The 140,048-nt window shown below is 36.6% G+C and overlaps 16 protein-coding genes across 43 annotated transcripts; 2 read left to right on the plus strand and 14 right to left on the minus strand.

The window, feature by feature from the left end:
- The first annotated feature begins 7,747 nt into the window (after positions 1-7,747).
- Positions 7,748-9,080, plus strand: LOC113695473 (non-specific lipid transfer protein GPI-anchored 14). Its single transcript, XM_027214589.2, has 2 exons — positions 7,748-8,389; positions 8,545-9,080. The coding sequence occupies exons 1-2, from the start codon at positions 8,056-8,058 to the stop codon at positions 8,817-8,819; spliced, it is 609 nt and encodes a 202-aa protein (XP_027070390.1). The 5' UTR covers positions 7,748-8,055; the 3' UTR covers positions 8,820-9,080.
- A 2,044-nt stretch (positions 9,081-11,124) lies between these two features.
- On the minus strand, positions 11,125-15,557 carry LOC113697257 (uncharacterized). The gene is made up of 3 exons (XM_027216804.2): positions 14,519-15,557; positions 12,394-12,637; positions 11,125-11,801 (listed from the first exon to the last, which is right to left on the minus strand). The coding sequence occupies exons 1-3, from the start codon at positions 14,849-14,851 to the stop codon at positions 11,419-11,421; spliced, it is 960 nt and encodes a 319-aa protein (XP_027072605.1). The 5' UTR covers positions 14,852-15,557; the 3' UTR covers positions 11,125-11,418.
- A 1,104-nt stretch (positions 15,558-16,661) lies between these two features.
- Positions 16,662-19,768, minus strand: LOC113695154 (uncharacterized). The gene is made up of 4 exons (XM_027214153.2): positions 18,462-19,768; positions 18,062-18,274; positions 17,839-17,930; positions 16,662-17,508 (listed from the first exon to the last, which is right to left on the minus strand). The coding sequence occupies exons 1-4, from the start codon at positions 19,608-19,610 to the stop codon at positions 16,851-16,853; spliced, it is 2,112 nt and encodes a 703-aa protein (XP_027069954.2). The 5' UTR covers positions 19,611-19,768; the 3' UTR covers positions 16,662-16,850.
- A 1,010-nt stretch (positions 19,769-20,778) lies between these two features.
- Positions 20,779-24,343, minus strand: LOC113696172 (syntaxin-32-like). The gene is made up of 5 exons (XM_027215546.2): positions 23,724-24,343; positions 22,688-22,935; positions 22,435-22,607; positions 21,739-21,933; positions 20,779-21,346 (listed from the first exon to the last, which is right to left on the minus strand). The coding sequence occupies exons 1-5, from the start codon at positions 23,986-23,988 to the stop codon at positions 21,187-21,189; spliced, it is 1,041 nt and encodes a 346-aa protein (XP_027071347.1). The 5' UTR covers positions 23,989-24,343; the 3' UTR covers positions 20,779-21,186.
- A 1,399-nt stretch (positions 24,344-25,742) lies between these two features.
- Positions 25,743-29,775, minus strand: LOC113696173 (syntaxin-32). Its single transcript, XM_027215547.2, has 5 exons — positions 29,315-29,775; positions 28,071-28,318; positions 27,779-27,948; positions 26,906-27,109; positions 25,743-26,049 (listed from the first exon to the last, which is right to left on the minus strand). The coding sequence occupies exons 1-5, from the start codon at positions 29,577-29,579 to the stop codon at positions 25,890-25,892; spliced, it is 1,047 nt and encodes a 348-aa protein (XP_027071348.1). The 5' UTR covers positions 29,580-29,775; the 3' UTR covers positions 25,743-25,889.
- Positions 29,776-32,817: 3,042 nt separating this feature from the next.
- Positions 32,818-35,082, minus strand: LOC113695756 (glucan endo-1,3-beta-glucosidase 8-like). Its single transcript, XM_027214901.2, has 2 exons — positions 34,558-35,082; positions 32,818-34,085 (listed from the first exon to the last, which is right to left on the minus strand). The coding sequence occupies exons 1-2, from the start codon at positions 34,971-34,973 to the stop codon at positions 32,963-32,965; spliced, it is 1,539 nt and encodes a 512-aa protein (XP_027070702.1). The 5' UTR covers positions 34,974-35,082; the 3' UTR covers positions 32,818-32,962.
- A 10,986-nt stretch (positions 35,083-46,068) lies between these two features.
- LOC113695836 (uncharacterized) lies at positions 46,069-55,083 on the minus strand. 7 transcript variants are annotated; one of them, XM_027215008.2, is made up of 16 exons: positions 54,538-55,083; positions 53,867-53,944; positions 53,618-53,667; positions 53,462-53,515; positions 53,173-53,225; positions 52,778-52,850; positions 52,491-52,552; positions 51,564-51,632; positions 51,268-51,373; positions 50,097-50,167; positions 49,225-49,325; positions 48,540-48,635; positions 47,719-47,786; positions 46,772-46,899; positions 46,623-46,668; positions 46,069-46,465 (listed from the first exon to the last, which is right to left on the minus strand). In XM_027215008.2, the coding sequence occupies exons 1-16, from the start codon at positions 54,607-54,609 to the stop codon at positions 46,462-46,464; spliced, it is 1,131 nt and encodes a 376-aa protein (XP_027070809.2). In that variant the 5' UTR covers positions 54,610-55,083; the 3' UTR covers positions 46,069-46,461. The 7 variants fall into 7 exon arrangements, with proteins under 7 accessions (XP_027070809.2, XP_027070805.2, XP_071910957.1 ...); XM_027215004.2 differs by having other exon boundaries at positions 46,623-46,899; positions 54,538-54,778; positions 54,893-55,081; XM_072054856.1 differs by having other exon boundaries at positions 46,623-46,899; positions 54,538-55,081.
- Positions 55,084-55,438: 355 nt separating this feature from the next.
- On the plus strand, positions 55,439-60,006 carry LOC113695837 (nudix hydrolase 20, chloroplastic-like). Of its 3 annotated transcripts, none has more exons than XM_072054858.1 (9): positions 55,441-55,964; positions 56,113-56,177; positions 56,639-56,828; positions 56,982-57,062; positions 57,568-57,696; positions 58,228-58,307; positions 58,677-58,792; positions 58,884-59,004; positions 59,705-60,006. In XM_072054858.1, the coding sequence occupies exons 1-9, from the start codon at positions 55,632-55,634 to the stop codon at positions 59,772-59,774; spliced, it is 1,185 nt and encodes a 394-aa protein (XP_071910959.1). In that variant the 5' UTR covers positions 55,441-55,631; the 3' UTR covers positions 59,775-60,006. The 3 variants fall into 3 exon arrangements, with proteins under 3 accessions (XP_027070812.2, XP_071910959.1, XP_027070811.2); XM_027215010.2 differs by having other exon boundaries at positions 55,445-55,964; positions 57,571-57,696; XM_027215011.2 differs by lacking the exon at positions 57,568-57,696 and having other exon boundaries at positions 55,439-55,964.
- Positions 60,007-60,252: 246 nt separating this feature from the next.
- Positions 60,253-64,940, minus strand: LOC113695835 (3-hydroxyisobutyryl-CoA hydrolase-like protein 3, mitochondrial). 4 transcript variants are annotated; one of them, XM_027215003.2, is made up of 11 exons: positions 64,605-64,939; positions 64,326-64,427; positions 64,049-64,093; positions 63,768-63,820; positions 62,999-63,133; positions 62,812-62,908; positions 62,230-62,359; positions 61,666-61,844; positions 61,339-61,466; positions 61,103-61,204; positions 60,253-60,507 (listed from the first exon to the last, which is right to left on the minus strand). In XM_027215003.2, exons 1-11 carry the CDS (start codon positions 64,906-64,908, stop codon positions 60,406-60,408), a joined length of 1,377 nt encoding a protein of 458 aa, XP_027070804.1. In that variant the 5' UTR covers positions 64,909-64,939; the 3' UTR covers positions 60,253-60,405. The 4 variants fall into 4 exon arrangements, with proteins under 4 accessions (XP_027070804.1, XP_027070803.1, XP_027070802.1 ...); XM_027215002.2 differs by having other exon boundaries at positions 64,029-64,093; positions 64,605-64,829; XM_027215001.2 differs by lacking the exon at positions 64,049-64,093 and having other exon boundaries at positions 64,605-64,940.
- A 3,635-nt stretch (positions 64,941-68,575) lies between these two features.
- LOC113695299 (strigolactone esterase D14) lies at positions 68,576-71,530 on the minus strand. The gene is made up of 2 exons (XM_027214339.2): positions 71,023-71,530; positions 68,576-69,346 (listed from the first exon to the last, which is right to left on the minus strand). Exons 1-2 carry the CDS (start codon positions 71,400-71,402, stop codon positions 68,911-68,913), a joined length of 816 nt encoding a protein of 271 aa, XP_027070140.1. The 5' UTR covers positions 71,403-71,530; the 3' UTR covers positions 68,576-68,910.
- A 9,764-nt stretch (positions 71,531-81,294) lies between these two features.
- Positions 81,295-91,264, minus strand: LOC113695780 (fe-S cluster assembly factor HCF101, chloroplastic). Of its 6 annotated transcripts, none has more exons than XR_011816842.1 (17): positions 90,934-91,264; positions 90,702-90,815; positions 90,508-90,588; positions 87,279-87,421; positions 87,144-87,194; positions 86,648-86,803; positions 86,103-86,246; positions 85,884-86,026; positions 85,517-85,586; positions 85,295-85,390; positions 85,089-85,144; positions 84,807-84,860; positions 84,465-84,588; positions 83,841-83,965; positions 82,423-82,545; positions 81,913-81,981; positions 81,295-81,809 (listed from the first exon to the last, which is right to left on the minus strand). XR_011816842.1 is itself a non-coding variant. In XM_027214931.2 (17 exons), exons 1-16 carry the CDS (start codon positions 91,247-91,249, stop codon positions 81,913-81,915), a joined length of 1,899 nt encoding a protein of 632 aa, XP_027070732.1. In that variant the 5' UTR covers positions 91,250-91,264; the 3' UTR covers positions 81,295-81,809. The 6 variants fall into 6 exon arrangements, 5 of the variants coding, with proteins under 5 accessions (XP_027070732.1, XP_071910961.1, XP_071910960.1 ...); XM_027214931.2 differs by having other exon boundaries at positions 85,055-85,144; XM_072054860.1 differs by lacking the exon at positions 90,508-90,588 and having other exon boundaries at positions 85,055-85,144.
- A 1,399-nt stretch (positions 91,265-92,663) lies between these two features.
- On the minus strand, positions 92,664-102,582 carry LOC113697338 (VIN3-like protein 1). 3 transcript variants are annotated; one of them, XM_027216919.2, is made up of 5 exons: positions 102,426-102,582; positions 100,953-101,013; positions 95,404-96,043; positions 94,484-94,794; positions 92,664-94,386 (listed from the first exon to the last, which is right to left on the minus strand). In XM_027216919.2, exons 2-5 carry the CDS (start codon positions 100,981-100,983, stop codon positions 93,194-93,196), a joined length of 2,175 nt encoding a protein of 724 aa, XP_027072720.1. In that variant the 5' UTR covers positions 100,984-101,013; positions 102,426-102,582; the 3' UTR covers positions 92,664-93,193. The 3 variants fall into 3 exon arrangements, with proteins under 3 accessions (XP_027072720.1, XP_071910964.1, XP_071910965.1); XM_072054863.1 differs by having other exon boundaries at positions 92,664-94,410; XM_072054864.1 differs by lacking the exon at positions 100,953-101,013 and having other exon boundaries at positions 92,664-94,410; positions 102,426-102,575.
- Positions 102,583-108,589: 6,007 nt separating this feature from the next.
- On the minus strand, positions 108,590-111,418 carry LOC113696182 (uncharacterized). 2 transcript variants are annotated; one of them, XM_027215558.2, is made up of 2 exons: positions 110,873-111,418; positions 108,590-108,839 (listed from the first exon to the last, which is right to left on the minus strand). In XM_027215558.2, exon 1 carries the CDS (start codon positions 111,330-111,332, stop codon positions 110,877-110,879), a length of 456 nt encoding a protein of 151 aa, XP_027071359.1. In that variant the 5' UTR covers positions 111,333-111,418; the 3' UTR covers positions 108,590-108,839; positions 110,873-110,876. The 2 variants fall into 2 exon arrangements, with proteins under 2 accessions (XP_027071359.1, XP_027071358.1); XM_027215557.2 differs by having other exon boundaries at positions 108,590-108,843; positions 110,873-111,411.
- A 2,883-nt stretch (positions 111,419-114,301) lies between these two features.
- LOC113697009 (polyadenylate-binding protein 8-like) lies at positions 114,302-119,459 on the minus strand. 4 transcript variants are annotated; one of them, XM_072054865.1, is made up of 5 exons: positions 118,918-119,459; positions 117,091-117,366; positions 115,871-115,989; positions 115,393-115,737; positions 114,302-114,660 (listed from the first exon to the last, which is right to left on the minus strand). In XM_072054865.1, the coding sequence occupies exons 2-5, from the start codon at positions 117,272-117,274 to the stop codon at positions 114,496-114,498; spliced, it is 813 nt and encodes a 270-aa protein (XP_071910966.1). In that variant the 5' UTR covers positions 117,275-117,366; positions 118,918-119,459; the 3' UTR covers positions 114,302-114,495. The 4 variants fall into 4 exon arrangements, with proteins under 4 accessions (XP_071910966.1, XP_027072221.2, XP_027072223.2 ...); XM_027216422.2 differs by lacking the exon at positions 118,918-119,459 and adding an exon at positions 114,954-114,989 and having other exon boundaries at positions 114,634-114,859; positions 117,091-117,630; XM_027216420.2 differs by lacking the exon at positions 118,918-119,459 and having other exon boundaries at positions 117,091-117,590.
- LOC113697010 (uncharacterized) lies at positions 118,922-119,377 on the minus strand. Its single transcript, XM_027216424.2, has one exon. The coding sequence runs from the start codon at positions 119,375-119,377 to the stop codon at positions 118,922-118,924; it is 456 nt and encodes a 151-aa protein (XP_027072225.1).
- A 12,117-nt stretch (positions 119,460-131,576) lies between the features above and the next one.
- LOC113697008 (polyadenylate-binding protein 8-like) lies at positions 131,577-134,719 on the minus strand. 6 transcript variants are annotated; one of them, XM_072054866.1, is made up of 5 exons: positions 134,358-134,719; positions 133,137-133,255; positions 132,658-133,002; positions 132,235-132,270; positions 131,577-131,941 (listed from the first exon to the last, which is right to left on the minus strand). In XM_072054866.1, exons 1-5 carry the CDS (start codon positions 134,539-134,541, stop codon positions 131,777-131,779), a joined length of 849 nt encoding a protein of 282 aa, XP_071910967.1. In that variant the 5' UTR covers positions 134,542-134,719; the 3' UTR covers positions 131,577-131,776. The 6 variants fall into 6 exon arrangements, with proteins under 6 accessions (XP_071910967.1, XP_071910968.1, XP_027072216.1 ...); XM_072054867.1 differs by having other exon boundaries at positions 132,235-132,311; XM_027216418.2 differs by lacking the exon at positions 131,577-131,941 and adding an exon at positions 132,012-132,140.
- Between the last annotated feature and the right edge of the window lie 5,329 nt (positions 134,720-140,048).

A 140,048-nucleotide genomic window follows, 5' to 3' on the forward strand; every position in this document is an offset into this window, starting at 1 on the left:
GTGGTTACCCTTCCCTGCCCCTTATCTGAAAGCCACCTATCCTTCCATATATTAACAGTACTACCATCCCCTATGCGTTTCCTAGCCCCCCTTTCCAACACCTCCCTAGCACTAACCACACTCCTCCACATCCAGGAGTCAGAGTTTCGAGTCCTCATCGTCCATATTGACTCTCCCTTGAAATACCTTCCTCTTAGTACCTTACTTACCATCAAATTTGGGTTGGTAATCACCCTCCACAACTGTTTTGCTAACATGGCTTTGTTGAATTCTTGTAAATCCCTAAACCCCAAACCTCCCCTCCCCTCTACCTGAGTTAACTTCTGCCATCCCATCCAGTGTATTCGCTTCTCATCTTCCTTGCTCCCCCACTAGAATCTGGCCATATCCCTACTAATGTCTTTACATAGCCCAATAGGTAACCTGCAACAGTTCATAGCGTAGTTTGGCATTGCCATGGCCACTGCCTTCGACAGCACCTCTTTACCAGCTTGGCTTAGCAACTTCTCCTTCCATCCCTTGATCCTATTATTTACCTTGTCCCTTATGTAGTTGAACACCTGTACCTTAGACCTTCCAATTAAGATAGGGAGTCCCAAATATCTGCTATGCCGTACATGCTTCATTCCCCCCAACTCATGCAAGATCCCTTCAATACTACTCATCTCAGTATTCTTACTGAACAGCACAGAGGATTTCTCCATATTGATACACTGTCCAGATGCTCTACCATTTGTCTTCAACAACTGTCTCACTCTACCTGCTTCCTCTATTATTGCTCTACAAAAAATTAAAGTATCATCTGCAAACAAAAGGTGTGAGAGAGCAAGGCTAGCAGCAGCAATTTTCAATCCTGAAATCCTATGTTCCCTCATGGCTATATTAAGCAATCTAGAAAGCCCCTCAGAAACCAGCAGGAACAAAAATGGGGATAGTGGATCCCCTTGTCTAAGCCCCCTAGAAGGCCTGACAAATCCCCTCTTCTCCCCATTGATATTGAAACTATACGTCACAGATGATACACACTTTAGGACCCAGCTAATCCAGGTAGAGCAGAACCCCATTCGAGCCATGATCTTCTCAAGGAACCCCCACTCTACCCTATCATAGGCTTTGGCCATGTTTAACTTAATGGCCATAAACGCATTTGACCCACCCCTCCTATTATTCAAACAGTGAATGAATTCGTGTGCAATCATAATATTATTAGTAATATGCCTTCCTGGGACAAAAGCTGACTGATTGGCACTAACACAACAGGTCAAGAAAGGTTTCAACCTGTTAACAAGGATTTTAGATATGACTCTATAAATCACATTACACAGGCTTATAGGCCTAAATTGAGAGACTGAGGAAGGGGAGTCAGTTTTTGGAATTAGAGTAATACTTGTTTCATTTATGGCTTTGAGCAGATTACCAGAATGGAAAAAACTTGAGATAGTAGCAATTAAATCTAGTTTAACAATATTCCAAAATTTTTGAAAGAAGACTGGACTCATACCATCAGGACCCAGAGCTTTGTTTGGGTGTAAGGAGAAGACTGCATTTTTTACCTCCATTTCTGTTACTGGCCTGATCAGTTGTGAGTTCATTTGGCCAGTAACGACCTGTGGGATATTCTGAATGATTGGTGCAGATTCCTCAGGATTGGAAGAGGTAAAGAGACTGTCAAAGTATCCAGTAATTTCCCCCACCACTTCCTCCTCATTTTCACACCATTCTCCCCCTTCCTTCTGTAGTGTTGTAATGGAATTCCTCTTCCTTCTTCCTGCAACCACTGCATGAAAATAGTTGGTGTTCTTATCCCCTTCTCGCAACCAGTTCACTCTAGCCTTTTGCCCCCAGAATAACTCCTCTTTCTTATATGCCTCAGCTAACCTTCTCTTTAACTCACCTAATCTATATCTCCTGTCTTGGAAATTACTCTCTCGCAGCTCATAAATCTCTTTTTTGATCTTACCTATATCATTCCTAGCATTGTTCTTCAAGTTCCTGTTCCAACTCAACAAAGCCATCCTACACTCCTTTATTCTATTCTTTATCTGAAAAAATCTTGAACCCCTCTGCTCTTTTTCCCATGCCCTCCTAACCACCCCATTTACCTCCTGGTACTGCAGCCATCTTCTGTCAAAATAGAACCTCCTTTTCCACTTTCTTTCTTTTGGTTCAGTGTTTAGGAGGAGCATACAATGATCAGAGGCCTCATTGTGTATATGCCAGCATGTTGCTTTCTCAAACTTTCTCCTCCATGCCCTGCTACCAAGCATTCTATCCAATCTCTCCCTGATCTCTCCCTCATTGTCCCAATTGTTACTCCAAGTCCACGGCTTACCCTTATAACCAATATCTATCAGCTCATTTGTGCTAATAAAGTCTCTAAACTGTTTGAAGCTCCTCTCAGGTCTTTGTACCCCTCCCCACTTTTCACCATTGCTTACGATGTCATTCATGTCCCCAGCAAGCAACCATCTATTACCCCATAGGACTTTCCTACTCCCAATAGTTTGTCACTGTTTGCTCCCTAGTAGCGTCATCCGTACTGGCATATATGCAAACCAACCACCAGGAGATCTTCTTGCACAGGTCCTCAATGCATAGTTCTATAGTAAAGTTCGTGTATAAAACTTTTTTGACCTGAACCTCTTTCTTCCACATTACAGCCAATCCCTCAGACCTCCTTACAGGATCCACTACAAACAAGTTGTCAAACTTAAGTTTCAGCTTTAGTTTATTCATATAGTACTTCTTATTTTTAGTCTCAGATAAGAACAATATTTCTGGGAAGTGGAGTCTGTTCACCTCCTCCATTTGGGAAACTGTCAAGGGTCTTCCCGCACCTCGACAATTCCACACCAAAACCCTCATGGACACTGTGGGGCCCCATTCAGGTCGGGCTCCCCCACCTTCTCCATCTCACTCCTCTTATACTCCAATACCAATTTACTATATTTCTTGTATCCACCATTATCCTTGTCATTGCAAGCCTCCACACTTTTCCTTTTCCCATTATCCACTTCCATTTCTGTGATCCCATTGCTCTCAGTGAATGGCTTTGGTTTCCCTACCTCCTGTACCAGTCTTTTCCACGTCTTGTTCCCTTTATATTTGCCAACTGTATTTTCCTTCCCGCTACTAACCCCCGTAGTAGTCCCCTCAACCCCTGTGCTAGCCCCTTTATGTGATTCCTCCCCTTTCAGTCAGCCATCAATCCACATTATATCCTGCTCCTCACTATTATCCACCTGTGTCATTGCTATTTTAGCCTGGCCCCTACCTCCCCTATTCCTTCCTTTCTCCCCCTCCTGTTTCACATTCCCCTGTATAGTCCCAACATGATCTGGCTGCTGTTCTGAACTACCCTGAGTACCCCTATTCTGTATTATTGCTACTCTATACTGGCCTCTACCTACCTTATTCCTTCCCTTCTCCCTCTCCTGTGTCACATTCCCTTCTATATTCCGAGCACTATCTATACTGATCCCCCCTTCGTCCTTTCTTTCTATCTGTACTAACCCATTATCCCCAGATGTATCCTCTGATCCAGCCATGAAATCACCCAGCTTCTCTATCCCCCCCGACATATAGTCATCCCCCATGGACCCCCACGTCAACAAGTACTGTCCCTTTCCCCTACTCATAGATTGATCAGTCCTATCCTCCTCCCTCATTCTGGATGCCTAGTCTGCTGTCGTTTGCCTCTTATGGGGGCTCTTCGGTCCACTGGCCTTGAGCCATACTCCATACTGAGACTCCTTATGCAGGTACAAGCCTTTATCCTTACAATTCCTCTCATTATGCCCCATACGCCCACAACAGTAACAAAAGTCAGGGCACTTCTCATATTTGAAATCTATCCATCTCCCCACTCCATTCATTTTTACTGTTGTTCCCCTTAGTAAAGGCTGAGTCAAATCAATTTCTACCAGAACCTTTAGATGTTTACCTTCTCTTCCCCCCCCCACTCGGAACTATAACTTCCTTGACAGCTCCACATACCTTTCCTATTTTCTTTCCCGCTTCCTTAGATATCCAGTGCATAGGTAAATTCCAGATCTGCATCCATATCCAAGTTTTGGTAAATACTTCCTCCTTTGTTTCAACTCCTTCCCTCCATGGTACTATTATTAGAGGTTGATTATCATATACCCATGGTCTCCCCCCCAATACCTTCTCTTTGTCATGTAAAGAGTCAAATATAAACTGGAACTTATTAATTCCAATCTCCATCACCCTCAGATTTTTCGCAAAAATCCACATGTTATTAGCAAAGCTCCTAATCCCAGCTATATGAGCCACCTTGTCCCCAAACACCTTCCCAATAATACTTCTCTTACACTCTTCCGTACTCTGACTGACATCCTCACTATCTATCTGTATTCCACCCGCCTCCTTCTCAGACAGCACAAACTTCCTTAGCACCTCTTCCAAATCCTCAGCTATTTGCCCCAATCTCAGTTTCCCACAAAGTCGCTATTACCTCCTGAAACAAGCCTGCACAACAGAAATGACTAGACAGAACCAGATCTACTTGATGAGAAACAAAGCGATCAAGCAAGCCTCAGCCGAAAAAGATCAAGAGAGAAACAATGAGCTAAGACTTAATCAAAACCAAATCGAATAGAATACAACCAAGCGAAAACGCAAACTGACCAATCTAAGCAGTAAAGCAAAAACGCAAATAAACACAGAACAGAATAAGGTCGAAGAGCATCAGCTGCGCAAAAGTTCACCAAAAAAAAAAAAACACGGCAAACTACAGCACAAGGTAATGGAGCTCAACCTGCAACTACAGCAACACGGCAAACTCAGTCACAAGGTAATGAAAGACACTTACGCAGCTGGTCTAGACCAAGCTCAGATGAGTTTGAAGAGCCCTCCGAACTTAAAAAAACTCAGTCCTAATCAATCTGGAGACATTACTATTTATCGGAAAGCAAGGCCTATTTAGGTATATGATTATGATCGGCACACATTTTCACTCAAAGTTTGAATCAGTCGAGGAAGATCGCTAATGTGTAGGAGATATTAGGTTTTTTGAGGTTTGGGAAATTTTGAACTTTCACGCGGGAAGAGAGAGCTCTCAGGTTAGAGAGAGAAAGTTGCTCTCACTAAAGGAGAGACGTAACTCCTGTGATGGTGTACTGACTTGTTATTCAAAAATGTCTTTTAGAAATGGGGAATGGGTTTTTTTTTTTTTTGCCTGGGTTTTGGGGTGTTTTTGTTGTTTTAGGGGGAAGTGAGACTTAATCGAATTTGAAGAGAAATAGAGAACAAGGCCGTTGATCGCTTCCATGTATATGACCACACGCCTACCAGACTACTAGTCAAGACATTTTAGTCACTTTGACTGGATCCATTTTGGTATTTAATACGATTCCTGTTTCTCTCTTCTTCTTTTTTTTCCCTGTGGATGACAATAGATAGAGTGCGTAGCAATTTTAGATTAATTATTGGGTATTCTCTATCGATTATTTAAACTCGTCAAATCTTTAATGAAACATAGATTAAAGTCATGATTTAACAATACTATCACATACAATATTGACGAAAAAAATATGAATCCAGTCAATTTGATTCCACAATCAGCTGCTAAACAGATCAAAGTTTCCGGTGTGTAGTTAATAATAAAAACTGAGTCAAATGCAGCCCACGAAATAGGAATAGCTAGGAAATATCTAGCAATCAATTGCAAAGAAAGGTAATGAGTTTTATTAGTGTCATGTGCTATCGAACTGAAAGATTAAAACACGAGAGAATCTACATATATAAATAAATAAAAATTAACTTTTTATAATACTGATAGTATAGTAATTTTTTTACACTAATAGTTATGAATATATGTCATGTATGAATTATTTAAATTTTAAATTTGAATATATATATATTATATAGCATGATCTTACTATTCATCATCATTGAGTTTGTTTGAATTGTGAATTATTAGAGATATTTTTACTGTAACACTTTTTGTGATGTGATGTATGTAAGATAAAAAGATAATTGGGAAGATAAAAATGTGTGTTGGAAATTGTAACGATGATGTAAGCAAATATATTTTGGCAAATAAACCGCAATCCAAACAAACCCGTCGAAAGATCTTATAGATCTTAATTTGAAACATCTGTTAACAAATTTGAGGATGGGGAATGAAGATTCAAACTTGAGACTTTCCCGTAAATTTGCAAAAGATCTTATAGATCTTAATTTGAAACATCTGTTAACAAATTTTTACCTTCTTACGGCACTGGCCAAGCATTACAAATGTTTAGTTTGACCGGACTGTAATGTATTATTTATCCTCCGGTAATTACGGGATGCCTGAATAAATGCTGGAATGAGGTAAATTATGTTCTCGGGAAGTGGGAATCCTAATCACATAAAGTTCAGCAGTTGTGTCTTTTATTTTTTATTTTTTTTTTTTTGTGGGGTGTTGGAGATAAAGAGTTATGTCTTCTCTTGGAAGGCGGAATTACATTTCTCAAAGGTGGTGTAAATGCATGATGTTTCATCCATTCCTCTGTTGTGCTTTAAATGCTGCTTGTTCTCCATGAAGTTATGTGAAGTGACCGCCGCTGACGATCGTATCACGGGCAGCTCGGATCAGCACACAACTACTAGAAGAAATCATTTGCCCAATCAACTTCCCGTGAGAACAACATTTGCACCCCCAGCCACCCCCCCCCACCCCCCACAAAAAAAAAAAATATAAGTTTGAACAAGTTTTGATTTGATGAATGTAATTGAATCAATCCATTTATATCCGTCATATAATAAAGGTGTCAAAGTAGACAAGTCATAAATGAGTATGATCTTGAATAATTGTAAATTATTCAGTTATCCATTTATAATTCTATTTAAAATTTTTTCTATGTTTTTTTCTCTACACGTTTGTTTAATAAGAAATAACAAATTACAATTTATTATGTTAGAAAAAACAAAAGGCATATCAAGGTCGTAAATAAGTAATTTTATCCAAAATAAAAGAGAAAAGAAAAAAATTAATAAAAATTGCACATAACATAAAATGGTGATTACGATGAGTTACATGCAATGCCATACCATAGAAGTTGAAAATAGTTTTAGGTACTAACAAGAGAAGTTAATTAACACAACAATTGAAAAAATTTGCTTGAATTTGAAACGAGGGAAGAAGAAAGAGAAGGCAAAAAAAAAAAAATGATAGAAAAAGATAACAATAAATATGCTCGACAAACTCTAAAAACAGTTGTCTCATTGGTGAAAAATCTATATATATTTACCCAATTAAAACCCACTAATTATTGAGTTTGAATTTGAAATTATTTTTTTAAATGGGTCTTAATGAGTAATCCCAAATCTATCAACTTAAGCCCCACTAATTAAATAGATTTAATGAGTTACTCAATTAAATCCGACCAAGAGCCAAACCTAATTTCACCCGACGGAGCCGATCTCACATAGATGTGGATTTACATGATGCGCTCACTCTATGTCGTGCTTGCCTGATCCATGAGAGACCTTCTTGAGAACGTTCTAAATACAATACAGGGCTGTGGCATTCTAAACAAAACACATTATTAATTGGACCGATCGGCCAATGTCTTTTGAAAAAAGGATCGAACATTCCAAATGAACATTCTTCTGCTGCAAGTAGAAGTGTACCAAATCCTCCCTACCTTTCTTTCTCTACTTGGCAATTGCTTCTTTTTTTTTTTTTTCTCATTTGATAGGGTTTTAAACCATTAATTCCCCGAGTTTTTCAAACTATTTGTATCCAGTAGAAATCCACACAGCCAGAATACATAAATCTGTGCAAATGAACACACAGGTTCTTCAATCATTGCAGGACGACATGATAATCTTTCTTTCAAATAGGAGGCCACCCCATCCTTTTCTCAATTAAGACAGGGATGGGAAAACAATAAATACCCAACTCAACGAACTCTATATTTAGCCCGCGTGCACTAGGAATTGGTAGGATTCATCAAATCAACAACGAACAAAGTTCTCTACACTCGAGCTAGGCAGGCTCATCCTAGGTTGTAGACGGGACTAGCTAGCTATCTAGGGAGTGAAATGGAGAGGATGAAATCGAAGCTTTCCATGATTTGCATTTGCATTGCCACGTTGGCAATAGTAGCAGTGGCTACAATTCAAGAGGATGAGAAGGATTGTGCGGACCAGCTTACCAATCTTGCAGCTTGCATTCCCTATGTAAGTGGCGATGAGAAGATCCCCACTCCAGAGTGTTGTGAGGACACCAAGAAAGTCAAGAGTGCTAAACCAAAGTGTCTCTGTGTTCTCATCAAAGAGAGCACCGATCCCTCCATGGGTCTCCCCATTAACACCACTTTGGCTCTTAAAATGCCTTCTGCTTGCAAGATTGATGCAAAAGTCTCCGACTGTCCATGTAATCTCTCCATCAATTTTCATCAAAGAAAGATACACTTCACTCGTTGCTAAAAATAGCACGTTACGGACAATTCAGACTAACTTGTTTGATGCAAATCAGTATAATGTTGTTCGTTGATGTTTTTGAAACTCTTTTTTTTTTTTTTTTGGCAGCTATACTGAACTTGGCACCAGATTCACCTGATGCAAAGATTTTTGAAGCAGCGAGTAAGGATTCGAGCACGAGTTCATCAACAACAAACTCTCCTCCAGCTTCTGCTTCAACTTCTTCATCATCGTCTGGATCATCAACATCTCCATCTTCTTCAAGCTCATCATCGAGTTCAGACACCAAGCCAACCGCAAGCAGCAGCATTGCTGGAGCGAAGTTGTGCCAAAGCAGCCTTGTTATTGCGGGATCCGCAGTAATTGCGCTGTTGTTACTTTAAGTCCCTTTACCAGCCATCGAGAGAATAATACATGCAAGCAGAGACATCATCTAAGGAAATAATGGAGTCTCAAGAGTATGATAGTCGGTTAGTTTAGTTCTCCGCTTATGAATTTTAGTTTTAGGATAATAACAATAATAAAAGATAAGAGGCAGCTGTGCGACCGCAAAGTTTCCTTCAACATGTTGGAGAAGGTTCTTTAAATTTCTTCTCCCTTCTTTGTTTTCATGAACCCGATGTAATGGTAGAATTCTTGAGTGACTCTGCTTCTACTTTCTTAGTTCCTTTCATTTTTTTTTTTTAAAAAAAAAAAACTTTTTTCCACAATGATAAAGATGGAATTTTACATATTCTTTAACAGTAAACCATGTAGTAAGTACTTCAGCTTCAAATTCCCAGAAGCAAAAGCACCTGCCTTTAGTAATGCCTCAGCCTCACGAAGAATTTTTTTATTATTATTTTAAGAATTATAAGATTCCCAGCATATACTAGTCCATAACTCACATTTTATGTAGGATCTGATGCATTTTCATTTCGTTCAGATTAGGCAAAGCTAGGCCAGATGATCCTACCCAAAAAATAATTATTTTGATAATAATAAACGGTCCGTCTGACGTATGTTTTACGGGCATTCGTTAAAATGTATTTCAGGTATTAAATTTTTAAAAATATAAAATTAATTATAAAAAACATATAAATATAAGGGAATTAATTATAAAATAAATATAAAAAAATTATTATTATTAATACGTATATATATATATATATATATATAAATTGAGTAGAATATAAGTACAGTCGCCTTGTTACGAAAAGTCAATAATAAAATCTGACAATCTAACTATACATGCTGCCACATCATAGAAGTGCATTGATCTCGATGATAAGACTGGAGAGTGCGCCCAAACGAACGGGCTCCACTTCCCTTGCTTGTCGTCAGAATTTATTAGCTTCAAGTCATCGCTCATCGAGCGAGAGTGATAGTCGTACTCCGTGCAGTTTTTCCTTCAAAAAAAAAAGAAAAAAAAAACTGCATGCAGCTTTTGTTGTCTGTGCGGGATTTCGATCCGCCACATGTCCAAGAAATATCACGCCTGTCTCTAAGTGGGATTTCAAGTTTCAGCCACAAATAGGTCAAGGAAGCACTTCCAAATCTTGGATCATTTAATTTCTCTCACGCTACCCATAGAGGATGGATGGATGGATGAGCCCGAAATAGCGGCAAGCACTTGTCTTGTCGGGATATTTTATCAGTGGAAGCACAGGCTAAAGGAGGAGTGGAGCGGGCGACAACTGACAAAGCTCCGTACCAGTCTGATTATATGGCAAAAATGATTCTGGAGATACCTAATTGGATCACATAAAACGAGGTCCTAAGAAACTACTAGTAGTATACTATAAAATATAAACGGGTTCGCTACAAGAGAGTCGTTAGGACGACTCCATTTTTAAACCAAAAAAAAAGAAAAAAGCAAGTTATTTTTCTTTGTTTTGGTAGGCCATTAGCCGGCGTGAGAGTGTCGTGGGATTTTGAGGAAGAATTAGTAAGCAATGATGTCAAGAGAAGAAAACGCGGAGTTGGACCACCGACTCGAGGGATTTTGAGGAAGATTTACTAAGCATCAAGAGAAGAAAACGCGGAGTTGGACCACCGACTCTTAGTCATAGAGATTAATCTGGAGAAAATGGTACATAAACGGATTTAGAGGCTTTTACTAATTCCTTAGTCCCAACCGACTAGCGTATCAAAAAGCAAAAAAGACAAGAAACTGAGCAAGTGCAGCGATCAGTCTGCTTGTCATTGCCCGCTATTTTGTTTCCTGATTGCCCTGAAAAAAAAAAGGAAAATTGCCGTAGCAACTTCGAGCACAAGCTAATGCCGGGAGCGGAAAAAGAAAATCTAAATTTACTAAAAAATATATAGTACATAAGAGCGACGATGAAGGAAATGCCTCTTGAAAGGAGTTGGGACACTATTGATTAAAGCATGAATTTTCCAATGCGCCTATGAGCGCAATGCCTTGCCACATCCAAATTTTGACAGCATGACTGTCAAAATTAAGATACCAGATGCTGATCAACCTTTGCTGCTAACCAGGAGCATTATTACAACCTCAAAAACATATGAGAAGACGATGCCAACTTCCGGTAGGAAGCCCTTGTTACTTCGCTTACCAGTCAAGAAGCTGAATTCATCCACACACACACACACACACATCTAATTTTATAACTCCGCAAGACTCAGGTAAGCTATTTGTAGAGATCTTGTTCACTTGATGCATTAGCAGCATCCGACAGAAAAAGATGAGCAAAAGAATTCCATATATCCATCTTGAACTGATAAGATCATAAGGTTCAAAATCTGTAAATATCCATGAAACATTTACACAAAAACCTACCAGCAGGAATGTGATGTGAGGGAACAACAAGGCAGAAAATGAGAATCTAGTAAACCTAGTTTTGAGCCTAATTTTCCCCTCAAGTTAATCCAAAACTGTAAAATGTCAAGAGTCCTTTCAATGTAATCAGATTCTCATGTTTATTGTGCATTTTTCAATTGAACAAGAGAATACATGTTCAATTCAATCTCCAAAACAGTTTACCGTGGGGGCTGCTGGCTGTAGTGGCTCTTCTCTTTTTTCTTTGCTGCAGCTATCCTTGCGTTCCTTGCAGCAGCCTCACTTGCTGCAGCTCGGGCAGCAACATCCATCTCCTTGCTAGACTTTTTCTTCTTAATAGATGCCAGCTTCTTCATCTTCTCTTTCACATCTACAGATGGCCTGTCCTCTGCTTTTACAGACCCAAGGTTCTCAACAGCTCCACTTTCAACCTCATTTCCATGGGGCTGATCATGTTGTTCTTTAGTCTCCTTTGACAATTTATCCTTCTTTTTCTTCTTCTTTGCGCTTTTGCTCTCCCCTGGAGCACTGCTCTGCTTTTTATCCTCATTAAGATCGTCCACCTTCTTATCTTGTGAAATTTCTGAATGTAGGAGCACAAGTAGTTAAATATGAATCAAAACACAGAGTATTCAAAGAACAGTTGAACTAATTGAAGTCAATATACAGCAAGAATATGGAAATATTTGTATGTTTCCAACTGCAACGCCGAATGCCAATGCAAGTGCAAAAATACATATCAGATCTAAAGTGTAAAAAACTTAATACTGTATTGACAGTAATAACCATAGAATTAGCATACAAAAGATCCTCTTTAAAATGGTTATGTTAAAAATTTGTTCTGCCTCCAAACAATTCAAACTGACTCGCACAATAGCATTTGGGACTTGGGCTACCAAAATTAGTTTATTCCCTCCTCCCCTCGCCCCCCCCCCCCCCAACCCACCCTGCTTATTATGCATGCCAATGATGGAAGCAGAACTAATCACAGGTTCATAGCTAAAGAAGACAGAGGGATGTAGCAGTACATCTCATCCTTACAACTAAAATTCCATAACAATTTCAACACTTACCCACTTTTTTTACCACTTTTATCTCAAGTATCGATGTGCACAAGTAGTTTTTGCCAGAGCATTTTATAAAATGGTCAAAGAAAATGAAAATACAAAATCTACCTTGGGATGCATCTTGGTCTTTGGGCTGCTTGTATCCAAATTGGGCAAGCATTTCTTCCAGTTCAGCAAGTTCCTTTTTCTTCAATTCCTTCTTCGACAGCTGCCTTTCTGACTCCTTAGGTGCTACAATTTCAGCAGGCTTCTCAACTACTGACTCTTTCTCAGCATGTACTTCAGGTTCATGTTCATTTTCTTCATCATTGTCATCATCAACTTCATCAAGGCCTTCTTCACTTTCACTTTCCTAACACAAGTTATTGGATTTGGTCATTACAGTAGTTCAAACTACTCACAAAAGGAAAAGAAAACAAAAAGGGTTACTCTGCAATCAAGAAATTGGCTGCTTGAGAAGTAACTCAAACAATACATTTTACCCTTCCAGATTATAATAACTCAAACTCAGTACTATAAGCTTTTCATATGTGTTCAATCAATAAGACCAGGAGAGCTTCAAATTCAGGGAACTAGAAGTTTTCTTATTTCATTACACCCTGATAACTAACCCACGTTCTGAAATCTGCTGTTCAAGTTTACTTCTGCTTGGAAATGTTATAAATTATTAGGAGTGAAAAACAAATCACCTTAGAATCATTAAGAGGCAATATGAAAAGCATCTCAGAACAGAGAAAGGGCTAACAGAAAAGGAAAGAAGGGAATGACGCACAATTAGGAATGGTAGCATACTAGTATACTAAACTGAGAGCTAAAATTTTTATTTGTTTTGAAAAATCAAAATGTAATCAACGGAGATATACAAGTAGGGTAGAGATGGGGTGCGTCTAAGATAATATTGAAGGAACATAGCAAAATGATCTTGTAGCTTAAGGGAAAAGGCACTTAAGAAAGCGCAAGGGATAGCAATAGTTCATTAAAGCAGTGGACTCTACGAACGGGTGACTCTGGTCCAAGTATCAGAGGATATTAGCTTTAAATCCTATTCAATTGCCATCCCAAAATTATAGTGAGACATAATGCAAACCAGACAAGATGATGTTCTGTCATTATTACGTGTTACGAAGCAAATCAATTGAAATAATTGGTAAGAACAAGTAGCCCACAGATACGAGACAATCAGAACAATAAAAGCAACAGCCATTTGGCAACCAACAAAGTATTCCAGACAAGCATTTGATCTTAAATGAGACAATATAACGCCATGACAATTAACATGATTAACTCAATCTGCAGAACAATAGAAGTGTCGACAAAATCTTAATCACCGAGACAACAGGAACATTCAAAGGGATTTGGTAAAAATCTTTGACGTACTCTCAAGGACAAAATTATCAAGAGCACTTTAAGAAGAAGGAAGAATTTTACACTCACACGCTTGTGCATTTATTTGTATTTAGCATTTCTATTTCAGCATGCAACTGCATGGTAATGCATTGGCACTTCTATTTCAGCATGCAATTGCATGGTAATGCACCCTCATTATTGAAACACAAAAAATGGCGCCATTTCCATTTCAGCATGCAAATGCATGGCAATGCATTATTGATTGAAACACAAAAACTGGTCAGGATAAAGAAAATGTCTCAACAAAATGCAACCTACATGTCAAAACTAAATTGCAGGAACAAGAGATAGCTCAAATAAAGGTTTATACATTTCAAACTTCAAATATCCTCTAAAGCTCATACTAAATTTGACTCATAAAACATCACATAATAATGTTTCTATCAAGCAAGGTGTGAAGCACAAAATGTAAATTGATGCAAATGCAGAAGCACTTTAGCATTATGCATTGGCAATCTAGGAGTCCATCGACAGACTTAGAGGATAACTTAAAACCGGGGCTTAGAAATAAAATCCAGATCATTGATTATATCACTAGCTCTGCCTGGAACGTATCAATTTGTAGACTTGCCGTACTTTATGTCATCAACCTCTTTCCTTTTGTATTTTAAAATTTCACGTTAGGAATGCCTTGCAAATAAGCTCTTCAAAACTCCAGAACTTATAACTTACTGCTAGCAGGCAGTTCATAACATACCCAGGCACCAGTAAATAACCATTGCTCGAAACGGCCAATTATAACGGATATAAGTGAAAACAGAAAAAAAAACAAAAAGTAACAAAAAAAAAAGGATGTCGGAAAACTGTAGCAAACTTGAGATGAGACCTCAAGAGGAGTGGAGCTGTCTTTTGGAATGGGGTGAGAATCCTGCTGGGCAGTGCCCCAAACAGACTGGGGAGGGGCAGTGGTGGCATAATAATCATCGTCATCCTCATCGTCGACGTCAGCCCACGATTTGGCCGTCAATGGAGCCGGGGCCCAAAACACCTGAGACTCAGGCTGCTTCGCTTCCTGCTTCTTGGAAGAAGAAGACGAAGAAGCGGGAGTCTTCCCCCCTTTGGATTCCGACTTCTTCTTCTTCCTAAGAGTTCCCAAGGCCGCAAAAACGTTATTGTTGCTTATCACTAAATCATCCTTCCTGTTCCCACCTCCCACCATTTTTTCAAGTCACAATTTTAATCAATCCACAAAAAGAAGCCTCCTGATAAGCTAGCACTGATCAGCTCCGAGATGCTGTGATTTCCAAAGTCTCGCCCTGTTTCTTGTGGAATTAATTATGTATAATCCGTTTTATCTTTTTTCTTTTTAATGTACCTCCGCCTATGTTTATTTGTATCTGTACATATGCCTTATATCTATCTATTCACAAGCAGCAGGCAACTATATATGAACGAGCCAAATCAAGGCGATCCAGCTGAAGATCGGCGAAGATCAAAATCTGGAATTTAACAAGGCCAATTGGAACCGAGGAGGCGATGCGGGGAAACCAAAAAAAACTCAGCAGTTTTTCTCCAAAATGAATTTGATATGTTCAATTACATTTTCCCCGATTTGAGACGACAAAAGAAATGATGAATGAATCAAAGAAGGGAAACAAGACACGAAAAGGAAAAAAAAAATCAAAACGAAAAAGATGTCAAAAGATACGGAGAAATTATAGTAGAGACAAGTCGAGAGGGGGTTGAGTGATTATGATTTGATGATTGGGAGCTAGCAGTGTATTATTTGATAAGATTAGAGGGGCATTAATCGGATTGAAATGGAGGAGTGAAGAGCGAAGTTGTTGGAGAAATTGGCAAAGCGAATGGTTTTGGCAGGTGAAAAAAAAGAGAAAGAAAGAAAGAAGGGAATGCGGGTTTTGGTTGGGGAGGAAGATGGGTGGGGGCTTTTTTATAGAGGAAAGTGGTCGGTTACGTTTTAGGGTTGGAGAAAGCTGGCACTGAGGTGCAGAGTGGACAGTGTAATGAATCAAAGAGTGAGTTGGGAAGGAAGCATGAGAGAGTTTTTATATGCAGCAAATATGTCTTTTTGGTTCTTCTTCCTCTTTTGCTCTGATGGATTGTATTTTCACTATTCAGGTCGGTGTTGTGGTTCTGTGATATGCTGCCTTTCTAAATGTTTGTTGCACCAATAATAAATAACTTGGGTTTTGGTGGGTTCATTGTCTTGTTTTGGGATAAATAAACAAATGAGAAATTGGGTTGGGGATGATTGGGTTTTGGATAGATTGGATTGGCCTGGATTGAATTTTAGACATGAAAGGCAGAATACATTATTGTTGTTATTGTTGTTTGACGTGGGTATGTCAAATTGAGGGTCCATCTGCTGAAAACCTGCTTCAATATTATTGCATTATTACCGCGTTAGTGGATCATTTGGTACTTTTTCCCTTTTTTTTTTTTTTCTGTGGTCCTTTTTATTATGGATCAACTTGTAACCCTTAATCGTGTGTACGGAACTCAGCCCAGTTATCAGGACAATAAACAAGTGAACATTTACATAACAAATAAAGGAGGAACAATTGCCAGTTCGCCAATGACCCAAAACGAACAAGAAACAACAAACCGTCTTACTGGAAACTGCTTACATATTTCTGGGATTTTGAGCATTGGATGGAGAGGTCAGAAACTAGATACAGAACATGTTGCTGATGGAAGGCCCTATGATTACTGATTAGTCAAATGATCCTATTCCTATTTCTCCTGATGTAATAAGTATCTTTTAAAGTTATTTATCCAAGAAAAAAGAACACGAAAGCCAAGATAAAGCATGATTTTTTTTTGGGGGGGTAGAAAACATAATGCATTTATGTGAAACATGCTTTTTTCCGCCTATACATCAACCCTGATAAAGTTGTGCTTGCCTTTTGCGGATTATCATGGTTCTAAAGGTCTAGTACCCTATTAGGATCCGCATCAACAATTCAACATAGTAATTACAGTAGCTACATCTCTTGCACCAGAGACTGTTGAAACCATAAACCACTTGCGCCTGCTGCAGTATTCAAATTTTTACCAAATAAAGAGGAAAAGGATGAACAAATAAATTCATTTTCTTGGAATGAAAATGTTTTTTTTTTTTAAATTACAAAAAAAAAAATCCATCTCTATTTGACAGAGGAAACCTTGGAGAAAATCAAGATGAGATACCAGGGCTTTCAGTGTTCTATCGTAGTTCCCACATGCTGAATAACAAAATCATAAATCTTTTGCTTCAAGCGCTCGATTTTTTCGACTAGCAGCTCATCCCGTTTCAACACTACATGATCCAACCAGTTGTTGACTCGCTTCAGCTGTGAAAGAATTGCAGCAATAGGGCCACAGTTGTTTGCACCTCTTTCATTGCCTGCAGGAGAGCGCTTCTCAAACACCCTGAAACCTGCATCAAGGGACTCTTCAACAAACTTTACAAACCATATTTGCATCTCTGCTTGCAACTTTTTGGCAAAATCAAAAGTTGCATTCATCCCATGACCCCTTATCCATGTTCCACTAACTGATGAAGAAGCTAGCGCCTTGTTCTTCATAGAAGTAGGTGCTTGCTTCGATGAACTTTTCTCCAGTGTCTCAAAGTTTTGACTGGTCAGGAGTGAAACAACTTCAAGATCAGTCGCCAAAGCAGCTTCTACCCAAAGGGAACTCGACTTTGCATGCTCTGTTGGAACAGTTTCGAGGAATTTTTCCGTACTACGATTACTAGCAACTGATTCAGCAACTGCTGTTGCTTTCATAACATCTTCATACACTGACATGAATCGGTCGATGGTAGGTAAAGGATTCTCAGGCCTTGACAACAAACAGAGATCTGAAAACTTGCTGTGGATGACAAAGGTAAAAGATTAAGCCAAACAATTCCACACAGAAAGTAAAAGGTGAAATCCTTCATTTGTATTATATGGCTGTACAATCTATTCCAACATTCAATGTATAATGCATCATGGATAGTCATTTTATGCCAACCTCTGCAAATAACATAAATCAAGACAGGTTCATGCCTTTGCCAAGTAAGTTGTGTATCAATATCCTAAACTATTGAAATTGTGCTTGTCTAATACCTCTTGAACCATGAAAATGTGACTGAATTTACGAACAACAGCACATTAGCTAAGCTTTGGCTTGATGTTCATAGTACGGGATAAGAATTACCTCAAATTCCTCACGACAGACTCGGTGGTGATGGCCTCTTCTAAGGCTTCTGCTGCTGCTACAGAAGCGACAACTCTTCTCTGCATAGCCTCCTGTACAAAGACAATCTTGAATATCACTCTACATGATCTTGTTTGTCGTTGTTATAGCAAAGCTGTTGGATATTTATGGTTGAGGCCAACGAATAATTTATTGTACCAGCACAATAAATGATTGAGTTTACCTTGCCCAGCCTACCCAGTTCTGAGGAGACAGCATTGAGTGGGATGCTGCCATCAGTCCATTTCTTGTCATGAACCGTGATTACTGGAGCTTCACCATTTTGCTTTTCAATTGCGGAAGGACTTTCAACTGCACCAGATTTTGTTCTTTCATCATGTGACAGATCATCATGACTTAGCATGCTCACATCACTTAATCGTCTTGATATAGCAGCCTAGATAACAGCACAAATTGTGTACTACTGCATAAGAACATTATAATGTTGATTCCTAAATTACAACTGGACAATCGACACGCCCTTATTTATTAAATCTATAGTATTATCTACGTTTTACCTTGCAAGTTAATTCAATTAAGCATACAATCGGTGCTATTTTTGCTATAATGAGACGATGACTGACCTGAGTTCTCAAAATTGCTTGAAAATCAGGCTTATTCTTTGTCCCAACCTTGTCTTTAATATGCTCAGTATTAGCCCCAGCCGCAGTTGGCCCTTCGTCCCAGCTCTTTCGGCTATGTTTTGTAGTCGCCACAAGTGCTTCAGAAACTTTAGAGATCCCAGCAGCAATAGTAGCCAGCTTCTTCTTCCCAGACGATTCTACAGCTGGAGATACCTTAAGCCCACTGGACAACCGCCGACCAGGGGATAGAGACATCCGCCTCGCCACCACAGGACTGGCCTGCCGCCTCCCAGCCGTGGGCGACGGCTGCCGGTACCTCGAGGGCACGATTATCGCCGCCTCCCTTGAACTCCTCCGATTCTCCTCCTTTGCGGCTACCAGGCTCGGCACCGCACACTTTGACGGCACGGGTGACGCCGAACGCTTCGCCTTCCCTGCTGGGGATGGATCCCTCTCGGCAACCACGGTTTTTCTCCCAGCTGAAATAGACCTCTGCCTAGCCGATGCCGGCGACGAAAACCTTTGTGGGGCCTTATCAGATGATCCTTTCAACTCATTTCCGGAATCCAGCACCACGTTCACATTCACATTCTCTTTGGGAGCAGTGGAAACTTGCCTCACAGCCTTCCTCTTTTCAACATTAGCTTCAACATTCTTTTCCGTAGCATTCAATTTCGCTTCGCCCTCCCCAAAATTCCCATTTTTTGATAAGTAAGCTGCCACCGGGTGGTCGGAATCCGATGCGGGCTGGATCACAAACCCATTCTTAGACGACGAGATCCGGGCAATTAAGGGTTCAGGGGATCCGATGAAAGCATGGCGACCCGCAATCGGTCGGAGATTTACTCCCCGTGGAACCGGAGGGGATTCAAAGACGAAGCGGTCCACGTGGACAAACTGGCCAAGCTGTAGCCTATTAGCGAGAATGAGATCGGTGTCCTTTTCGGAGAGTGAAATGTAAGTGGAGTTCTGGGAATCGGAGAGCTGGACGTAGAAGCCGTGGTTGGGCCAGAGGGAATCCGAGGTGGAGAGTGCTGGAACGATGCCGATTACTTGAAGAAGCGGAGAACGGTGGTCGCCGGTGACGCGGGTGGCGGAGTTCATGGACTGGAGGAGTTTCAGGAGGATTCCTGGGGTTAGAGAAGCCATTTTTCTGCTTCTGAAAAGAAAAAAATTGCTATCCTCTATCGGAAATGTGGGTTTGGGACGTTAGTATATTTCAATTTGAAAGTTTGAAATCCCGCTGAATATTTTAAGTTTGAAATTGGGAGATGTTGGAGCCAGGTGGGGTCAGGTGCGAACAACGTGATCGTAACGGCTAGGCAGATTTTGTAGGAGTGCTGCTTCTTGCTCCTTGGCGGACTCGGGGCACGGACGGTTGCAGGTGCAACCGTCCCTGGCAAGTTTTATCATTATCAACTGCGCGTAACTTTCTTTGTACATCGTGTAATTTTTTTTTCACAGGATGTATTTTCACAACAGATAGTGGTGGGCCCCACACACAGCGCGGAAATCGAGTTACAACTTGTTATCTCAGCCGCACAATTTTTTGAGGGGGAATCTGGACCGTTAACCGTGCAGGGACCTGCCCCATTTCCCTCCTTGGCCTCCTAGTCTTTTAGTTTTAGGCCTAGCAAATTTCCATTCTCCAGTGTCTGTGAAAGTTCTACTCCATATTCTAATCAGTTTATCATTGATCAAGGGTTTAGCAGAACATCTCCTATTTCTTTGAAATATACCACCTTAATCGAGCATTGATCTTTTAGCATTTGCGCAGGGTAAATGGATATCACGTCTGATTTAAAGGTGAAAAACAAAAAAATCTCTGTGATAAACTTAATATACATAAAGTTTTTTGTGATTTCAAAACATACAACACAACATTTCATACTTTAAACTAAATTGTAAAAATCACGGAATCTGTTAAAATTAACGGGGACGAACAAAATAACAAAAATACCCTGATATAATTAAACAGAAGACAGCTTAACAAAAATACCCTGTTAAAAGTTAGGTATAAAAAATTTATTTTTAGATTCCAAGTTATTTTTGTTAATTTTAACACATTTTATCATCTTTATAATTTAGTTGAAAGCATGAGGTGTCATTTTATACATTTTAAAACTACGGAAGACTTTTCTGTATATTAAATTTACTACAAGGGGATTTTTTATTTTTTACCCTTGATTTAATAACCTTGGGCAGTTGTCTAGCTTTACATATTTTTAGAGGCTGAGAGTGACTTCAGTTATCTACGTTAGTAAGCTCCATCAAGCTAGTTGAACTTTTGGTTATAAATCGTAATTCCCCAGTGAAATTTAGGTAATAAGCAATTGAAAACATATAATTTCTGCGAGAACCAAGTACGTGAATGTTCTCTAAGCTCCAAACAGAATGACAAGCTTAAAAGAAACAGACTAAGGATGAAAATTACACTACTTCAGTTGGCACAAGCCAAGCTACACAGAAATGTAAGGCCTAGGACCTCAAATAGTTTTAGAGCCAGCATGCCTCAAAAGTTTGGATTGCAAGGAGTCGCACAGACATAACGAAATTGCTCCATACGCATAACCGTTCAATCCTTTTCCGTCTCTTTTGAATCAATATATCATCTTCTTTTGGACCTTCAAGATTAGAGAAGAGGGGAGCACATAGCTGGCTAAAGAATTGCAGTAACAGAAGTATAACAGCTTTCCTTTGAATCATATAAGATTGAGTCGTAATCTTAAGCAACAAAGAATAAGAAAATCATGAGGAAGAGAATCACTATGAAGAATATCTTGATCATCAGCCATCGGTTTGAGGAGATACTGTTGAAGTACCTCATCAATTGGCTCTGTGCACCTTCCACACTTGCAAGGGTATCTTCCATGTTTTCGTCAATTCTGCCACTCATATGAAGTATAAAATCAATAAAATGCTCAATTTTTCTCCTCCAAGAAGCATCATGAAATAAAGTCCACATGGAAATAGAATAGCAGTAATCTTGTTTCCAAGTCCGTTAAGCAGTAATTTAGGGAATTCTAAAACCCTTTCTAAGCCGATCAACGTACCACCGCTGACCATTTATTGAGATCATACTGACTCTAATTCATGAAAAGATGCAGTGGTCAAATTATTAAATCACATCAGCATAATAGTCTATGAGCTGAATCCACCAGCCTCATTCAAATAACAAATCAATTCACAGCAAAGGACACATAAAAATGCTGTGTAGCCAAAAAACATGAGCTCTTTGCTGAAAAGCATTTGTGTGAAAATACAAATGTGGACCAACCTGATTGCAAGTTCACCCTGCTGAGAAACCATTGTTGCTAATTGGGTGAAGATATTGCCCAACTCATGAATTGTTGACTCAACATTTTGAAGGGCAGTGGCTCTGCTTTGAACGAAATTGTCCTGCAATGGAGCCAACTGCTGTTGACTTTGTTGTTGTTGAAGCAATGAATGTGATTCACCTTCTGCCTGGTTCCTGGAAAATTTGGTTAAAAAAGTTCTGCAATTAATTATTCTTGCCAAGACAAACAGCTTTTATACACGTTCTTCATTATAATGTACAACATGATGCAGCTCAGAATGTCAATGAAGATATCCCAAATGGATAGTGCTAACTTTCTAGATGCTTGTATACAATAACTTAGTGGCAAAGAGGAACCTTTTGCCTCCAAGAGCGTTCCAATGCCACAATTTAAAGGGCTAAAATACTCATTACCAGCCAAGACTTCACAATGAGCATTCTTGATTGAAAGTAGATGTCAACCAGATTTAGCATATTTAGCTAACATAAATTTAATTTGCAAAAATTTCAAATAGTTGGCACTGAAAAACCTCAGAAGTGAATCAGTCAATTACCAAACAGTTGAAATTTACCAAAGTTTGAGAGGACTAGACCCAACCTCCATAAGCTCATATATTTGTTATGCAATAACATTAAGAAGCTCAAAACCAGGCTTAACAAGGTTTGACTATATACCTTGGGAATAACTGGGATGAAGTACTGGGCTCGCTGGCCCACGGAGGGGGAGATATTGCGGCACTAGCAGCTGCCCTGGTAGCTAATGGGCGTTGGCGAATGAACGGATTAGAAGACTCTTTTGAAGCAGATGAAGAAAATAACTGCCTCCGGTTTTCATGCACCTTCATATTCTACAACCAAAAAACTCAAACGCTTAGCAATGAAAAACATCTGCAGTAGTAGAGCACTTCTTCACTGACAGACAAAACACCTCGGTTCGCAAGGTAAGGACTTCTTTGAACTCCTTTGTAGTGGTCATCAAGCTATTCTTCAAGTTGTCAACAACAGTGGTTGAATGAGCAGAGCTGTCACTAGACAAATTTCCCTCATTTTGGGAGTTGGATAGGAGCTGAAGGTCTACTACAGCTGAGTTTAGTGCAGTGATGTCCTGCTTGATTACAGTAGTCAACTCTTGGATCTCCAATGTTGGATCATCAAAAACTGATGTTTTCTTTGCCACTGTGAAAACTAAAATTATGTCAAGTGCCTTGTTATTTTCCAGGTATTTCACATACATGATTAACCCAACATGTGGACTTTTGATGCAATAGATGGTGCCGTGAGAGAAAGATCACATCAGATTTCTGGTAATTGCAAAAGTATCCGACTCTAAATCATGTAGTTGCCTTCATTGCATGACATAACTATTGCATAGAACAATAAGTTAAAATCCTAACACCGCCAATGGCCAGTCATCTTCAAACTAGGGATGGATTTAACTGTATATGGACGACTCCATCTATTTTCCAGACGCACAGTACTTTATAACAAGAATAAATGGACCTAGTTTCTGATACTTGACTGGCTGCTCATCAGAATTTCTCTGTTTCTCCATCCACCTTTTTTTTTTTTTTTTGATAAGTGATTTTTCCTCCAAACAACTCCTATATTGCTTCTTAGTGCAAAACAACTTTTGTTTTTCGATTAACATATAATTCAAAAACTAAAATAACTTAGTTGGAAAAACCAAAGTTAAATATATCAACCACCTATAATAACAAAAATTCACAAAATCAAAATCAATCGTTTAAATTCTCAACATCTTGCAGTGCATAAGCATAATTGTTTTATCAATTTTTGCCATATAATTTCATAATTCTCCAATAATTTTGTATTGATCTCATGATTCAATTTCTTTACGTAAAATTAAAATTACTTAAAACACCAGATATAACTAGATAATCCAATCCGAAACTAAGTGTAATGATCACCTAATTCAGTAAATAAGCAGAGAAGCAGTTTCTAACATTTGGCAAGCTTAGATAGCTTTTGCGAGGTCTGATGGATCCCCAACGCGACTCTGGATGCCCTCTTGTTGAACTCCGACTGAATCGGAGCAGCGGATCGCGTCGTCTCCTGAGGTGCGGATGTGGGGTTGCCATCGAAGCCACCGCCCGAACTGCTACTCGGTGCAGTGGAAGCCGGTGATAATGAGGATGGCTTCTTGAGCTTCTCCACTAAACTCTCAAACTCATGCGTTCGATCTCTATACGATGTCGTTTTCACAGGCATCGTTTCTACTTTTAACAACTATCTCTACTATCTTAGAATCAACTGAGCAAGCCCCGGCATCCAAAATCCTAAATTGTGTGTATCTACATATATACAACATAAGTATCAAAAAAGATTTGTCTGTATTGTTTATATTCTTGAAATCTTGTTAGATCTGAGGAGTGAAATAAAAGAAAAGAATACGATGAAATTTCCTTTTCTATTACTGGTCAGTGGGATTATGACATGTAAATTTAGGCAAATTTAAAACCGGGGAATTTATAGGCTTGTTGTTGCAGAGCTTATTTCTTATTTCTTGTTTGTTTGTTTTTTTTTTTTTCCATTTATTTCCTATTTCACCCCCCAATCCTTTGGAATTTCCATAGAGACCGCTTCAAGGTCTTTGGAAATGGCATTTGGCAACAGAAAGTTTTTTATTTTTTAACGAATCAAAACTATCTTAATCTTTTTGGTTATTACACTTTGTTCTCCCTTTTTGAGATGCGCTAGACAAATATTTGGAAAATGAAATTAGCATTCATCAAAAAACTTCAAGCACTCCTTAAACATTATCTAATGTAAAACAGGCATTTCTTAAACTTCATCTAATGTGAAACTAAGAAAAGAGTGTCTGAGGTTTTTTAAAAAGTGTTAAATAACATTTTCCAAATATTTGAATTATACTACTTTTGTTTGTAAAATATTTGTTACTATGACACACAAATACTGATTGGGAAAATTTTTTTGTGTAAAAAGGCAAAAAATTAATAATTAGGAAGATTATGGTGTTTACTGTTTGTTCTTGGCTCACAATTTCATGCCATTGCAATTACGCAACTTACCACTTAGATTTAAAAAAAAAAATACAAGGAAAAAGTAGAACTTGAGAAGGGGAAGAGGAAGATTTGAACCAAAATTTTATTTTTTGGTGTGTTAATCTTAACCACTAAACTAATAGCTTACCATTTGGTTCATTGTAAATACTATCAATTTTTGTTTCCCAAAACATAGTAAATGGTCATATATACCACAAAAAAAAAAGGGAGAGAGAGAGACAGAGAGAGAACTTTGAAACGTGTAATTGGAATAGCACAATGACATTTAGGTCTACCACATTCGTATTTATAAAATGCATACCTCATAATGCAGTCCTTGACTGGAGATTCGAATCGTTCAAGTAATTTAAGCAGAGTTTGGCGTCTGACATGGGGGAAATGCAAATGGTTCGAAATAGGAGTAGAATCTCAAAATCGTCGGAGCTTATTCCAACTAGTGAAACAATCGTTTCCAAAATAGAAACTCCGCTGTCTAACGTAATGGAAGAGGGAGAGGATAAGAGAGAAGATAATTCTGAAGAGGATGTTTCCAGAATCCAACAAGTACAGCTGCCAAAAACTACGGCGACATTTACAAGCAACCAAAACGTACAGCCGTTCTTACAATTAGCAAGAACGTGGGACAGCATACGGAAGTAAAATTGGTATAGACGAATTAATAATCTGTTTGGATTGTGAATTATTAGAGATATTTTTACTGTTGCACTTCTTGTGATGTGATGTATGTGAGATAAAAAGGTAATTGGGAAGGTAAAAAGGTGTATTGAAAATTGGAATGATGATGTAAGCAAATAAATTTGGAAAAATAAAGCCCAATCCAAACAAACCATAAGTTAGGAACCTAATCAAGGTCCACGATTAATTTACATCCAGCTAAATTATCTCCAAATTGAATGGTTCAGAATCACATTCGAAGAGGCTAAACCGCCCACTCATGAGTACGTGAAGGTAAATTCCTTTGACTAAAAGTGAGATTATGTTCCGTATCTTGAAGCATAGACAACAGGATTGCACAACTTTCTCAAAATCGATGGAAAAAATTGACGTAACTTTATCTTTCCATAAAATACTTCTTTATTGGATATCTTAGGCAACAAAGAATAGGAAAATCATGAGGAATACAACCAAAACAAAAAATATTTTGATCATCAGCCATCTGTTCGATGATATACTGTTCAAGTACCTGACCAGCTGCCCTTGTGCCCCTTCCACATTTGCAAGGGCATCTTCCATGTTTTCGTCAATTCTGCCACTCATAAAATTATGAAGTGAGTTTGATGGCCATCCTCGAGTAAGTAGTCCAAAAAGAGAAGAATAATAAATCAGAAGTAGTAGTCTATACTATAGTCAAGTATCTAAACATGACAATGATTCATTTCCAGACAAGCTCTAAACTAGTGCATTTTCTTGTATCAAAACAGCATGTCATGATCAACGAATATTATACAACACTGGCTCTTCATAGCCAGACAGCATGCTGTAATCTATAGTCATGTTGTGATAAACAAATGTTTTTGTAATCTACATTCTTATGTTTTATGCATGCTGTGGCTCACCTATCTATAAATGGTCGATGAAACCTGTTCTACTATGCACTCAAGGACGACAGAGCAAAGAAAAGATCAAGAATCACCAATATCAATTTTTTCTCTTTTTAATGTATGATGGACCAACAAATCTTATCAAAAGCCTTCGGACTTGGAAGTAAGTCCTACTTTTGGCACATAACTCCAAAGTCCTAAAGGATTCAATATTTAAGACCTTACTGCCCCTTAACCCGTTCACATGCTGATTATTATTAGCTTTTAAGCAAAGTATTGATCACCAAATATTTTTTCCCCATCTTATGATCCAACTTTCCAGTATATTGGCAAAACAAGTCTTCTTAGTAAGTGACATGACTTCAGAGTCATCTGTGGGAGTTACAATTCACGGTCAAAAAAAACTTTGACCAGGCTTGGGAGCGCAAAACTAACCAAAATATGAATTGTTGATAAGAATAAAAATAGATGCATGCTGAACAACAAGTGAAGCCCTATAGCCAATAAAACCAGAAGTGATAATAGAAAAAAGAATTCTGGAAATAAAAGTAGCAAACCAACCTAATAGCAATTTCGCCTTGCTGAGAAACCATTGTTGCCAATTGAGTGAAAATATTGCTAAGCTCATGTATAGTTGACTCGACATTATGAAGGGCTTCAGCTCTGCTTTGCATGTAACTGTCTTGCAAGGGAACCAGCTGCTGCTGCTGCTGCTGGTTTTGCTGCTGCTGCATCAATGGTTGCGATTCGCCATCTGCTTGGTTCCTGGAAAAACAGAGAAGTTCACAATGAGGTCCAAGTTCGCAAAGCATCTAGAGCAGGAATTTACATTGGAAGGTTTTTTAGAATTTGCTTTTTCATATACAAGAATATGAACCTCCTAGTGATGCATTCAGGGTAAATTAAAATTTTCATTTATCTAGTTGGAAAAAATAATTTTACAAAAGGAAGCAAATGAATTTCAAGGCATTGCCAAATTCCTAATACATTTTCTTCTCCTGTAAACCTTTTTTTTTTTAAATATACCTCGTCACATTGTCAAAAGGATTATAAAATGTTCAGCACAGACAGAAAGAAGAGCCTTTAATTGATCATTGGCAGCCAAAAAGTTTTTGAAAGAATGTAACATGGCAACAGTTAGTAGAAAACTTCCCACCTGTTTATGTATGACAAAAAAGAACGGTGACAAAAAAAATTTCTAGCTAAACATAGAATGTCAAGATTTATCACTGGAAGATTACTTGATCTACAGGACATTACAGTTCTGAATCAGAGTTTATTAAGATATCATTATCTCCTTGCCAGACTTCAAAAGCAATGAAATCTAGAGGATATTAAAAAGTTCAGCTCCTGACTAAGGCTCCACTGGCTCATTATAATTATAATGCAAACATATTCAAGTCCAAGGCCAGATCTGTAAACTATCATATTTACCTTGGAAACAACTGAGATGAAGAAGTGGAGCCATTTGCCCATGGAGGGGGAGATATTGCAGAATTGGATGATGTTCTGCTCACCAAGGGGCGCTGGCGAACAAAAGGATTGGCAGATTCTTTTGTTGTATTTGAAAACAACTGCCTTCGGTTTTCATGAACCTTGAGGTTCTGAGGTTAAAAACAATGGTAATATATTTAAACAACTAAACCACATCAAAGAAACAGAACCAACTGTATCCCCAGATAAACGTTAATAGCTACCCCATTCCATTTAATAACAAGAAGTATACCTCTGTCCGTTTGGTTAGTACATTTTTGAACTCTTGTGTGGCACCCATCAAGTTATTCTTCAAGTTATCGACAACTGTAGTTGAATGTGCAGCGCTATCAGTTGACAAACCACTTTCACTCTGGGAGTTGCTTAGGAGCTGGAGGTCTACCACGGCAGAGTTAAGTGCTGTAATATCCTGCTTGATTACAGCTGTCAACTCTTGAATTTCCACAGTTGGATCATCAAAAACTGATGATCTCTTAGCCACTGAAATAACATAAATTGTTTCAAGACCTTTCTTTTGTTATTGAAAAGAACAAAGAAGATTCAACTTGAGAATGGTGTTCATGCAGCATAAATCTAGTTCAACCACATAAATTAGAATACAAATGCAGTCGCCCAGCAACTCTAAGAAGCAGTGACAAACTTTCCAATATGTACAGGGTTTGCATTTCAATGAGAAATAACCCCACTTCAACTTCCTCTGAAAATGGGCTATTAGCACAAGTGATCGTACAAAACATTGTTCACAAAGTCAATCAATGGAATAGTTTTGAATAAGTCAAATTAAGGTTTATTAGTTTGCTTTTTCCAAGAATACTACACCCTGTTCAAGCTCGTGGCTAGTTACAGCCATATTCCATCCACATCTTCATTCTTATATGAGATCTAAATCCAACTGCTTGAAGCTACACAAGGCTAGTTACAGCCATATTACATCCAAATCTTCAGCCTAATGGGAGATCTAAATTCTACTTCAAACAGTAACTCTATTGATTGAGACAATTAGTTTCCCTTGTTATCTTTCTTCTTAAATTTTTTTTTGAACAACAACCTTCTAAAGATGCCACATTTCAAACCAGCTAACTACTATTAGATGGCATGGGAAAAAAATGCACTTAGTAGGTCCATCCAAATATACTGTGAATACTGAACCATTGCCAAGGCAGTTGGTTATAGTTAATTACAAAATAGCCGTGTGACGTAAAACTTCAGTAATTAAATCACTTCAATTCCAGCAAAAGTGAGATTATATACATATATATAAGAGTTAAATGAGAACTCAGATCGCTCCAAATTAAAGCTCCATACCATATATTAATCAACAATCCTGACATGCAATTTCGAATTTTTCCAGTTCCTCCCAAGAAATACTTTCCATCCAATTGCCTAAATGCAAACCTAAACCTAAGGTAGAAATTTAAGGAATAATTCAGTTTAGGGAAAAAAAAGAAACGTAAAAAAGGAGGATTTAGTACCGACATTTAGCAAGCTTGGACAGTTTCTGAGAGGTGTGGTGGATCCCTAGCGCGATTCTGGAAGCTCTCCGGTTGAATTCGGATTGAATCGGGGCAGCGGATCGAGAAGGTTGAGCCGTGGATGCGAAGCCCCCGCTGCCGGCGTCGTAGGCTCCGGCTCCGCTACTGCTGGGGGCATTAGAAGCCGAGGACGATGATTTCCTGAGCCTGTCGGCGACGCTCTGAAACTCTAGCGTCCGATCTCTGAAAGAAGTGGGTTTGACAGGCATTGCTTGCTTTGGAGCAAGCGGAAATTACATAAAGAAAATTTCTCTCGTCTCTTCTCTAATTCTAAACGCGCTAAATTGCAAATGGATGTGTAAGAATAAAATTTGGAAATTAAAAAAGAGTAGATCTGGAACGGAGGTGCAGTGAAATTTGTCGAAAGAGAGTCGATAGCTAGATACGGGGTGGTGACGTACTGTGCTGCGCCGATTATTTAAAAGGGTGTCAGAGATGGGACCCCCGTTAACGAGTCTTGTTTGCGTGGAGGAGAGGAAACAGGACAGGGTGGACTTTTGATATTCTGCGAGAAGTAAAAATAAATAAATTGGATTAATTTTTAGGCTCTGTTGCCGTTCAGGAATTTTAGCTCTCATGAAGATAAATTCTTCCCTCAAAAAAAAAACTCCCATGAAGATTACAAGCACGTCTTTGCATATTAGGAAAAACTTGGAATTTTAGACAGAAACAGAAAATTCTAGTCAAGCTTATATAGCGTGACAAAATGTTTTTTTGGTTAGAGAACACATTTCTATCAAAAAATCTTTTTTTTTATGAACACATTTTCCAATCACCTTTTTATCTTATATATATATCAAATCACTATATTACATTTTCTATAAAAACTTTAGAAAATTGCAATCCAAACACAACATAAATTACACACTAAACATTGAATTGAAGTAGATTTTGACGGATTTAAAATATAATATAGAGAAAAGAAGTATCCAAGTTAAAGACTTTCAAACTGAATAAAGTTTTGGTCCAAACTAAGAGAATGAAGTAAAACTTAGAGTTTGAAGTTTAGAATAGAATAATGATTGCCAAAATAAAAGATAATTTTACATTATATGTTCATCAAATTCTGTTCAGTGAACCACTAGTAAAAGTGGTAAAATGGATATAGATCATAATTGGTATCATGAATTAAATGGTGCAATTCGTTTAAATCCATATAATAAATGGTTGTATATGGATTGAATCCAAAATATTTGGATAGTAAAATTTTTCTAAAAAAAATTTCTCTTATATCATAAATATATTTTTCAATCCATCTTTTTTATATTCCCAACCACCTTTTTATCTCACATACATCGCATCATAAAAAAGTACTATAGTAATTATCTCAAATAATTATTTGAAAAATATCCTATCCAAACAACAGCTAATTTCTTTAACTAACAACATGCAGCTTAAAATGACACTCCTAAGTTAATTAATAAGATGAGTTTTGATAACTAAGAAGAATAAAAATGGAAAAAGAAAATAAATAAAGCATGCAAAAAATTGGAATACGCTGATTGAGAAGAAACCTTTGACCGCGTGAGTTAGAAGAGCTGAATAGCATCTTGGACTGGGAATATTTACTCAGTTGCTTGTTTCACATATTGGAATCGGAAATGGAAATGAAATCATGAACTCTAGTTTTGGAATTAAATTTTTCATTCTAATATCTTAGTTTGATTCACACGCTGAAACTAGCATGTTTGGTTTGATGAGTGTTTGACCATCTTGACTGGTTGACACAATTGTAAAGCTGCAGAAATTCTCCAACTCCAACACCTCATCATTCCATTCAATGGCCTTAATATTCCCTTCCTTCAATTTTTTCACAACCTTTTCCTTGGAAAAATGTCTGCATTGTTTGGAGAATGGTAGATGAAAAGGGACCAATGCAAACTTGGGTTTGCCTTTCTATCTCATCTTGACGGCTATAACTTTTTCCTCAACGTCTCCTTGATCTAGAGCACAATCACCATGGTCAATGTCGATGTCATCATCATCCGAACATCCTAGGAGGAGGAGGAGCTTCAAGGATTTTCACCTTCACCTTGTACCTTCTGGTGGCCAGAATCAGCCACGGCGACCACTTCATCATCTTCACCACCATCCCTTCTGATTCAATTGGAATTTGATTAAACAAATCCAATACAAGCTAGTTAGTTAAAAGAAACAAAATAGGGAAGAAGAAAACTAGAAAAGAGAAAAAGGAAAGATTTTATCGTTGAGGGTTGAGGGTTGAGTTTTCTTTTTCAGTTTTTCTTGCAGATATTTCTTTTGGAGATTTTGTTGAACAAATTGTCTACTCAAGATATTTGTCCACTGTTAACCCATTTAGATTTACTTTAGATCTTTTTTTTTTTAAGAGATTTTGGATAAGAGATGAAGAATATATGGGATGATAGAAAAACTGATGAAGAAGAACAAGAGAGTGAGGGGTGTGTGATAGAAAGAGAGAGAGCAGAGGCGTTAATTATATGTGATGGGTAGATTTGTCCATAAATGTTGTGAAGGAATAATTTGAGGGTTTTGTCCAAAACCCCCCAATTTGTTCTGGAATGGAAGAAGTCCGATTTTTTAAAAATGATTCCAATAAGTTTAACCCAAGTAACAAATAAGGAAATTAGTTCATTCCGTGATTCGCAATCCTTTTAACCAAGCGGCCCCTCAGCATCATAAGAAAACAGTGGTACTACCAAAACATGTTGGGTTTGCTTGTTACCTTCTTAAATGAATTTCGGCAAATTATATTTTATCCCCCATATAATTTAGTATTTTTATACATAATCCCCTTATGATTTCAAAAATTATACATAACCCTCCTATGATTTGAATTAAAGTGTCAAAGTGACAGAAATGATCATTCATAACGGAACCTTTAAAAATATTGAAATTACCGTTATTTAAAAATTAAAATGACTAAAGTGATTAAAATATATAAACATAATATACATGACGATCTAATCCTGTATGATTTTATACTTTACCATATAACTCCCTTATGATTTAATGTTTTATCATATAACCCCTTTATGATTTTCAAAATATGCACATAACCTTCCTGAGGTTAATAACTAATTTTTAATTTTACACAGGGTATTTTTGATATTTTAGGTGACTCTATTATGGATTGCAAATTCCGTTACTTTGACACTCTAATTCAAATTATGAGAATGTTATATATAACTTTTGAAACTATATGAAAGTTATGTACAAAAACACTAAATCACCGGGGGGGGATAAAGTGTAATTTGTCCAATGGATTTAGATGGATGATCCACTTGAAACCATCAAGCCAATTGGTTTTATTTGGATGTCCATTAATGTCCATCTAAATTTTTTTAATAATCCAAAACCATTTAAGTGAGATGGATATGGATGGTTAAATGGAAATGGATGGAAATTGCCACCTCTAACCGCTAGCATATTTACAAAGAATATTGGATCAAAGGAATAAATGAGACATAATCAAAGAGATGCAGAATCCTCAATTATGATCCAACTCTACAAATAGCCACTGTTATAATCTGCACAAATATATGTCAGACTCTTGATTTTCCACTAAAAAAAAAGAAAAAAGAATACTTCTCTCCATGTCGCTGTCTAAATATTAGGAGATGAGAAGCAAAAACACAACGCATCCTTCAAGAACAGCCAGCAAAATGTTCAGCAGTGTCTTGTGCAGCAGTGCCATTGAATGACCATCTGCAATCATCACTGGGAACTGACATTCGTCATCAGAGGGATCTTCATCTGTGACAACGGCCAAGCCTGAGAAATCACAATCCCACCCATTCTGGTTTTTGAATTGATAATACATGTTAAATGCATAGGAAGCATTACCCTTGGCACTCAAATGATTGCAGGAAGAACCATACCCCAATGAAGTACAATCTGAAAGACTACATGCATAATCAATATTTTTGGGTAATTCTTCTAATTCTTTAGCACGAGGGTCCAAAATACACCACCTCCTTAGCATGTATCTTACACCTTCAACTGCAACTAGACCTTTTTCTTCCCGAGACCCTGACAAATCCAACTCATATTTTGGCTTCCCATCAAATTCAAAAAGTCCCCAGTGCCTCTCAAAGCTGCCAGGCTCAATGCTTTTGGCATTCTCGTCTATTAGGCTAAAAAGGTACACATCTATGCTGCCATTTCTAGCAGGGGTTCCAACTCCACCAGAAACATGCTGAATCAATCCCTGATTAAATCTTTTCGCATTCTGGATATTGGCATTCTTATCCCCATCCGTTGGCCACCCGACTTCTCCAATAATGATCTTCATCTCAGGGTACCCAGCTCTACTTAATGAGGAAACAAGAGTATCAAAATTTGCATCAAACACGTTGGTGTAAAGATAATCACCATCTTTTATAGGCTTGTTTGATCCATCAAAGAAAGCATAGTCCAGAGGAAAGTAAATGTTGCCATAGAGGCTGAGAAAAGGATAGATGTTAACAACAAAAGGGGCATCATTCGAATGGAGATACTGGATTATCTGGACCGTGAGGTCGCGTATTTCCGGCCTGAAATCACCAGCAGAAGGGACCGGATTTGATTCCGGCGAGTTGTAAACGTCGGCATTGAAAGGAATTGTTGCTTTCACGACTGTTCCAAGTCCAGCATGGTTGATGGCTTCTTGGATACTCTTCAGGGCCGACAGTGTGTATGGCAGGAAGGAATTATTATAGCTCTTCAAGAAGGGCTCATTGCCGACTGCAACATATCTACATTTTCATTGTTCAGGTTGTTAATTATTCAGAAACAAACTTATCATAAGAAACAAAATAATCTGTTTCATTTAGTAACCCGGATTCTGCTGGTACAAATAAAGAAACTTTACAGGTGATGGCAGAAAAGGTTGATTATCAACAGCAAGAGAATGCAATCCCACTACTGCCTCCACCATCAAAACAGTAAAAACCCAAGAAACAGCTATAAAGAGCTCTCAAATGACAAAAGTTGGCAAAAGTCTATAAAGCTCTCAAATGGCAAATTTGGCAAAAATCTATAAAGTTCCAAGAACTCACCAGAAAAGGATAAAGAGAAGAACTAAACAAAGAAAAAAGATGCTCTGTTTTTTTCCCATGCAATACCGTCGGAAGTCATATTGTTCTCTCCCAAAATCCCAAAACAAAGTCGACCAAGAAAGATGTAGACTGTAGAATCTAATTAAGGAAAATTATCATGCGAGTCAACCTGATGTTTACCCCTCCCTTGAAGCAATAAGCAGTGATGTTGGCATCAACCCAAGAAGCAGCAGCCTCGGGATCCTGACTGATCTCCCTCAACATGTTATTTGGAATTCCGAGCATCACTTCAAGATTGGTTCCAATCAAGGCTCCCAAAATTTTCTCATCCGCTTCAAACAGCTTCACTTTATCAAACCCATTATCTAACATCATCTGAACCACATTTTCAGGAGGCAGCTGGTGGGATGCCATAGTACCCCAGTTCACTCCCAAGCTTGAAACCTTTGAGACCATGACAAGCAAACATAATAATAGAACAGTTACCGCATGTTGATGATAGTTAATGAGCCCTTTTCTTGCTGGTCTCATTTTTGTGAATATTTTCTTGAAATCTCTGCTTTCGTGAATCAAGAAAGTCGGCATCTTTGATTAACAGTGATTGCGTAGTTGAGGAATGAAATGGGAAGGAAAGGGGGATTCGTTCTTGTTTAGTTTGATGAGGGGTGAAAGCATTCACACTCTAGTCTAGTCACTCTGCTTTCTGTTATAATAATGATTTTGTAGGATTGGTGATTGGATATTGGTAAAAACTTCATGAAATCTACGCACCAAAAAAGTTTGGCCAGAAACGTCGAAGGAAGAAAATGGACGGAAGATTCCTTTCTTAATTCAGTTATTAAATTGTGAAATGAGACCCAGCCATTTAGGGCCTCTAAGACCTGTCAGAGTCGGTAACTGATCATAACGGAATTCCAACTGGAAAGGAATAAAACTTTGAAGTATGTAAAAATTTTATTTCATAGGACGGAATGCAATTTGCATCAGGATCCTTCGTTAATTGGAGAATTTCTAGAGAAGCTTTCAATTATGGGATGCAAAGGAAAATATGCATGAATGGTACTGTCATTTTTTCACAATCAGACATTGGAATTTGGAAGGAAAATGTATAATGTTTTGCATTATGTTGGTTTTGATGCACGGATATAGTAGTGTATCATGCATGTTCATTACCAAAAAAAAAAAAAAGAGTGTGTATCATGCAACGCATCAAAGAGTTGAAAAACGAGATGTTACATTCCGAACTTCGAATGAGGATTCACAGATGCGGTATTTTGGTAGGCATGTTGCCTGTAAGGAGCGTATATTGCTCTGGTCTTTCTCCCTTGCTAATCTTCCCGGCTACGCCCCAGTCAACTTCTTCTTTTACCAAACACAGTGGCGGAGCCAGAATTTTTTTCTTTGGAAGGTCAAAATTTTTTCTAACAAAATTATCTTGATATGTTATGTTCAAAATAATTTTCATCTATTTATATATATGAAAGTGTAAAAATATCAAATATTAACTTTAATGATAAAGGTACGTAAAAAATAAATAACTTTTTTTGAAGAAAAAATTTATTCAATGTTGGCTAATTCATATATATATATATATATATATATTCTCATAATATAAACTAAAATTTTAAAAATTAGGGAATGTCAACTTTGTTTTAGGCACATATTTACACATTATAGATTAAAAATTTTCAAAACTTGGGGGAGGGGGCCATGCCCCCATGAGCCCCCTTGGTTCCATCATTGACCAAACATAATCACCCTCGTTTATTTTTGCTTTATTGAGGATTTGTAAACTTGAAGGTCTTCTATTTTAGTTAACCAACTCGTTAAGGTCATGACAAAAGTATTTTAGTTAACCAACTCGCAACCTTTTTTTCTTTAACTATTTCCAGTTAGCAGAAAAATAAATTTTATTTTTTTTTCTTTTTCTGGTTAGCAACTTGAAGGTCATGACAAAAGTATGGACCCCCAGAAAATTTGTAGACCATAGTGGATGATTTAGTTAGTACTTAGCAGAGGCCATTGACTCCTTTAACAGAAAGATACCATCGCGAATCCCTCAACTTTCCAACGAAAATCTACGTGTTTCGATCGCATGCAAACTTCCTTTCTTATTTTATTTTGATCTTTTCTTATCAAAGTTTCAGCTTTATACCACCTTTTCATCGTCAGCTAAAAGCGGGGTGCAATCCAAACAAGAGGATAGGCATCATGTTGAAAGATATGATTTCTTTAGCGGCCATACCCAGTTTTCTTTTTGTCTTTCTTTTTCCTATGGGGTTCCCTTTTTCCAACGTGGGTGTCACAGAAGAGTAAAAAAAAAAAAAAAAAAAGGGATTATAAGCAAATAAAAATCTGTCCACGATGAATTATTACACAGAATAACCAAATTAAGCTAAGCCGAAGAGTCAGGTAATACTGTGTTCCTTGTTTGGACCTTGCATGCAGCAGCCTTGACTGACACTGACCTCGTGTACTGGCATTGGATGCATGGGACGAATTTATAAAAAGAACAAGCATCTGCAGTATGAAGTATCCCTTGGTACTTGTAGTAGATTGCAAAAAAAATAGATCCTAGGGTTCGTGCAGGCCAAATTGGGAAATGTATTCTAGAAAACAATTCATGCTCCAACACAAACTGCGCGCCCCCCTGGACATCCAAGCAGAAGTATTTACCTCGGTGAAAAACAAGGTTACCAGTCGAAGCCTGAAACTCAACGTACGAGTGGTAACTTCAAAAGGGTGGCTGCTTCACAAGGAAAAATTCCAAAAACTGACGAATTCGAAAGGGAGGGTGGAGAGGAGATGGTAATTGCAGCGATGTGATCATCTATAGTGTCTCTCTCTCGTTGGTTATTCTTGGACATGCACTAGCAACCAACCATCCTTGGAACAATGGAGGGTTAAAGTGGGAGTACCACTAATGGATTTCCGTGATGGACAAACTGCATGGAAAGCCCGCCGTCTCCCAGCTACAAGGTGCAATAATATCATCGTTAAAATATCGTCTGGGAGTAAAGCCCAGCGGCTTTTCCGGCTCATCTTCATCTCCACAAGGAGATGGCATTACAGTTGTTTGTTCCGTATTCCTACTCACACTTTCATGGATGGGTAAAAGACTTCTTTTTCTCTCCATTGACGAGGGACTGAAAGCAAACAGGAAAACGAAATTAGTTATATGCTTAAAAATGAAGACAAAAGGGATGAGGAACTATATAGTTGCCACATCAACAGATATAATAAGTGAAACTATATAGTTTCACGTTGGACAGGAAATTAGACACAAAAAATTGGACAGAGGATCTGCTCTCGGGCAAGCGGGGAATCATTTCCCCACATCATTTAATAAATTACATAGAAATTTTACATATCCATATAAATTAGTATTAGTTAACGCTTAATTAGCTATTTGTAACTGGAATTAATTAGTTTTGTTTAGCATTTTTTTAGCATGTTGGGCTAGAATATTACTAACAGTAACAGAATTTTATTTATAGTTGTTCTTTTTTCCTCTTTTTTTTTTTTTAAAGTTTGATGATTATAAGAAGAAAGAACTCAATTCGAAACTATTCTGACAAACCCTTATAAGAGCAAAGAGGAATAGCTACAATCGGTCAAGTAGACTGGAGAAAATAAAACGAGGGAACAAGAATCAAGACTGAAGTCCTCCTGTCATGTTACTTTATTCGCTACAAACAAGATGTTCATCAGCTTGCTTTAAGGAAATCTAACAAGACAACTAGTAGAACTATTTCAAGAGTTCTTGCGGAATTTCCAGTTATCTAAATTTATCTAGACCTATCATGCATATGCTCCTTGAATTGTTGCCTCAACATGCCAACAAGAAGTTCGGTCACTAGTACAAGGGAGAGGCAGGGGCGGGGGCGGGGGGAGTTACTTGTAGACGGGTGGCCCTGCCCCAAAATCGCCCTGTTGCCATCCATTACTCTATATTCAAGTCATTGTAACTGTACTAAGCATAAGCATGGTCAGGAGTAGTGATAAGGCAAAATATTAGTGGAGTTTGGATTCATCGATGTACAATCCCAAGTCCTTATAAATGTACTAATTGCATAAGCATCGTCAGAGGTTACTGTAATTGCAAGGCAAAATATGAATGGAGTTTGGATTCGTCCATGTACAATATTAAGGCATAAGCATAGTCAGTGCAATAAGAATAGTTTGGAGTAGTAGTAAGAATATTAGCAGAGTTTGGAGTAAAAGAGGGAAGGGGCAGGCAGTAGAATGGTAGAAGTGGAACTAGAGTGAGTGGTTGTTGGGGAGGCAGGCAGCAGACTTGGTTTTGCATCTCCCCTTCCCTGCAAAAGAAAAGTTATATAGGTAATAAATCATCGCCATTCATTACTCCACAATGGGAAGAAAAAATCCAGAAAACCTCTATATGTGTTAACTGTGCTCCAAAATTTACTTGTTTTGTCTCACTTCTGGGGTGGAGGTGCCCATGAACTCAGTGGCATTTCCTACAAAAATTTTCAGGTTAATCCAAGTAACTTCATTAATCTTTTCTTTTTCAGTTCTTAGTTAAAAAATATATATTCCAAGTAAGTTCCGCAATCTTTTCTGTTAAGAATTCCTTAATTTCTGATCCAAGTAAGTTTAGTAATATTTTCTATTAAGAATTCCTTAATTTCTGGAAATTATAAGAAGTATGGTACATTTCATATACCTCAAGGTTATCAACATCATCCGCAGCAGTATCATTAAGGTTCATATCCTGCTATAATCTATTTGTTAATTCACACACTCCAAATGACGTTGATTCACGATTCATGATTTTTTTTAAAAAAATCATGAATCGTGAATCAACGTCATTTGGAGTGTGTGAATTAACAAATAAATTATAGCAGGATATGATTTGAACACGTAACATATACGTAAAATATGATGGTAGAATTAAGTAAAATCTCACCTCTTTTTATCCACCAAATCAAGTAAGCGGCCATTTGATGTCGCAACCTAAATTTGCGAGTCGAATCGAGTCGAGTCAAATTTTAGTTTAATCAAAATGAGTCTCGACTTAATTTTATCAGATTCGCGTTCTAAATGTAAAACTCGAGTTCGAATTCAACCTTAAATTTGATTCGAGTCAAATCAAGTCAAATTCAAACTCGAGTTTATAAAATAAAAAATAATTATTTTATTTTTTAAAAATGAATAAAATAGTTAAATAATATATATGAAATCAAATCGGCACGTAAGTTAACAAGTTGAGTATTTTTGACCTCTAATTCAATCTCGAATCAGAGTTTTGACTCAAGCAACTTGTGAATTAGTTTAGTGTACCATTGGAATGTACATTGCTGTGAAGGCGTTTTCATGTTTGATCAATGGGAAGTTAAAGTTTGTCCCCCAATAAAAATAAAAATAAAACTTTTACTATATATTGTGATACGACTTTTCCCTCTTGTGAAATGAAAGTCGTGAATGCGGTTACACAGGAGCATGGTGACGCAGCGCCTGAGGATGTAGATTCTTGTTTTCTGCTGCTTCATCACCATCAAACACCGCTTCCTGAACCCATTTCTCAGGCGACTTTTGCGTCGAGAATCAGACGGTGGTGGGATTAAGTAAGAAATGCTCACGGTGGTGGAGAATGGAGACTCCTCAAATTTTGGATATCAGCCATGGGATTGAATTAAGGTAGAAGAAGATGGACTGAGTTGAGACTTGGGACTTGGGACTTGGGGGCAGGGCATAGGAAAACCCGTCATATATAGAGAGACCAATGACAGAGAGAGGCGCTAGCGACAGGTGTCAGCTACGGCGGTCCCTTTGTTTAAGTTAGAGGTCAAATCATGATAATGGAAACTACTACCTGAAAAAATGCATGCTCACAAATTCTCTTTTTTTAAAAAAAAAAAATTTTAAAATAAAATGTTACTTTTTCCTTGCAATTTCTTGCCTTCCAATCATACTTGAGAATAATCTTTATCGTCTTTTGTCTCGTAAAACTCTCAAATAACGTTTTAATGTTTACAAATTTGTCTTTTCTCTTGGTTTTCTTTTCCTTAATGTAATTTTCTGTTTATATTCTTTTTTTTGGTTTTCCCTTGCTCTTAAACTCACACGCTGGACTTAGCATCCTATCCTTGGCAATTAGTTTGCATCTCATTCTTCGAAATCTTCTGCTATGAACCAGAGGTGCACAGATGCACCCTCTTCATCGAGCCTATATCAGCAGGAAAAAAAAAAAACAAAAACTATTCTGATCGAGCCTATTTTAGCGTACTCAAGTAAATGACCGTCATGTCGATCTGCAAAAGTCCTTATTTTCATTGCCAAGAGTAGTATAAGCATGTAATCAAAACTCACAGAACTTCCATAACCCCCCCCCCCCCCCCCCCCCCCCAAAAACAACAAAAAATGTATTTGAAGAAGCTTTATAAGGAGATTTCATGGCGCATCATGAGTAAGTGACCGTCATGCTTCAACCTTCATCTCACCTATGAAAGTTTGTTTCGTGAAAATATAAACCTAACAAACGGTCCCGGACAGTTAAAGAGGGACCAAGCCCTTCTTGGTCCTCATCCAATTGTAGGGTAGTAATCCACCACCCCATCTACTCTTTGACAGGGCTACAAATTGAGGTGGTAGTAAAGGATGACCTCGTCCTCCCGCTAGACTCATTTAAGGCACAACACAAGTAGTGAGGCAGCCTCTAAAGGTTACCCCGCTATGCAAACCAAATCTCTGACCACGAAGTTGATGCGACAGAGAAATTTGCTTCTCCGATCACCTACATGTGGGGCAATTGATTAAGAAGCCCCCCCCATAACCAACCAACCAAATCCCAATTGCTCCTCAAGTATACATGTCAGTGGAAAGATATGGTGAAATCATGCATAGTGGAAGGAATCAAGATCATTTGATGATCCATCATGTTATTGGGTGGACTATAGACTCTAACTTCGCATATAATCCTTGTTTAATTAGTTCAATTCATTTGGTTGTTCATCTGATGTTATTCATCATCAAGAGTTGTACTATCTGGTGAAAAAAAAAATTGCTTGCAAAAGCACCGGAAGTCAGTGACAAATTATCAATACACTAATATTAACACTACTGTTTACGCGTTCCTCAAAAAGAAATCATCAAGGCGTAAGACCTAGATTCGATGACAAATTCATCCATACAAGATCAATTTTTCAAGTAGATTCATCATCCACGGGCTACAACTACAAGAGGAGAAATAGCTCTCCAGTTCTGAACAGAGAGTTTTGCCCCTTTACCTCTCCAACTCCTGTACAGCTATCAATACAAATGGGATGAGTCCATTGACCTTAAGCAAAAACATCTCTTGACCAAAGACTTCAGCCCATTTTTGGACTGCAGCACCTACCCTTGATCTCTAATGACCTTTAATTGCTGAACCCTTCCGTTTCGGCCAAGATCAAGATTTGCCGGATCATATCATCAAAAAGAGTCACATGGGTTCTCCGTCTCGCTTCCGGGAGCGTCCCCTGAATTGCTGTCGGACAAGATACTCAATTTATTGAGCTACTAATCTGATAAGGAGTGATCGTGCCAACACAAAAGCATGGTGACGCAGCGCCTGAGGATGTAGATTCTTGTTTTCTGCTGCTTCATCACCATCAAACACCGCTTCCTGAACCCATTTCTCCGGCCGCTTTTGCCTCGAGAGCCAGACGACGGTGGGATTAAGTAAGAAATACTCATGGTGGTGGAGACTGGAGACTGGAGACTGTCTACCTGGAACTTCGGAAATTAGCTTTGAGATAGAATTAAGGGAGAAGAAGATTGATTGAGCTGGGAGCAGAGTATAGGAAAGCCCGTCATATATAGAGAGGCCAGAGAGAGAGGCTAGTGCTAGATATCGTGGTCCCGTTGTTTAAGTTTGCGGTCATATCATAATAATGGGTAGTAAAACCTAAAAACATGTATCCTTACACATTTTTTTTTATTTTAAATAAAAAATATTATTTTATCCATGCAATTTCTTGCCTTCCAACCGAACTAAGAATAATCTTAATCGTGTTTTGTCTCATAAAACTCTCAAATAACCTAAAAGAATATTTACAAATTTGTCTTTTCTCTTCATTTTTTTACCCCTTAATGTAATTTTCCGTTTATATATATATATATATATTGCTTTCACATGCTCTAAAACTCACAAACTAAGGATCCTACTATTCAAAACTAGTTTGCATCCTATTCTTTAACATTTTCGACTATAAACTAAAGCCTGTTTGAATTGTATTTTTTAAAGAAAAATTGTTGCGTTTTTTTAAACACATTTTCAATCACCTTTTTATCTCACATATATTAAATTGTTACAATACTTTTTTTACAAAAAGTCCAGAAAAATGCGATCCAAACAAAACATAAGTGCATGGATGCGCCATCCCTAAAAAATGTGAGCTCCACCCACATATTTACGTGGAGTGGTCTATAGTTAAAAAATATATATGTATTCCTTTTTCTTAAGTAGTACCACATTCGAGTGGCTTATTTCATTTAAATAATTGACACATGAATGTGCCAAAATACGTTTTACGACTACAAGTAAACAGATAGTCTATACACTATACATCTCTTCCCCCCCCGCTACAACTAACTAAAAGTAGGCTGAAACTTTTTTGGGAATTAAAAAAGAAGCTTAATTATTGGCATACCTTTGAGCTCAACATTTAATGATTTAAAGCTTCAAAAATTGTGGACTTTATGCAACTGCGCATTAATTTCGGTGGTGGGCATGGACAAGAGTCCATTGTTCTAGGTGATCATACGTGTAACATGGTAGTAGTACTAGTAGCAGCACAAAATTTTGACCGAAAATTTTGCAGGTTTCTGGCGGGTGGGGGCAGAGCTTGACCGGCACAGGCCTCCTCTCTCGAAGGCAATGTAATGGATAAGACTGAGCAAAAGAAAGAGCCGTGTGGAAGAGAACCAGAAACCTGAACAAATTCACTTTTGATGCTTTTATTTTATGCATGGATTGGATACAGAGAAAGAGACAGAAGCAGAAATGGGGCTGAAACTGGATACTACAAGTTGTAGCAGTTGCTCCGACTGCTCTACGTGTTCAATTCAAACACGTTTTTCTTTTTTTCGAAGTTTCGGAAGGCGCAGAACTTTTTCAATTTCCACTGCTGTTACCATTAGCACACCAATAAAGAGTTTGTTAGTATATATTTTCGCCTACCATTCCAAAATTCCATTCCTTACAACTGCAAGCCGCCATAGAACTTAGCCTAACGAACAACAACTTCTTTTTTTTTTTTTTCCACTTTCAAAAAATTTATAATTAAATTTTTGATAGCCATTAGGGAGGGGCTTAAGTCCCTCTTTGGGGTTGTAGGTGAGGGTTCAAGCCTCACCTGTAGCGAAAAAAATCTAAGGATTGTGCCATAGCATTCCCTTGGTTTAGTTGAGTCTGTATACTCACTAGCCCACTATCACAGCCTCCTTAGGCTCCTCTTCTCCCCTATATTAGGATAGAGTAGGTTATACAAATATATCGTTGCTGACAAAAAAAAAAGAAAAGAGATTTGTTGCCCTTTTGTGTCAGCGTGTCATTCGACCATTTGTGACAAAAGAACATTTTGCACGCAGCTTGCATAGCTACTGCTCTGTTCATATATTAATTAGGTTTGTTTGGATAGAGTATTATTTGGAATAATTACTGTAGCACTTTTTGTGATGTGATGTATGTGAGATAAAAAGATAATTGAGAATATAAAAAGGTGAATTGAAAAATGTGTTTATGATCCGAGTGAAATATTATTTGAGATATTTGTGCTATCCAAACACGTTATTGTTCCTCCGGACAAAAATCGAACGCATATCACATCATGTGGGACCAGTCTTATCTCCTATGACATGGCTGAGGTTCCACTGTCCAGGCGTATATTCTCCTTGGTAATTTGGCATCATTTGATGAAAGAATTGCTCCTTAATTCTGAATATTGGTTCAATTATTGGAATTTCTTAAATTAGTTGAGGGTTTCCCTCAAAGTGTAAATATGCTGTCCCCGTTTATAAAAAATAAAAATTAAAAAAAAGGTGAGAAAGAAATGCTGTCCCAGTCGGATTCGAGATCAATACAGGAATAGTTGAAAAGATTTTGTTAACTAATACGGATTAAGGTGTCATAATCTTGAGGTATATTTTAAAGGTTTACGGTCTCTCTCTACTCCCAAGTGGACAATTTTTGTCAAATTGCTGACTAATGTTGTTTGGCTGTTCTTGCAAATTCATTGGATCATATCAAATTTTACAAGATCGAGTAAGAAATTAGTTTTGGCAGCTTTGATAATTATAAAGGTGGGCGGTAAACACCCACTGGCTGCTTCTAGATTGCGACGCCAGGAAGAAATATATATATATAGTTCATGTGTTTGGTTAAAAATCAGGTATTGAGATACATAAAATATTTATATATTATGTGATGTGAAATGACATTATTATTATTATTATTATTTCTGAGTTCACCAAATCATCCAACTAAAATCTGTAAATGACGTGTTAAATACATGTAATCTTTCAGAATGGACAACTTCAAAAGCAATTTTGTGCAATGATTCACACCAAATATTAGGTACATTTAAACTAATATTGCTGAGCGGCTTTCGTTAATCTCTCATTATGGTCATATCCTTTGATCCTTAATAATTAAAGAAAATTGAATGTACATTTTACGACCAAGCATTTTTCCAGTATTTGAGCTTAATGCACGTGAGTTTCAGCACCCCCCCCCCCCCCCCAAAAAAAAAAAAAAAGAACCAGTATGGTGTCATGCAACATGATCCCGAGTCAGGAGGACGGGCAATTCAAACGTGCGATTTTGTTTTATCTCATTGGCTGCAACCTAATATTGCTTGCATCCAACAACCTCGTCCGGCACATCACTATCAATTTTTTTTTGTCAATCATAGACATCTAATACTACTCATCTAATAGTACTCCTAAACTAAACTAGCATATGGTCCTATACTAAGGGAAAATCAAACTATTCCTATTACTAAAATTTAGAGACATGCGAGCTATTGGTGCGGGAGTGGTTGTTCAAAACGATCAAAAGAAGTGAAGGGGCAGCGTGCAAGTATGATCCCGTTTTACCTCATTGATTAAATTCAACAATCCCGTTGGCATTTTAGGATGAAATATTTATATTGGTGCTCAAGGCACAAATCATTTTTTGTACAACTAATAGAAAAAATATTATTAAAGTTTTTGCAATATTTTGTTGAAATAATTTTTGGGAGAATTGGTTTTATGTTTTTGACAATATAGATGGCAGAAAATTCGCCAAAAAAAATTGTATAAATAGATAGATAGTCATTTGATGCTAATCAGTAGCCATAATTGATAGTAGTTGTTAACAAAAATTAGGACGTACTAAATAAGTTGAAAAATAGAATAATATGAAATACATGTTATTTGGTAAGAAAGAGATATTGATCGTGTCGTAATAAGTAATTATCAAGAACAATTTAAGTATAACATAAGATAATATGAAATTTATTTAAACAAAAAATTTTCTCCCCTCTATATATATAGAGTGTAGATGAATTGATCGCTAAGCCATCGAAATAACTTTATTGAATCAAATCACTTGTACTCTTTTGTCAAATCTAGATGATGGAATACTACTATGACAAAACTTTCGAGTCAACATAAGCAACGTCAGCAATATCACTAGGAGCTAAACCCTACTGAAAGAATTACTATTAATCTCGTAGCTTTTTCAGTTTTACAAAATCGAAAGAATCATTCCAAAATCAAATCCCTATGATTACCAAGATATCTCTTTTGATTAGGATCTATCTTTTTACCCGTTCAAGATATCTTTTTGCTTTGCGAGCTTCAACAAGCTTGGCACGCCTGTTGACTTTTCGGTGGAGGTATACGAATAACAGATTAGGGAACCATTTATACAATGCACAGATTAATTTACACACAGTTTGGGACACTTTATAGGGATCATACACACCATAAAAAGTAAAATATCGTATCTACATCTTCAGGTGGTAATACTTGTCGAGCAGCTTCTCCGTATACTCGCCAAAAGTAAGAGATCCACGAGATGGAATTAACTGGATATTACGTATTAGGCACACAGAAAAACTGAATAAATTTAACGTACCGACATCCAGATACCAATGCACCAGAAGATGGCTAAATATGGACGCTTTAAACGGATCGCAATTCACATGTCATACTCTTTCAAATGATTGGGATTCAAAAAGGTACCTCTTGATGAATATGCACCACCTCCGGAAACTTGAGCTTTTCGTCCCTAACAATGACAGGTACAGTAGAAGCATTAGAAAAAGCTGTAAACAGATTGAACACAGAAAAGGAGACGTAAAAGTGGCGAAACAAATTACTCAGAACATTACCAAATCCCGCCAACAAAAGGAATAGGTAGGCGCAGGGGCGAAATTGACTGTTAATACGCAACCGCCTTAAGTTCCCGCAGAAGGCAGTCCTACATGATGACTTAACGTATTCCCGCTTTGTTGTGTCACTTCATAAATCATCTACAGTTTAGCAGTTTATACCTCTAGACTGTTGAAGCTAAGAAACCTATAATGTACAAATTATTTTCTGAGGACTTTTGTTGGACAATCACCTAAAAAGATGCACCGCTAGATTCCACATTACCGTTCTACGTTCTCTCACTTTCCTGCAGCCACTTGATCTTATGAATAACTAATTAAACCTATCAAAGGCCAAAAAAATTCCCAACTATGTTTTCACGTGAACAACAAGCGCTGTTCCTGTAATCTATAGGCTAACAAGACAATTGAACCCCTCAAACTGTAACGGCTAAAAGAACTGAAGTTCTACTAGTGTAAGTTTACTCAACCAACGTCTGATAATTCCCCTTTATGAAATAAGAGTAATTACTCTTATGCAACCATGTTATGCTCCAACAAAAATAAAAATAAAAAAAAGAAAAGAAATAAGAGTAGTTACTCATATTTTGCAAGTAATTCTGAAACCAAATTAATCCAACAAGGTGCTTACTGTGTGGGGAATGAAAGTGCTACATAACTTGCTTACTAATAATTATCTGAAGGTGAGAGCACAATCAATTAGAGATTCTATGGCTGGTTAACAAAGCAACAACTGAGTGTGCAAGCCAACCACCCAAGTCAACCCTACAGTCACCTGATGACATGTGTCTGTCACTCACTGACAACCCAGCTTCAACAGCCAAGATTCTTAATGTAAAGCAAGTTTTATGAGAAAAAACAAACTCAGTATGAGCACAATCAGCCTACATAGACTAGTAATCTACGACACTTAAACAAAAGCAAACAGGACAGTAACACACACATACCAGTCAGGCTGCATGAATAATGCAAATGTCGAACGATCAACGCCAAATGCTGCTTCCCCCAAGGGTGCCTAATTTCAATGCATTATAGGTTTAGGAAGTGAAGGAACAGAGAAATTAAAGGATGTTACAGGTTGAGAAACAAACAAGTAACATGTCCTAGGTCTTTCAAGAAAAAGTGGACATCTCTGGTTGCAAGAATCTGTCTTTTATCCATCATCATTTTTTAAAAAATGTATAATAAAAGAACGTAACACAACCATTGTCATTTTTTTACAGTAATTACTCATGTTAAGTGATTCACTACGACAAGAACTTTGGAGATTTCTCATATACATGCTAGTGGATAGTTTCTTTATATGGAAAGTCTCCAAATCTTCAGCACCTTCCAAGTATAGGGCAGTCAAACCTCTTTAGTGGATGGATATTAAAACTCTTGCAGTATGAATCTTAAAAGTTGTTAATTCAAGCTTATTAACAAATATGCTCTTCATTAAGGAGTAAACTTTTGGTATACTTCACATGAAACAAATAAAGAGAACAAATTATCTCGAGGAGTGCCACTAGATACTTGGAGAATGAGAGCTATATCGAATTAAAATCAAACTCTGGAGGAGTAAAAAGAATTGAAATGTTAAAATATTACAAGCAGATATCAATATAATAGGACAGCAGACACAACAAATTTCAGACTCGATTTTATGAATTGCAAAATGTTAAAGCCACTCTCGCTCCCTAAAACTTAGAGAGAGAGAGAGAGAGAGAGAGATGCCCATGCCATCTCTCCAAGAATCTTGAAAGCGCATAAAGAGAGAAGGAGATACCCGAACACAATGTGGTGTTGCACAGAGCCGACCTCTGGACAATATCTCAGTTGTCTCACCTATTTGATATGCAATTTCATCTTCACCATACACCACCTAACTCAATAATCATCATTTGCCTGGATTAGAAATTACTACCCATTTTGCGGGGAAACAATATATGAGTATCTAAGATGGAAATTCTAAAGACCAATTTTATAGTAAACACACTATTTCAAAGCACGCACAGACATGGCATATCAACATTTCCCACTACAACTACCCAACTTTCTGCATTTTGGAAAACCATCTTAAGGAGTTATTTCAAATGCATCTTCATTAACCTTGTTGATATCAGAAAACTGAGAGAAAAAGAGTAGGGAAGAAACTCTCTTCTCTTCTTTGAAATGAGGAAAGGATTGCTGATGGAAAATATTCAAACATGAGCTTAACTTGCAATGGTACAAGGATTCTGTTTTAGGATTGGCCCCCATTGTAACTAAATTATATCATATCATATCTCCAGTACAATCATAAATATGTCTGAAATAAGTTGGTATCTTGAGAAAGAAACCTAAAATCAGCAATTGTGAAACATATACATAACACAGATAAGCACATATAGATATATCTATGCATGCATGCAGGTATAATGTGATTTTCCAAACACAATTTTCTTTTGATTTTGAAGCATAAAGAAATATACTTTGACTAATTGGCCACTACGTGATTTTACATAAAGCCCAGCAGCATTATCAGGGCAAGATATTTCTACAGCATCCTTCTTAAACATGGCACGCGTGAGACCTACATGTTCAATTCAAGCAACAATTAGACAGAAACAAGAAAGCATGAAGGTGCAGACTTAAACTTCAAAAATATAAGTCAAATACTCAAAACTTGAGTAGTCGGATGGATGAAAGGAATGTTGTACTTCTTTCAGGAAAAGTCGACCAGGTATCTAACATCCAAGGAGGGAAAAGGCAATTTAAATTTTTGCAAGGTTTAAAAGAAGGGATTTGGGCTACATGGTTTGACTTGACTTTATGTTTCAGAGTTTGCATACAAAGCACATATAAGTTGAACTGTAACTAAACTTTATTTTACTCGTCTGTGAATGGATACTTTAAAAGTCCTAGTGTAGGTTGGAAAGTAATTAAACAGATGCATATCAATAGCATGAGTTCTGCCTTCCTGTTCCTTGAATTAAGCAAGGATGATAATTTTTCCACTTTTTCATTTCATTTGACAATGGTAATCTATATGTTTTAGGCACCATGGATGCATTGAATAAGAAACTGTTGATGGTAAAAGAGGTGGAACTTATAGAACAGAAGATTGCAATTCACTAAGACACCACACAAGAGATGTCTCTAATTAACAGCTCTTTTGCTAGGAGAATAGACTAACATTTGGCATATTCAGGAAATGTCCCAGCACATTTATGTGCTTGTGGTCCAGGTGACCACAATTTTATAATCGTCCCTAGGGTAGGGCCTAATTTCATTTTATGACTGTTCCAGTACTTAGCCCCTTATAGTTATTTGACCCAGGTACCAGTTTTCAGACATGACTTACCCGTCAGAGAACCATGATCAGTGTGCCATCCACACCAAGATGACATCGACTCACCATCCTGACTGCAACTACTGCAGCACAAGTCATATAATTCTGGTAAAAGATATTCATTGAGATCTTAACCAAGAATTTTCCATCTTGAGATACAGGATAATGAAGATCAACATTTTTCTTCAGTAAGGATTGTATAGATGTTTAAACTAAGAAAAGAACCTCAAGTAGATTTAGTAAAAGATGCAAAAAGTAACTGGCCAAAAAGAAAATAATCTCATGCAAATACAAGAAACAATAATCTTAGTGATGCATCCATAAGCTGATGGAGATATTGAACCACCCCCTTACCCACCCTCCCCCCCAACAACAAAAAAAAAATCCACCCCCAACCCTAAAGGGAAAAGAAGAAAAGGAAAACAAAGATCCCAAGCGAAAGAAAATCAAAGCATAAAATGACCAGTCCCACCATCAGCTATGGACACGGTTATAATTAAGAATATTTATCTATTAGAAATTGGAGAATGAGAAGCACATTCACTATCAAACGGTCAGTCTAACTAGTAGGAAAGTCCTTGAAGAAGAAAATCACTGGTAGGAAGAATGAAGCAGTATGCCAGTATCGCAAAGATGGCCATCAGATGATTACAGAACATCAAATTTTCTTTTAACTTTTCGCAACAAATGGAAAAGAATTTATTACAAAGACTAAGCACTAGTACTGTCCAAATATATTGAACAGAGAAGGGTGAGAGACAGAAGACTCTGTTCAGAGTAGAACTTGTATTCCATTGATATTTCATCATTATTGTTCTGGTATATTTATCATTTATGAACATTGTTAGGCCTGTGCTTCATTGACTAAGCATCCATATTTTCAATAAAAAAGATAGCTTAAGTGCCAAAAATTTCAATATTTTTGCAGTCATCATCTCATAATCAATTAATAAGCAGTTTAAACATTTAAGTTGCTTACAAGTAACCTATGTCTCATTCTACTTACGCAATTATTTATTCAACTGATTCAAACAAAACAGAATTATCTTTTCCCTTTTTTCTGCATTAACAAAATTCAATGTGCAATATAACCTTATGAGAGATAGAACTTATATATTGGTAATACATATAACATGGACTAAACTTCACAGGGTAATAATAGACAAGTAATGAGGAAACTAACCTGTGTTTCGCAGGAAAATAGTACAACAGACGACCTTTATGACATCTTGAGCGACGAAGTATCTGTTCAAGGCCATCATCCTCAAGCATTTTCATCCCTTGAAATGCTGCAGATATCCATATGGAATTCACTAAATACACAATACCAATAATTCTCAAGTAAAACTACAACAAGTACAAGCAGAAAGGTCCTCATACATGTTAGAAAAGAGGTCAGGAATTAGGAAACCAAAAAAAAAAAAACCAGGAGGCAAGTAGATAAGTGAAAAGAAAAGAAAGCATTTAAGATCAACTTACCATAGAGGTCACAGTGATATGCCAACAACATCCCAACTTCCAGAATCAGCTTCCCGAGAGGTTTAAAAGCTACACATTGAGGATAGATGCTAAGTAGCTATAACAAGATGAACTAACCTTCAAAGAACATAAAGATGCAATTAAGTTGTATATTCATGAATATCATTTTGCACCAAAATGAATCAATATATAATTTATGCCTATTCCATCACATATCAAATGAAGAAGGAGAGAACCAACCCCTCCCCCCCCCCCCCCCCCCCCAAAAAAAAAAGGTGCAGGTAAAGGCAGTAAACGTAAATGAAATTCCAGATGAATTTTACAGCTATTCCATCCCTAAGGTGTTGAATCGCTCATTCCATGAAGACTAATTTAACTCCAATGATGTAGATAAACTAACATAAACTAATGCAAACACTGAGAAGTACATTAATGAGTTGGATACAATAAATCTAGACATCATGATGAAATCAGAAATGAGAAACACATTGTAAGAGTGATATTTCAAGGATTGAATTTGACAATTAAGCCGCCACGACTTAGTTTAAAAAATTATGCAGTAGGCATTATAAAATCCAGCTCGCACATTTGAATTGATAGTTCTTCTTAATCTTACAAGTTTCAATCAATGATCTGGATACATACTAATTATCAAAGGCAGTTGATTCCCCACACCTAAACTTTTACCCATATTAACTGTAGTTCATGCCGCTCCAGATTTTTGAAACTTGTAAGACAAGTTTGACGTCCATAAGAAAGTAATAAGTGTTAGATTAGATAGGCTGAGCATCTAGATGAGCATATACTAAGTGTCAGGACCAAATGTCAAGAACAACCTGATTGACAATTCAAGCTGAAAAGCCAGTGTATCTATCTGTAACTTCCAAAGAGCAAGAAGAAAAACTATTTCAGAAATACATTACATACCTGGTTCGAGTTCTGGGAGAGCACTACGAGGCCAAATATTTGCTCCACAGTATGAAGGGTACCTATTAGAAATGGCACAGCAGAAGTTTAGCAAGACCTACAAGCATGGGTACTCTTCACAAAATTGAAATTTGTACAAGAAAATTCTGATGAACTTTCTAGCAAAATATTTCCTTTAACTCATTTGACAGAAATCACAAGAGATATCGAATGAGTCTGATATATTTGCACATGAAAGTAGCCAGTCATAATATTTCTAAATGAAGGATAACACTAGCCACATGTACCGTTGAATAAGGGCTGGGTCACTGGTAGGTTTATCTAGTACTGGATTTGCGTAAAATGACCCTTTCAGTGTATCTGCATTCAAAGACAACCACAACAGAAGAGAAGATGTTATCAAGGTGATTGTAGACTGAAAAAAATATGCAACTCAAACACAGTATTGGTCACGAAAGTTGCAGCTTTTTACAAGAGGAATACCCTGATGGTTAAGATGAATGTAAATCCATGACATTGTGGTGTTAAAGATGAAAAGATCAAACCTACACAGACCAATTACAAATCTCACTGCCATAGAAGCTTTGAACTTCACATTGTCCACCCACACACATTAATATGGTTCAAATGACCAAATCAAAAGATACCAGTTGAGTCAATGTACCAATTGCACAAGCTTTACCTGGCTTTCCGGATTCAAGCTTCTCTTTTCCATGACTCCATCCGAAGTTGTATCTGCATAATTTCAACAAAATTTTTGACACATTTGAGTCTGTATACAGCAGGTGGGACAAAAATTATGTTTACAAAATTTTCAAGCTTAATAAGCTAATGAACCAAATTGCAAGAGATGATGGTGACCAAGTTTATACTAACACCAATGAAGTACATGGAAGCAACCTATTTTAATTCCACTATCCAATAGTTGAAAAAAGGTTATTTCAGAATTATTGACAGTGTGCTTATATTACCTACTATCAGGGTCTTCGAGGTCCCTCTTCTGATCATCTGAAAGGCCTGCTAATCTGATACAAAGAAACAAACTTAGAAATCCTGAACATCTCCTTTGTGTAAGTAATCTTTGCGCGTTCAACTAACGTGTAAACATTTCATGCAGCATCTCATACCGAGGTGAAAGATGGAGAAGGTTTTGACGCAATGATGAATACCCAGGAACCTATAACAAAATCAGTTAGACTGAAAAATAGGCAAGAACAACTACTAGACTTAAATTGATACAAAAAAAAAAGCAAGACGCAATAACTACACAATTCAGCAAACAAATGCAAGAACTTTCATGCATAAAAACCATAAGAAGCACAATCTATATCCAATAAGTAAAAAAGAGGTGGTTTGCAACAAAGTATATTATGTACATCTGCTATAGAAAGAATTCCCAAACCATTTGGCCCAAAGCCTTCCTCAATCTTTGCGGACAAATCAGCACCTTTATCCTAGTTCATAAATACACCAGAAAACAAATTTCAGTACGCAGACATGCACATGTCTAAATGTATAAAAATTCATGCATGTGAGCAAAGTCTCTTTTTTTTTTTTCTTTCTTTCTTTCTTTTAAGTACTTGGACGCGTAAATTTAGAGACCAGTTTTTAGAGTTTCCATCATACTTCAAAATTAACGCGACGTTCACTGTAAATGAACACTGCGAACCTCAAGTAAATTCCATTCTATTGACTCCTAAAAACAGAATATGGCAATTAGCTCTCTGATCATGAACTACTGACAACGAATGAAAACTAGTAGTAGTTATTAGCTACTTGATCTGCTAATGCATTTCCCAGATTTGCAATCATATTACAGAGAAACTTTGTATACATATTCTCGCACCTATGCTAACACCTAAGCACATGTCAAACAACATGCATGCATACACAGACGAGAAAATTCCAATGGCAATGGCAACTCTAATGCCAGAGTTTGTAAATTAGCCCATGAGTTTCCAACAGGGACAAGTAAGACGTGGATATACCTAACTATATAACTATATATGGAGAAGTTAGTGGCGATTGGCGAAAGAAACATGGATACCTTGAGTTGCGTGTATGAAATAGAAACTGTTTGAACAACGTGAGTCTGAGGTTGAGAAGAGCAGGACGACATTATTGGAAATGGATGAGTAAGACGACTGGCGGCGGAAGGCTGCGGAGGTGAAGGCAATCGCAGGGGACCGTATTGAAAGAGCGATTGAGAGAGAGACTTCAGAGAGTAATGGTGGTGGTGGTGCTTTGAAGATTTAAAGGTGGAGCCGGCTGCATACGTAGGGGGAATTCTGGAGAATTAGAGAGGCATAGCAGTATAAGTAAGCTGAAATTGTGGGTTTTAAGCAAGGGACGGAGTCGGGAGGAATCCGAGCCGGAATAAGTTTAAAATATGGAATACAGGCCTCCTCTGTTGCGTATGCACCACGGCGAGAGCGGCGTCTGATTCTCAACTTCGACTTCCCCATCTTGTCCTGACGTGACCTGGGCCATGTCCGTTTTGAACCCAGTATGCACTGGTCATCATTGGTTGAGTTGTTCTAATGTTGCACGGACCTTCAAAGAGCAATTCCCACGTTTCTTATGGATTTCAAAATCATTCTGCGGGGAGGGCGTAAATTTCAAATTTAATGAATTTATATCTTGACGTGTAACGCGTCTAATAATTAAAAATAAAATATTTGAATTAATTAATTACTTAGATGATATTAAATTTTTTAAATAAAATTAAATCTAAAATATAAGTGATGAATTCTAGAATATATCAAATTTAGTATTTAATAGTTTAATAATTAAAGTGATTCAAACATTTTTATACCTGAATTTTATCAAACGCACAACCTAAAATGACTCACAATGATTCAAACATTTTCATTTAACTGAAAATGAAGGTTATGGCCAATTGGTTGGTATCTTTCTGAATGCCAAAACTTCTAGTCTAAACGCCCCAATGATTTTGAAATCCATAACAAACTTGGATGGGAATTGCTCGTACAAACCACAAGGCACTCGTGGCAGTTGGAAAAGATTATGCGCACTTGACACGCGCGTGCTATTTTTATGTCGTTGAATTTCCTCGCTTGTATGTATACTGTATAGCTCTCTCTCTCTCTCTCTCGTCAATGCTGTTCAACGAACTGGAAAATGGGAATCAGTAGTGGTATCACGACCATCTGCTGCTGCAGCGGCACTAGTATAAGCAAGCTCCACTTCCACCACCATCTTCCTCGCGCATCTATTCCCTCCATTTCTCCGTCTCCATCTCCAGCTCTCCAGGGTAGGATCAAATTTTCATCATTTTCTTCGCGGTCTGTTGCAGCAGCACGACATCGTTTGGGTTCCGCCACCGCGTCATCTGTTGGCAGCAGCTGCTTCACATGGGATGATGTATTTCGAGCCGGTGAATCAAATGAAACTGACTCTGCGTCTGACCTCGGAGGCTTCTTTGACAGAGTCATACTCTGCAACCGCAATTTGGTAATACTGCTAAAAACTAGCACCTCAACACCCCCCCCCCCAACACCCCCACCAATTGAACAATATGCTAAGCTATAAGATACCCTTTCACATATCTGTACTTTTATAGTATTTATTTTTCTGATTTAATTGGAAACCAATTTTGCAGGAGAAGCTAAATGAGTTTATGCCATTCGTCATTGCAAATCAAATAGTTGGCTATGTACATTTTGGGTAAGCCCATTGTAGTACATCTTATAATTCTCTAAAGTTAATCATTTATTGTATATCAGTATTATTGTCTTTTATATTGATTATGATTTTTTTAATGAATGCTTAATATTATTTTGGAGGTTGTAGAATTGAACAAAAAAGTGGCAGCTTTCAAGGATGTCCCAACTGTGTTGTTATTTCTGTAACGTTATGTAATTGGAAAAATTAGCACGAGGAAGTGGAACTTTATGTGTAGAGAAAGTGAAATTAATCAAATTGATATTAATCAGCAGATCAATTAAACCTTACCCCCTTACCAGTGAATGTACTTGTTCCACTGACCTGATTCATGAATCTAGTTACAAATGAGAATGCTTCTACAGATGTTATCGCTTCAGCTCGTTTGAATTTCATAGGGTTCTTTCCTTCTTTATTCCTTCTTCTTGTTATTTTTCCAACACGGTGTTTTCCATGTAATGTAGGTTTGCAGATCATCTGAGGAAGTTCAGGGATGTGTTTGTCTTCCAAAAAGATACCAAGGCTTTCAGCAGCAATTTCGGGTGCCATGTCACTCTGCATTCATCTCTGACGACTGCTGAGGATCGGACAAGAGCTGTTGGAGATGTTGTCAAGTGTTTGGGGGAGGAACTGATTCCAGGTATACGAAATGAGGTACTTAAATCACTGGATGCTCCCTTTTCATCTAATTTCCTTAATGTGGTTATAGTGGCTGTTTTGCTTCTATGATTCTGATTTTTTGAGTTTAATCACCATTCCATAGGCACTTCTTCTTGGGTTAACTCTTAATTCTTTTGATTTGTGCAGCTATTCCCTGTCGTATCTTCTTTTGGTTCGCCTATATTTTTTTCGGTTGAACGAGCAGCAGCACCATACTTTGGGACAAAGGTATAAAAGAGTCTGTTCCCTCATAATTCTATGGCTTCTGAACATTTTGATGCCATACAGTTCAAATTTTTATTCTGAAATAAAGATATATTGCCAATGTAGTTATGGGTGCAGCTTACGTAATGGTTAGTGATAAATGCTTGTTCTTATTACATCTTGGCCTCCTAATTTTATACTGACCATTGCCATTGCCAAGCACCCAAGAACAGTTTCAGTAATAAGGTTGTTTCTAGTATCCTACTACCATTTGTGCAGGATGGCTAGCTTGAACATATATTGGGTGCTACTCTTTTGGTTACTACTAGTTGTTTCTATAATTTTTGGATACCTTCCAATAATTACTTAATTGGTAGCTAAGTTTGAAAATAAACCTTGTGAGAATTGTGGCATTTTAAGATGAAAAGGAGGATTGGATTAGGATTCATGGCTGCAATTTTTGCCTATAAAACTTATTGATCCTCCTCCTCCTCCTCCTCCCTCTGTCTTGTGTCATGTTATGTTAAAGCAGGCTTATGGGGTACACATGAATGGCTATGTTGAAAAGGATGGGCAGAAGTATCTTTGGGTAGGGAAGAGAAGTGAAGTGAAACCCACCTATCCAGGGATGCTTGATCATCTAGTGGCCGGTGGACTGGTAAATACTGACTTTTATTTTGTGCTAGGTAGTTACCACTCATGCATTACATATGAACCTGAACATGGAAAGTATTTTGTCTGCTGGGGGCATCTTTATGCCGAACTTCCCATTGTATTTTAGTAACTCTTGTCCCACACTCAAAGTTTCTCTGCCTACAGGGGCTGTATACCTCTAGATAACAGTTTCTGCATTGTAAGTAGAAAAGTATACAGACGAGCCTAGAGAATATTCTTCTGTCCACTGTACTAATGTGATATTTGACATGGCAGATACATGCTAGGTACTTTCATTCACTGGGCCTCCAAATCAGTTTGTGCACTTTGTATTTGATGAATTTGCCTACCTGTTTGACTAACCAGAATTACCATACCTTAAAAGATATCCCTGTGTATTTGTTTAACCAGAATAATAAAACTTGAAAAGATTAAGAATGCTGTTAGTGCGTTTGTTGTTGCTTTTTCAGCTCCCAGAATAAGCTGGAAAAGTTTTAGTCCAATATGATTTAACCGTACACCATTCTAATTACAGCCACATGGTATTTCCTGTGAAAAGAACCTTGTGAAGGAATGTGAAGAGGAAGCAGGCATACCAAGTTCTATTTCCGGCAGGTAAGTTTTTGACTTTCTGTTGAACTAGGCTAGACTATCCAACTATGAGGACAACCATATGCTTGAAGTGAAACTTATATAGCAAAAATTTTCCATACACTTGAAGTGAACCTTAAATAACAAAAAACTTGTTTTCGCCAGGCATCATGTATGTCCTATCTCTAGGTTTCTTTTCTTTTCTTTTTTTTTCTTGTGTTTCTGTAATTTTTTTCTCTCACTTTTATGTCATGTTGGCATGATTAGGGTTCTAGATAATGTGCCCTATTCCCTCCCCCTCCCCCCCCCTCTCCCCAAAAAAAACAATAAAAGATGATGTACAATAAACTTAATAGATTAGTTCATTACTGGAAGGTGTTTGTTCTAATGCAGAGCTGTCCCAGTGGGAGCTATATCCTATATGGACATTGACGGACATAGATTCAAGAGAGATGTTATGTTTTGTTATGATTTAAAGCTTCCAGAAGGTTTTATTCCCAGGAATGAGGGTAGCGTGCTCAAATACCTCAACTTTAATTAACCAACATATAATTATTATTACATAATTTGCATGGCTGTAAATTATTTATAATGAAACAGATGGAGAGGTGGAAAGCTTCAAGTTGGTTCCAGTAACACATGTTGCTAACATCATTAGAAGCACAGAGTTCTACAAAGCGAATTGCAACCTGGTCATCATTGATTTCCTTTTCCGACATGGGTATGAAAATCCATATTTTCTATAAGTTGCATTTTTTTTTGGTGGGTTGGGGGGGGGGGGGGGGGGGGGGGGGGCGGGGGAGGGCGGTTTACATAAGTAGTATTTAGCTGTATGTTCTGCAGTTTCATGCCATATTAGGGTAGAAGTTTTAAGTTGAATGCCACTTAAAAGCTCTTGAAAGTTGTGCTGCAAATGGAGCTCTGTTTAACGATGCAAAATAATAAAAAATGAGGTGCCTATTCTCACCAGGAACTCCCTTGCGTGCCATCAATTGGCGCATAGGATTTTTGCATCCTTTAACAGCAGAAAGCTTCCAATGCTAAATAAGGTAGCCTGTGTTTAAACTGCTGCCATTTCTCCCGCTGCCCAACAGCTGTAGTGAGTAAAGGAGCAAAATAAATAAACATGAAGATGTGTTATAAACTAGCAAGATGCACCTTACTTCAGACATTCTATCAGTTGGCATTTCTCTTCCTCAAAGCAGTTAGCATTTCTCTTCCTCAAAGTGAATGATAACTTGATTCTGTTAAATCTCGAGGTTATAGTTCATTTTAACTGGTAACTGGACTCTGGCAAATTAACCATCTCAAAGCACAGGGCACCAGGAATTGAAATCAAAGCAACTGAACCTGATTGCTTTTCTGATGTGCTGGGATCTTGTTCATGTCATTTTAAAACTTCTTATCTAAATATCTTGCAGGTACATTACACCAGAAAATATTGGATATTTGAAGCTACTGCAGAGTTTGAGAAGTGGGGACTGCTCTTGAATGCAATGAATTGTTATTTTTGGGTTTTTTCTTCAGGACTTGTTCATTCAATTTTCCCACATTCGGTGGCAAGTCAGGATAGAGCGACCAAGCGTTGCAAGGAGGTGCCTATTCTTACCAGGCTCTTTCTTAGAAATTTCTTGTGACCTAACCGAAATGAAACAAGAGATGAGGATGTTGTTACCAGTAATCACTATCTAAGCATCAGCGTGAAACACCAGCAATTTGGCAAGCGCAGTCAAAAATTTGCACGTAGTGCCAAAGGACCTCTATCCTTAGCCTCTCTCTGCAAATGAAAATATCAGAAAGTATTGCATATTCTGCAACAAAAATGGTGTCGGATAGTCAAGTAAACACGAGGAATTTGAAAACCATCGTGCCCCCTATCTTCCTAGTTTGGAACTTTGGAAATTAAGGAATCTTGTTATTACACCATGATGCGTACTAATAATCCTGGTGATAACAGAAAGCATCGGAATGAAGATACTAATAGATTTCATGTCATTAAACCAACCATGAAAAGACGCGCATATTTTCCGTTCTGCTCACTGGTAGAGTCACGGATTATGATAAATCACATGGAAGATATCAACTAGTGCAATTTTTGTTCTCTATAAATTCTAGTGACATCTCAGACGCTCAACTCTCCAATCTCCTGGCTTAGGGGTTCAAAAAGCGCTTCCACCTCGGTAGTGTTGACTTCCTGCAAACTTGAAGGATTCCACCTCGGATTCTGCCAAAGAAGAACATGGGTAAATAAGCAAGCAATAGCATTCGATCCACACAATAAAAATTAGTCACTCCAAAGTGTCGACACCTATGTGATCATCATAAAGATTTACGTGCAAACAACATAGATTTCTTTTTGTTTGTTCATCCAGAAATTAAGCAACTTGTAGCAAGAAAACAAGTGCAGAATTCAGAAATAGTCTAGCAATCAAAAAAAAGCATCATGCACTAAATTATGCTGGGACCAGGAAAAGCATAATGTCCAGAAATCAATTAGGATACAAGCAGACCATGAATTGTTCAACAATTCTTCCCCAGCAATTCAATCAGTGAAACATGTAGAATAATAATTTTGATAAGAATATGCAAGATACATCTGCTTGACACTTTACCAGCACTCATAGAGAATAAACTATATCTACAAACCCTCCTCCCCCCCCAAAAAAAAAAAAAAAAAAAAAAAAACCCCACTCCGAAGTCCAAATTACTGTATTTGGGACCATGCCTTTGTTGAGTTACAAACTACAACCTTTATTAAGTTAATTCCATGTTATAACACCTATTTACCAAGAGAAGTGCTTGAGTTCCGAGGGGCAAACCTGATCCTTATCCACTAAGACTGCACGAACACCTTCAGCAAAATCATTTCGAAGAGAGGACCTTACAGCAATCCTATACTCGGTTTTCATTACACTGGGCAGCTAGAAAAAAGAAAAAATAGGATCAAATTCACGAGATGTCAATAGAGATAACTGAGAACAACAAAATAATCTCCCGAAGAGACAAAAGATTGAGGCAAGTAGAAAAAAAAGCATAAGACAAACACAAATCATACCGTGGATAAATCATTCTCATTCTTTTGACGAGCAGTTGCAACTCTAGAGAAATATTTCTGCGTTAGACAAAGAGAAAAGGGGGCACCCTTCCTGAGTCCTTGCAGAGCATCCTTGGCCCATTCAGCCACTGGCAACGAAATACAAGATGAGAACCAAGGATTAAAAAAAAAAAAAAAAAAAAAAAAGAGTTAACTATTGCACAATTTGGTGAACATATTTTTTTAATCTTTCTGATAAGTGAACCTCAAAGTCAGCAAAAATTTCAATTATAATTGATTCATATTTCACATTCTTGAGTAAACAATCTGTATCATGTATATCTTTACCTAAAGTATCAGCACTCTCTTGATGCTTCTCCAGCTCTCCCATAATCTCCTGAACAGAATTGCTACCACTGAAAGTTGATATTATTCGTGGTAAAAGCAACTTTAGATGGGGTTCTGATTCAGGATTGCTGCTGTATTTTGCCAATAATACTCTGATATCTTCATGTGGATCCTCAGAGCTGTATCAAACCAAAAACTTTCAGGTTCAATAAATGGAGCTCAGAGCAATCTATTTGTAAGCACTCATACCCTAAAATATTACAGCATAATATGTCATTCCAAGAAGTGAATAAATCCGTATGTGTCCACTTCTTGGAGACTGATATAAAGAAATTTAACATGCACATACAATGAAAAAGAGAAAGATTTGGACAGTGGTTCTAACTGCCTCATGAAACATTAGTTACTTGAACCTACTTGCCCACAGCAATTACAGAATAAAGACCTCTGAATGAACAATTGGACCACGCATCTAGTTCATCCACACACAATGAAATGAACACAAATCATAGAAGAAAAGAATAAGTTTTGAACACAAAAGAACAAAGTGCTGCTGATACATACAAGGAGGTTTCCAATAAAGCCTCTCTCAGGGAACCCAACTTTCCAGAGTGCACATAGTGGGTCCCAAGGCCCACATAAAGGGCATCAGCAGGAGTTGATATCCTACTCCCTGTCAGCCCAAGATAAGCACCTGCAACAAATTTATTCAAATGAAAAGAGCAGGATATGATATTAATATTTTGAAATCGATACATGCAGCAGTGCTCTGAAAGATAAAGCTGATGAATAACCATATTCTTGTGTAGCATGGGTATAAACTTCGCTTCATTATAAATATCTTAAACAGGAGAATCATAAAAAAAAGCTGCAATGTATCAGCTATTTAACTGCATGTATTTCCAAATTTTATTAGTCAACCATGGCAAAGACTCTAAAGAGGGATTCAGCTGGGCTTCAAAAATAAATTATATTGTATGCAAAAGACAGGTTGTAAGCCCTGTTTAAGTAAAAAAGCTGGGAGAGAATTTGAAAAGCATGCTCTTTGCACTAACCATCTTCTTTCTTCTCCAATGTGTCTTAAGTCACTCACAGATCAAAAGCATAGGAACAAAAACAAGTTTCAAAAATAGTAGTAAGTCATACCAACAGCTCCTTCTCCAGGACTTTGTGCAGCTATGTAAGAAAAGCCAACATCTGGAAACAACCCAATTCCATTTTCTGGCATAGAAAGAACAGTCCTCTGCAACAATAATTGGAACAGAATGTAAATATCACAGTAGCACCAAAACTAACTTGTAAAACGAAACTCTCTACCAAAGGGAAGACAAACCTCAGTGATGAGCCTATATCGACCATGACCAGATAGGCCTATGCCAAACCCCATTGTTATCCCATCCATGAAGCACATGTAAGGCTTTTTGTAGGCAAAGATTTTGCAAATTAGAGAATATTCAGCAGTGAATACCTGTTGAGGGGTCCAGCAGAATAGCGACTATAAGTTTATGAATAACCAGGCAATTATAAGAAACAATTTCGAACAACCATATGTAAACATAGGCACTTTAGTTTCCTTCACTTAAAAGCCATGATTCATAGAGCATCAGGTGTATATCACCAGACAGAGAGGTATTTATGAATTTTACTAAATTGATATTCTTGATGCAAACATAGGCAATTAAGAGAAACAATTTCTAACAACCATATGTAAACATAGGCACGTTAGTTTCCTTCACTTAAAAGCCATGATTCATAGAGCATCAGGTGTATATCACCAGACAGAGAGGTATTTATGAATTTTATTAAATTGATATTCTTGATGCAAAATAGACAAACGATTTGAAATACTTGAGCCTAAACCTTTGTCATCAATGTGTATGATAAGTTTCAGAAAAATGTTGATGATTTATGACTACAACTTAGACTGCAATTTATTTATTTATTTTTTTTAAAAGATTCCTCTTACTATATCTCCACGCCTATGACCTTTGATCTATTTTTTTGTGGAATATTTCCACATAGCAAATAAAATGACAACTTAATTTGACTAAGCAAATGTTGAGCTGAATAGGCTTGTATATGGTTGGAGGACACTACAAAACCTCAATCATATCTGACAGTTGGTTTTTGGTTGAAATCTGCTTGACATCACCACCTGCAGGTAAAATGATTCACTAAGAGATATTGCAACTGAATTGCTTCCGAAAGAGCAATACTATAAACCATATGGCCGTGAAAGACGCAAAGAACAATGAGCATCAAAAGTGGTAAATCTCTCTAATGCTGATCTAACCAGTTGGAAGCACACAGAAAAACACATGAAACAGGAAGCCCAAATTTCATAATTTCTTAGTAAGGAAAACCTTTTGCACAGGAGGTGTGGTTTTGTCCTTTCGGATTTCTGCAACAACCCCTTTAATATCCATTCCTGCATTGGCAACGAGTAGTTACCGTCCAAATCTCACACGGCACCCCAAAGAATAAAACAGAATACGAGCCCATACATAAAAATTTATACATAAAGTTGAGTGAGAGTGCAAAATATATCGAGGTTCCATTCACAGCTCTCATTCTTAAAGTCATGTAAATAAACAAAGTAATTGCCATGAAACTGCTAAGGTGTGGATACAGATTTATAGTTCGATTGATTGGATTATTACCTGCTGAAAAAGCACGAGGAGAGCTGCTCTCCACCAATACACATTTAACCTTTGGGTCGTCTTCCCATTCATCCAAATAGCTTTTATACTTGATATCCATATCTGCATCATTTACATCATTCATTCAATCTCAAAACATCATAAATGACTCAATTTTTGTTGTTTAGATTATCTGCACAGAACAGGAAAAAAGGGAAAAGAATACTGCTAATAAATATACACTCAAAGTAGCAGTAGTACTAGTTAATAGTAGCAGCAGCTTTCAAGTAGAGAAATGACCTAGGTTCATGGCGTTGAGGGCTTTAGAACGATCGAGAGTGATGACGGCGACGCCGTTTGGATGGATAGTGCCTTTAACAAAGTTGTCGCTGCCGGAAGCCATGACTGATAATGTGCGAAACGGGGTCGTTCGATTGGAGGAAGTTGTACAGAAAATTAAATTGCAGAGACTAATATTAGTATTGGCAGTACAATTTCCGGGGGAGTGGGAGCCGCGACAGGTGAAGAGTGTGGGGGATAGGAAAATTGAGGAGGATCGGTTTAGCTTCAGCAGCTGAGAAGCGTTTAGCAGCAGACTTCGCATGACTTTCCTTTTTTTTTTTTTTTTTGGTTTATAAGAAAATTGCCTGGACTCCTCGAACTGTACTCAATTTTGCTTCCCCACCCACCTCGTGAATTGTGATGGGCGACAATTTGGTGTACATTTACCTATCTGCCCTTCATTTTTTTTTTTTTGACTTTTGTGGATTTTGGATGTGCGGGCTTGGGCCCAAGTGCGGATTCAATTCGAGTAGCCTGGGTAGGGAGTGTAAGACTTGATGACGAAAACAAGGGCTTTAATTAGTAAAGCCCCAAGGGCCTTTCGTAACTGAGTAGTATTTCTCCTTGTCTCTGGAACCCATGGGTAACTGGATAACCTCAAAGAACCAAATGGTCATAGAGGGGCTCCATTATCATTGCATCAGCTTGGATTGGACCATGCTGCGTTAACACATTTACGGTTGGCAGCCCGATTTTGTAGGTGTACGGAAGAAAGTGTATATGAAGTTTAAACTGTGAAAATAACAAAGATATATTTTTTTTCAAGACTAGTTCATGCATTAGCTAGATGATGGTAAAGTTTCTAGTTCAATTCTCAAATGCTTCTCTCTCTCTCTCTCTCTGACCAATGAGGGAAAAAAATGTGTCTTTGATTAGCCAATGGTGAAGTTTGTGACAACCATGAAACTTCTAATTCGATTATCAACTTCTTTTCATTCTCTCTCGCACCAATAAAAGATACAGTAGATCGCTCGACTCACGACTGTAGTAGGACTATTCTAGACTCTAATCGTACCCTTGCCAACAGCCTATATCTTTGATTAACCCTCCATATCCAACTACTCTCAGATTCCCACTCGCAGCTCCATCTACATTCAGTTTGAACCAGCTCTCAAGTGGTTTATGTCAACTTACTAGATTTTTTTCTTTGACAATCATGAAACTTCTAATTCGATTTTCAATTCCTTTTTATTCTCTCTCGAACCAATAAAACATATAGTAGATCGCTTAACTCACCATTGTAGTAGGATTACTCTAGACCCTAATAGTACAAAATTGTAACGAGTAATCAAGATCATCTGACAAGTTAAAAAAACGCACTTTAATTCGGGCGGAGGATTTCAAAGTAGCAACCATAATACCCTAGTCACAAGCAAAGCTATCAGCAGACGCCAATATCTAATTTTGTCCTAAGGTACAGCGCATGATCCACCAGCTACCAGAATGGTGATATTACTGCAACCACAAGTCCACAACCACAAAATATTTTTTTTCAAAGAAAAAAACAGGGAAAATCTGCGGTACAGTAAAAGGATTACAGACTTGAGATGATGTCTTTATTGACCGGATTCCCATTTTCGTTTTTGAACAGATTGTGGACAAAGTTTTCCACCATCACTTGAGACGTGTTTAAAATTCTTGGGAAGATAAGATCGCGTAAGATTTAGGAAAAAGAATCGATAGGACTTTGCAGGAGACATGGCTGAATAATCACGCATTGCCTTTTGGCTTGTAGCTTCCCTTTGCTCTCTTTTTTTTTTTTTTTTTTTTAATAATAATTATTATAAATAGTACGTACCTACCACTACCAGTAAAGAAGCACCAGCGCGGCATGAGAGATGTAATTTTTTTAGGAATTGGGACCACCAGGCTTTTAGTTAAAAATATATTGACTATAAGCACCAAAACAGTAGCGAAAAGTAGTGTTTCCAGCTTATCTTAATCATGCAATTATCCATCCAAATGAACAATCAAATACACAAAGCAAATTTTTGAAGGATATCAAATGCTATGCTATATACACTATGTTCTGTTAATGTATTGATCAACGGTCGCCATGACTCCGACGAGGAGAGGAAAAAAAAATGGAGTGAGCTACGTACTTTTAATTGTGAGGGTTAGAACAAGCATGGTAATGTTCATGTGGTTGGGAACTTGAAGTCGCCGTCATTTAAAACTTTCATCCTTAGAAAACTGAGGTTGTTAAAATACAGAAACAATTGGATAATTCATCGGAAGTAAGAAAATAATACTACATATATTGAGTTGGCCAAGTGAGGAGTTCTTGACCATCAACACATGCTAAACTAATTAAGAGAAGCTGACCATAATTATGTCCTTAGCTATCACATTTTCGGAAGCTTGGGGGACACTTGTGCAAAGAAAATCACTTAATTTTATAGCAACTCACAAGTAACAACGGAGCTATTGGGTAAATACCCAATATTGTCTCAACAATTGGAGCATTCTTGGCACGGTGGTTCATTCTCTTTTTTCGAATGTGCTTAGCAGCAAAGTCGCAGAAGAGTCGATCAATAACCGTAATTGGAATCTTAGCTAGTTATTTTCTGATGAAAAGAAAAATATATATATAAGGAAATGCTACGACTAGTGAGAAGTAGTTGTTATGTTAATCCAAAGTCAACACATGCTGCTTAATCATTTCTCCTCCTGTTAATTTAAATTAGACACGACTTTAGAATAGAAACTGGAGTCTCCTCCCCCCCCAAACAAAAAAACACCATTTTTTGGCATAAGTGACGGGTTTTGGATTCAAAATCTCTTACTTATAATACTTTTATCTTACCACCTAATCTAAGCCTCTCCTTTGTTCCCATTATTTTGCAAGAATTTCAGCGCCTTTAAGCCAATGGGATGAAAATTAATCATGCTCTAACAAACACACAGGAGAGCTTGTTGGGCTTTTTCTAAAGCTCTCGGTAGGTAAACTGAGGCGCGACAGCAAATAATTCTAATTCTATATAAGCAAAACTGAGAGTAACGAATAGGGGAGTGGGCCAATTTTCCTCCAATTTATTGGACACCGATTCTCTAACGAGACTTGAAAAGGATGAGCTTGAAGTCATGCCAAAACCCAATTTGGAATTTTTGTACAAGAAAACTCTCACACACGCTTTGCAAGAAAAAAATAGAGAAGAAAAGAACAGACAAATTCTTCTTGTAAATTATGCTCCTAGTACTGTAATGAAAAGTCTTTATTAGAGTCGTTATTTGGATTTTGAAACATCTGGATGGACCGTGTATAGTCTAAGTTCACCTACTCCTGATGAAATGATTTGCCCTTTAGCATGACTTAATTAGTAGATTATGATCTCAAAATGACCCCACATATTAGTTGTATGCACATGACTCCATGTAATGTTAATTAGAAACAAAAGAAAAGAAAGTTTAAAAAAAAAAAAAGAAGAAGAAGATTTTGCCTTTTTGAAGCATATAGAAGAGAAAAGTGCTCGCAGCATTATTGTTTCATTAGTTGATTCCCAATTAATGAAATTTGGAATGTGTAGAAAAAGGACAAATTTCAACTTTTGTTTCCTGACATGTTATCCATCTGAGTGACGACGACGAGAAATAAGTGGGCTAATACGTAGAAGTATCTTGACAATAATATCACCATGATTTGGAGTGCAGATGTGTCTGGATAAGAATTATTTGTCAAAAATTTATTTGTTTGAATCACCATAAACATATGTTTTAACACACTGTTTTATCTAATCAATTATTTTTTTATCTCACACACAGTACATCGCATACATCATCATATATTATTTTATATTAGTTTATAATAATTAAGATTTACCCATTCTAAAGAAATTATTGTAAAGCGAAAGATAACGAAAATTTTGACTTTTAGGATCGAAATCAACGACCATGGCCACAAACAAAGAACAGCTTTTCAGCTGTAGGCATCCATCGATAACGTAGTATAATTTTCATAACGCCATTTAAAATATCGAGCAATAATTTACAACACCAAGTAACGAGAAGCGTCAAATCCACAGTTTTTGAACACTCGACAAACCCACTCAAGCTACAGTAACCACGCGTGCAAACTGGTAAATCGGTGCAGACTTCCTAGTACAGGAGGGATCCCATGTAAACAACCCCCAAGTACAATGTCACATGTCGAAGAAAGCATTTATTATCCTAGCAATTTTCTATCTCTATCCACCCCAACCGAAAAAAAAGGTACACAAAGACCAGATTAAAAAAAGTTCATGAAGTATTATGTATGACGGACGGCTTAGTGACCGATCAAGACCTTATCAAGAACATCAAGGAAGAGCTTATGTGCAGTGAGCTGAGGAACATGGCCGTCGGTGGTAGCGATAATCTCGATGGTTGATGGTCCTTTGATTTTGTTCTGCATGAAGATTGGGACAGAATCTGGGACGGCGAGATCCCTTGCCGTGTGAATAATGGTACATGGGGCCGTAACCTTTTCAAGAATGGCCCTGTGGTCACTGAGGAAAACAGTTTTGGCCAAGGGAAGTGCGGTTTTATATCCCATTCGTTTCAAGGTTCCTGCGAATTTTTCGACCGAGGGAGGATCGTTGTTGTCTACCACAACTGATGCGAAGCTGGTTGCCCACTGGTCGTAGTTGGACTCGATGCTAGCAAAGATCTGTTCAACGTGGGAGATCTCGAATCCTCCTTCGTAGTCTTCTGAGTTTATGAACCTTAAACGGAAGGGGGGAAAAAAACAAGGTAGAGTGTCATACGTACGTGAAAGAATTTTGTGTACAAATAAATATTATAGAATTTGTGTAGGTGATACAAGTGGCTAGACCTTATCCTTATTATGCTTCATTGATTGAGGAAGAGGGTAAGGAGGATATGGTGAGGACAAAATTCTAAAAATAAAGTGAAGTAAAGTATGCATGATTCCAGGATCCGACATGATTTGTGATGCTATTTCGGTAATAGGTGCTCGCTATAGTACAAAAAGAGGTGTATGTCCCTTCACATGCTTACCCCTATTATGAGCTTCAGTTTTTTTCTGTTTTAAATAAAACAAAAAATAAAAAAAAAAAACAAAGGCGACAACAAATGGGATACAAAATTTAATAAGGTATATACACGAGAAAAGCGGAAAAAGCAAAAAGCAAAAGGGAATGATAATTTGAAGGTGACTGAATCAGACGGATAAATTATGCATTCATTGGTGGTGCTGCCCAATAAACCTTAATGCATGCATTGGTGGTAGCTACACCCCAAAGCTGGTGATTGCAAAAGGGAACGGAGGGAGAATTTTCAAGGTTCACTGACACGGTGTCAACTCAAGCGGATGTTTAATCCAGATACATCCATGACATCACAATCTACGATTTTAGTCTACGGAGAGGAAATTATATAGCTAATTCGTCAGCAGGAAATTCATCACAATCTATAGTAATCCTGTTTGGATTACAAATTCATCAACAGAAAAATACGGTCCAAACCCTGTTTGGATTTTGTATTTTTTAGGGGAAAAAATTTTCACATGTGTTTTGTGAATATTTTTTTAATATATTTTTCAATTATATTTTTACCTATATACATCACATCATAAAAATGTTACAGTAATCTTTTTTTAAAAAAAATTCTTTAGAAAGTGCAATCCAAACAAAATCCTAAAAGTTTTTGCAATCAATTTGTTGATCTCCTTTGAAAAAAAAGGGGAAAAAAACTTTTTCCTTTGTCAAAAAATCTTATAAAAACCAGCTTTTTTTTTTTTTAGCCACCATAAAAAAAATTTTCTAAAAAGGCCGAAAGTTGTCCTGTTTTGCAGCTTTCCAAGTGCCTGATCACAATCTCAAATTGTGACCACTGACGCCCCCTCTACAACCGGCCAATCTCTTCCATAGCAAAGACAAAAAAGAAGTACAGGACGCACGCACAACCACATCAAAGTTTATGGGAAGCACCCGAATATTCAGGAAACTAGATTAAAATTCTGCAGGAAGGGGGCAGATCAATAAAAGCATATGGAGAATAAGTACCAGCGCAAAAATAAATAAATAAATAAATAGAAAAAGCTTCCTCGTGCACTAGATTTTATGAAATTTGTGACTATATTATCAGACTTTTGAAAAGGTTCAACTTCAACTGATCGAACATGATCCATTTATGATTGAAATAAAAGCTACTTTTTAACCCAAAAAAAAATTTCTAGCAGGGGGACTGGGGATGCATCGGAAGAGGAGACTACGACGCAGAAGTAGGAAATGGAAAGAGAAAAGAAACGATAAAAAAAACTTCAACTATTCTTGAAAAGACAATAAACAAAACCCTCAAGTTCAACCACTGTCTTGCTATCCCTGTAATATCTATGTAATAACAGTAGTAGTTTGTATTTACTGAAACTTGGAAGTACCTTGGAGAAGATGCAACAAGTACCAGCCTGCTGAATAAGTCGGGCCTCTTGACTGAAGCAATGCATCCAATCATGCCAGACATGGAGTGTCCAACAAAGACTGAAGATTTTAAGTTCATTTCTTCCACGAGAGCTATTATATCATCGGCAAAAGCATCATATGAAGAATACTTAACTGCGTCAAAGAGGTTTAGATCTTTGACGGCACCTGAGAAACTCCAGTCAAAAACCAAAACTTGGTGAAACTGAGCCAGCGAGGGCACCACTTTGTCCCAGACCGAATGGTCTCCCCCGTAGCCATGCGCAAGAATTATGGTTTCTTTTCCAGAACCAATTAGTCTTGCGTTCATGGCTGTGGACATAGATTTTGGCGTGACCATGCTGCCTTTTCTGAGCTTTTTGCAGGAGGAAAGGTAGTAGAATTGGTTGGGCAAGAAGGAGAGAAGCTGATGGAACGGTGTCTTGAATGCTTTTTTTTTTTACTAATGTTAATGTATATGTTTTTCTAGTCCTTTGTCTGTCTTATATAGGCAACAGGAGGAGTCTTGGACAAATAAATCAAAAGCATTTAGCCCTAATAATTTAAAAAAAGTTCCGTAAATTAACATTGTTGGGGTAATTGATGATTTTGTACTTATCCTTAACTATTCTGGAGGAAGACAAACAATACTTTTTGAGAAGGTGATAAAATAACATATTATCGCAAGCCTAACATCATCATTGCTCATGCTTAAATGTCGGGTGCAGGGCTATGAGTTCCCCAATTTGCTAAAATTAGAGAGCCAAGTCCGTTTCACTCTAGAAGGTTTTTTTTTTTTTTTTTAAATATAAGTAAGACAGTTCAAACTCAAAATCTTTCACTTACGTTCTCTCTTTCGGACCATCCAAATCATCCCTCCCCCTTCACTCCAAAAGGTTTGCGAAATTACTAAACTACAATATTTTTAGGATAGTTATTGGGCACTCTTCAAGTATTGGATTTTTTTAAAGGTAACATTAATTAGAGAAAATATCTAAATGCATGAAAATATAATAATTACTGGTATGTATATATACAAGATATGTTTGATAGGCTAGATAGAGTTTAAATGGGTTAACGAGGGCCTTTGTTAGAAAAATCATATTTTATAAAGTCACATCACCTTCTTTTTTTTCCCCTTTTCTTAAGAATAAATTCACATAAGATTCTAAGAATCTTAATGCTGTATCACTGGATATATAATGGTCTAGTTAGCATTAATTGATTGACGTTTTTTGTTAAGCACTTTGTGAAGAAACAGGCCATACAAGATCAACTATTAGTGTGACATCTGCATTATATTAATATTGTTGTTCATTGCTTATCTTTCTTGAGTTAAACTAACAATTTTTTTTTTTACTTGGGTGTAGGTCAAGTAATCAAATCATTTGACTTGTATTCAAAAATCCAAATTTTTTTGAAAATTTTGCCAGCAAGTGCGGCACTCTTTTGAGTTGGTGGTGGTTCAATCTCCTCCCAGTCCCTTTGGTCTCTTTAGATCCCCCTCCCTCTAGTGTAAAGTAGGAGTAAATGTAGAATATATTTTATTATATCCAGAAAAAAAAAAAGAAGGAAAAGTTCTAGGACAGTTATTGTATAATGGGTCATTGACCCTCCTTAGAGTAAAAAAGAAAACGGAAAAGAAACCTTCCACAAAACTGATACGATACGTTCCTAATGAAATTTCGTCAAGAATCAACCACAATAATATAAATTGAGACTAAAAAAAAAAAAGTTTAATGGTCGGGCAACAAATCAATAAATTTGTTGAATTTAAAAAAAAATGTTTTTCTCATAATTGTGTCAAACTCATGATTGTAAATCAAGCGAACGATTTCACTTTATCTGGTTTTGGCTCATGTAGATGCGAAGGAGACAATTGCGCCACAATGCCCGCGTTGGATAAATTGGGTTTGACTGATTAATACTTGAAAATTGTAGGAACATGGGATTTTTGGGCGGTTGGGATCATTAAATGTTTTTGGCCCCTCGGATATATAGTTGAAATTTTTTTTTTTTTTGGAGGGTGATATATAGTTGAAACTTGAAAACCTTCCGAAAGAAAGTAATGGCATGCTAAGGAGAACCGCGTCCTTCATAAGGCTGTCCCTATCCTAACCCCCCAAAAATTTTGAGATTCATCTTCTTTTCCCCAAAGGTTTTCCGGACTTTCATATAAACCAGGTCTCTGGTTTTATGGCTACCGAATACCAATCTGCAATGTTTTGACCAAAAAAAAAAAAAAAAAAACCAATCTGCAATGATTAAAGTGGATCAGACCAAGATCGGCGCTTAGATCTTAAGGTTCTGTTTGATAATCTAATTCAACATTTAAATTTAATAAATTCAGATCTTAATATATTCAAATTATTTGATAATAAAAAATTGAACATATGAATTAATTAAGTGGTATTGAATTTTTTAGGCAAAACTTGCGCTCAAAATTAAGTGATAAGCTATTCACTTATCATTGAATGTTATATGCACTCAAATGTATTAAATTTAATAATTGACAATTTAATAAGTTAATTGATTCATACTTTATATATTAGATTTCAGATTTCAATTTTATCAAATGCACCCTAAGTCTTTTATTCCTGAATGCAATCCACTTCTCTGATCCAATTTTTGTTCGCGTCAGTTCTGCCACAGATCCACTTGTACATTTAGTACAAGTTTATTCTTTGTACAATTGTACCCCAAAGCCTTAGGTCTTACTTCATCAAATAATCTCATTTCATTTAACAAACTATTCCAATAATAATATTTTCGCCCAACCAATATTTCACTATAACAATACTATTAGTTTGTCCCAACATCAACATCTAAAAACACTAAAAGTATGCGAAATTGGCAATGATACGGAGAGAGGATACAGTGTTTTATGAATAATAAAAAAAAATTATCCAAGCAAACCCGCTCATTTCGCGCATTGTTTAAAACTAATTAAGTTGCAATATCAGATAATAGCTTCTCCTGAATTAGAGATTTGGTATAATTCACTTTAAAATTCCTTAATATTGAAAAGGGTATCTTTTAGCATTTTCGAGTAGCACATCCAAAAGTGTAAAATCAGCACTATATATTCTCTAGCGGTGAATAATTATTGATTTTTAATACTGCCAAGTTCAATACTCTTGTAGGCCTCAATAAGAAGGTAAAAAGAATATGCCGTGTCCAAATATGATTTGAATTGGACAACTTTGATTGTGGTCCATAAGAATGGGATACTCATAAAGATGATCGAAGATGAGAAACTGAAAAAGGACGTAGTAGTAAATATAAGAGGCGGGAATTGGTCAAGGATGGATTTAGCTAATTGGGAAGAAGGCCAAAACCCAACAGAAGAAAGGACAGCCACCACCACATGCTATATTTTTTTTTTCAACAGAAGAAAGGACAGCCACCACCACATGCTATATTTTTTTTTTCGAAAAAAAAGGCCTCTCTCTCAGCAGTCAGCAATCAGCATGGTGAGGTGTCTACAGCGCTACTGTCCCTGTTGTTCCATCATCCGATGACTTTATCGCATATAGTAATTGTAAATTTTTTAAGTAAAACTGCAAAAGGTACTTTTTGTCGTCTTCTGCTTGACTGTGTGTACTGTGTGTCTGCGGGTCTGCCAAGTCGTTGATAATTCCAACGCCCAACTTTTTTCATTTACTATTCCTGCACCGCTGCCCCCACCCCTCGGTCCCACCATGTTGTCATTGCTTCATCAGAGATAAGTCGCTTTCAACGGAGAGAGATAGAAGCTACCCAGTATGATTAACACCCCACCAACTAATTACTATTATTATTTTAATCGAAATAAAAAAATAATTAAAAAATATATTGATAATATAAATAAATAAAATTGTGCAAATAATAACTCATTATACAAACAAACTCAACTAGTAGTTAATAAGTCTGGATGGAGTATTATCTGAAATATTATTTGGAATAATTATTGTAGCACTTTTTGTGATTTGATGTATGTGAGATAAAAAGTAGTTGAGAATATATAAAAGTGGATTGAAAAATATATTTATGATGCAAGCGAAATATTATTTGAGATAAATTTGCAATCCAAACACACTCAGTATTTTTCTTAACTCCCCTCCCCCCAACCATTTTTCTTTTCGGCGCGTGCGATGTTACTAGAAATAGTATGATACTAAAAAGGATATTTTTCTTTGGTACCTTGTATCATAATTAAAAATTCGAGATAACCTTGCAATTGCCCTTCAGAAAATAAAGAAAGAAAATGTACACCCTTTCCTTTTAGAAAATCAACTATCAGCCTACCTAAGTTTATATACGGGGAAGAAAAAAAAACTAACTAATTTTAACATAATAACTAAATACATGTAAAACAAACAAAAGCAACAATACGAATTGCCTTGCATAATTGTATAGATACACACTTTGCAGAAGGACACAGCGTTTAGATGCATTCCTAAAGACAGACAGACAAATATATAGTCCTCATGCTTTGAGAAATCTAGTAGATGCAGATCTTTAAAGGAATTTGCTTCCCTCATTTTGTACTTATAACTTAAGTTTGTTCAATATAAAGTCCCTTTTATTACAAAAAAAAAAAAAGATGAACAGACAAATAAGAACACACCGCATAACGCATATAGTAACAAAGAGATCCATATCGCCATATGGTTCTTTTTTTTTTTTTTTTAATATCGATATCGCCATATGGTTCTTTAAAAAAAAAAAAAAAAAAAAAAGAACCAAGTATATGATCTAGTGTATGCTTTTACACATATGATCATATGACTTCACTGTAGCCGGCAAGCTTAATTCTTTACGCCCACACCTAGGCTATGTCCAAAGTTCCGTGCAAGCCAATTCAGCAATTCTCACTCCATTTGTTTCGAAAAAGCAAAAAGCTATTTATATGATACAAATAAGGGATAATTTCATAAACCTCCCCTGAGGTTTTATGAAATATCACCTAGCTCCCTTGAAATTTTCAAAATCTCACTTAGCACCCCTTGAATTGACATTTTGGTAACATTGGAAGTCCTTCTAACCAAAAGTAATATTAAAAAATTCATGTTTGAGGAGAGAGATTATTTTAGTGCCTTTAATACCCTTAAGCTATAAAAAAATGAACATTTTACTAACTAAGAAAAAAAAAGTACTAAATTGGAACCATCTTAAAAGTGAGGAGATGAAAATTGGTAAGGTTTTATATTACAACCAGTAGTCACTTCTACAGTAGGAAGATATTGTAAAAGTAAATGCTATTTTTTAAACCATTTCTACAAATAGAACCCTTCACAGCGTTGAAGGTAATTAGCATGTAAAATCATACATTTGAGCAAAAAAAACTTAGTAATAGATGAAATTCAACTTCAATATTATATAAAAAATTTACTCAAAATATACAGACTTTTTTTATGGGTGTGAAATATGAAATTTTATTATAGAAAAAGTCAGAATTTGAAAAACTGTCAGAGTTTCAATTACTTTATTTCTCTTGCGCTATGCATGAATAGAAATAAATAAATAAATAAATAAAGTTGTGAAACACCAAAAAAGGAAAAAAAATAAAAAGAACCTGCAGCTATTCTTCTCCAAATGCATTGAATATTTCATTAATTAAATCCTATATCTCATTGGCATTTGCAATTCAATTATACATATATATATGTATGTATGTATGTATGTTTGTATAGACATTGTTAAAGAAAAGTAGAAAATTTAGAGAAAGAAAAACAAGTTTAGAAAATTTAAATATGAGGGTATTATTGATAATTCATTACCTTTGATATTAGTATATGGTCCTACTATCACTTCAAGGGTGCTAAGTGAGATTTTAAAATGTTTAGGGGAGCTAGGTGATATTTCATGAAACCTCAAGGGAGGTTTCTGAAATCATCCCTACAAATAAAGTATTCGTATAAACACGCCGTTGCCTGCCCAATAGCTCCTGATCGTGGTCCAGTGCTGGATGAGAAGGATATGCAATAAATTGAAGTTGGAACTTTTTGATTTCAATAACCTTGTGCTGAAAAGAATAGCATATATTGGTGATCCATGGTCAAGTGGTGCAACTCCAAAGTTTAATTAATAAGATAAGTTTGTCAGAAAAGCTGACGAATTAATTGTTTATATCCAATAAGGATGAAGAAAAGTCGCTTAAAACAGATTCGTCCCAGGCTCAAAGACATCTCAGAAGGAGGACAAGAATGAAAAGTTCACTTCACAACATAATAATACTCTTGCTGCTTGTGAATTACACGTGTAACAAGAATCTCATACTCATTCATGGAGCCGAAAGGTTTCTTTAGGGGGTGTCCGGATCAATTCTTACGGGGCCCGACTAAACCTCCTGCGCTCTGGGAGAGGAGGCCCCACTCCACATCGAAGACATAAGCCACGGAACTCGAACCCTGATTGCCAAGTAAGTGGCTATACCCTAAAGAAGGGGAGCGCACCGTCCGAGCTACCCCGTGGGGGCTGAGTCGAAAGGTTTTCAAGAAGAAGGTTTTTATTGTTTTTATCTTCGATCTTCAAAAACAAAAGGGTCGGAAATTTCCAAATGGCCAAGTCACATGTATCAGGTTCAATTTACAAAGAATTTCCAGGTTAAATTTGTTGAAGAAAAAGCTAGACAAATCCAAAAAGATAAAAAGGACCAAGAAAGAGTTGTCAAGCTAATCCATCATATGTGGCTTTTTTCGTGAGGAGACTGAGAGGGTCACGATCTGCAGAGACTCTAACCGTGATGATAAAGAAATGCAATTAATTGGAAAAACCATTTTTCTTATTGTGTAAATCGAATAGTGAAGTGGGAAAATGATACTCTAACAAACCCTTATAGGCTACCGAATTTTCATGGCTAATTACATACTTTTACCGCGAGGTGCTATTAACCAACCATCATGAGCAAATTAGAGAACGAAAGCAAAAGGTTGAAGGCCTAGCAAATTATCTTAACTTATTTGTTCCCTCAAAAAAAAAAATCTTATTTATCCATCTGGTTGGTGGTCATGATGCCCGTGCTTGAAGGCCTAGCACGATTGGACCCGATGTCCAGTCATCAATGACTGATGAATGAAACTTTTGTCGACAGATCAGCAACCCACGACCGAGTTGATTCGTCGTGATTTTGCGGCTCGATATGTTACTGTCTATGGTCTTTAATTTGACTGTAACTCTTTGCCAGTCAAAACCAAGAACATTAACACACTGTAGACAGTAATATCACTTCTACCTATACCTGCTCTATGAAATAGGAGCAGCAAATAATTGATGAAACAGATAAATTACGCAAGTTATAGTCATATAAGTTATAATGACGTGTAGTGTCATTATAAAAGAAAAAAGAAAAAAGTGACGATGAGTAATGTACAATGGTATAAGAAAATCTATATAATTATTTGGATTCACATATAGCAAAGCTCTACAAATAAACCCATAAACGAAGTCTACACAAATATTTGCCTTCACCCGGCAATAAAGGCTGCTTTAGCCTTTAAAGCTATATGACTTCAAATGCATTGCATATTTCCTTAATGCATTTCCCCTGCTGATCGAGGCAGACAAATTAAGAGCATTAATAATAGGTAAAGATCTTGTTGGTAGAAAGGCCACCCTTCGCCGGGGCCGCAAAAGGATTCTTCACAATTTCAAAGATGAAACACTGATTGTCCATAACCACAGATTTAAAATGTCAAAAAGGTTGGAAATCATTGTCCATGAATTGTACAATACAGCGTCTCTATCTGCTACATATACGCCCCACACAACTTTAGAGCATGCACGGCCATTGCCGGCTCTTGTGTGATCCATATCATTTTATTTAGTATGTTAGATTTTCTGAAATAGCTTAGCATTAATGGTTGGTTATAACTCGTTCCAGGTGTTATGAGAACGTGAAAATGAATACTATCAACAACTCTGCAAGACAACCACCTTGAAAATTGCAAATCATAATTAGTTTCTAATTTCAAGTAAAGGGAAGATAATGGTTCGCTTTCATTCGTGTCATTTCATCTACTCCCTCCGTCCCACTTTGATAGTCCTGATTTTTTTTTCACACAGTTTAAGAAAAAATAGTTAATTTTGTTGGAACAATCAATTGAGGTAGCTATTTTCCTAAAATACCCTCACATTAATTAGAGTACAACTTTATGGGAACTTGAATTGATAGTAAAAAAAGAATCAACTCTCATTAAATGGGGTAGGTTTATAGTAACAACAACTTACATTGAATAAGGGTATTTTAGGAAAATTAAAATACAATTACATTCTTCAATTGGAAAGTGGACTATAATTTGGGACAGACAAAAAAGGAAAACATGACTATCAAAGTGGGACGGATGGAGTAGTAGTTGCATTGCATAAATTCTTGGTAATGATGAGATACTCTTAAGCATCTAGATTTTGCACGTTACTACTACTACTATCTTGGTACAAATTAACTATGAAGATTTAAGACTCGCCTCGGTCTTTTGCCATTTTAAGAAGCTGAACCCTAAACTTTCTGTAAAATTTGGCAACGTCCGAGTAAAGAGCCACCTCTGTTTAGGCTTTCTTCACCGGGAAAAAAAGCAGTACTACTACAGAGTATAGACCCAATGCATGCAAGGATGACTTTCTTGTTTAGTGAACAACTCGACGTAGAGAGTGCCATCTACCTAAATAAATCATGCAAAAAAAATAAGAATCTTGGTTTCCTATCTTTTGCCAATAGAAAAATGAAAAAAGAAAGGATGGAGACAAAAATTGACCCCATGAAAGCTCATAATTCTCATCTTCCCACTAGTTGGGAAAAATCGAGTCGAAACGAGATCTTGTTTCATCCAATTTGCACGCGTTAACCACGTAATGTGTGAAGTTACTCCTGTACAAAAAAAAAAAAAAAGCATAATGTGTGAATGTCTGGTTTCTGTTCTCTTATTCCTAGAAAATTATCCTTTATTACATTCTTTATTTTTAGTTACTTTGTAGTTACTAAACAAAAGGGAAAATCACATTTCTTAAATTAGGATTTTTGTTTCCCACAATACCACCTGTTTTAAAGATTGCAGAGACTTAACATTTTTGGTAACTGTAATTACGACTTAACATTTTATAAACAAATGCCCACGAATTTTATAAAGATTGCTGCCACCATCCTTCCTTGGAAAAGCCGAAAAGGCACAATTACTACTACTATTAAACATTTTGACCCAAAAAAAAAAAAAAAAACTACTACTATTAAACACGAGATTTTTCTAATGGCTTTAATATTTGTAGTTGAGAATTTTGGTCCCAACGAAAATATTTAAGGCTCATTATTGCCGTTTTGTCAACAGTTGTAGGTATAGGGTGGTGATGATCACAGTCACACACACCATTCTCTTTTTTCTTTCTTGATTTTGGGTCAAAACGCACGTGAGAGACACAAGGAGTCGTCAAGATTTATCTTTCTTTGGTGGCTTTCGTGGGTTTTTTTTTTTAAAAAAAAATAAATAAATATATGGGTTCCAAAAAAAAATCTAGGGAAAAAAAAAGGCCAACCGTGTTTGATAGGATTGGGGTGGATGGTCCAAGTCATTACTCTGATATAGCTCAACGTGGAGGGGGAAAAGATAAGAGTAAACGTACATATAAAATGATGGAAATAACACATATTGTCGTTCAATTGTATGCAGATAATGTGCACAAATGTATTGATCGGATCTTGTTTGATATCATCCATCAGCTTATCCTTCACAAACAGAGATATTTTCGTGGAAAGCTCTCTTGAGCTCTGTATCTCCTTTTATTTTCTCCTTTATTTTCTCTGTCATTTCTTCCATTTCCTTTAACTTGAGTCCAAAAATTGGATATACAGTAATTCTCCTATTATGAATATAACCGAAAGAAATTTAAAAGCATAGGGTGAATGACAAGGATCTCTATCTCTGAACATTGCATGGAGTTGCCACAACCCAAATTCTTGTGCGAAGAAACCCCAAAAAAAAAAAAAAAAGGGTTATCAGCCAGAGAGATTAGCCCTACACTCGAACTGAAGTTTGCTTTAATTATTTTTTGTTTTCTGGTTATTCATTTCAACATTTGGTTAAGGATAATTAATATGCAGACAAATAGATAATAATACTACGGGGGCTTTGTTCCTGCAGCCCGAGACTCTCGTACATCCATTTACTGATCCCTAAAAGGTGAACGGATTTGTTTTGGGTCCTCGGAATTAAATAGGATCGATCCTCAAAATCCTAAATATGCTACTGCTGATAACCTTTTTGATGAGACGACAGAAGATATGTGGCCACTTCGAATTCCCCGAAGGCAGAGAATACCAATAATTTAAGAACGTTAACAGCTGGATAGCGGACACGGCAACACTCGACAGGTTGAAGATACAGACATTTTTGGTGGAAATTTAAAGGATAGTAGCGATGCTATATTATTATTTGCATCACCAAACAGGCGTGTTCAATAAATTTGCGTGGGGCTTTTGTCACGTATGAGCAAACATTAGCCATATATCCATCTTTTGCCATATATCTATCTTTTGCTATGGCCCTTCCTCTGCAGCTAAACTTGTACAATGCCGGATTTGACCAAACATGGTACTGTATTAACTGCTGATGTTGGAATATCACCAACCCTCCAACTCCGAATCAAATGCTAAAAGGGCAAAAGCATTTGATAACTTGTAGTACTAAGCTTAGTAGCTTGCAACTTCGCCTTTCATGGTGTTTCTTATCTATCCGCTGTAGGTTGTACCAGAGAGTCTTTATCTGAAGAAGTAACCCTCTTGTTTACCTACTTATACCTGCTCAGGGAATATATATATACCAACAAAAAGGGATAAGACGCAAGTTGCAGAAAATTATTAATGAATGCTCGTATAACATGAGAGAGATTTTTCTACTTACCTATGCAGGGGTAAGTTGTGGAACATCCACCAAACGCTCCATCTCTTGCAGCTGGTCATAGGGAGCTATCTGCACAGCATAAACAAAAGTAACTCAAACTCAAGTCGGGAGCACCAGCATCACAAACGGGCACTGCAATAGTACATAGAAGTATAAACCTGCATTAACCTACTCCTAACCAAAGCTTGTGTTGTCAAATTCACTAGGATGTTAGACATCAATAATATTAAGGTATCCAATTTTCCCACCATAAATATATGAATCATACTTTGCTATTGCAACTCTGACATGCAGCATCATTCAACTCTGCCTGATTTTAGCATCATTCAAAATTCGGGCCACGGTCTTCTGATTTGCAAAATGTGTGGAAACTACACGTCCTTGAACCAAAACAACTTAAATTTTCTCTATTATCATCATTTTGCCGGGAAGATAGAATTAACGGGATAGGGTCTCCTTAGAATGTTATTTCAAATATATTGATGTAGTTAAATCAGATAGTCCAAACACCTGGCTAAATCCATCAGGCCAAGTTATCGAAACAGCATAATTTCCCATAGGCCGAATTTCTTCAGGTTCAATGTCTTCTGGAATATCAGTATACTGTAGTTTCTGCTCTCCAGTCCATTCATCCTGTGGCCATCAATGGCAAACGAAACACTAGTTAAAATTTCAGTAATGGAGGAGACTGACAAATAGAAAATTGTTGTGGGAGATGAATTATTGATTATAAAAACAAACGATGAGCGTGTCAAGCTCTCTCTCTCTCACTTTCTGATAAAGTTGCTTTTTGTTTGCATCATCAGGACTAAAATACTGTGACATTCCTTTCCTTCTCGCTGTCCAAAAAGAAACTCTGTGTTTGCTTTCATCAGAGCATCACCAGAATTAAAATATCACCACAGTTCCTTTCGGCTAGGTTTCAAAAAATTAACCAACTTGTTCACATAGTATCATTAGGATCTAAAATGCTAAGAAAGTTGCTTTCAGCTTCACTAGCCAAAAAGTAGTTTTTGGTTTGCTTTCTAACAGAATAAATAAAATACTATTCAAGTCCCTTTCGCCTTCTCTGTCCGGAAAGTAACACTTTGTTTCCTTTGTATTATCAGTACCTAAAATAATGGAATAAGGATATAGGATTCCTTGTGTATATCCATCTTCCCTATCTCCTGGCTAAGCTGGCCATTACCCATCAAAAAATATCAAAGAAGTTACTTTCTACACCTTATTATACACCTGTCCTAAATCAGAAATCTTCTTTCCGTTTGACTTTTTAAGACTTGTGAGAACTTGAATACACAATTCCTACTCTTGTTTTACAGAAACAGATTAATAGTGAAAATTTTTTGTTGGATGAACTAAGCATCAGGTAGCAGAATTATACTACAAAACAAAAACAGAATTGCAGGGTTACAGCCAACAAAGATATGCATTTAACAAGAGGACAGCTGCTATAAGACAAGCTATTGGTGATAATAGGAGGACATGCAAAATCTTCATGGAGATCACAGAAATCCTGAGTTCTAAATTTAATAATGCTGGAATAGACTGTTACTGTAGCTTTTTCCATCAACATAAACTTCTTGGTGGTGACAAGGCACTTAGTTTAAGAGCATAAACTAATCTTGTCTATGCCTCAAGCCATTTTAACAAGACTTTTACACTGATCTAAATTTTCTCAACACCTTCACTCACCGTCATTAAAAAGGGGTCATCACCAAGTGTAGTTGTGTGAATTGGGAATCGTGTAAGATGGATAGGCAAAAGGTATCTCATCTATGGACGTGATTCTAGACAGAAGCTGACTCTGAAACTCAATTCTATTACCCCATGGAATCTTATACGACCATTAGCCTCTCATGATTGCTCATATATCTTTCAGAAGGGGAAAAAAAATAAAACTTGTAGAACAAGATTTCACTACATACCACACTTTGAGCTGACTGATCATTTCGTCTTACAGTTGCAGGATGCAAATAGAATTCTTCATCAGAAGCAGGAACTTTGACCTTGATTACCTTGATAGTTCTGTCATAAGTTACAGCTGTTGACACTGGAAAAAAAAAAAAGAAAAAAAAGGGTAATCTGATTGTCAAATGACATAATTCACAGTCAATGTCAAGTTAGTTGGTAGAGTAGCAATCCTGCCCGAATGGTGGTTTGATTTCATAGAAAATGATAAATAAGGTCAAACAAATTTGACTACAAAACTCATTGTCATGCTAAGAAGATTCATGTTACTTAAAATTTTCACTCATCCCCACCATAATTGTCTGAAGGAATTTAAGAAATATGATCTTGAAAAAGGTTTTCTCTTTGTAGAGATTCCAGAAAACTCAAGTCGAGGCCTAACAACTTGCTAGCATTTTCTTAGGCTAGAGGACTTACTATATTTTCACACTTTTTCACAAGAAGCTACTTCTTCAATAGACTCCAAAAGCATTTTCTTAGGGAAGAGGACTCAGTACATTTTCATGCTTTTTTACAACAAGCTACTTCTTCAATTAACTTCAAATTCTTAAAAATAGAAAAAAGATAAAAGATAAAAGTACCTTGTTGACGGATCTTGGCACACTGTTGGACAACGCAGACCCCTAAGTCTTGAAATGTGCTGGCAATTTCCCCTTGAGGGTCAGCCACCACTTCTGGCACTCCACTATCTCCAGAAGCAGATAGCTGTCACATTGTTTCCTTTCTTATTAAGAGAAAAATTCTAGCCATTGGTTCTCATGTTCTATCAAAATTTTTTAAGTTTCCATATAGAAAAAGTAGTCATGGATTGAGAACTAAACAGACTTATATGAAGTCGAGGATATTTCACAAATATAAACTTCTTAAAACAGACCAGCTACAAAATGGTGCTTTCTAGCCAGAATTGCAAGAATGGCTCTTACACTTGGTCTAATAGGAAGATCAAACAAATGGGGGATTCCAAATTGCTGAACAACCTGAACAGATGGGGATAAATAATTTAAGAATTCATGTCTCCAAATTATATTTGACTTATCATGCTAGCCATCATTTTTGCAAATATTTTGTCATGACACAGTTGCGATGCCACTGTTCATCCTGGTATATAAGTTATCACTTAATGTGTCATAGAAGGAGCAGATAAATATCAGATTTTGGAATATGTATAAACCTGAGAACCCGAACCTCTACCAAAAGGGTAATACCGTTTTCCATCAGCATCAAAGTGGCACATATTTTCAACTACAGCAATACAAGGCACCTGCTAACACAAAAACACTCAATAACAGAAGGTAACTGAGCAACCAGCATACAGTGATGGGAAAGTTTCAGTAGATAATATGTGGAAGGTTAAGATCACCGCATTTGCTTCAAAATACAATAATAGCACACATAAGTAACGGAACCATACTTTAAGCTTTGAGAACATCCGAACTCCCTTGGCCACGTCTATAAAAGCAAGCTTCTGAGGTGTAGTAACGATAACAGCAGCAGTCAAAGGAACAACCTGGTAGTTGAATTGAACTATAAGATCTAATGGATTTTAAAAATTACGGTGACAATGTACAGAATTATCAATTAATATTTTACAGAAAAGATCCAATAAATGAGTACCGGGGCATTAAAACATCACCTGGCATAAGGTAAGTTGAATATCACCAGTTCCAGGAGGCATGTCAACCACAAGATAGTCTAGTTCCCCCCTGCATAAAAGTGAGAATTAGAGCATAATATCAAACCAAAGCACATAAGCATATCTTAAACAGATCTGAACATTAACATAAAACTTCCAATTAGCTCTTACTATATTACTTTTCCTAGTTTAAGCAAACAAATTTTTGCCATGTGATAAGCTGGATTCAAATCAAAGAGGTGCCAATTGGAATGAACAATATCTACATTATGTGATTGACCTTTCCTCCTAAAAGTTTAAAACATAACATGCAATAGCAAAACTTCCAAATTTAAGAGATCTAATCTAAATATTATGCAAGGCATACCATTCTGTAGTAGTCAGCAGTTGGTTGATAACTCCAGAAACCATTGGACCTCGCATTATTGCACGCCCTTGACCAGCAAATCCAAAAGATACTAACTTGACACCCAAGTAGTCAGTTGGAATGATGGTGTTCTTCTCTGGGTTCTGTTAGATGTCTTTCGCTGGTTATAAAATGACCAAAAAGTATCACACAGTTTCTCCCAAATAACTGGAGAATTACCATTTCTAGCAGCCGATTTTCAGGGGAGACCATCGTTGGCAAGCTGGGACCATAAACATCTGCATCAAAGAGACCGACTCTAGCACCCATGCCAGCCAACGTAAAAGCAAGGTTGACGGCAACAGTTGACTTTCCTACCCCTCCCTGCAGTAAATGCAAAGCTATTGTAAGTGCTAAAGACAATGTCACAGTAAAGCTACTAAAAGGACTCAAGACAATAATAAGCATGATAGCAGTTGAAGATAATAATCGGTTAAACACCCAAGTCAGATGTTCAAATCAACTTCTTCAAGTTATCTCAACATTAAGAGTCCAAGTTTCACATATTCAGATACTAGCACAGAAGTCCTATATTGCTTTAATCCGAAAAAAACAAGTACACAGGCAAAGTCCCATCACTAAAATTTCTACTTTGAACAAAATAAAGGAACTCATACAAAATGTGTACCCATGCAGATATGTGTACTCATACAAAATAAAGTAATGTAACAAACAAATCAGGTTCATAGAATAGCTAACCAACAGAGAGATTGCACATGCTTTACCTTGCAACTCGAAACAGCTATTATGTTTGATATTGTTTGCAGACCCATTGGAAGTGCCCCAGCAAACATAGGTTTAGCTGGTTGTGCTGACATTGTAACATTTACTTTTCTCACCCAGGGGAGTGCTGCAACTACCTCATTAGCCTTCTGTTCAAACTGTGGAAAATGGATTTTTACTGTGTGTCTATGATATATTCAAGTCTAATTAAGAAAAGAGTCACTCTCACGGAGCTCTTTGAAGGGTGGGAGGAGGGGGTGCGGGGGAGAATGCAACAAGTTGTCTAAATATATCATTTCAATAAAAAGTTGATCAAAGAATGTAATTAACGGAAGAAGCAGAGAAAAAGAGAGCTTTGGTTAAAGTGAAAATCTTTTCACCAAAGAATCCTGCTGCAATGGACTTAAGCAAGAACAGAAAGTAATAAATTAAATAGTATGTACCACAGGATACACACATCAATTCTTGATCAAACAATGGTGGTTGTGTTTCATTTACCATGTCCTTGATTGGACATGCTGGTGTTGTGAGCTCTAAGCGAAATGAAACCTGAGATTGAGTTGAAATGTTGGGTAAGGACATTAAACACTAGCTACCGGCTAATAAAGTGATTAGATTCATCTTTCAAAAGACCTCTCCCACAGCCTCATTGACTAGAAGATCTTTAACAAAGCCACATGAGACGATGTCTGTTCCAAAGTCTGGATCAATTATCTGGGATAAGGCTTTCAATACATCAGACTCTGCTGTATGGAGTGATACTGTGGAGGCATTAGCTGCAATATTCCAAATAATTGTAATTATTGTAAAATGTAACACAGACAAACTTCAAATATATTAGTATGTGAAGAAACACTAACTCAAAGAAATGGACTTTAAAAGTAGTTGGTAAATTGTACCAAAGGACAAGAAAATAAAGGCTCAACATGTTGGAATTATCCCTTCACCGGTGCAGCATTGCCAATCCACTACACATTAGAAGTTTGTAAGGTTGATATGCAATGCAGGACAAGGAGTAGGGGAAGTGAGCTTTAGAGGTCGAGAGAGGGTGAGAAGAAACTAAGTCGAGAACTAGAATAAAGGAACTATATATGTACTTCAAGACTCTTAACATTCCTACAACTTTAATTTCTTTTATTTTTGGGTTAATTACATTTACCTCCCCTGAGGTTTAACCAAATTACCATTTACTCCCTGAAATTTAGACAAACTACAAAAGGTCCCTCAAATTGAAAGATGTATAACAGATACACCCCTCCCGTTAGTCTGTTGCTGTTGACTGTTAAGATTATAATGATGCCATCATACAAATTTAATGAAATGCCTAGATTGCCCCTAAATCCATAACCTTCCCCTTCCCTTCGTTGCTTTTCTTCAAAACCTAACCTACTCCATTTACCACCGTTGACATAACTATGGCAGCAAAATCATCGAGATATATTATCGATACCCACTTTCATGATCATTTTCTTGGTGAGCACGTTTTCACTGTCAAAATCATAATAAATTTATAGAAATTTAATTGACTTCATCTCTATTATTCCCATAACAACCATCCTTTTAACTCCGTTATAAGCAGAGAAAACATCCATTTGATAATATCAAACCCAATGACCAACTACAGATATAACCCAGAGTTGAAAAAATGATTATTTGGAACTCTAAATACCCGCATGAATCAAGTCAGATCCTGGCTGATAACCGTTAATTCCTCACTGCCAATTTGAGTGAGTTTGAGATTTTACTCGTCTCTGGATTGGTCGATATGATTGTGGTAGTTGCAGAGAAGGGAAATACAACAAACAAGATTATTGGCCGACAAAGGGTTACAGACTTGTAGAGACTCTTTTGTGGTGGATTGAGTGAACCTTTACATTGCTTCTATAAATTTTCTTTCATCGCTCAATTGTCGGTTTCCTTTTTTCACTCTACTTTTTTTTCCATTCCTTTCTTTGCTTTCACATTTTAATTTCTTTTTTGTTTTCTAGGCTTTCCTTCTTTCTTCATTTTCTTTCTTTTGTTCCTTTATGCACATATTTTATCAAATTTGATTATTACATGCTTGGTTTTATTTTTTTCTTTTATACTGGTTAAAAACTGTTTTATTTAAGTAGCAAACTCTTAGTTTAATTTGTTATTATTGAAACCACCTTCGATTTTTTAACGATAAGTTTTCTCTAACTACAAGTTTTTACAGAGAGGGTAAATATGACATTTTACTACTTCTATTTAAGTGTCTTTGACGGGGTTACTTAAAAAGGAGGTACTTGTAATATTACCACACCACAGGCATTTAATGGTAGTTTGGTCAAACCACAAAGGAGGTAGATGTAATAAACCCTTAAAAATTTGATGGAAATCAATAAGGGTTATTCAGACTTTTGGCTATTTCCGTTACTTATAAGTGACAGAATGATAGCAGCTCGAGTAGGGGCCAACCAATGTCAAGTAAAGAGATAGTGGTTCCGCGAGGTCCAATTACAAGGAGTCGGGCTAAGCAACTTCAAGAGGCTATACAAGCCCTAGTTCGTCAAGTTCAAGTGCAAGCGGGAGGGTCAAGTGAAGCTCAAGGGCTCATAGTTGACGATCTTAAACTTTGTACACTTGTTCAAGTGATTGAAGCCGAAAATGAAGAAGCTTAGTTCCTATTTAAGGTTGTTAACTTGGCCAATCAATGGTTCCACTAAGGCCGAATGGTTTTTGCCATGTTTCCTAGTTTATTTAAGTTAGTTTTGTTAGTTTAATTGCTGGTTTACATAAAGGGAACCAATTCGGGCAGCTTGAGTCCTCAAGTGGGCCGAAGTGTTTTCCAAATAATTTTAGGGTTTCTTTTGTAAAGGCTATAAATAGCCTCCCTTCCTGTTATCAGGGGGACAATCAGAATTTTACTCTCCCTTTTCCACTTGTGTGATAACAACTCTCTTTCTAAGAGATTCTTCTTTGAATACTTGAGAATTTACTTGAGTGTTCATTGGACTTATAAATCAAGAAACACACTTGATTGTGGCATCTTCTACCTTGTTCCTAGGTTTACTTATTCAAACTCTTGTGGGTTGCGATTAAATTCAAGGTTCGCGAGTTGTTCGTCTAGTGGAGTCAAGGAATTCCGCCCTTAACTTGATTTTAGCGTCTAGATCCGTGACTAATGGGATACGAGTTCAGGCCTTCTAGGTGGGTTCGTATCACAGAAGTTAGTGTGGGAGAGGAATCTATTATTTGGTTAAATCTCAGGGATCAATTCGTTATTTGGTCAAACCTCAAGGGAGGTAAATGTAATTAACCCTTTATTTTTAGGATCATAAATCTCACCTAACAAAACCATGAAAGTTGATAAACTCCTAATTAATCGAATCCTTAGCAGTTAGGAAATGGAAAGCATAAAAAAAATCATATTTAAAAATATGCCTCACTTTCAATGAGATCCCATAAACCTAATTTCCTGTTTCGTGAGTCTTTCATCGCCGATACTAAATACACATGAGACTTCAGGACATTCTTTTCCACAAAATTAAAGGAACCTTGAGAACCCAAGATTATCACGTACTAGAATAATATCATTTCCACAAAATTAACGGAACCTTAAGAAACCAGAATTATCCTGTAGTAGAAATGACTGTTGGCTATAGTTGTCAGTGATCATAGAGCATAGTGATCACAAAATTCGGCATGCCCCTGAAGCCTAAAGTCGTGTCCATCATGAATAGAACGATATAAACTTTAATTATTCGTTTAGTATTTTGGACTTCAAATTGGATTTCGTAAAAGGAAAAAAAGGAAAGGCTGAAATCAAATGTGAACAAGAACAATGGTTTCAACCACTCAATGCCAAGAAAGAATTTAAAGCAAACCAACATCAAACAACCTTTGATTGAACCATTTCTCTTCCTTTTTCCCCAAAAGAAAAGTGAATGATAACCAGTAATGAAGTTGTTGTCGGGCAGAGCTACCAAAAGAGAAGAATATGATACTTCTACGAACTCTTATAATTCAGGAAATGTACCGAAAAAAAAGTGTTTGCAATTGCGGGCTTTCTTAGGAGAAGATGGAAGAACTTACCTTCAACAGAGGCAGCTTTAGCAGTGACGGAACTGAAACTTGAGTGGCCAAACGATGCCCACAAGCTCTTTACATTTCTATGAGATAGAAAGGAGCTAGAAACTGCATGTACACCTACAAAAGCACAAGGTACAACTGCATCTTAGTAGTCTAGTAACAAGTAGTGATAGTTCTCATGCAGGCATTGAACGTTAAAACTGAGTGGGATCATAATGTGGAAGGAAACTTTTACATGCTTTCGGTTGAAAAGTAGAGTGATGAAATGGGAGTGTAGGAGAAGATGAAGTGTGAAGAGATAGCATCTCTTTCGAATGCTTCTCTCTCCTCCTCTGTGTGTGCTTGTGTTGTCTGTAATAATATACAATCAAACTTCTTCTTTTTTGCCCTTTTGGCGTGAGCAATTCCGATTGGGATAGAGGAAGAAGACTGGAGAATGGAGGAGATGGCTGAGCAGACTGCAGAGTGATGAGGTTGAAGGTAAAGACTAAAGAGCAAAGAGATGATGGCCTAAAAGAAGGGGGGAAAATATGAACCTCATGTTTATCCATGCCACGTCATCTTTGTAATGGGCTCATCGCTTTGCAGCAGCCACAGAATCCATAGACAGGGGACCCGCTGGATTTACTTTTCAATTGGCTTCATTTCAGCAGAAACCCTTTCTCATGTTTTGCTTTCGATGGGTTCATTTATTCACGCATCGAGTAAAATAAAAGACTAAAAAAGAAAAGTCGATCGAGCTGATGATAATTGCAATTTTGAGTTGTTAATACGGTACCAATGGGGTAAAATGGTTCAGCTTGTCAAAGGTTTAGAGGGATCGAATTTAGATTTTTCAAATTTATACTATATGCATATATATATATATAAAAGACCATGATGACATTCATGATTTTTCATACCATGTACAAATTCTATCAAATAGCATTCAAAATTTGCATTGTGATACGTTTATTTCAACAAATTCATACCCAAAACTTCTTTCCTCTTCCGTAATACTTTTAGTTGCGATTGAAGTGCCTTCCTCGCTCATTTTGTCTTGGCCAGACTGGTCACTGGTCATATTATTATCCTCTCTTGCCACGTTTAGAAAAACACATGACGCGGTCTCTCATCTGCAGTCAGGGTAAGGCTTTGGGAAGGCAAGACTCGTGATTTGATGGAATTCCTCTACGGACACCATAAACTTTGCGTGGCTTCAACTAAATCATATTGAAACAAGAGTTACGACACGTCGTGGAGGTTTTATTTACTATTTAGTTTAGTGATTATCAACTCCGAAGAGCCCTTAATCTAAGGGTCAAAACTTGATATCCTAACATTTATAAATCTTGAGTTTAAATCCTCTTTTCTTCTCTCCTACTAAAAAAGATTAAAGAAAAACAAGAGTTACCTCTCAAACACAAATTGCAATAATAGAAGAATAAAGTTTCTTTTCACTTAGATTTTGATACCCCAATCTTTACAAATATGTTTGGCTTCTTGGACAACAGAGTCGTTTTAAGTGGTTGATTTTGATCAAGTTTAATTTACCACATCTTTTGCTATCCTATCACCACATCAATGCAGAGAAATATGGACCAATATTTGATAGTGATTTGATTATTTTTATATCTACATTTTTGGTTTAGTTATTAAGAGCACATTGGTAATCTTGTTAATTTATGACCATTAATAGGGACATTCAATGTTATCAATCTAATAGGGGTAAGTTAAATTTTAAAATTTCCAAGAGAGCTAAATGATATAATGAAATATATCAAGGAAGGTTTCCGAAATTATTCCCAAAGTTCAAGTGCCAGGTCAGGACTTGCAGAGCATAACTACACGTAAGACCATTTTCAGGCACTTCACCCTTCAAATTGTTTATGTTGCGCAACGATATCCACCATAGTGTATTTGCACATGAAAAAGCTCCCTGGCCTCGCAGTTCAATCAGGAAAATTTCCTGAAGAAACAGATAAATGCAACAAAATTGGATAATAACTTCAATCAGATCTAATGCAGTTTACAGGCGTTTAACTGCTGCCTAACTCATACGTTCCTGCTAAAACTGCAGGAGCCATGAAATCCTTGTATTATCCAAAACAAAGATATAAGCTAAAATAGGTGAAGATGTCTAATAGCACATGAGATCTTCCACCCTTCTACACTAGAATGCACTGAAATTAATGGCATAAAATGGAACTTTGATAATTAGTTCAACTTCTCCAAAATGTGATTATGGTTCAGAAAATGCCTAGTGTTCCTACAATCTGATATCCTCCCAAGGATTAAGGCCTCTTCCTGTGGAGAAATAAGGATTTGTTACCATACGGCAACCTGAAATCTTTTACCAGATCACCTTGTCCGCAAAATAAATGAATCACTTCACCTGTGACTAGGAAAAAATGCATGTACAATGAACGGTCAAGATGATCAGCAATAATTTATCAGAGGGATGATAAATGGTAAGTTAAACTGCTGATTATTACTTCCTCAACGCCCCCGTTAACCTAATGCCAAAGCCTGCTGCAGAAGCCATTTCGAGGCCTCTTGCTTGATATTATATCACTAAACGAGTCAACCAATTGTCCAGCCAAGCTACTTGGATCATCAAGTAGAGTTTGAATAAAAGTGTTTACCACCCTGCGTTCTTGGTCGGTTGATCTCAAGCTGAACCACGTAAGCAATTTCAATCTAAACTCCTTTTCTATGTAGCCTTCACACTCCAGCCAGCGTATGATCTTGACACAGTACTCAAAATTCTCATCCAGGCAACCCGGTCCATTCCGCACTCGAAATGGTGATCCATTTATAAGAGTGCTATCAGAATCATGTGTCTCTCCATTGCTAGCTGCTCTCTTTCGGCTTGCTTCCACCTTAGAGTCGACAGCAGGCACCTCTCCATTCTGCCCATGGTTCCAGTTTTGGGAGTCACCACTACCATGCGACCTTGCTACACCATTTTTCTCAATGTCATGAGAAACTGCATCATCATCTGCCTCAACAGTCCGTGCTAAAGTGCAACCATTATCTTCATCTCTTGATGACTCAATTAGAGGAGCTGCCTCTTCATTTAGATCGGGAACTGAAGCAACATTTAAATCAAGTTCACGTGAAACAGATGGGACGTCTTCTTGTATGCTTTCTGGTTTAATAACTTTACTAACACTACTACATCTAACAATATCTGCCCCACAGAATCTCTCAAAACAGCCTTGTTCTTGAGCCCAAGCCAGTCTCAAGATCTTTCCAAGGTCCCTGACTTTAAAACCGGAGTCAGATTCAATGGCAGTAGGAGTTCTGTGCTCCATCTCAGCACTTGAGCTGCCTCCAGAATCTGGATTCTCCTTCCTATGGCTATGATTTTCTGCAACTGAATTGGAATTCTTGTGAATTATCTCTCTGCTCTTGGTGAAGCACTTGGCCTCAGAGTGCCCCAAGTCACCTCCCTCCATATAAGAAACTATGCGGAAGGAGTATTCGGTGCAGGGCTGCAAATTGGATATCAAAATCCTCCTTTGAGCTCTTGGAAATACACAAACAGGCTCCTTGGTGTAATTTTCTTCCCTACTCTTACAATACCAAAGCTTGTAGCCCTTGACATCATTGGAGGATACACTAGAAAGCTCTATCAATACAATTACAACTGAAGTAGATGTTACTTCCTCAAACAAGAATCTGCAAGCAGCAGGCAGTGAACCCTCTGCCAAAATTGGAAACCAAGCGCCTTTTATCATATATGACATGCAATGTTTTCTCCACTTAAGAAACAGTAAATACGCAAAGACAGCTAGTAGTACCTCTGTAATCTGCGGTGGCACTGGACTTTGAGGTCAGCCATTCATCAGCTTTCTCAATGGCAAGGGAGCAGAGCGTCTGGACATTGCCTGCAACAGAAAGTCTGCTGACAATTCCCCTGGCCATCTTGGCAGAAACTCCATTAACTGGGCCGACCTCTGTTTCTAACTTGGCCTTGGCTTCTTTAATAATTTCATGGAGTTCTTTAAATCTGGAAGTCCCATCCAGGAGCCTATAACTCAGAAATATCCGATAGCACAGGACGTCCACTCGACGAGCATCCTTCGCTATATTTAGCTGTTTCTTCCAGTATCTGTAAAATCAAAACCACAGGAAAAAAAGTGCTATTACCAAACCAAAACAGCTTCTAGTTGATCTCGAACTTTATTCATTCTATTCTTTTTTAAACTTGATTTCTGTCATTATTTGCAAGTCACAGCAGAAAATAGTAGGTAAAGTTATCTTTCATTAAACAGGAACAACCCAATATGAAGAATAATGTTTGTACCATCTTGTCTTTCCACTTAACAGGATAAGCAAAAATTTGAATGCAAATTCAAAGGAAAAATAGAATGTCAAAGCAAAAACAAAGCCATAAAAAATTGCAGTTAAGAAATGACATCTAGTAGACAGAAGTTTGTTGGTTTGCTCAAATATTTAGGTATCACTGCACATTTTTCTGTTTGATTGTGTTTGATGTATATTGATCAGAGAGCTTGATCCTATTTCAGATCTCTGAGCCTGTCAATGTTTATGCTTTGCATTTCATCGTATTCCTTTCAAGTTTCAACTTGATTACACAATGCTTGGGGTGAAACAGGACGGGTTGGTTTTGTCAACAACAGCTCTGAAACTCGTAGATCACGAAATTATTTTTGTTATTGAAATATCCATAAGATGATTATCAAAAGAGGCAACTTACCCAAGTATCCCTGAAACTTTACCACAAGCAGCACAACAATAGCTTCCATCTAGCTGCATCAGTTGTCCAAGATCGACCACCCCCACCTTCCCACGTTGGAGAGCACATTCAATGTGGCAAGATAGGCCACAGTAGTCCCCCTGGCCAGATTCAGATGCACATTCTAACCAAAGACTTGGATCCTTGTTGTCATCAAATAAGTGACAAATGCAGCAAGAGCACCGCTTACAGAATGTGTCTTCTATGGAAAGAGTTGCTCGACATGCAGAATTTTTGCATATCCATGAATTCGAACATTTAAAATCAGCACATTGTTCTGTTATGGGGGGAATGCGGACAGGGTTTTCAGCTTTTCTATTTTGTTTTTTCAAAGGTTGATCTTTGGGACTTGAAGCTGTTTTCTTTTGATCCAGGTTTTTAATTGGTTTTTTGCTAATTTTTGTAGCTGGTTCAGACATTTTGCACTTTGATGAAGCTGATTGTTTCTTTTCCTTTTCCAAGCAAGTATGCAACAGATCCTTCCTTGCACCAGATTTTAGAAATTCTTGGAGTACCTTGGGGCTTCTAGAAGCATCATCTGAGTGTCCATTCTTCTCCGGAGTGCTGTGCACACTGGAAGATAGACTTTGAATGCCAGAAACTGTACATGAAAGATAACTCAGTCAGGATCCAGCAATCAATACTACAATTAGCCAAAAGCTTCTTTTGTTCAGGTAATCTGGCAAAACTTAATCTTATGTCCCACATTGGGTAGTTAGTAAGGGTAGTTTAGGAAAAACATAAAGTGACAAAAATTTGTGCACACCAAAAGTTCCCTCTCCCTTTATATATATTATAGATGTCCCACATTTTCTGCTTGTTTGCATAACAGAAGGTAATTTTATCCTCTCCACAATGAATTTTCAATTAAGAAAGAAAACAAGTAAACAATCATCTTTAACAATCTTACCATAATTTACTCAGAAATCCAGTAAATGCAGCCAAAAGACTGATAAGAAAGCTATTACTTTTATCAACTATTACAAAATAATAATAAATTAATTATACTCCTCCATAGTTTGTCAAAAAAAATTTTAAAAAAAATCTCCTTTACAATGCAAAATATGATTAAAGAACAATAAGTTAATTTCCATGCCAGTCTTCTTTGTTCTCCAAGCTTTGTGGAGCAAATATCAGTGGAAAAGTATTACAAAACCATAAACAGAAATTAAAAGGCCTTCCCTCCATGTGTAGACATGCTTTAGCCAGCAGTGAAATCAAATGTAATGGATCAAAGAAGCATGTGCACGCGACATACTCTAGTGCAGAATTCTTATTCTAAAGGCTTCTTAACCTTTTCTTTTTTCCTAATAAACAAGGATATTAACAACAAACAATAAGAGGAAAAACATGGATCATTGTGCTACCACAATAGAACCAACTACTGAAGATGATATGAGCCGTTTGCTGTTTGACCCAAACCTATATTATGTGATCAAAACTAAACAGACCCAGAAAAAAGAAAAAATACTAACTGTTTCTCTACTAGTAACCCAGAAAAGAGCAAAAATACTAACTGTGTTTCTGCTAGTAATAGTAGACTTGTTTAGGAGAGCAAACCGCAATTACTGGAGCATCAGAAGATGTTGCACTCGAACAATAAGCAACATAGCCTACAGTATCCAATAAATCACTACTTTTGCTATGTAAGATAAATGGGATCCAATAATTCAAAAAGTTGACCTTATTCAAAAGATATAACAAAATGCCCCAGGATCAACGTAGGAAAGGAAAAGAAAGAGCTCTTTTACCAGCAGAGAAGAAAGAAGAATCAACATGTATATTGGGATTGGTTATTCTTACAACCAGCAGAGGAAGAGGCACAACTACATGTAGCATCTGCAACAGGCCATGAGCAATTGCTAGAACTGTTCCAAAATTTTGAAACAGTAGTTGAAAGTGGAGGGGTTAGGATAAAGGGGAGAGTCAAAGCCAAAAGAGTAAGAATGATGCAAGTGCGGTAAAGGGATTCTAAGCAGCACCCACCAATGCCATGAGCGATGTTTGGCTTTTAAAAAAGAGTCCTTTAGAACCCGATTTAACCATCTTATAAGGATTCTCAACCCATAGCTACTACAAGTGAACTACTGGAGCGTGACTTAAGAAACCAAAAAAAATTTAAAAAAAAATTGAAACATATCAGCTAGCATGAAAAGTTAGTTATCAATTGCAGGCCGAAATGAAATAATCAAACCAAATTGATCCTAAGAAAAAATTCTACATTTTGGATCATCTACTAGCTCAAATAGAATACTCCAACAACCACCAGTTAATGACACAAATATAAGCCACCTGTTCTGATGATTCAATCATAAGCACGTGTCACCAAGCATACAAAGAAAAGTAAAAGATATTTTATATTCTCATAAAATTCATACCAAACAATCATTTTTTTACTTAAACAATGAGGTAATTAAGAAATATATCATGTCCTATAATTCATACTGAAATTTTGCATTAAACAAACATTATGACAAGGGAAAACTAATTACGCTAAGTGACCAAATCAAGGCATTAATGAGATCAAGCTGCACATTAGCCAGCATTTTTCTCTTTATCAGCAAAGTTAATTGTAAAAAGAGTCTGACTGATCAACTTTGTCAGCAAGATTCCATCACGAAGTTAACTTTCCTATTTCTAATTCATGTAAAGGGTATATGAAATTTTTCTTAACTCGGCCAAATCATTGATCATACAGTATTTTCTTCTGCTAGAAGATTACATGTCATGAATGTTAAGATAAACTTGAAGCCATCCAAATCTTGTAATTAATTACTTTACCATAAAGTATCATCAATAACTGTAGCATTTACTAATTGCTTTCCTTTTGATCCAGGAAAGGCAAGAATTTATTACTACGACTATCCAACTATGCATCCACAAACATGTAGCATGTTGAAAACATGCTTTGATCTTTTGGAGATACTATAGTGCTCTTCTTTTAATTCATCAAATTTATTTGCAATTGATTTTCCTTGTTCCTTCACTCCTTTTACCCCACCTTATTTTCTTCTTCACTACAGTGGTTGGGGTCTTGCGCATTGCGCTTGACATGCTCAGGAAATCAAGCATACTCTACATAGACAAACCCAAAATCCCTAGTGTATAATCACTCAGTATGGGAGAAAAGAAAATAAAATTACTTGACCAGACTAAGATCACGTTGGCTTGTTTCTTAAAGCCAAATTCATCTTCCCTTCAGACCAATTCCCAAAGTAAGTCCTTTGAAACAGACTACAGCGACAATCCTCAAGTTCTTAGATGAGCATCAAAATGAACTTTACAACATTCACCATGCCACATATCAAGGATGCAAAACCAAGCGTCAGAGAAAGAATACAAAATCACTAACTTGTATGTTGGGCAAGTATATATAAATTAATAAATCTTAACAAACGTGGATAATGCAACTGACTTCTATCCTCCATTCGACTTAGATATGGAAGCTTTAAGGTCTAAAACCATTAGCACGTGCCTCATAGTGTCAAAGAAAGTAAGAAAAGACTGGTAAGATGATCTCAAGACCAGTATCCTATTTGTGATTGATAGTATTCGAGTTAGCGTTGGTGCATTAAAAGATTGCATAATTTATGGTCTTTAATATTTCTTAGCAAGACCTTTTACAGGTTTTAATACAAAATTCTACTCCAATTTCTTATCATAATGTTTTACACTCCATAAACAGGTAAAGCATTATGATTAATAGGTAGTTCATCTCAAGGAAAACATATCAGATTTCTTTGTCCTTGCAGCATGTCTGCTCCTCTATCCATATTTAATATTTTAAGCTTATGGGGAGAACAGATCATAGTTACAATTTTACCAGCGTAAGAGTAACAGTCAACATGAATCAGAGTGACAGTCAATTAACTAGGCAAAGATAATGTCTAAATATCTGACTATGAAGGTTACCCAGATGTTACCAATTAACACAAGTTTTCAATCTCCAAAGTAAAGGTTCTTAAAATTACATATAAAAATTAAAAAGAACACTTGATGATTGATCTTCTCTTACAAGCTATCAAACATACACAAATCACACAAAGATCAAACAGCAATATGGTCATACAATCAATACTGTTGACCTTCTTAGCTGCAAAACAAAAAGGTTATAGATTTACTAAAGAACAAAATCAGACCTATGTTCTAGCTTTGATCTCAAGCAGAACATAAAAATGATAGTACCCGACGCAATACACTCTTTAATTTATGATCTTAAACAATCATGATCAACATCAATGACAATGCTTGATCTTCACACAATTAACAATATAAAAATAACACCCTGACCTTGCATTTCTTTGAGTATACTGATATATGTTCTTGGTGTCAACCCCTTATTACATGAGCATTGCGTTTTGAGCAATTTAGAAAATGCTAAGAATCAATGGACAAAATTGAATCCATAAGTCCACCAATAAAACGGAATTCCTGAAGAAGCTATAAATTACAGCATAGTATCCTTGCCAATTAGGGTTGTTTTACTTTCAAAACATTTGACCTCCCCAGTTAGAAAGACGCAACCACAATGCTTGAACTTTATACCTAGCATGTAATTAAGAATTTACTTCTTCCGGTTATGTTAGGCCCAAGAACTATATGCTCCATCTCAAAGTTTACATTCAGAATTGACTATTTAGGTCACACTGTTGAGTTCCAATGAACATAATGCTTAACTATTCAACTTGGCAAAGTTTCATATTGAAGTTTGACAATATACAACTATCTTCTTCACAGAACATATACACCACAGCAAACATCATTTGACTGTCATTATTAATATGGCATTCAACTTGCAATGAGCAGCATATTAAACTTCAGAAGCAATTTGACATTACAAAATATTAAATGTGCAGAATGTTAGATTATCCCAGTCTAAAACTGCAGAGAAACATGACCACAAAATGCTTTAGTAACTCAAACAGCCAGAAAACGGAGGGAGGAAAGAAACTTTTTGTTTTTAGTTTGATTTTGAGGAAATGAAAGCGTATTCTTCGGATAATAGTTGGAACAATAGACAAACATAGCACAAGTGTATTTGCCAAGGCAATAACTCAGGAGCTAAAGGCTTGCACCTTTGCCAAGCTACCGATAGTTATAAAACATTTACTACTGTTCTAAAGAAGAATACAAGGACGATATCAAAATCCTGCACCAAGATTTCCAACCGAAGTCAGATCAAAAAGAAACCTGACAAGCAAATAAAAAGAAAAGAGTGGAATAAACTGGAAACAAACTATAAAATTTGAATCCTTTGTTGAGAAGAAACGGACAAATTGATGGCGCCTTTGGAAATAAGGATACTTAAATAACTACAGAGGTGTTTAAACAATTAGAAACAGGAAAGAATGGTAAGTACACATGTATCTAGGATAATGGTTAATATCCAGGAAAATGACAAGCTTTCTCTTCAAATTTTGTTGATTTCTACAAGCAAGTGATTGATACAAAAGCAAATTGTAGCCAGGTGGCAACTTCCTCATATACGAAGTCACACACAACTGTCTCACCTTTAGCAAGAAATTTATCTTCCAAATCCATGCTATGACAAGGACCTGGATGCAATCCTCCCTGAAACATTAAGTAATTTGATGAAATTTCCGCATTTTCATGTGCAGACCAAACTGGCTAGCTTTCAAACAGAGAAAGAATAAAAATGAAGTTTCCAATACAAGAAATTAATTCACACTCTGGCTCAAAAACAGGTTGAAATACACAAATGTCTTAATAGGCAAAAAAAAAAGGCTAGTTATAAGAAAATTGAAAAAAGTTGGACAGGGAAAATTTCAATTATTAGGTCTTGCAGAAGAGCCAAAAAATGCAGCCAAAAGCAGCAAGAGCAGATCAAGATTCATATGTTGATTATACACAAAGGAGTTAAACATCTAGTACTTCAACCACAAACATAATAGCAATTGTCACAGGCACAAAAACAAGAAAGCAGGAAAGAAACAAGCACAGATGCAATTTATAATCAATTGCACTTGAATAATTTACTGCAAGTAAATCACACATGGAAAGAAAACCATTTCATGATAACAAATGTAGACCACCCAATATAGAGAACGAGAGAACATTTAGGTGTTCAATGAACTGCATGACAACATAAGTAACAAAGTTAAATATACACATCTCCAGGCTTTTCGTGTTTCAATGAAGCGCTATTGTAGAATTGGGCTTTTCACTAGACACAATGCTGCAGAACCTTTTGGTCATAAACAAAAACTGGAACCATTAAAATTGTCATGTAGGCACAAAGAACTAACCATAAACAAAGACTGTGAATCAGAACCTGTAGGCCTCTGAATTAAGGGGTTTTGTAGTTTCCCATTAGAATGTAATCTTTGAATAGGTCAGCTAACAAGCTCACCTGGCACTGATTGGGTCGGAGACTCAGACCTACTCCCAACGATATGTCCAATTAAAACATGCTTTCCATCTCCAATAAATGCATATATCTATCTTTTCATGTGATATTATCTACATGCACGGATCATAAAAGAAGAAAAATTCATTTCTTTCCAATTTTAAAACTACTTGGTAACAAACCCATCCAAAAACCAATAAACAACCAACAAAATACAAACACATTTCGCATATTTCACAATTTTCCAGATTCTAAAGTCCACACATTGTCTAAATTCAACACAAAATCCCGTCAAAGCAACTTGTCAAACTCAGCTTTGACCTCCTAGTACTGAAACCAGCTCCAGCACACTATTCATCCACAAATCTCAATAAACAATAAAATAAGCACAACAATACAATAAACACTGCCGGAAATTCCATAAAACGACTCAAAATCACATAATTCACACAATCACACGAGTATCCCAAACGAAGCACAAATTTAACGCGCACCATGGAACAATTATCACAGATCTGACAACAAAACCATTTAGCAACACAATTTACTCATACTAAAACGTGTAAATACGCATCCCTCAACGCAAAGAAAAGCAATGGAATATCAAAGACTTTACCCGGCGGAGAATTATTAGGGTTTTTGGTGAAAAACGGAGGGAGGGAGGCTTCAGGGGAGGTGAAAAATGAATGAATTTTGTTTGGGAAGCCTCTCTGGCTTTGTTATGTTAGTTGGAGCAGGGTACGAAAAATAAAACTATATTTTAACACAATTTTATATTTCGCTTCGATTTGTTCACTTCTTCACGCACGCTAATTGGAGATGTGAGCTAGGAGGGAAGTCACGCGCGGTGGTAGGAGCGTGGGCAAGAATGATTCAGTTGAAAAGTGAAGCAGTTGCTGTTAAAGTACCAAGAGCACCTGGCAATGTTGTGACTTGCCCGTGAGTGGCACGTACCTATTTGGCACGTGAAGATAAGGTAATACATTTAGCTGAATTCATCGTATGCACTTTTACGTTTTTTTTTTAATTAATTCTTGGGCTTGTTTAGTAACTCAGCTTGATGCTGAAAATTATTCAGCAGAACATTTTTGAATCTTCAGAATTTTAAGTAAATATATATTTATTCAATAGAACATTTTGAACCTTCTGAATTTTAAATAAATACGTGAATCTGTTAAATTGAGTATACATACTATACCTCTTTTATGCACGTAACACACTACTGATATTATACTGTTAAGCACGTTTATTTTCTTTATGTTCGACGCACATGAGCACGCATGCCTACACGCTCTCTTACACACAAATACACAACTTAAACACCACCTCTAAATTATTTAATTCTCTTGTCTCTCTCACACACACATTTTTCTATTTATCCAAATACATAATTAATGACATTTTTTAAAAATATATATATACACACAATATTTTGTGTTATATTTCAATTTAGTATTATCATTCAGTTGATTATCACACAAATATAATTTAAACAATTCAATAAATTAATAATTCAGCACTTAATTTTTAGAATTTAAGATTCGGACTTGAGTTTTATCAAACAGATTCTGATTTATTTATATTTATTATTGATGTCACACGGAGTCTAAACTTTTCATTCAACCAGAAAGTCGGGGGACGATAATGAACATAAATTAGTAGTGGTTTGAAACATGTGTTTTGTTTTTGGCGTAAATTCCCGCTGTCTAGTAATTTTGAGCCTTGACTATTCCGGAATCGAGCGTGGTCACTCTCCTTAAGTTCTTCGTGCGCCGTACGTGTTCAATAGCTGTTCAAATTTCCCAATAATTAGTTGCCCCCACTCATCCGTTCATGACAGTTCTACAGAGAGGACCAGGGCTGCATGTAATTTTAGAATCATGGTCCCTTCCAACTCCAAACCAATGGAACTTTTAGCGATAGCTATAAAAAAATGGTTCTTTCTTTTCTTATTATTTCTCTGTTTTATTGAGGGTGGGGGCCTGCCGGAAGAGAAGGCAGGATTGGCTGAGAATTACAATAGTGCCAGCTGGCAGAAGAGACGCAGTGGCAGGCAGCCTATGAACCTTTGGCAAGTTTCTCAAAGGCCGTTTTAGTGAGGACATGAGAACTGTTGCGGTCCACAGTAGGAGTCATCAGTCATCGAATCACATTTTATCTTTTAAGGTAGCCAGCATTCTTAAATGCGTTTTCTTGATTTTGTTTGGATTGAAATGATTTCAGAAAAAATAATTTTTTTTATAAATTTTAATAATTTTTTTATTTTTTTAATTATTTTTTTATTTCACATACATCACATCACAAAAAGTATTACAGTAATTATTTCAAATAAATCATCCAAATAAACTTCTCTCCGTATTTCCAATCACCTTTAGATGGACTGGACTCCGAGGTCTCAGCTGACATGCAGCAGGTGCATTGGGGATTTGAAGCTTTCTACAATTTGCAATGGGTATCAAAACAGAAGTAGACATTGTCTGACAATGAGTGTAAACATTTTATTAAGTCGGCAGTATTTGGTCCATGAATTCTAATCGAGCCTATCTAGTCCATGAATTACTACCTAGCAGTGCAATTCATCTGCCAATTGCAAGAAACCTCAATCCTTGGGGAGTGAGCGTGTACTGCGAACGCCTTCCTTTTGTCTCATTTTTGGTTGGATTCCAGTTTTAATATCGTAACCGATAAAACATGCACAACACGCGACCCAGTGCATGTTTTTCCGTTTCACATTTTTCGCGCAGTGGTGTACGAGGGGGGAAAAAAAAAGGAGAGAGAGAGAAAGAGTTTATAATGCGCTGGTGATTGGGACGGTTTGGCGTCGATGTAACACAAATTTTCACATTATATATAAGTATTGCGGACAATTTACTGCTCAAATGGTGGCTAAGAAAAAAAGGGAGGAAAGAAAAGACGCCGACTTGGCGTGGAACTCGTCTTCCTTGCATGTTCAAACATCCACGCGTCTGCGCAATTTCTCAATCTTGTGATAAGTATCTTTGAACGAAGTTGCCATGTGTTAAAATGAAGTCGGGAGTTGGAAACGATCATGGCACACTTTTCGTGTACTTTCTTTTTTGGAGAGCCAAATGGTGGGGAAGATTAATCCCACCCAATTGGCCAACTGTTTTTTGGCATATTTTAGTATATCACTTAAAGTTGAGATGTTGCGGGCTGATTGGCTGTCATTAATTTCCGTGAATATTAAGTACTTCCATTGCTTTTCTGGTACAGTTTCTGCTAATCATCATATTTGGACAATTTTACTTGAAGAATGAGTTAGCGAACCACATGACATGAATGAGTTCAATTTTTGGGGGGGGGGGGGGGGGGGGGGGGGGGGGGGAAGAAAGGGTACTTCCATTTACTATTTTCTTTTCTGCTTTCGTAGAAACAAACAAGCACGCAAGCACGTTGACATGCTCGAGACAACCATGTACCGTGCATCCTCCCCATTTAAGTTTTAGCCTTCAAAAAAATTTTGAAGATAAGTAACTAAACTGATTCATCCCAACAAGTAACTCATTGATCTCATTGATAGTAGAATTTGTTTGTTCTAATTTGCTACTTAGCTTTCAATTTTGAGATAACGTGTTGGCAAACCATTAGCGACGCGTTTGGATAGACATTATTTACATAAAAAAATTATTTACTTGCATTACAAATATATTTTTAACGCTCCATTTTTTTTTATTTCGTATGCTCCATTGCATCACAAAAGGTGATAAACAAAACACCCATCCAAACAAACCAGCAAGCAAAGCAAATTTCAATGCCGAAATTCATGTGGGCCTGTTTGGAACCTGAGTTTTTTGGGAGTTTATCTAAAACTTTACTGTAGTGCACTCTAGAAGTTTTTGAAAAAATTTTGTAGAAGTTTTTGTAAGGTGAAAATTTTTTTTGTAGAAGTTTTTGTAAAGTGAAAAAACTTTTTTTCCTTTCCTTTTTTTTTCTTTCTTTTTCTTTTTCTCTTTCTTTTTTCTTTGTCTTTCTTTACTTTTTCTTTTCTTTCTCTCTTCTTCTTCTTCTACGCAGCACCAACGCAACGCAGCAGCTTGCTCCACCCCCTACTCCGCCACCGGCCCCACCTCCAAACCTCCGCCAAGGCCTTCTCCAGCCTCTCCTTCCACGCCTCCACCTCCGACACCACCGCCAATGCCTCCACCAGTCATTCCTCCTACTTTCCCGCCTGCTCCACCACCAGCCCCACCTCCTGCACTACCACCTTTTCTTCCACCAGCACCTCCTCCAATGCCACCTCTCGCCACCCCTCTCCTCTCTTTCCCCTTCTCCTCCCCTTTGCCCTTTCTCTTCTCTCTTCCCTCGCCCGGCAGTCAAGGCACACCTCCTCCACGAGCCAGTCAAATTTTTTTTTTTTTTGCAATTTTCAGCCTTCCCCTCTCCTCCCCTTCCCCACAATCTGGTGCGTGGAAAAATCCCCCTCTCCGGTGCTATCTAGCCTCGCTACCAGATCGCCCAGAGGGGAAGGGGAAGGGTGATGGGGGAGGAGTGGGGGACGGGAATTTTTTTTTTAAAAAAAAGGGTCATACAAACTGGGTAAAGGGAGAGGATGGTAGGGGAAGATGTCGGGGAAAGGGAGAAAGGCCAAAAAAAAAAAAAGGGAAACGTCACCGGCGCCGGACGTGATGGTCGGCGATGGAGATGGTGATGGGTTGGGATGGGGGAGGAAAAAGGAAAAAAAAAAAAGGAAGGGAATTTTTTTTTTGTGTTTTGGATATTTTGAAGTGTGTAGGTAAAAAATTTTGAGAAGTTTTTTGGGATCCTGTAGCAAAAGTTGTTAAAAAATTAATAGGTAAAAAACTTGCTTAAAAACCTGGCTTCCAAACTGGCCCTGTATCTTGAAATGGAATTGGACCTACTGAAAGCTGCCGAATCGGCCATCCCATCATTTGGTACTACTCCCCCCCAATAGACATAAACTGATAAACATCATTCATTGTTTTGTCAGCATGGATAAGCACACTCAATGGGAGTTGTTTCACACACTTGCCAGGCCAGCCCTGAGTCCCACTTTGCTCCGGCCCCCCCCCCCCTCCCCCAACGGTCCTCCACGTCCTAGTCGAACTGATGCGTGCAAGGACAAGCAAGTCTGTTTCCACTCCCGAACAAAGAAGTGGTACTCCAGTGCAGCGTGAGAATTATTTTTAACATTTCTTCCCGGTACAGAAACTGAAGGAAAAAATGTCGAATCCCGCCCATATTTTCCATCCATTGGTGCAATCTATATATTGGCACTTCGCAGCAGTGAGAGAAGGGCTTCAACTTTTAGCTTCGCTTGGAAGGAGATATTAATTTGGGCAAAGATTTGCATAGATTCGCTCCACCGGCAACAAAGTGGCCACGTCGCTCACTTTCTAATTTTGCGGCCAAAAAACCTAACGAGTTCTAAATTTTTCTGGCTGCTTCGTTTTTTAGAGAGAGAAGGCCAAGGACTTTGAGGGATTTGGGGCAGGACGGTCATCAGGCAAATCGTTCCTGTGCAGTTCACGGTCAAAATTTGGTCAAAAAAATTGCACAATCCAAATCTTCTACAGTTCAGATCTCATCTTATACTTCATTTTTAATAATATGTGTAAAATTCATAAAAATTTTGTTCTAAAATTACACGTTATTGAAAGTAAGTTACACAATGTATAAACATAATTATTCTGTGTGCAAATTGCACATAACCTTCAAGAACGGTTGGAGGTTGCACCTGCAACCGTTCCTGCCCTGGTTCGACTTTGAGAAACAACAAAGCTACAAAAAGGAGATACACTCGAGGACGACCAGTTGGATTGAAGCCAAAATAACTCCTCCGCCACCACCAAGTCTAGATTTAATGTCCCTCACTTTTTAGTTTTTATCTCTTTTTCTTTCACGGCGTCTTTCACATTCGACACCAATTTCATCATTGGCTCTGCACATTAATTGGCAAAGAATAGTAGAAATTCGACTGGAAAAAGTTATCAGCAGGCTTTGAAGAAACACGATGACTTTTGCGCTTCCAATGCAAAAGTTCTTCTTCTTCTTCTTCTTCTTATGCGCTTCCAACGCAAGTCCTTGCCAGTACAAGAAACCCGTGTTACCACATTACTACTCTCGAACGCACATGGCTACAAAGGACTGGACGGGGATGTTGCTGTTGGGTACCGTCGGTAGGTGCCACCAGGAAGCAATTGGGATCAAGCAGCATTTGTTGCTCAAGTTTCTTAATTAAACTGCATATCTCCAGAGATCTAAACTCCATTTTGTCGTCCCAGATTTCAATTTTGGATGTTAGGGATTCACCACCAAACCACTGTTTCTGCTTTCCCCTTCAATTATGGTCAGAAGAAGTGGTGGTGATAAAGTGGGGAGGAGGAGGAATTAAGGGAAGGGTAGCGGAAGTGGGAGTGACAAGGAAGATGGCATCAAGTCAAAGAGCAAATATCTAGGTTGCGTATGGATTGCAATTTTTTGAAATTTTTATAAAAAATGTACTGATTTAATATATATGAAATAAAAAAATGATTGAGAAATGTTCTTAGAGATTTTTTTGGTAGGAAATCCCTTTCCTTCTGAATGCTATACCCAAATTTCACTATTATAGTTAGACTAAACACTTGCGTGCTCAAGCATGCCATACCCAAATTTCACGCCAGACTAGGAGATAGAAATTCTGCAACAGAGCAGAGCCCTTTTACGTGGGGGCGTCTACCCAACATTTTATCATTTTAAGCACAGCGAGTAATTCAAAGGCATATTATCATATAGAACGGTAAAAACACTCCAATAAACTAGACAACAAACGACATGAAATAGCTGCTTAGGCAAAAGATGGGCAGGGAGAGGTAGGCAGCGTATAAGTGAATTAAATCACATACATATACATCACTAACAGAGAAAATAGCTTATCCTGGCATCTCAATACAGTTTTTGGGCTAGTATGACCAGTTATTTAATTAAATTTGTCCACTACATCATGCCTCATCTCTGAAGACGTTATTTCCTTCAGTACCAGGAAGCAGCTGACAGAAAGGCCAACATACTAACTGCATTATAAAATCAGGGTTAACATTACATGAACAGAAATAAACACAAGGATATACATTAGGAGTTCAACAGAAGAATAATATGATTAAGCAGCAAATGAATGTTTCATTATAACCTTCAGCCTGGGTGAGGTACTTTGCCTGCTGATAGGGTCAAAAAATTTAAGCTCTCATATCTAAATGAAACTGATATGTCAAAACCCAACCCTGATCAGTCTTGCTCAATGCTCCATTTCAAGTACAAAGTCTGAACTTGAAATCACAACATATTCCAGAAGAGAGTTGAAAATTATTGCATTTAAGCTGAGTCTGACTATAATATGTGGGCCACAAGTTACTGTTATGAGTTGTGGCATTTAGGGGGGGGGGGGGGGAAGCACAGGAGCCAAATAAAATTTTACATAACCACTCTACAAAGAAAGGTATAACATTTAGTGAAAATGGAAATTACTTTGAAATGGAACAGAGAGGAATGCAAATCACTTAGCTGGAGGGAGTAATATGTTAAAAACAACTTGAAATAAAAATACAAAATGATGTATCAAATGCAAAAAGATTACCCCAACATTAATTTCAAGAAGAATGGGAAGAAATGAAGAAATACAACAACAAAATCGACTTTTGTTCTTAACAAATCACTAAAGAGACAAACAACTAGTGATCAAGAATAAAGAACACAAATAGCTTAAAAATGAACGCCTCCAAGCATCAGCACTTAAACATGAAACTCAGTATGCTTTAAAGAATTGATTGGAACCAAAACATTAAATACACAACAAAATATAGTATCAAAAATCTTTTTGGGCCTACAGTGGAAATGCTTCTCTTCTCATATACTTTTTCTAATCTTGGGACAAAGGGGGCAACTTTGCACCTAATCCCCAAAAAAAAAATTACTAATAATAATAAAATGAGGATAAATCTCAATCAAAACATTTTACATCAAGCTCACATTCTCATAATCATCTTATTCATAGTTAATAGTGAATTATACAACATAACAGATTTAACAAGGAAATAAGTTGAAAAGGCAAAAATAATACCTTATGCAACCCATCAACGAAGATATTAGCTCCTTTTCCGTACAAGCATATACATTGGAAGGTAGGAACCAAGGACAAATCACATCACAAACCACACTAAACTTTTCAGCTCAACATAGATGAAAGCTAATACTTTATATTAATACCCAAAAAATTAAAAGAGAGAGCACACAGTTTCATGTCTTTTTTGACATCTAATAGCGTTATACCCACCAACTCCAGCTACCATAAGGTTATTCATAACCTTTGTACGTGGCAAAGAAAAAAATTCAAATAGCAAAAAACCTAAGCAATAAATAAGTCTAGGTAAGTGAATAGTTGAAACCAGTAGAGCCCTTGCCATCAACAGTGGAATCAGGGGAACTGAGTGCTGCAAGCAAATTGAGACCTGAACAAAACCTTAAAGACGTAAATTCTTAAGTCTTAAACTGAGTTGGATGAAGAAACGCATGAATCCCCTTTCCCCCTTCAATCTTATAATCTGATGCTCTTAAGGCATCTTATAGCCACAATTTGTTTTGACTTGAACCTTCAGAGCCAACTCTAACCTTCTGTAAATTCATTAGCGTAAACCTTCAGCAAGAAGATACGGGTTCGTACCTAAAATCAGATTTTAACTTGAGGCACTGCATGGTTTCTTCAACTAGAATTAAAATTGTATTCTAAAGGAAACCAATCCAATGCTACAGCATTCACGAATATAGTCAAACCTTAACTTCTTCCTGTCGATGGCTTGCTAGTTGCTACTCTAAAAACAGCAGTGCAACCTATACTTTCCAACCTTAGACATGCTTACAGAAAATCTTTTCCGTAAATAAGCACATAGTATTATACAAATAAAGTAGCTGATCACAGACTAAAGAAACTAAAATCAAACCAGAATCAATTATTCAAGCAGACATGAATTCTTGCAAGCCAGAATGTACACATATGAGTACAATCAAGACACTAAATTTTCAAAATCGATGCATTTTTCTTTTCAATACCTTGTTAAGAAGAAGAACGCTTGCCTTCACATTCAGGACTTTCATCGAAATTCTTAGATGGAAAACTTTTGGTGATGTAGCCAACCTCGAAGGTCAAATCCTGACCGTTGGATCTGATTCCACTAATCCCCCACCACCTAAAAAAAGCCCTAACACCAATTCCATCAAGCCCAGCAATACGATTCTCTACAATTTTACCAGTGACTTTTTTAGAGTAGGTAGCCAAGTAGTTGTCCGGAGGCAGCGTGATGCGACACGTGTCGTCTAGCTTCAGCACGAAGTCTCCCGAAGTACGGTTGAGATCGTAAGTTTGGAGGTTGGCAGGGAGTAAGCCTACGGGGAAGCCATACTCGAGTAGCTCCGCGTGTGCTGCGGTTAAAGTGGGGTTTGGAGAGGAAACGGCGACGTTGCGGAGGATGCAGGCGGTAATGGTGAAGATCAAGAGAGGTTTCGCGGCCATGGCTATGGGTGGTGTGTGCCAATTCTCACTCCTGTAAAAAGTTGTTTGCTACCTCTGGCCTGTCAACAGGATGATGAGGAATTAATGAATGAATATTCTAGCCTGGCGGTTAGGTTCTGTTTGGTTTGGGTTAGGAAGAAAAACGATTTTTTTCTTTCTTTTACCAGGGAAGAAAAAAAAGGTCAAATTTGCTATTACCAATCTTTAAAATTGAAAATTGGTCGGGATCAATAGCTAAGAACTGAAACTTGTGAGTATGAAAATCAATTAAAAATCCCTGATTTGATCCGTGCAAATATAGAACTTTTATTTTTCTTTTCCTTTATCTAACGGTCATTGATATATTATTCAATAGTATTTAGCAATTAGAATAAGATACAAAACCCGAGTAAAAAAAAAGTGGATATGATTACAATTCACTGATTATGTGCATATTAATATGTAATATCAATGTGCATCTACATAAATTATAATCCTAGTTATATATAACATGTGTTCAACAAGGAGAAACGTTTGATCGCACTCATATGTTAATTTGATTCAGCAATTAGTCACCGAATAAAAAGCCTATGAAGACCCAAATGTCCATAGTTAGTATTTGGCAATAAATGGGAAAATCTGATGGATGTTAAAGGGTAACAATTAATATCAAATAAAAATCCAATATTGTAGAAATATGTATGAAATCTGATGGTTAATTCAATAAGGTTAGATTGAGATATCTATAATTCATTTGGGATGACAAGCTAAGTTTATTACTCCATATGTTCTCAAACAGCAACCGATCTTCACCTATAAGATGCTATAGGCATATTATTTTGCATGCAATGTTTTTCTTTATCTATTACTCATCTCGTTGCCCACTTCTTTTTGGTCAATTTATAAAAAATTTAAAAAAAAATAAAAAGAAATGATAATTATTATTTAGACATAAATATATGTGTTTGCAAATTCTATATTAATGCCATATTAAGTATTGCACTAAGTTTTTTTTTATTTTTCGATGGGCTTATTTGTTTTTTTATAGGTGAGTTTATTTGTCATAAAAAGCGTAATGTTCTTACGAAATTATCAAAGCCAGATATAGGCGAGGAGATATAGTCCATTTTCATTTTTCAAGCCATCTCATAATGTAAAAATTAATGTGTAAAAATAAGTTCATGGGATCAAAAGAAGTCCCTTTATAGAAGTAACAAAGCACTAACAATCATTTGCCAACGTAGTTGATCTAAAGGGCCTTTTTTTCATATCTTTCTACTCAAACAAACGCTGCCTTAGAGAACTCGTCGGTAATTTTGGATGCTGTGCTGCCTCAAGAAGTGCGTCGGCCATGCATTTTTTTCCTGTGATTACGATGTCGTCTAAGGCATATGTGGGCATGGAGTTGTACTGACATGAAAGTGATGGATTTGACTGCAACGTGGTCGTGCTGAAATATCTACAACCCTTACGAATATATATGAAAGGTGGAGTAACGTACAGCGAGACTTCATGATTTACTTACAGCGAGTGATGAACGGTCGAGATAGCTTGACATACAGTGACTAGAAAACGACGGCTCTATTTGAATTGGCCTTTTTTTTAAATAAAATTTTTAAATATAATATTATAATAATATACAATAACACAAAAAACATCTTAATTATATAATATATCAAAATTTTTAAAAATTTTTTTATATACATTGCTACAATAAATTTTTTCCAAAAATATATCAAAAAATAGTTAATCCAAACAAAGTATTTAAGCGAAAAATTTTGAAGGCGCGCTATTACACGCAAAAGACGTCCGCACCTTTTTGAACATTAATTTGATGATAACGGTTCTGCATAATTACGCCTATATAAGGAATACTGGAACAGAGGACTGTGGGAAGGCGGATTGAGAGCTTAATTAATATGGCCCAATATAAAGTCTCGGCCAAGGTTGAAGATGTTTATTTTTTATGACAACTACTCTTCCAAGGCCATATCAGGGCTTCAAACCTCTGTTTTTAAATTTGGATCGGACCGGCCGGTCTAACTGGTCGAACCGAAAATTAGCCAACTATCTGGTCCAAGTTAACCTTAAAAATCGGAAAAATAAGAATTCGATCAAATCAAGTCAAAAATCGGATTTGACCGGATTGGAAACCGAAAAAAATGAAGAGCTGGGTCTCTTTTTTTGAAAGGTCAAAATATTTTTAATATTATGTTTGGGTAAAAAACAAAAAAACCCCCTGTGGTAAATCTAATACACAGAAAAGCCTCCTATGGTTTCAAAATATACAACACGATACCTCATGCTTTGAACTAAATTGTAAAGGTGACGGAATCCGTTAAACTTAACGGAAATGACTTATTGGAACCTTAAAAAAAAATTTATACCTAATTTTTATGAAATATACCTATTCTACCCCTTAACCCTCAATTTTCTCTATTTAGAAAATAAAACAAATGATTTTTTGAGCTGTCTTTTGCTTAATTATATCAGGACATTTTGGTCATTTTGTCCATTTCCGTTATAAAACCCCATTTATGAATCGACTATCGGATTGAACGCATAATTATGTGGTATTTCGTAAAAGGGTTTCGGTATAAAGAATTGGAATAAACCTCATAATCATTGTTTAAATTACTACTATTGGAATTAAAATTTTGGAGTTATATCTAAAAATGCAATGGCATTTCCCAATTCCCTAGTAACTTGGAAGGTTTGGATAAAAGCTAAGCTTGATTCCCTTTTAGAAACGAGCCCGTCTCGCTACTCGTTAAAAAAATTAATATATAATAAATATAAATGTAATTATATTTATAATTATTAAATACACATATAATATATTTAAAATTGTCCCAAAATCATCCACCCAAGTTCAAATTAACCCCCATCATTGTGTGCACCGGCACCATACAGCCAAACCTGCAACTCTACGAGCCCCCAATCCATGGGAACACAGTTCCACTGCTTTGTGCCAGAAAATGCGGCTTAGCTTCACTAAAAGTTATAAAGTACTTATATATTATTTTAAATAGCATCTAATATAACAGGATCCATCCATAAAACCAATATTAAAATCCTAGAACATGACAGAACAATGCACGTCCTACTATAAACAACTGAGAAAGCTCCAATTACAGTGTTTCTTAGTGCAATAATCCACACCATTCCCTCACTCAGGAAGCCATTAGGAAAACATGCTATCAGTCAAGGGTAATGATGCCAACCGATCAGCAACATGGCTTGAAAGCTCTTCAATCAAAACATTCCCCATGGGCGGCAATGCATCTGTCCCACAATCAGTAAACGCACCAGCAGCATCCACTTTCGCAATCTGCTGCAGCAATTTTCCCTGCACCATATGAATTTGATTCCCTTGCTCAAACACAAGATTTTGAATGTTTTTAAAAAATTATCTATAATTTTGCCCACTAATTCCTGCTTCACCCTCCTTGTCATTCTCAAGCTAGAGGAACACACAGAACTTATTTTGAACCCTCCAACTCAACTCTTCTTCTAATTTCTTTAAAGTGGTTTCTTCCATGTTCCATCTAATGACCAAGAATATGCAGAAGATGCTATTCAACATTTTGGCAAGAATTGAGTAAAAGGACATGCATGTATCTTGTCATACAAAAGCTCTACCTTTTTCACCTTTTCTCTCTTACTACATGAGGCTGCCTGATGATGAAAGGGTGGTTCAGTAACAGCAACAACTTCGACTTTTACAGACCAAGAAATAATTAGCAAAATTCACTGTCAACGGAGTATTCTCCTCCATTCTTTTAGACTTTTCCGTTAGTGTGATTCTATCCGATGATTTTGCATTGCAATGAATTGCAAAAAAAGAAATCATTGGCTCGACAAAGTATATGTTGAACCTTTAACTTCTACAAGAATATTTCCAAGAGAAATTTGGATTTGTGTTCCAAACAATTTAAGGTAAAAAAAGAAATTAGAATAAAGAGAGACATTCACCAGACTTTCAGAATACAGCACTTACTATTGCAAGGAAAAGAAAAGGAATCCATACACGATCACATAGATGCGTGATTTTCAGTCAACAAAGAGACAGGATACAGACCTTGCTTGCACCCGTGTTTATCTGTTGAGCAAGCACATTCCGAACAGCACAAACCACGTCAGCTGCATCTTGTGAATAACCATCACAGGGTTTTGCACTGTCCAGCCCAAAAATTTTCTTCTCAGGGTCTAGATAATAAGGGTCCACACGCAGGCTCACTCCAAGCGCTTCATAGCCATTCATCTCCTCAATAGCTGCTCGACAAGGTTCATCACTGTCAAATTGAACAAAGCCATAGTCGGCTGATTGACCATCAGGACGTCTTGGGATATTGATATACCAAATCTTTCCGTATTTGAAAAATAGGAATTCCAAAAGTTCAATGTCAGCCGTGTCTGGCAAGTTCTGCAAAAAGGTGAGGATTAAGAAAAAAAAAAAAAAAGAAGGGCAAAGCAATTCCAAGAAATAGTTAGAAAAACTCACAAAGGCTACAAAGTTTTGAAAAAGTAAAAGAAATAAAAAAAGGAAAGTACAGTACCCTCACAAACAACGTGTCAGGAACCAGCCCAGTCATTTTAGTACATGGATGACAATCCATCATTTGGATAGGCCTTCCGTGGAGGGTAGCAGAGGCCAGCTTGTTCATTGCCAAATCAGCTGTCATCATTATGGTAAAACAGTAGGGAAAAAATAATTACACATAGCACTTTGAAGGATTGGAATAAAACTAAATACTATGACAAAAACATGCTTTGCTATTGCAAGCAATCTCTTATGCTTTTGAAGAGAATTGCAAAATGAAACATAATATAAAAGCAAAGCACGGATCTGAACTGCAAATAGGAAAACAATATTCAAGCAAAAAAGCCATGGTCGATAAGCTGCATATGGAATAAATATCTTTTTAGAGCCGTTCTTTCATACCTTAAATCAATCCTTATGTTAAAATGGAAGAAAACAAGGAAAGTGGGAATGCACAAGCTCCGAAGGGGATTAAGAAGGCGAGGATTGAACTCTCGTTCCAATGGACCAGGCGATATTCAATAAAACAGAAGCCACATTGAACCCACCCCGCACACAATAATTGGTTCCCACACGTCAAAATAATGTTGTAACAGTTATCATAGATGATATATTTTGGTTAAATGAAAAATGCTCCTTATACGTTAACCATTGATCACCTTGATCAAGGATCTCTCTGACAAGGGGAAAAAAAACTTCAATTGCCATGTGATCCCATTCTAAGGAGGCACCACTGAAAGAAGAAACTTAAATATTTCATCACTCTTAGATACTGAGTCAAAAGACAGACACTTGCATGACAACAAATTCCTGGCACGTACTAAATCAAGGAAGATCCCAACTACAGCTCGCCTATATGCAAGAATAATCGGGAATCTTTTCCAATTTCTGACTTCAAAAAGAGAAACAGGTATTCGCTCTTCAACAAAAGTCCTAGTACGATAATCCATTCCTCAAAAATCATAATCTATTTCCACAAACGACAGACATGGTTCAACAGTTGGCAATCACTCGTTCATGACACAATTGGTCTGCTTTAAAAACGCCAAAAAAAGGGGGGAAAGGGTTAAACAGAAGTTTATCTAAATAGATTTGCAACAAGAGACATGAACAATTAGAAATTCCTCAATGGCCAACCTTATAATGAATTTTGCAACTACAGATATGAATCACACGAAGCAGCTATAAAGCAAAGGAAAACAATTTCATCAACAGCTGGATGTCAACAAAACTGACCATGTTCTTTCTTCGCAAAGGAAACCAGGGCATAGCGGCCAATTATGGAGTCACAGAGAATCTCAGTCCTAATCGCGACACACACGCGGAAGAGGCGATGAACATCCGCTCCCGTCACGGTATCGGCCAAAGTCCAAACATAAAGCATCGGCAGCCCAGAACCAGCCGATCGAAGACTACTCATCTTCTGCTGCACTCGATCTCCTCCCCGATATCTACTCGGTTGGTTTGTGTACTCGTTTTGAACCAATTCCTAATTCTCTCGCTTCTATTCTTCTACAGGATTCCTTTTCTATGTTAGTACGCTGTTTTGGGGTTCGACTTGAGTTATAGGAAAAACGGGAATTGAGCTTCAAAATCATATAAAATGTTCAGCGAATGTTAAAGTCTCATGGCATACGGCCTTTTAATCTTCCACCTACAGTGGCTAAGAGTTAACAAGGGTCCCCCCAGGCCCAAAAAAATGGCCTTTTAATCTTGTACCAGCAGTTGCTGAGCATTAAGAAGGGTCCCCGAGGCCCGTAAAATCAATCCCAGTGATGCATAAAGTACAATCTTAATTGTTTTGATGATCCGTAGGGACCTTCACGCATGCAGGACACGAGCCTCTCGGGTTTCCAACAATAATTAAACAAACAAATCTTCCAATATATAAAGGGGTTAGTCAAGACTTAAGAAATTGGGGGTCTTTTTCCTACCAGAAAAAAATTTAAGAATTGGAACCACGTTATCTCATACAGTAAAAATGAATGTTAAAAAAAATTCATGTGATCAAAAGAAGTCTCTTTCGAAGAAAAGCACTAATATTTGTCACATTAAAGAGAGCACTAATATTTGTCAAAAGTAGTTGATCTAAAGCATTTTTCACATTTTTATACTCCAACAAACGCAGCTTAAGAGAACTTGTCAGTAACTTGGATGTTCTCTTAACTCTCGAGAAGTGCGTCGTCAGCCATGCATTTTTTTCCCTTGACTACGATGAGAGTGTTTGGATAGAAAATTATTTAAAATATTATTTAAAATTATAATTATAGTATATTTTGTGATGTGATATACATAAATAAAAAAATAATTAAAAAAAATATGTTAAATATTGTACTTGTGATATAAGCAAATAATTTTTCCATGTGAGAGCTAAGAGAAGGAAAAAAAATGGAGTGATGTGTGTGCAGTGGAAGTGGCGTGAGTGAGCCAAGAGGCATGCTGGAAGTTTTTTTTATTTTTTTTGGGAAAGAGGAGGGTCGAGAGAGGGAATTGAGAGGGGAAAATTGGAGTCTTGTTTTTTTTGTGTGGCTTGAGAGAAAAAGAAGAAGACCAGAGAGAGCCTCGAGTGGTTTTCTTTTTGTTGCGTCTGTCCTCTCTAAAAGAAGAAGCCAGGCCGAGAGATGGTTGGGAGTGAAGAGTGCTTTTTTTTTTCTCTGTCTTTGTGCCTTGGTCCTCTTGGACAATAAGAGACCGTGAGATTGTCCAAAAGAGTCAGTGGAATTTGGTTGCCAAAAAATGATTATCTTCACCAAATGACAAGAAGGATCCATGAGATAATATGATGGATTTTTTACCGGAATGAGAAGAAAGATCAATGAGGATGGAGTGTAAAAATGGGTTAATAGTAGTTTTGGTGAAACAAAAATGATTACAGAAAATTTTTTCCGTAAATAAGCACATAGTATTAAACAAATAAAGTAGCTGATCACAGACTAAAGAAACTAAAACCAAACCAGAATCAATTATTCAAGCAGACATGAATTCTTGCAAGCCAGAATGCACACATATCAGTACAATCAAGACACTAAATTTTCAAAATCGATGCATTTTTCTTTTCAATACCTTGTTAAGAAGAAGAACGCTTGCCTTCACATTCAAGACTTTCATCGAAATCCTTAGATGGAAAACTTTTGGTGATGTAGCCAACCTCAAAGGTCAAATCCTGACCGTTGGATCTGATTCCACTAATCCGCCACCACCTAAAAAAAGCCCTAACACCAATTCCATCAAGCCCAGCAATACGATTCTCTACAATTTTACCAGTGACTTTTTTGGAGTAGGTAGCCAAGTAGTTGTCCGGAGGCAGCGTTATGCGACACGTGTCGTCTAGCTTCAGCACGAAGTCTCCCGAAGTACGGTTGAGATCGTAGGCTTGGAGGTTGGCAGGGAGTAAGCCTACGGGGAAGCCATACTCGAGTAGCTCCGCGTGTGCAGCGGTTAAAGTGGAGTTTGGCGAGGAAACGGCGACGTTGCGGAGGATGCAGGCGGTAATGGTGAAGATCAAGAGAGGTTTCGCGGCCATGGCTATGGGTGGTGGCGGTGCGTGCCAATTCTCACTCCTGTAAAAAGTTGTTTGCTACCTCTTGACTGTCAACAGGATGAGGAATTAATGAATGAATATTCTAGCCTGACAGTTAGGTTCTGTTTGGTTTTGGTTAGGGAGAAAAACGATTTTTTTTCTTTCTTTTACCCGGGAAGAAAAAATTGTCAAATTTGCTATTACCAATCTTTAAAATTGGTAGGGATCAATAGCTAAGAACTGAAACTTGTGAGTATGAAAATCGATTAAAAACCCTGACTTGATCCGTGCAAAAATAGAACTTTTATTTTTCTTTTCCTTTTTTTAAAGGTCATTGATATATTATTCAATAGTATTTAGAAATTAGAATAAGATACAAAATCCGAGTAAAAAAAAAGTAGATTATGATTACAATTCACTATTTAAGTGCATATTAATATGTAATATCTATGTGCATATACATAAATTATAATACTTGTTATATAGAACATGTATTCAACGAGGAGAAATGTATGATAACACTAATATATTAATTTGATTTATCAATTAGTGACTGAGTACAAAGTCTGTGAAGACCTAGGACTCCATAGTTAGTATTTGGCAATAGATAGGAAAATCTGATGGATGTTAATGGGTACCAGTCCATATCAAATAAAAATCCAATATTGTAGAAATATGTATGAAATCTGATGGTTAATTCAATAAGGTTTGATTGAAATAACTATAATTCATTTGGGATCACAAGCTAAGTTTATTAACATGTTCTCAAACTGCTAATGATCTTCCACACGCTCTTCAACACGCTTTTTTGCTATAAATTTAGTACTCAAGTGTTCAGCTTAAGCATCCGGGAAAATGGTCCCATAACTATCGTTACGGCAAACAAAACAGTTTTAGACATGGTAAAAATTTTAGCGACCATTTGATTACCCGTTAGACCTATCCACTTAAATAGAATTATGGGTAAAAATAAGGAAGTAAATTTCTCATCTAAAATAGTAAATTAACGTAATAAATTAATAACTTTTGCAGTCCAAAAGGTAAATTGTAAGTAATATGAAACATACTTTTTAAAGAGATAAATTACAATAGTATATCCCAAATATACTTTTGAAGGAGTAAGTTTATTTGAAATAAAAGTATGTTTTTATACATAAATAGTGATTTTTACTTATAACATAGTAAATTTGATTAATGACAAAAACATGCTAATTTATAGCCAAAATATTGTATAATGCTTAAAAAACTTATACGAATCTCATATTTTAGTGTTATTTGAAATAACACTAAAATGTATTGTTAATGATTAAAACTGAGTACGTTACTTAGTAAGTACTGTTAATATACTTGTATACATACTTGATCGTGTGTGAATAAACAAGTATTTTTTAAATTTATAGGAAAATTAATTTTTTCTTTTGCAGTTTAAAAGAAAAAGTAAGCGAAAATCTTTTTTCTCGGGGCACAAAAATCCACAAGTCAAAGTAGTTGGTCTAAAAGGGAAAGAAACATTCTGAATATCATTGTTTACAGTACTAAGTAAACTAGAAGTAAAATGCTCGTTAAAAACAGGTGCGTTGACATATAATAAATGAAAACCATAAAGAGCAAGCCATTTACGGGAAAAGTTATCATTCATAAAAAAAGCAACGCTTCACGGTTTTCTTATCAGTCTTGCAACGTATGAGCAAAGTGGCAATAATTAAAATAGTATTTTTTTCGATTTATACATATTTCATTAATTTTTTTTGCATTTTAAAAAAATGAATGAAAATATTTTATGAGAAAGCACATAAGTCAAAAGGAATGGTCTAAAAGGGAAAAGAATAGCAGATACGTATAGTACTTGTAGTTCATGTTCGAAGGACTATAGGGCTGTTTTTGAAAAATATCCCAAAAAATGTGTAATTCAAATGGAACCGATTCTTCACTATTTAAAATTTCAAATATGTGATTGTGTTTTAATTGTTATCCATTGGTATTCTAAAGTATTATTTTTCCATCAAATGCCACCTCTTTAAAGATGTTTTCCCATAAACAAATTTATTTAGCGGATAAAATACGTAAAAATTCGTTTTTCAATAAAACACTAGTTCTTTATGACTTTCTTCCATTATAAGAACAGAGTACCCATTTTTTCATAAACAAATTTATTTATCGGCTAAAATAAAAATAAATTCATTTTTCAATAAAACACTAACTCTTTATGACCTTCCTCTATTATAAAAACAGAGTACCCATTTTACTCCCTCTAGAAAAATTTTAGCCCCAGTGTAGAAAAAAAATCTTGGTTTTGTCACTAACTGAAATGTTTGTAACTGATATTTATGCGTGGTGAATGTATGATACATAATTTTTTCACTGTATTCAATTTATATGATGACAAATTAAATGGGTCAATTGGATTAGCGAGCATCAGTTTTGTGAATGATTATGAGAGTAAACTATATTATGACAATAAAATACGTTGAATTGTGAAAATTATAATTTAAACATACTCATAAATTTTGGATATGTGACTTTCGTAGTTGCGAATTTCTTAAATTAACAGTTAGTTATTACTATGAGTACTGTGGTAAGTGTGAGATGTGAATATCAGTAATAACTGTTATTTATTACTATCAGTAAAGTCAGTAGTAAATGTGAGACATTAATTGGAATTTGCAGATATCATTTTACATTGGTGATTATTATCTGTTAGTTAAAATTTAAGAGTTTTAATTTTATCAGTTAGTGGGGAAAACGTGAGGAAAATGTGGGAAAAACATGAGCATGAGTATAGGATTTGTATGAGCTGTTATAGGATTAGTTGTGACATAAACATTTCTTAATTTTAGAAATGTAAAATTGTAATAAAATAGTATTTAGACTTTTGACAATTTGAAAAGCTCCTTATCCAAAATTTCCTCTGCAATACATATAGATAGATATAGATGTCTTTTTTTTAGTGGTTCAATCTCATATTCGTGAACTATCTACACAAAAAAATTAAATTCTAGACTATACTAATTTTGTTATACCAACTCTATTATTCTTATTATTGTATTAATTGTTATGTTATTTCTCTCATTTTGTTAGGTCTACATTAATACAAGTTTAATTCTTATTATGTCTCGTGTCCCAGAAAATATAAATTATTCTATTTAGGTGGATACGTCCAACAAATAATCAAATTGATGCTAAAAATTTAGAATGAATAAGTTGCTTTTGTATAACGGTTGTAAAGGTTTCTTGAGACTTTATAAATTAGGTGTCTTGCGTTTACAAAAAGAATTTCTAGCATATTTTTGTAATGGAAATGGACTTAAAACTTGCTATAGATTATTTTCCTGTATTTCAATTTTATCGTAAAGGGTAATTTGCTGTTCAACCTAATTTTATTCTGATTTTATCCAACTAATAAATTAACTTATGAAAATAGATAATTTATAGAGTAAAGCCATAAGTAGCTGGTGCTTTATTGAAAAATGGATTTATTTTTATTTTATCCAATAAATAAATTTGTTTATGAAAAATGGGTACTCTGTTCTTATAACGGAGAAAAGTCATAAAGAGTTAGTGTTTTATTGAAAAACGGGTTTATTTTATTTTGTCCGACAAATAAATTTTTTAATGGAAAAATGGGTATTCTGTTGTTATAATGGAGAAAAGTCATAAAGAGTTAATGTTTCATTGAAAAATGGGTTTATTTTTATTTTATCTGATAAATAAATTCTTTTATGAAAAAATGGGTATTCTGTTCTTATAATGAAGGAAAGTCATAAAGAATTAGTGTTTTATGAGAAAATGAATTTATTTTTATTTTATCCGATATATAAATTAGTTTATGGAAATACGGGTACTGTATTCTTATAATGGAGGAAAGTCATAAAGAACTAGTGTTTTATTGAAAAACGGATTTATTTTTATTTTATTCGATAAATAAATCCTTTTATAAAAAAATGGGTACTCTGTTATTATAATGGATGAAAGTCGTAAAGAATTAGTGTTTTATTCAAAATGGATTTATTTTTATTTTATCCGATAAATAAATTATTTTATGAAAATATGGGTACTCTGTTCTTATAATGCAGGAAAGCCATAAAGATGTAGTGTTTTATTGAAAAAAAGATTTATTTTTATTTTATCCGATAAATATATTTTTCTATGCAAAAATGGGTACTCTGTCTTATAATGCAGGAAAGTCATAAAGAGCTAGTATTTTATTAGAAAATGGGTTTATTTTTATTTTGTCCGATAAATAAAATTTTTAATGGAAAAATGGGTACTCTGTTCTTATAATGGATGGAAGCTATAAAGAGCTAGTATTTTATTGCAAAACCGGTTTATTTTTATTTTATACAATAAATAAAATTTTTACGGGAAAATGGGTGTTAAAAAGATGGTATTTGATGGAAACATGATACTTTAGAATACCAATGGATAATAGGTAAAATACAATCACATATTTGGTATTTTAAATAATAAAGAATCGGTTCCACTTGGATTACATATTTTTCGGGGTATTTTTCAAAAACAACACTGTAGTACATATCTGCTGTTCCTTTCCCTTTTAGACCAATTCTTTTGACTTATGTGCTTTCTGATAAAAAATTTTCATTGTTTTTTTTAAAATGCAAGAAACAATTTAATTCTGTATAAATTGAAAAATTTACTATTTCAACTATTGCCACTTTGCTCATTCTTTGGAGGTCTGGTAAGAAAGCTGTGAAGAGCTGGTATTTTTATTAATGAGAACTTTTTCCATAAGTGGCATACTTTTTATGACTTTCCTTTATTATATGTCAAAGTACCAGTTTTTAACCAATATTTTACATCTATTTGTTTAGTACTTTAAACAATGATATTCAACTGTATGTTTTCCTTTCAGACCAACTTTTTGACTTGTGGATTTTTGTGCTCTGCGCAAAAAAAATTTCGATTATTTTTTTTTTAAACTGTAACACAAAAAATTTAATTATGTATAAATTTTAAAAATATTAATTTATTCACATATGATCAAGTATTTATACAAGTATATAAACAGTACTTACCAAGTAAGGTACTCAGTTTTACTCATTAATAAAACATTTTAGTGTTATTTCAAATAAGAATAAAATATGGGCTTGGCATAAGTTTTTTAAGCATAATAGAATATTTTTACCACAAATTAGCATGTTTTTGTCATTAATCAAATTTACTATGTTATAAGTAAAAATGATTATTTATGTATAAAAACATACTATTATTTCGAATAAACTTACTCCCTTAAAACTATATTCAGGATAAAAATTATAATTTATCTCTTTAAAAAGTATGTTTTATAATACTTTCAATTCATCTTTTGGGTTGCAAAAGTTACTAGTTTATTACGTTAACTTTCTATTTTAGATGACAAACTTACTTCATTATTTTTACGCATAATCCTATTCAAGTGGATAAGTCCAACAGGTAATCAAATGGTTGCTAAAATTATTACAACCTATTATATCATGTCTAAAACTGTTTTTTTACCATAACGATAGTGACTACTCCATTTTCCCACATGCTTAAGCTCAACACTTGGTACTAAATTTATATATGTATATAAATTTAATGAAGGCTTGAATCCTTTCGTTTACCTGCACTTTTCCTTCTTCCAAATTATTATTCCCCACGCGTGTGCAATAATCATTTATTATTTCTTAAAATTTCAGTACCTTATTTACGCATATTTTTTGTCCAAGCCATTTGCAGCATTTTTCCATTGGTAATGGGTACATTTGCAAATACATAAATGACTCTGGTTTTAACCTGCAATAACACTTTCTGGCCCAATTTGTACGGAAGTCAGTGTGTTTTTGTTGTATTCGCAGACAATTCTATCTAATTTCCTCTCCAAGCGCTATGCAATAATTTAACGTCTTCGTTTGGACTGTATGCACCCCAACACGTGTCGCTCTCTGCTAGCCTTCCTATCATAGGTAAGTTCCTACCATAAAAGTATCCATCTGCGGCATGGAGTTGTACTGACATGAAAGTGATGGATTTGACTGCAACGTGATAACGTGCTGAAATATATACAACTAAGAATGGCAATAGGGCAGGGTGGGGCGGGGGAGGGGCAATGAGGCGGGGGGGAGGGGTCTATTAATTCCCTCGCCTCGTTCCCGGCTTCCCCTGCCCCGCCCTACTTCTTTGTGGGGTTAAAAAAAATTATATTATATAATTTCATTATAATTAAATTTGAGCAAATAATCAAATAATAAAATATCAATATATCGTCAAATTATTATTCATTATAATTTTATAATTGAAAATCATAAAAATAATTAAACAAAATTTATTTGAATACAATCTAATATGATAAAAATAAATATAATTAAAATAATCAAGTTTTCACTTTGAATTTTGATACAAATACAATCTCTAAATTATTATTATATTTATTTAGAAAAAAATATTATTGTATTAAGTGTAATTAGGAATTTAATATAAATGTATTAATAAATTTAGTATAAATAATTAATAACTTTTATTAATAGACAGGTACAATTAGTAGTATAATTGATAATATCATTATATATATAACTATGTACACACACACACACATATATATATCTTTTTTTTTCAAACAAGTGGCATACTCCCCACGCCTCCCGCCCCGTTTCTAAATGGGGGGGAAAAATTCCCCCCGCCCCAATGGCCCCCCACAGGACGGGTGCCTATTGGTGCCTACCTGCATTGCCATCCTTATCTACAACACTTTCGAACACATATGAAAGGTGGAGTAATGTATAGTGAGACTTCATGATTTACTTACAATGAGTGATGAATGGTCGAGATAGCTTGATATACACTGATTAGAAAACGACGGCTCTATTTGAATTGGCAATTTTTTTAAAAATAAATTTGTTAAATACAGTGTTATAATAATATACAATAATTCCAAAAATATTTCATCCATACAATATATCAAAATTTTCATAAAATTTTTATAGTAAAAATTTTTCATATGCATTATTACAGTAAATATTTTCAAAAAATACACGAAAAAATTAGCTAATACAAACAAAATATTTAAGCGAAAAATTTTGAAAGCGTGCTATTACACGCAAAAAACGTCCGCACCTTTTTTAACATTAATTTGATGATAACGATTCTGCTTAATTACGCCTATATAAGGAATACCGGAACATAGGAATGTGGGAAGGCGGAATACTGGTCCGACCGGTCGAACCAGAAATCAGCCAACTATCCGGTCCGAGTTAACCTAAAAATCAGAAAAAAAAAAACTCGGTTAAATTAGGTCAAAAATCGGATTTGATCGAAAAAAATGAAGAACCGGGTCTCTTTTTTTTGAAAGGTCAAAATATTTTTAATGTTATATTTTGACCCCTAAGTTGTTAAAAATTATTAATATATCTCAAATATTTCATACTTTATAAAAGTTGTCTTAAAGTTTGGTATTTTTTTTCAATTAAGTCCATAATTTTAATTCTAAACTTGTTAATGCTCATTAAATAATATAAATTGCTATTTGATTGTTCTAATTTCTTTGTATTTTCTTATTAAATATATTTAAAATATCAAATATATATGAATATACCTTTATTAATATTAACATGTTCTTAGATATTTTACATATAATAATTTAATTTTTAAATAATTTTTATTTATGACGTCATTCGGTTCAATCCCGATCAAATCCGGTCAAACCCATTGACCCCTGATCCCTGAGTTCGATCAAGTCGATACCCGGTCCAAATCTAAAAACATAGTTTCAAACCGAGCAAATAGATAGGAGAACAGGGAAACCAAGAGAAAAGTAACAAATCCTGATGGTTAAACAAATTTCCGAGTTCAATCTTGTAGAAAGGCATGAAGAATTGGGTCAAACTATCAATAAATAGGGGTGTGCAAATTCGAAAAATTTCGATTTACCGACCGATTTTGAATTGAATTTCGAATTCGGAATTTTGATAATTTGGAATGGAATTCGGTAATTCCGATTTCGAATTGGTTGAAATCGGGTCGAATTCGAAAATATAATTTTTGAAATTGAAATTACTGATTTCGAATTGGGGAATTCGAAATAGGAATTCGAAATCGGAACTGTTCTTTCGATTTCGAATAATAATATATATAATATAGTATTTTTTAACAATACATATATAATATATATTATATAGCATAATAAGTTAATAACAATAATATTGATGCATCTAACAATTGAAATTGCAAAAACCTAATATGTTAACTCTTGTTACTCTTCCGCTGCCTCTTCCTCATCGTCTCTCAAGACTGTCTCTCATCTTCCTTCCTCTGCCTCTACTGCCTAACTCATTGTCTCACCTTCCTTCCTTCGCCTTTGACTTACTGTAATTTCCTACTTCCTTAGCTTACTATCTCTCACTCTCTGTTTCACCTCCATCTTCACGCCACATCCATGCTCCTGCCAGAGAACCTCTATTGTCGGCGGAAGATTCCGAGGATGGCCTTGACTTTAAAGAGTCGGGACTGGTTTTGGGCGACGAAGCTGACGGTGTCCCTGGCGATGAACAAAGGACGTTTGTAACCATCGGCAGCGGCAAGCATTGCAGCATAGAGAGCTCCAATGCCAGTGCCGACGATAAGATCGAAGAAATCTGCAATGCGAGATTGGGAATCAGCGGATTTGGCACGGATTTGGTCTTTGAGAAGGATCAAGGAATGAGCGGCGAAGATGGCGGAGGGGGAGCCGACTCCGCCGCCGTCGATACTGAGAATGCAAGTCTTCTTGGGAGATTGGCAGTGATGCAACCACTGTTGCTCGAGCTTGGAGAAGATTTCCAGCGTCACTTTACTCAGCTCCAACCCTCCTTCCATTGGTTGTTTTGCTTTGCAGTTTGTACTACTTACTAAATCACAAGTAGCGTAGAGAAAGTTGGAGAAAACGGAGAAGACTTAGACTGGCAGGAGTTTGGGGTGGTGGGTGGGAGTGAAGTAGAATAACAGTAGACTAAGAGTGGAGTAGGGTTAGATATTTGAGTGAGGAGTCATGCGGAAGAGGAGGAAGTGCAGTAGACTAAGAGTAGAGTAGGTTTGAATTCAGTGAATTCGACGTCGAATTCGAAATCGAAATTGGCCATTTCGAAATTGAATTCGATCGGAAAAATTCATATCAAAATTTCAAAAAATTTCGATTTCAAACTTTTGATTTATCGATTTCGATTTTGATGCACCGATTTCGATTTTGATGCACAGTCCTATCAATAAAGCATGCCTCCACCTCTTATCCTGGAGTCTAGGAAGAAGACTGGTGTTTCATGAATTTGCACCTGTAGTTGTTGACTTGACAAACCTTGGAGGAAGAAAAATACGGTCATACTTAAGCAGTTGGAAAAGTCTCTCATTATATTTATAGCTGCTCATGGAAGTAGCTTGGTGCATCAATCAATTTCCCGGATACCCAGATTGTAATATCGTACATGGAGAAACTCTATTGATTAATTTATGTCATGATGTCTCATGGATGTCTATTGGATATAATTAAGCATACAATATTTATAGATATAAACGTATATTTATTCATTTCAATGTTACATGGCACGGGGTCTATGTAGTTGTCTTCTTTGCCTGTTCTCCATGGCTTATAGCACTTAGTCTTTGGGAGGAATGACAGGTTTCCTTGCATTTGGCTAGCAGGCGGGAGTGGTCCATAACTCGGCGGTTTTCACTTTATATACAGTCTCTAACACTTGGACAGGAGCAACGTATCCAATCACCACCATCATCTTGGTTTTCAGGTCTACTTCGTAAGATGTGACTCCTGTTCCAACCAAAAAAAGTAAGAAAGAGCATAATCATGTCTTGAAAAACAATCTACTCCTTGTTTATTCCCCATTTGTAAGACTAAAGAAGTGTTATTACTTGATCGATTTTATTTAAAATGTTGTGAATCTTTTATCTCGAGGTGGCTGTACTCTCTGAGAGATTGCCAAGGATCTATATCAATTTGCAGTTCCTGTGCCGTCGATAACCTGTAACAGATGGCTCAAATCAAACTGCAAGATTATGCATAGTAAGGTTTTAACTTCTTACATTGCTCTTTCAAATTGAGGTATCAATGTAATCTCAAAATTTTGTTTCATTTTAGAATGAATTACTCTTTTATACACTGAAATTTATATATATGCTATAACCATTATATGTATAAGAACTAACTAACTCAAAGACCAGACGCTACAAACTTATCTATCAAAGTCTGAACTTATTCATCGTTCCAATCATCCATACCAACATTTTTCAGCTAAACCAAAAGCAACCCTTTTTGTTCCATTATGTCTCTTTCTTCCCTTATGTTTTAAGAGTCAACATCTGTCTAAACATAGTGGAAAAAATTCATTTTGTGAAAAACAAAAAAATCCGATCTTATCTCTAAACTTTGGCTCTGCCCTGCACAATCATGAAAATATTTTGCTGACCAACTTAGAAAATGTTTCTAGGCCGCCATCCAAGAGAGCTCTTTGATTATGTTGCAGGAATTAATTTTACTTGCAAAAGTCCAAGACTGGGTTTTCTTTTAGAGGGAATGGCCGAAATAATCACTCAACTATTTAAAATGGCACCCTTTGATTATCAAACTTTTTTTTATGGCCAAAAAAGTCACTAAACTCGCATAAGTGAGTCAGCGGAGTCATTTTACCGATTTTTACCGGTGAATTATCCGGTTACAAGGCTATATAGAGTGGAGGAATATTTGTGAAGGGGTAAAAATGTCCTAAAAAAATGGCAAACCTGTTTCTTCCTTCCTCGCAAGTTGTACCAAAAAAAAAATTCTGATATCTCCCTGGCTAGTTTCTCCGCCATTCTTGCATCAGAGATCCGCTTCGCCATCACTTTCTCGCGCTCTAGGGCTTCCTCCTCGCTTCTCAGCAACAGGGCTTTCAATTCCTCATCCTCTAGCACAAAACAAACCCTCAACCTGGGCTTCCTTCGACACCTCCGAGTTGTGCTGAATCGCTGGGCTAAAGGGGAAAACGTCAGACTATCTGCGACTAGGGAGGTAGGTTTTCGGGTTAGAAATGAGTTGACCCGGAAACAATCGTCTGGGACTGGGAGCCGGCTGCGACGGCAATTCCGGCAGCCATTGATGGTGATTGTACTTGTATTCAGTGTTGGTGAGAATTAATATACACATTGGAGGAGCCCGTTGCAAGGCTCAGATCTAAAATATCCGATGTTGTTCAAGTTATAATTATATGAACAAAAATAGAAAAAAAAAGGCTTAGATCTATCAAAAAATCAGGCAAAGAGGGAGGAGCCCGTTGTAAATAATGCCATCAAGAGCTAAGTTACAAACCCATAAGCTCCATACCTAAATGACAAGTCAAAGAGGAAAACCAGAATCATCACAGTTTGACATCATACTAGAAGATAAAGAAGATAATGATGATGGTAATAATCTTGATGCACGGAAAGAGTAAAATAATAAGTGGAAGGCAATCTTGCACTTTATAGACCGTGATCTGCTTTACTCTTTCTCACACTAGAAGACAATTTCTCCATACCAACACGGCTTGCGAGAAAGGAAGAAACAGGTTTGCATTTTTTTGGACATTTTTATCCCTTCACAAATATTCCCTCACTCTACGTATCCTTGTAACCGAATGATTCACCTGTAAAATCGATAAAATGACTCCACTGGTACGTTTATATGAATTTAGTGATCTTTTTAGCCACAAAAAATATTTGATGACCAAAAAGTGCCATTTTGAATAGTTTAATGATCATCTCAGCCATTCACTCTTTCTTTTACAGATGTAGGATATTCTGTTTGATGTTCGAAACTTGGGCTTGTCTTTTGGCTGCAATGACCAAGAGAGCGTCACTTTCAAGATTGCACTCGCAAAACATGCATTTCAACATATCAAGCCCGAGAAACTTTTTCATATGCCACAAATAGAAAATGTCAAAAAGTTTTCTGAAACGGCAAGGATTCTAGATCTTCTACAAGCACCGGCCAGTTGTATGGTGAGTAAAGACATCAACAAAATAGATGTAGATACAAAGATAATAACTTGCAAAAACACAAACAAATTTTGTCACACATTGAAAATTGTCCCAAAATCATCCACCCAAGTTCAAATTAAACCCCCATCATTGTGTGCACCGGCACCATACAGCCAAACCTGCAAATCTACGAGCCCCCAATCCATGGGAACACAGTTCCACTGCTTTGTGCCAGAAAATGCGGCTTAGCTTCACTAAAAGTTATAAAGTACTTATATATTATTTTAAATAGCATCTAATATAACAGGATCCATCCATAAAATCAACAGGCGATATTAAAATCCTAGAACATAACAGAACAATGCATGTCCTACTATAAACAACCGAGAAAGCTCCAATTACAGTGTTTCTTAGTGCAATAATCCACACCATTCGTCGCTCAGGAAGCCATTAGGAAAACATGCTATCAGTCAAGGGTAATGATGCCAACCGATCAGCAACATGGCTTGAAAGCTCTTCAATCAAAACATTCCCCATGGGCGGCAATGCATCTGTCCCACAATCAGTAAACGCACCAGCAGCATCCACTTTCGCAATCTGCGGCAGCAATTTTCCCTGCACAATATCAATTTGATACCCTCGCTCAAACACAAGATTTTGAATGTTTTTAAAAAATTATCTATAATTTTGCCCACTAATTCCTGCTTCACCCTCCTTGTCATTCTCAAGCTAGAGGAACACACAGCACTTATTTTGAACCCTCCAACTCAACTCTTCTTCTAATTTCTTTAAAGTGGTTTCTTCCATGTTCCATCTAATGACCAAGAATATGCAGAAGATGCTATTCAACATTTTGGCAAGAATTGAGTAAAAGGACATGCATATATCTTGTCATACAGAAGCTCTACCTTTTTCACCTTTTCTCTCTTACTACATGAGGCTGCCTGATGATGAAAGGGTGGTTCAGTAACAGCAACAGCTTCGACTTTTACAGACCAAGAAATAATTAGCAAAATTCACTGTCAACGGAGTATTCTCCTCCATTCTTTTAGACTTTTCTGTTAGTGTGATTCTATCCGATGACTTTGCATTGCAATGAATTGCAAAAAAAGAAATCATTGACTCAACAAAGCATATGTTGAACCTTTAACTTCTACAAGAATATTTCCAAGAGAAATTTGGATTTGTGTTCCAAACAATTTAAGGTAACAAAAGAAATTAGAATAAAGAGAGACATTCACCAGACTTTCAGAATACAGCACTCACAAAGAAATCCATACACGATCACATAGATGCGTGATTTTCAGTCAACAAAGAGACAGGATACAGACCTTGCTTGCACCCGTGTTTATCTGTTGAGCAAGCACATTCCGAACAGCACAAACCACGTCAGCTGCATCTTGTGAATAACCATCACAGGGTTTTGCACTGTCCAGCTCAAAAATTTTCTTCTCAGGGTCTAGATAATAAGGGTCCACACGCAGCCTCAGTCCAAGCACTTCATAGCCATTCATCTCCTCAATAGCTGCTCGACAAGGTTCATCACTGTCAAATTGAACAAAGCCATAGTCGGCTGATTGACCATCAGGACGTCTTGGGATATTGATATACCAAATCTTTCCGTATTTGAAAAATAGGTATTCCAAAAGTTCAATGTCAGCCCTGTCTGGCAAGTTCTGCAAAAAGGTGAGGATTAAGAAAAGAAAAAAAAGAAGAAGGGCAAAGCAATTCCAAGAAATAGTTAGAAAAACTCACAAAGGCTACAAAGTTTTGAAAAAGTAAAAGAAATAAAAAAAGGAAAGTACAGTACCCTCACAAACAACGTGTCAGGAACCAGCCCAGACATTTTAGTACATGGATGACAATCCATCATTTGGATAGGCCTTCCGTGGAGGGTAGCAGAGGCCAGCTTGTTCATTGCCAAATCAGCTGTCATCATTATGGTAAAACAGTAGGGAAAAAATAATTACACATAGCACTTTGAAGGATTGGAATAAAACTAAATACTATGACAAAAACATGCTTTGCTATTGCAAGCAATCTCTTATGCTTTTGAAGAGAATTGCAAAATGAAACATAATATAAAAGCAAAGCACGGATCTGAACTGCAATTAGGAAAACAATATTCAAGGAAAAAAGCCATGGTCGATAAGCTGCATATGGAATAAATATCTTTTTAGAGCCGTTCTTTCATACCTTAAATCAATCCTTACGTTAAAATGGAAGAAAACAAGGAAAGTGGGAATGCACAAGCTCCGAAAGGGGATTAAGAAGGCGAGGATTGAACTCTCGTTCCAATGGACCAGGCGATATTCAATAAAACAGAAGCCACATTGAACCCACCCCCCGCACACAATAATTGGTTCCCACACATCAAAATAATGTTGTAACAGTTATCATAGATGATATATTTTGGTTAAATGAAAAATGCTCCTTGTACGTTAACCATTGATCACCTTGATCAAGGATCTCTCTGACAAGGGAAAAAAAACTTAAATTGCCATGTGATCCCATTCTAAGGAGGCACCACTGAAAGAAGAGACTTAAATATTTCATCACTCTTAGATACTGAGACAAAAGACAGACACTTGCATGACAATAAATTCCTGGCACGTACTAAATCAAGGAAGGTCCCAACTACAGCTCGCCTATATGCAAGAATAATCGGGACTCATTTCCAATTTCTGACTTCAAAAAGAGAAACAGGTATTCGCTCTTCAACAAAAGTCCTAGTACGATAATTCATTCCTCAAAAATCCTAATCTATTTCCACAAACGACAGACATGGATCAACAGTTGGCAATCACTCGTTCATGACACAATTGGTCTGCTTTAAAAACGCCAAAGATGGGGGAAAAGGGTTAAGCAGAAGTTTATCTAAATAGATTTGCAACAAGAGACATGAACAATCAGTAATTCCTCAAAGGCCAACCTTATAATGAATTTTGCAACTACAGATATGAATCACACGAAGCAGCTATAAAGCAAAGGAAAAAAATTTCATCAACAGCAGGATGTCAACAAAACTGACCATGTTCTTTCTTCGCAAAGGAAACCAGGGCATAGCGGCCAATTATGGAGTCACAGAAAATCTCAGTCCTAATCGCGACACACACGAGGAAGAGGCGATGAACATCCGGTACCGTCACGGTATCGGCCAAAGTCCAAACATAAAGCGCCGGCAGCCCTGAACCAGACGATCGAAGACCAGTCATCTTCCGCTGCACTCGATCTCCTCCCCGATGTCTACTCGGTTGGTTTGTGTACTCGTTTTGATTCTTTTGAACCAATCCCTAATTCTCTCGTTTCTATTCTTCTACAGGATTCCTATTCTATGTTAGTACGCTGTTTTGGGGTTCGACTTATAGAGTCATAGGAAAATCGCATACCGACGGAGAGGGACGGGAATTGGGCTTCATAAATAGTAATTCTTACTAACATGGTAAATTTGATTAAGGATCAAAATTTACTATTTTTTGGAATACATGTACAATTTTACATTAAAATCTTATCTTAAATTAGTATTAGAAAGTTTATTTGAAATAATGATAAGATATTTTATTAATGATTCAAACTTAGTACTTTAGTTAGTAAGTACTCATAAGTCATAACATACCTATATAATAAATGATTATAGGTATAATTTAAAATTTTTTTGTATTTATATATTTTAAAATACTATGAAAAGTAGTTTCACTTTTCAGATAACCTTGTAAAATATGTAATAAAATTTTGTCTTATTATAAGTTTTTAATCATTTTCAATTTTTGAAAAGTTTGAAAATTTGGATAACAATAACAACAAATCTTCCTAGTTACATGTAAAATATCATTTGTTTCTATATCACAATTTTTATAATTTAACACCTATGAATATAATAAGATAATAAAGTTTTAATAAATTTACATCTGGGATATAAGAATTAATAAGAGTTAAAACCCAAACAAAATGAGAAATAGTATAACAATGAAAATGACAAAATTGGTATAACGGTTAATATAAGAAAATCAGTATGATTTGGACTTTTTGCCTTGAGAGATTGTTCATAAAAATGAGATCCAACAATTAAATGAAAATCACTTGCACATATAATCTATTGTATAATTTAAATTAAATTTAGTTCACGTATAAAATGGTCCTAAAATAATTAGCGCACTGTGATGCAATGTTAATTTAATAACAAATTTTTTTTTATTGAAAGTCTCAAATATCCATGCCATACATATGCGGGATATCTTACCATATTTGTGTCCAATTGTAAGCACAAATTTCGTTGCCGAATATTAAAGACATGAAAACTTGCACAAATGTCAAATTTATTAAATCAAATAATAAGAGAGTTACAATCTCTAAAAATTCTTTTTTCTTTTGATAATTACAAGAGCTAAAAATTCTTGAATCAAAGAAATTAATCCCCTAATTCTTCTCTTCAAAAGCACTCCTAATTAAAGCATAATAAAATCAAGTTTTTTTAACCTTTTAATGTAGTAGTTATGTTTACTAAAAAAATTAGTAAATCATTCCTACAATGCATTGCTTCTCCTAAAAGTACTTATATTTTGTAAATAAATTGAAATAATTTTGCAAAAGATTTTATGCATTTTCACTAATATGATCAAGAGAATTTTGCACCTTTAAAATATAAATAAAAAGAAAGGAAAATGGTAGGAGTATAAAGGTGACCAAATGTAAGATATATATCACATTATGTGTTTAGATATGATTTGTTAAGTAATCAATAATTTAGTCCTAGTCAATATATGATGCATATTGATTTCTTATAAATAAAAATATAATTTAGCAATTATGTATTAACAGAATTCGTATTTTGAATGCAATCAATTGAGCACCTATTTCCTTTTTTTAAGTAGCTATTATTTATTTTATTACTTAGGTTATGTATTTACATTTAAAATAACAACAATAGCTTGTCAATCCTCGACCAATAGAACGTCAATCATTGTTAACTAAACTAATTTTACATTGATAAATACATCTTGATAGCCGTCCTATATTTAGTGCTATACATTGAGGCTGCAGATGATGCCAGCTCCACCGGGAGTAGCTGAACCCCATACGGTAGAAGAAGCGGACCGAACCCCCTGATCCGGTGAAACCCCTTCCGTTGGATGATGAAGTGGGACCCGCACGCACAGGGACATACGTATAACGGAACGTAGAATACTGGAAAGCATATGCGTATGCGTACGTATGTAATACGTAGGGATTCAATGCAGCAGTGACACGTGTAATAGATGCGCAGGAAGGAAATAAAATGCTTTAATTCATTTCATCCTTAAACAATATGCGTACAAATTCGAAATCTGCTTCAGTGCAGTTGATCCAGACACGTGGCAGGGACCTACACGCTAATTCTAGATTAATGGGACTAATCATGCCCAAATTAGATAACTGGCTCGTTACGAGAGCCTTGACCCTATTATTAATCCTGATGGGATCCACTGCCTTCAAGGACCAGGGAGTCCTGATGAGGAGACGTGCCCATATCTTGTCGATACGCAGCCTCTTGCGGAGGTTGTAATTTGCCCGAATTGACACCGACCAAGTGGTCGGACTTGCCTGGAACGTGGTGAAGTGAAGGGGATCCTTCTGGAACTCCCAGGAGTAACTTCCGTGCCGCATCAAGGCTGAGAACATGGTGTCCCTGGTCGCATCCATTGCTGTACAGGATGCAGCAGCCACACGCGAACTTAACTCTAGTTGTTCGCCTCTTCTTTCTCTTGGACAGGTGGTGCCTGATCTTGATATCAGGGGGCGACTAGGTGCTATTCGACGAAGGAGAATGCCGCATTCTACTAAATGGGGCTGAATCATCAGGATGAGACGGTGTGCATTTAAATAGCAATTGAGACGAGAATTGCTGAATACGCTTGTGAGACTTATATATTTTCTTTATTGATGATCACTATGGTTGGGCCTAGTGTTGTTATTTATTGGGTCTGGTGCGAGGCCCAATGCCATTTTAAACGGCCCACTGGATCAAGAAATTGAGAGCAATTGATCCATATATTTGGATATAATTTGTTGGGCCTGGGGAGAGGCCCACTCGAAATAAAACGGCCCAATGGATCGAAGAGCCGTTGGATTCAACAGCTCAGTTAGACCGCAATTGGGCCATTATTCATTGGGCCTGATGGGAGGCCCAATTACATCTTAAACGACCCATCTGATCAAGAAATGTTGGGCCACTTACACGGACGGCCCACGTTGCGATAACCCTAAGTCTATTCATTTATCTTCCTCGGCAAGCGCAGCGGCACACAGACAGCTTGACTTGTCATATTAGAACCTTTTCGAACATCAAGGTTCGAATGATCTAGAAGTGATAGAATTGCCTGACATACACACAATCACTCGATTCTAATAGATGCCCCATGACAGAGGGAATGAAGAAGGTGAACTACCTTCGAAGTACAATTCTTGCATCACATGCACAAATTAAGTTGGAATCTGGAAGATCTTGGTATTCCCATTGAATATTGCCCTTAAATCTCGATTTTGACCAAGATGATATGTTTGGGAGGTAATGGATTTTGTGTTTTCTGGTGAGAAACAGTGCATTAGTCGAAGGGAAGACGATGGTAAACAGTCCCCAGCTCTACACAGATGACGTCACCTAACCCAATATATCCAATATATATTGGATATATTAACTCTCCACAAGGGGTTTTTTTATTTTTTATCCAATATATAATGATTTTGGGAACTAATACCAAATGTCAAGTTTGCTCTACAAAGATATGATCAAGGTTCTAGAAGTGGGTAACTGGGAATGATCCTTTAAGATGAACTCATTTTGCATTCTTTGGTGGTGATCTCCATCTTCTTTGTGTCTAGTACTGCCAGAGACATTTTCTTCCGCCATTGATGTAGTTCTTCCAATATCTTTTGGAGAGTTAATATCATGTGTGCATGGATGGCGAGATGGATGGCGGCCTTGACTTAAGACTTTCATAGAGACATTGAAGGCTTGAAGTTGTCTACACTTTGATTCAAGTCAATAAAGTTTAATGGAGTTGGCCGAATCGTTAGTCCTTTAGTCGTTTGTTATTAGTTGTTTGTTAGTTGGGCTTACCAAGTTATTAGTTGAATTTCTAGCTTAATTAGTAATTTCATTTGGTTGTGCAAATTCGGCCCACTCTTGCCAAATTGTGGCCCGAATTTCCTTTTCTAGATTAAGTAGATGGGCCGCCAATCCTTGACCAAGATGGATTAGGTCCCTAGGTTTTTAGCCTATAAAAAGGCACATTGTGTATAAACAAAGGGCAGCCGTTTTATGATAATAAACATTGTTTATTTCTCTTATATTTAAGAGTACAATTCCATTACTTGCAATAGCAAGAGTTCTTGAGTAATCTCGTGATCGTCCTTAATTGTTCATCCAACCTAGCCTTTTGAGTATTCACCTCGATTGGAGTCGTCGTTCTATCACCTTCAATCAAATCGTGTCGTCCGTGTTGGTTTTAGGTTCCGCAATCCAAGTATTGGACAATCTCGCTAAATCCTTGGGCAAGCGTGCTATGTGTCTAGAAACGTGTTGATCGAGAAGCGTATCAAAATATGATCGATTTGGATTTCTGACCCATCAGCCTTGCCAGCATCAGCCGGTCTTCTGAAAACTCCATGTGGGACTTGAACTACCGGGAAAACCTTTCGATCCTTGTGAAATCTGGTGTTAGAAAAATGGCAATGGCAATGATCTATGCTTGTATCACCAACCTCCTCCATTTTTCTCTTGTTCTTCTGCCGTCTTCCTAGTGATAAGGGCTCCATGGTAGAAGTCTTGGCCAATAAAATGAGAAATCCTAGTGATATGAACTTTTGCAGTTCAATTTAAATTGTCAAGAAAAAGCAGCAGCAGGCATGGAAAGGGAGAGAGGAAAGGGAGAAAAAGAATGAGGGTTGGGAATACGGGACAAATTCAGATGGGAATCGGATAGGAGTGACAATGCTTAACCACTGCATGCACAGCCACACTACTAATAGTAGTGCCTGAGGATGCATGTAACTAACTGTTGACACGGATCAATTCCGGAAGATTCTTTCTAACGACCTCACAACACGACAAATTACGAAGAAAACGACACGGCCGGTACTACTAATTCCTGCTACAATTACTCACACTATTATTTGAGTACATATATATATATATATATATATATATATATATATATATATATATATATATATATATATATATATATATATATAATCATATTCTCTTGCTATCAATTTGCTCTTTTTTGGATAGGCAAATTGATACCCAGAACTTTGTTTTTACGTCCCAATTCAGTACCAATATAGATTTATGTATCGAATTGCCAAATTCTCGAAGCATGACCATTTTCATAAATTAGCAGCTAATTATATATGGCCCCCTATTTTCATTTTCCAAATCTGACACTTCATTTGGATTAACTGTTTTTGGAGGTGTTTTGAAAAATTTTACTATAGTAGAGTTTTTATAGTATATTTTGGGATATTTAAAAGTAGTAGAGTTTTTAGAATATATTTTGAAATATTTTTAAAACATTAAAAAAATTAGACTACTTTTTAGAGTACCTTTTAAAATTTTTTTATAATATTTGAACTATAGTATTTATATCTCTCACGTATGTCTTTGTGAGAGATATACGTGTATTATTCATCAAACTCTCTAATTTAAAAAGGTTCTCGTCTTGTGCAAGATCTTGGCTCTACT

This window comes from Coffea arabica, chromosome 6e (genome assembly GCF_036785885.1).
Source record: "Coffea arabica cultivar ET-39 chromosome 6e, Coffea Arabica ET-39 HiFi, whole genome shotgun sequence".
Taxonomy (NCBI): Eukaryota; Viridiplantae; Streptophyta; class Magnoliopsida; order Gentianales; family Rubiaceae; genus Coffea; species Coffea arabica.

Coding starts and splice junctions, on each gene's coding strand:
- LOC113695473 (XM_027214589.2), top strand. CDS start 8,056: ATGGAGAGGATGAAATCGAAGCTTTCCATGATTTGCATTTGCATTGCC. Junction 8,390..8,544: donor AAAAGTCTCCGACTGTCCAT/GTAATCTCTCCA, acceptor TTTTTTTGGCAG/CTATACTGAACTTGGCACCA.
- LOC113697257 (XM_027216804.2), bottom strand. CDS start 14,851: ATGGTGGGAGGTGGGAACAGGAAGGATGATTTAGTGATAAGCAACAAT. Junction 12,638..14,518: donor ACAGCTCCACTCCTCTTGAG/GTCTCATCTCAA, acceptor AACTTGTGTTAG/GAAAGTGAAAGTGAAGAAGG. Junction 11,802..12,393: donor AGACCAAGATGCATCCCAAG/GTAGATTTTGTA, acceptor TCCTACATTCAG/AAATTTCACAAGATAAGAAG.
- LOC113695154 (XM_027214153.2), bottom strand. CDS start 19,610: ATGGCTTCTCTAACCCCAGGAATCCTCCTGAAACTCCTCCAGTCCATG. Junction 17,931..18,061: donor AACTGGGTAGGCTGGGCAAG/GTAAACTCAATC, acceptor GTCTTTGTACAG/GAGGCTATGCAGAGAAGAGT. Junction 17,509..17,838: donor TCTGTCGTGAGGAATTTGAG/GTAATTCTTATC, acceptor TGTCATCCACAG/CAAGTTTTCAGATCTCTGTT.
- LOC113696172 (XM_027215546.2), bottom strand. CDS start 23,988: ATGCCTGTGAAAACGACATCGTATAGAGATCGAACGCATGAGTTTGAG. Junction 21,934..22,434: donor TCATCCCAGTTATTCCCAAG/GTATATAGTCAA, acceptor CAAATTTTCCAG/GAACCAGGCAGAAGGTGAAT. Junction 21,347..21,738: donor CAGGGTGAACTTGCAATCAG/GTTGGTCCACAT, acceptor TATGAGTGGCAG/AATTGACGAAAACATGGAAG.
- LOC113696173 (XM_027215547.2), bottom strand. CDS start 29,579: ATGCCTGTCAAACCCACTTCTTTCAGAGATCGGACGCTAGAGTTTCAG. Junction 27,110..27,778: donor TCATCTCAGTTGTTTCCAAG/GTAAATATGATA, acceptor CTGTTTTTCCAG/GAACCAAGCAGATGGCGAAT. Junction 26,050..26,905: donor CAAGGCGAAATTGCTATTAG/GTTGGTTTGCTA, acceptor TATGAGTGGCAG/AATTGACGAAAACATGGAAG.
- LOC113695756 (XM_027214901.2), bottom strand. CDS start 34,973: ATGCCGACTTTCTTGATTCACGAAAGCAGAGATTTCAAGAAAATATTC. Junction 34,086..34,557: donor AAGGGAGGGGTAAACATCAG/GTTGACTCGCAT, acceptor ATGAAAATGTAG/ATATGTTGCAGTCGGCAATG.
- LOC113695836 (XM_027215004.2), bottom strand. CDS start 54,609: ATGTCGTCCTGCTCTTCTCAACCTCAGACTCACGTTGTTCAAACAGTT. Junction 53,668..53,866: donor GAATTCTTTCTATAGCAGAT/GTACATAATATA, acceptor ATTTTGTTATAG/GTTCCTGGGTATTCATCATT. Junction 52,553..52,777: donor GACCCAGCCCTTATTCAACG/GTACATGTGGCT, acceptor CATTTCTAATAG/GTACCCTTCATACTGTGGAG.
- LOC113695837 (XM_072054858.1), top strand. CDS start 55,632: ATGGGAATCAGTAGTGGTATCACGACCATCTGCTGCTGCAGCGGCACT. Junction 57,063..57,567: donor CACCATACTTTGGGACAAAG/GTATAAAAGAGT, acceptor GTTATGTTAAAG/CAGGCTTATGGGGTACACAT. Junction 59,005..59,704: donor GATTTCCTTTTCCGACATGG/GTATGAAAATCC, acceptor AATATCTTGCAG/GTACATTACACCAGAAAATA.
- LOC113695835 (XM_027215003.2), bottom strand. CDS start 64,908: ATGCGAAGTCTGCTGCTAAACGCTTCTCAGCTGCTGAAGCTAAACCGA. Junction 61,845..62,229: donor GCTTTATTGGAAACCTCCTT/GTATGTATCAGC, acceptor GGTTTGATACAG/CTCTGAGGATCCACATGAAG. Junction 61,205..61,338: donor ATGAGAATGATTTATCCACG/GTATGATTTGTG, acceptor TCTTTTTTCTAG/CTGCCCAGTGTAATGAAAAC.
- LOC113695299 (XM_027214339.2), bottom strand. CDS start 71,402: ATGGTCACGCCAAAATCTATGTCCACAGCCATGAACGCAAGACTAATT. Junction 69,347..71,022: donor CTTGTTGCATCTTCTCCAAG/GTACTTCCAAGT, acceptor CTTCCGTTTAAG/GTTCATAAACTCAGAAGACT.
- LOC113695780 (XM_027214931.2), bottom strand. CDS start 91,249: ATGGATAAACATGAGGTTCATATTTTCCCCCCTTCTTTTAGGCCATCA. Junction 87,422..90,507: donor GAGAAATGGTTCAATCAAAG/GTTGTTTGATGT, acceptor GGAATATTGCAG/CTAATGCCTCCACAGTATCA. Junction 86,804..87,143: donor CATGTCCAATCAAGGACATG/GTAAATGAAACA, acceptor CATTTTCCACAG/TTTGAACAGAAGGCTAATGA.
- LOC113697338 (XM_072054863.1), bottom strand. CDS start 100,983: ATGGATTTGGAAGATAAATTTCTTGCTAAAG. Junction 96,044..100,952: donor AGATAAATTTCTTGCTAAAG/GTGAGACAGTTG, acceptor TTTCATGTACAG/TTTCTGGCATTCAAAGTCTA. Junction 94,411..94,483: donor TGCCACCGCAGATTACAGAG/GTACTACTAGCT, acceptor ATATGATAAAAG/GCGCTTGGTTTCCAATTTTG.
- LOC113696182 (XM_027215558.2), bottom strand. CDS start 111,332: ATGGCCGCGAAACCTCTCTTGATCTTCACCATTACCGCCTGCATCCTC.
- LOC113697009 (XM_072054865.1), bottom strand. CDS start 117,274: ATGAGTAGTCTTCGATCGGCTGGTTCTGGGCTGCCGATGCTTTATGTT. Junction 115,990..117,090: donor CTTTGCGAAGAAAGAACATG/GTCAGTTTTGTT, acceptor TAATGATGACAG/CTGATTTGGCAATGAACAAG. Junction 115,738..115,870: donor CTGACACGTTGTTTGTGAGG/GTACTGTACTTT, acceptor ACCTTTTTGCAG/AACTTGCCAGACACGGCTGA.
- LOC113697010 (XM_027216424.2), bottom strand. CDS start 119,377: ATGGCCGCGAAACCTCTCTTGATCTTCACCATTACCGCCTGCATCCTC.
- LOC113697008 (XM_072054866.1), bottom strand. CDS start 134,541: ATGACTGGTCTTCGATCGTCTGGTTCAGGGCTGCCGGCGCTTTATGTT. Junction 133,256..134,357: donor CTTTGCGAAGAAAGAACATG/GTCAGTTTTGTT, acceptor TAATGATGACAG/CTGATTTGGCAATGAACAAG. Junction 132,271..132,657: donor TAAACACGGGTGCAAGCAAG/GTCTGTATCCTG, acceptor TTTCATCATCAG/GCAGCCTCATGTAGTAAGAG.